Below are 144179 nucleotides of genomic sequence, written 5' to 3'. Positions count from 1 at the left end.
CACTATAAAACTCTTAGAAGGGGAAAAGCTTCATGACATTGGATCTGGCCATGATTTCTTGGGACATGACACCAAAACACAGGCAACAAAAGAAAAAACAAATAAATTGAACTTCATCAAAATCAAACACTTCTGTGCCATCAAAAGATACAAGCAACAAAAGAAAAAGGCAACCCATGGAATGGGAGAAAGTATTTTTAAGTCATATATCTGAAAGGGGTTAATGTCCGTAATATAAAGAACCCCTGCAACTCAACAGCAAAATAAACAACCTGATTTTAAAATGTGCAAAGGACTTCAACAGACATTTCTTCCAAGATCTGCAATTGGCCAATAAGCACATGAAAGGATGTTCAACAACACCAATCATTAAGGAAATGCAAATCAAAACCACAATGAGATACCACTTTACACCCATCAGGATGCCTACTATTAGAAACAAAACAAAAACAAAAACAAAAACAAAACAAAACAAAAACCCAGAAACTAACAAGTTTTAGAAAAGATGTGGAGAAATTAGAACACTTGTGTACTATTGGTGGGAATTTAAAATGGTGCAGCCGCTATGGAAAACAATATGGCAGTTCCTCAAAAATTTAAAAGTAGAATTAGCATGTGATCCAACAATCCTATTTCTGGGCATACACTCAAAAGAACTGAAAGCAGGGACTCAAACATATATTTGTACACCCATGTTCATAGCAGCATTATTCACAATAACAAAAGTGGAAACAACGCAAGCGTCCATCGACAGATGAATGGATAAACAAAACATGGTATACACATACGATGGACTACTCTTCTGTCTTAAAGGGGAAAGAAAATTCGACACATGGGACAACGTGGTTGAACATTATGCTAAGTGAAATAATCCAATCACAAGAGGACAAATATTGTATAATTCCACTTTCATGAGATACAAAGGAGAGTCAAATTTGTAGAGGTGGAAAATAGACTGGTGGTTGCCAGGGCCTGGGAGGAAGAGGAAATGGGGAAGTTATTTAATGGATATAGAATTTCAGTTTTGCAAGATGAGAGGAGAATTGTGCATGGATGGGGGTGATGGTTGCACAGCCATGTGAATGTACTTAATGCCACTGAACTGTATACTTAAAATGGTTAAGATGGCAAATTTAATGTTATGTGTATTTTGCCACACTTAAAAAAAAAATTAGTTCCTTTTCCCACTATTCATATCAAGTGTGAGTCCCTCAGTCCCTAGAATGGCCCCTTGCATCTAGAATGCCTCCATAGATGTGTGAGTGAGTGACCAGAACCCCAGAGTTGGAAGGTACCTGGAAGCCATGTGTGGAACCCTCTGCTCGGGGGAGGCATGGGTTCTATAATTCCCACCTGTGCTGAGACACCTCCAGGTTGTGAGACACTCACTACCTCTCAACACACCTCACTCCATGGTTGCGTGCTTCTTTTTCATTAGAAAAGTCTTCCTTATGCTAAAAGGAAGGAAATATGGCTTTTTGGTAATACCTCCCCATCCCCAGTGGTCCTAGCTCTGCTTTCTGGGCCCAGAGCGAATAGGTCAAATTTCTAGTCCACCTGACTGCCCTTATAAAATAAAAGGCAGAGCTCTATGCACTAGGGAACTTAATGCCTCACCCTAAATTCAACTATTCTAGCAACAAGACACTCCTTTTGTATTTTAGACACACACTAAAAAGTCTCAAAAGGAATATCTAGCCCTAATTCCTTCCAGAGACTCACCAAATGGCAAGAATATGGAGGTGACAAATGTGTCCGATGGAGTCTACTGGTGGGGAAGAGACTCTGGTAATTGAAGAATGGGGAGTATTTAGCCTAGAGAAGAGATGTCTCAGAAGGAGATATTACCAGTCTTAAGGGCTATTCCACGGAAGAGGAAGCTTTGGGGTGTAAATCCGTGGAGCATTAAATAAAGGAAGCGGATTCAGCTCAGTGATAAGAAAAGACTCTAGAACTGTCCAAGCATAGAACATAGAACAGTAAGTGACATATAGTAGGTGCTCAATAAACTATAGCCATCATCATCATTATTATTATTATCAGTCATCAGCTTGAACTTCATCACCCTTTTGAAATCAGAAAACAGACACACACACATCATATACCACACTGGGCTTCCTGACACCATTCATGCCTGACACAGAACATTCTCGAAGTATTTCTGTGTTCAATACAGATGCACATAGCACTGCTAGTTAAAAATTAAACAACCACCACAACTATCACTATTGAGGAGAGACTACTCAAGGACTTTTGGTCTCAAACCCAGCTCACCCAAGACATTTCTTCCTGCTGAGCTGCAGCCCCCGGGTCTAACCTGGTTCCTCCCATGGCCAGGATCCTCTGACCTTTTATGTCCTGGCAATGACTTCTCCGCATGTTGGCAGTGACCGCCTGAATTTCCGACTCAACCCCGATCTCAGCCTCTCCGGCGTTCTCTCTCCTTTAATTCCATGGCCAAGGCTTCTGCTGCCCCTTCCTATCCCCGAGGAGCAACCCATGCTTTTGAAAAATGACCATGCCGAAGGGGGACTAACACTTGCTGCCCCCCAGCAGGTCCTGTCAATCTGATTTTGAAACGACAGGAGGTTGGAGGACTTGGCTCACGGTGGTATTTGCCACTCTCCGGGAGGATGCAAAGATCAAGGGAGGAGGAGGAAAGGATCTTCTGACTGTGAGCGCATTCACAGACCCAGAGGACAGAGACGTATTAAAGTAAACTGGAACAAACCCGCAACATCAGGTGCGTTCTGCCTTCAAAAATAGCTGGCAGTTAGAAAGGGTTATTTACATATTGATTTCATGCTAACTTTGTAATGGAATGTGCTGCCTGCCTCCCTGAGACCTAACAACTGTCATCATAATTTTTTCTAAAAATACAGTCAGAGAAAAACACTCAGTGAACCCTCCACTGGAAAGTGGCTGCAAAAGGCCCCAGATCCCAGACCTACTTGATAGACCACGGCCAAGAGGAGGCTTACTCAACATCCATGGTTGAGAACATTTCACAGCCACGGCTGGCCCTTCCCGCTTCCCACCAGCTGCACTATCTTTCTTTGTTAATGTCATTCCAGAAAACCCGTCTTGTTCTAGGGTGAGGGAGATGCCTTCCCCTGCAGAGCAGCCTTGATGGAAACTCCAGCTGGCCCGATTGGAAATAATGGATGACACAGGGCCCGAGTCAGCCCACCAGCTCCAACGCCCCATCTTGGCTGCATTCCTGCAGCGGTTTCTGACCCCCCTCCCCCACTGGCTCTCCACCGAGGGTCCCCCACCTCTCCAGCCTCCTAACAGCAGCTTCCAGCGTTCCTCCCTCGGGCTCCCCGCCCCACCCTGAGCCCCCCAAGTCTGTGTCTATGGAGGCTACGGGGCTGTTGCCTGGCAGGACCGTCATTGCTCTCCAGCACAATATTAGCAATTTAAATGCCAGGCCTGGTGGAGCCGATTCGGTGGTGATCCCTGGCATATGGATGGCATATCTGCTGCGAGCTAGGTGAGACCAGTCCCAGAAGGCCCGCCACCGGCCCCCGCAGCCCCCGCCCGTCCCCAGCTGCTCCGCTCCCTGGGCAGGCGTGTGAGCAGTTACATTGGTCAGAGCCAGCCGTCCCTGCTGCCCACTTCGTCTCCAGCCGGGCCCCCACGGCTGGGGACAAATCTTTCATTCATGAAGAGTAGCTTGTTAGGCCAACTCTGGGGACTCTAAAGCCACTTAATTAAATTGTGGAAAGTCGCTTGGCCCTGGTGGGAAATTTGCACACAAAGGCAGGGTGTCTGGCACTCCCTTTGCCAACAGGCTCCACAACAAAACCATGACCTTACCCGCTCCCGGGCCCCCCGGCTCTTCCCCCTCTGCTCTCAGCACCCCCTCATTAGAGGGCGTTTGTTAGGGGATGTTTTCCCAGCGATTCCCTGACAGGCCTTTCATTCCTCCCTCGGCAATCAAGGGCGGCGAGTACAGGCTGAGAGCCCTCCAAGGCCTGATTGCTGAAAGAATTTCCAAAAGTAAAGAGTGTAAACAGGTACATTGAAAAAGCCTCTTTTGAACAATTATGTAAACATTCCAAACACTATTTGAAAACTTTCACAGTGGAATTGTCAGCTCGGAGCATTCTTGTTTAATTGCAAGGGCACAATGGCTGCTCTTGCGGGGGGCGGGGCGCATCCCAGCTCCCTGCAGACCTCCCCCTCCCGCTCAGAGAGATGGTTCAGGGGCCACGCGGGGGCTGCGGATAAAGAAGTCATGAGTTTCACTGTCGGGCCAACAGCATCTTTCTGTGTGTGTTCTCCCTCCTTCCGCTCCCAGAAGAATCTCCTGGGAATGGGGTGGGTGCATTCTTTCTTCTGATTAGATTTCTCCAGGACCTGGTCCAGTGCTCTGCACTCAGGGTAGGTTAATAATCTTGCATGCAAGATTATATTCCTAGATTCACTTCTGTCTCATTTAAGGTTTTCTTCAAATCACAAAATGATCATTCGTAATACCAACCAGAGTTGGTGGCCAAGTTCCCTTCACCATAGGAATGGTTCCTCACTTGCCTTTCTCCCCTGCCTAGGCTAGCGTGCTGTCCTTCTCTTTTCCATGCAGCCCAGATTCTCACGATTCGTGAACAGCCGCACCAATGACCCTGATTGCATTAGGAGGAGTTGGAGGGGTTTAGGCCACGCGAGAGAACCGCCTGATCTCCTATTTCATGGGAACACTGAGGTTTCAGATGACTGTTCGTACACATCCTTCCTGGAATCAGCAGAGCCGGTCTCCAATCGCTTGGTCCATCCAGCCTGAGACCACCAAGCCTTGCAGGGTTTACCTAAATTAAGAGCTGTGGTCCTGGAGACTGGGGCATGGCTTGTTTTTATTTTTGTATTTTAAAATCTGTTTCTTAATAGCCTAACTGTTCAATAAAGAGGATTGACATCTCAGCACAATGAAATCTTACACATGTGTCATATGAAGGCCAGGTGAAGTCACAGGAAATATTATGAAAATAAAGTGAAAAATTGTATTTGTACTATATTGGAAAAAAAAAGAAAAAACTACGTCTGCATGCAGCAAAGGACTGGAAAGGGCCACGGCGGACTGAAAACACTTGTTCTGGGGAGTGAGAGTACCAGCATGTTTTACTTTGCAAGCCTATCTTTAATGTCATCACATTGTGTTGTCAAGGCAGGGTCTGGGAATGCTGGAAAGCACCCGTGTACATACAAGGTTGAACATAAAAGGCCACCCCAGTAACCCACAGAGAGATGTATACACCAGCCTGCAGCACTGTGCATCCTTACCCAGGATGTGGATCAGAGCTTCGGAGTAAATTCCTCAGGTCTAAAGAAGGAGCTAAGCCTTGCCTGCTTGCTGAGTCCCCAGGAGGCAGAAGCAGAATCACAACTACAAGATAAATCGGAAATGTAGTTGGTAGAATTGGTGATGCTCTACAGGGTCAGTTGCAGAACAGGAACCAGAGAAAAAAAATCACCTTTCTCCATTTTATGGAGCTCCCTGGATACAGAAGGGCTCAAAGAATGTCTGAATATGCCTATCTCCAGGCTTATTCAATTTGACTAAAGTCAACATTTATTATGCACCTACTCTGTGCCAGGGCCAGTGTTATGTGCTGGGCATACAAAGTCGTAGGATAATTTTGATCCCCAGAAGTTAATTCACAAATTAGGTGAGGAACCAACATCTTTAAACACGTGCACGAGTCAATGGGATTTGGACAAGGGTGCCAAGACTATTCAATGGACAAAAAAATAGTCTTTTTAACAAATGATGCTGGGAACCTGGATATCCACAAGCAAAAGAATGAATCTGGACCCCTACCTCACATCATATACAAAAATTACCTTGAAATAAATCAGACATAAACGTAAGAGTTAACACTATAAAACTCGTAGAAGAAACCTAGATGTAAATCTTTGTGACCTTGGATTAGGCAACGGTTTCTCAGATATGACACTAAATATCACAAACAACAAAAGAAAAACTAGATAAATTGGACTTGATCAAAATTGGAAACTTTTGTGCTGCAAAGGACACTATCAACAAAGTAAAAAAACAACCCACAGAATGGATGAAAATATTTGTAAATCTTATATCTGATAAGGGTCTAGTATTTAAAATATATAAAGAACTCTTAAAACTCAACAATAAGAAGACAAATAACCCAATTTTAAAATGCACAGTGGACTTCAATAGAGATTTCTCCAGGGACGCCTGGGTGGCTCAGTCGGTTAAGCGTCTGCCTTCGGCTCAGATCATGATCCCAGGGTCCTGGGATCTAGTCCCGCATCGGGCTCCCTGCTCAACGATAGGGGGGTGGCAGGGTCTGCTTCTCCCTCTGCCTCCCCCCCCCCACCCTCTGGCTTGTGCGAGTTCTCTCTCTCACTCTCTCTCGAATAAATAAATAAAATCTTTAAAAAAAAGACCTTTCTCCAAAGAAGATTACAAATGACCAGTAAGCAAATGAAAAGATACTCAACATCATTAGTCATTAAGGAAATGCAAATCAAAACCACAGTGAGATAGCACTTCACACATGCCAGGATGGCTATCATCAAAAAGTCAGACAGTGAAAGTGTTTAGAGAAATTGGAACTCTCATCCATTGCTGGTAGAAAGGTAAAATGGTGCAGCCATTACGGAAAACAGTTTGGTGGCTCCTCAAAAAGTTAAGAGTTTACCATATGATCTAGTAATTGCACCCAGGAGAATTGAAAACATGTGTCCACCCGAAAACTTGTACATGAATGTCTGCAGCAGCGTTAATGATAATAGCCATAAAGTGTAAAACAACCCAAATAACCATCAACTAATGAATGGATAAACTAAATGTGGTCTAGCCATACAATGGAACATTATTCAACCATAAAGAGGAATGAAATATTGATGTGGGCTACAAGCCAGACACAAAAGGCCACATATTGTATGCTTCTAGTTCTATGAAATGCTCAGGATGGGCAAATCCATAGAAACATAAAGTAGATTAGCCGTTGCCATGGGCTGGTGCGGGGGAGGGGGTGACTGCTGAAGGGTACAGGGCTTCTCTTTGGTGTGAGGGTAAGTGCTCTGTCCTTAGATAGTAGTGCCAGTTACACAACTCTGTGATCATACTAAACACCACTGAATTTTATACTTTAAAAGATTGAGTTTTATGATATGTGAATTATACCTCCAGGTTTTTTAAAAAGTGCGTATGAAAGGTTCTGTAAACTATAAAACACCACACACAATAAAATTTCTGTAGCAGAAGCAAGAGGTCCTAGGTATTTCATGGAACTCTGGAACATTCATCGGCCTAACTACTGAGGCCCCTCTCAGCATTCCTGCCGGCGGCTCACCAGGATGGGCTGGCTGCAGGTGCGGGCCCTAGCGCTCAGGAGCCTAACCAGGGCGTCCCTGTGTCCCTGGTTTTCCAGTATTTGCTGGGACACGTGAGTTCTAGATCTGCTGAGCCCCCTCAGGATGGGAGGATGGGGAAATTACAAATAAGCCTGCCTGGAAAGCCAGCACAGACGAGGAGGCCAAACGCACTGAGTCAGAAGCATAGGGCTCAGTCCAGAATTCCAGGCACTGGGTAATGAACAGGGACCACCCCTTCCTCCCCTCCCCTCCTCCCCTCCCTTCCTGCTACCCCTGCGCACGCGCATGCGCATGCGCACATACACCATTCAGTTCTTTCATCAGATTTGGCCAGATTGTACCTTGAGATCTAAGGAAAGTTTCTCCCCCTCCTTCTGTTGTCCCGCAATAGCAACCAGAGTGGGCAAGAGCCCTCCACCCCAAGCACAGTCCCGCTAGAGAAGGCCTCTTTGTTCCCCGGGACAGACCAGCTGCCTGACTGTGTTGGGGCCACAGGAGCTGCATCTGGTGTCAGATTGCTTCCAGGCCATGGGGCCACCTACGCCCCACTGGATTCCTGAGCCATATCCCTGAATCCTACTTGGAAGTGGACCCTGGTTCTCTGTACGAACTATTGCTGTGGCTATATCCAGGAGCCAGTCTATGTTTCAAATCAGCCCAAGGGTCCCAGCTATCTTTAGACATAATTTTCTGAATTCTAGCCTGGGCTGGCCAGAGTGGCCAAGACCCAGTGTTCAAGGAGTGGCCTGGGCTTCAGACCATCCCTACATTCAGATAATCTCCTGAGCTTTACAAGTCTATATGATCAGGCCTCAGGCTACCTCTCTGACATCATCCCCTACCTCTCCCACCTTCCTTCATTCCACGTGGGCCACACTGACCTCTTGGGGGTCCTTGAGCAGATCAAGCATACTCCTCTTTTGGGACCTTTGCACCTGCTCTTCTCTGGCGGGAACAGTTTTCTCCCAGGTCACCTGGCTGGCTGCCTCACTTCATTTAGCTCTTTGCTCAAATGTGACCTCCTTACAGAAGTCTTCTCTGACCATCTTTTATAAAGTCGCAGCCCTGTCACACTATATCCCCATATCCTGCTTTATTTTTCCTTCTTTCTGTGCTTTGTGTCTGTAGCCCCCTCCAGAGTAGAAGCACCATGAAGACTGGATTTTGTTTTGTTCACTGATGTATCTTCACACCTAAGAGTGCCTGGCACCTCGCTGACACTGTACATATCTGTTGAATGAATGAATAAATGAATAAATGAGCAAATGAATGAACAAATGAATATATTATCCCCTTTGAACCCCCTGGCAGCTTTGTGAGAAAGGCAAATTATGGGCTTTGTTTTAGCCCTGAGAAATTTAAAGCACAAAGGCCATAAATGAACTGTCTATGTTCACAGAGAGTTGGGGGTAAGAGAGGGCTTCAGGCATCTCAAGACCCTCTTCCTGACTCCACCCATCCCTCCTGCTCCGGGTGGAATCCTCTATGTGGAGACCTTCTGTAGGGTTTATGAAAGAGCAGCAGAGCTCATGAGGCCAACCTGGGGCAACAGAGCGTGAGGGTGGGGGCAGGGGGAGCAGGTCTAAAGGGCTGGGATGATAGGCAGTCATGGGAGGAGCTCAGAAATCTCTCTACACCCTATTCTGCTCAGGAGGCCCTGGGTGTGCCTTCCACCATGGCAAAGCCCTTACTAGAGACTTTTCTGGATGCTCCTGGGAGCGTGCTCTGCCTTGCAGGTTCTCAAGTAGGTCAGTCTTCAGAAATTCCTGGGCTGGAAGCTGGAAGAAAGCCTGTGTTCTAGACCTAGCCTCAGCACCGCCTTACACTTAGGGCAACAGGGCGAGGGTGTCTGTCCTACTGCCTTAGAAAGGGGAGGAAATGCAGGTGCCAAGCATGCTGTAAATGATCATGTCACGTGATGCCACCCCGCTTTCATTCGGAGGGGGGGGTGACAGAGAGCCAAGAGCACTGGGTTGGGAGTTTTGAATTCTTGCTGGAGTTCCAGTCCTCAGAAGCTCCATGATGGACAGTCCTCATTGCTCTGAGCCTTGATTTTCTCATCCATTCAATGGAACTAATAAACCCCACCTTACAGGGATGCCATGAGGATTTGGGGACCTGCGCATTGTCTGCTGAAGGTCAATGTGGTCTGTGAGAGCAGGATACATTTTGTGCACTTGGCAAGCCTAGGAAATCACATGAATGAGGAGAGAAGAAAACTATCCAGTCAAGCTTGAGAACATTCCCTCTGTGTGCCTCCATTTTCTCATCTGCAAAGTGGGGGTAATAATAGGACTTATCGTCTAGGATTGCCGAAAAATAAACTCTACAGAAAGTGCTCAGAACCCTGCCTGGCCTCGGGAGAGCTCTTAGTGGAGGTTAGTTAGTATCGTTGTTGCTGTTATTATGAATGTCACGTATCAGTATTATATCCTACAAATAATGAAGTATCAACTAGGAGGTGGCGATACACCCGCCTCTACTTGGGCAATGTCGATTTTCCATTCCACATCTACTCTCCAGCCCAGGGTCCCTGTCGAGGGGGAATGACTCACTTGTCATTTCAGCTTCTTCCCTGAACATGCATCTCAGATCCCCCCCCCAAAAAAAGGTTTCAGTTCTTATACACAAAAAGCATTTAAGAGGTAAAATATTATATTGCCTTTCCATGACAAGGGAAGTTTGCTAATTTACAGCTCTGTGTGAATTAGTAAGGAAGTAGGAAGTTGTGAAATAATTGGTTTAATAAAAATCAACTACCCATGAGGGGCCCAACCTAGAAATTCCAGTGGTCTTTGCAGGAAGAGACCAATGTCTGCACCCACAGTTTGCTTTTAACTATAGAAGAGGGACAGATATATTCTTCGTGCATCAGTAGGTAGAGCGGGGGCCAGGGATGCAGATATAAGGAGGCAGATTGCAGTTCAATATTAAAAAAACACTTTCCACCAAAAGAGCTGCCTGGAAATGAAATAGCCTGACTCAGGAGGAAGGGTGTTTCCTGTCCCTGGATGTGATCACATGGAGGCCCCATCTGTAGAGGAGATTAATTCGTGGGGAAAAGTCCGGGTTACATTACTTTTAAGTCCCCTTCTGATTCTAAGAATCCGTGACTCTCCAAGCATATGAATTGCTGAGGCAGGAGACAGGAAGCCATGCTGGCCTGAATCTCAGATCATGATTCTCTGCACAGAAAACCCAAAGGGTTCAGCAGTTGCCCTTGGCCACCTCCACTGCACCAGCCAAGGGACTACAAAGACCTCTTTCCTTCCCCTCCACTCCTGGGATAACAGCCTCGTCTGTCTCCCATAGCAGCCACTGTAACCAGCACATTCCACCAGTGAACTGGCCACAGGTGAGGACTATGAAGAGGGCCACGGTCTTGCTGCTCAGCTCCGCCTCTCACAGCTTCATTCATTCAGCAAATGCTTACTGAGCACCTGTTTTCTGCAGACACTGTGCTGGGTGCTGGGGATAGTGAGGCAAGGAAGTTAAGTATGGTCCCTGTCCTTAGGAAACTTATAGGACAGTGAAGCATTCATAGAAATCAATGCATATTATAATACCGTGTAAGAAGCAGTGAAAGGTGCGCTGAGGGGTGTCCCTGATCTAAGCTGGAGAAGCTCCCTGGAGGAGATGACACGGGCTGAATTTCAGAGGTCACAGAAGAGTAGCTAGACCAGTGTTGTCCAGTAGAATTTTCTCCAATGACGGCGATGTTCTATAGCCTACCAATATGGTAGTCACCAGCTACATGTGTCTGTGGAGCCCTTGAAATGCACCTGGTGTGACTGAGGAACTGAATTTTTAATCTTATTAATATTAAAATGTGGGAAGATTGGCCAGGACAGATAGGCAAAGAGTGCGAGAAAGTTATAGATGCCGTGATAATGGAATTTCAAGGGAGTGGGGTTAGGGACAAGGCCACGGAGAGCAGGTGTATAGGGCCAACGGGAGAGAAGAGAAAGGAGCCCTAGAGAAGGCTGACATTTAAAGGGTGAACCAAGAAAATCAGAGAAGCAAAAAGAAATCTAGATTAGTGTCACCAAAACAGGGAAGGGAGAGTTTCTAAGGAGGAGTAGTCAAGAATGTCAAATGCCATAAGCACTAAAAAGATGACAGTGAATCTGGCAATTAGGAGACTGGGGGTAGGGAGAGGGGGAGATTTAATGAGGTGTTGGGGGCTTCACACCCATCTGGATTTGGCAATTCAGGCCTGTTCCTCCCAGAGATAACCTGCTCCCTAGAGACCTGGGGCCCTGTGGTTTTTAAACAGATTGGCGTTTTTCAGCCTTTTGGAGTCACAAATGCCTTTGACAATCTAATGAAAACTAGGCCTCCCTCTCCGGAAAAATTCACCTGCACATAAAATGTTGCATCTCATTTCAGGGACCTCCTAAAGCTCAGCCGTGGACCCCCTGGTTTGAAAAAGTCTAAATTAGTTCTTATTTGCCGAGTTCTGGCTGCAGATATCTGAGTTATGACCAAATCATCTGCTTCGGGGGAATGTAAACTTAGCAACCTAGTTCTGCCATCCCTGGGGCCCCCGAGCCTCCACTCAAGCCGGGTTCATTCACATTTCCGGGTTTATTGTCCTGCTGCCTGTCAATCAACTCCAAACCCTCAAGCAAATTAGCATGTCTAAAGCCCTCCTCGGCAGCCTCTGCCTCGAGTGAGTAGCTAGTGTTTCCCAGGGTCCTCAGCCTTGGATACAAAGGGGTCACAAAAGCAGTTATAAAACCGCCTGCCACTCCCCCACAATGTCGGTGGGGCTGAGCGGGCTCTGCTCCTGCCTCTGAATCTTGCAGCCCCAGTGTTGGCGCCTTCTCTTCCCATTGCAAGTCTTGGCTCACGGACCCTTTGTGGCCCACTCTTCTAGTTCTTGAACATACCTAGGAATAGCTGAAATAGCTGAAGTTCCAAGCCTTGTCCCAGTTTAAAACCCCAGATACGGTTTGGGCCATTCCTAAAGAAGGAACATGACATCAGTGTGTTTTTTCAGGAGAAAAGAGAGAGAACAGGTGGACACAGAGAAGGGAAAGAAGGAAGAAAGGAAGACTCACCTTGTCGCTGTATCTCAGATTCTTAAATCAATCTTCGTTGTTAAACCTTGACCAGAATAAGATACAACAGTTGCTAACATTCACTTCCGCTGGGACTGCTACAGCTAACAGTGACAATAATAGTAGTAATAGTAATAAAACAAGAGCCTCTCATGTCGCTGTCGATTTCCCCAAAGTGTCTCCTGGCTAGAGGATTGTCCCCTGGGAGAGCTCAAGTGAATGGCGATCCCAGCAAGCTTCTGCTTGGCTACTGTTCCCGAAAGCTGGGGAAAGTCAGCAAACTTCCCCACGAACCCACCCCAAACACGTTCACATGTTAATTCCAGAATGCTGTCTGTTACAACTTACAGTACATCAATACAGGATGGAGCTCCCCAGACGGCGCTGGCGGTTCTAAGCTGCAATGAGTACGATATGGCCCTTTAGATTTCACAGACACCCTGTCCAAGTACAAACACACACTCACACACGCACAGGCACACACGCACGCCCATCAGCAGGCTGCATGGTGCGTGCAGTCAGAAGCCGTGTGGGAAATGTGCAATCACACCTCGCTTTCAGAGGCAGTGAAATCTCTCTTGGTTTGGGAACTGCAACAGTTTGCATGTTGAGAGGGTACATGAGGTTTCCAAGCATCCTGCGTGGAGTTTGGTGCACTGGCCCAGTTTACCTAATTCCCACTTTGCCAGATCCTTTCTGAAGGCCCCCCCCACACAGCCTGGGGAAGACTCTCAGTAGAGCATCACGTAAACGTGGTTCTCGTCAGTTTTCTCGAAGATAATGCATTGGTTCGCTCGATATTTGACAGTTTACACAGATTATTTCTATTTCTCATCTCATTTGCTTCTCGCAGAGGCACGGGAAGAGTTCCCAAACAGGAATTATTGCCCCTATTTTACGGGGGAGGAACGTGAAGTGCAAAGAGGTCAAATGACTTGCTCAAGGTCAATGTGACAGTAAGTGTTAAGAGGAAAAATTATGCTGTTACCTGTTGAAAACAAACAATAAAGAGGCCTTTATTCAATACTATTGCAATAGGTAGGACTTAACTCCAAATGCAGCAAAGGCAGCTGGGGATTTATAGCCAAGGAGCAGATCGAGGGCCTCGGTGTGTGGGAAATCACTAAGAGGAGATGAGGGTAGGGAATCCTTGGGAAAGGCAGGCCAAGGGCTTAGCCGGCAGCAGTGGGGGATAGAGAACTTGATCAGCTATCAAGGGTGGAGAATTCTGAGTTGACTTAGCAGGATTCTTGCAAAACTTCAGCTATTCAGGGACAGCCATGGAAAGCCAAGGTCAAGACCTAGTTGAAAAGAAGACTCAGAGGAGCCTGAAGAAAGTTTGTTCAAGGAGAGTCTTTATCATAAGTGGCAGGCTGAGGCCAAAACCCTGGCTCCGAGGTCGAGGCCTTTCCCCTGAGCTGCCCTTGTAAAAATCATCATCTCCACTTATCCCTGCATTTATTAGTAACTTTATAGCCCATCAAGTCACATACAGAATCCCACATAACGTTTCATTCCGCTCCTTGAATTAATACGAAGAGTAGGTAATGTTTTCAATTTATTGATTAAAATCTTTCTTGTCCTTCCCACCCTAAGAATTAAGAAACTATTAGTTAGAAATAAATGTTTATCTTAAAGCAATACTGATTGATAAAATACCTTTTGGGGAGCAAATGATGTTGTGCCCCAGATTATGGTCCTCGAAAATCCTGCTATCTTGAGGGCTCTCTTCCTGGAAATGAGAGAGACGGCCAGCCTTGTGGGCTCTAGAGTCCCGGTGCTTAGGCTAGAATCCCAGTTCCACCACTGCCTTGCTGTGTGACCGGGGACAAGATCCCTGACGGTGACTAGTCAGTTTCCTCATCTGTCAAATGGGAAGAATAGTAGGACTCCGTCATGGGGGTCGTGAGGATCGAAGTGTTCTATTTAAGGCACACAGCACAGTGCCCTTCAAATAGTTAGTGCTCCAAAGCCATGAGCTGTTAGGACCTCGGGGTCCTTATCTGTAAGTTGGAGAGAACAGCACCTCTGTCACAGGATTGTTACGACAATCGACGCTTTTTAGCCTGTGGACAGGTCACATGTGATGGGTTACTACTGAGTGCTGAGGGAGTGGATCTGGGAATAGTAAGATATTCCAGGGGCCTCGAGGGGATCCATGACTACTGTTCATTGAGCTCTAAGTGGGGAGAGTACTGGGCAAGGTTGCGGGGCCTCTTTTGGTTCTAGGTGAAGCAGCAGCAGGGTGGCGGGTGACAGTCCCGTTCTAGATGGTAGGAAATACAACCCCGTGCCCCAGGTGGAGATCTAGAGCTCCCGGCGGGGTCCTGCACCCCCCAGTCAGCCAGCAGCTGGAAGTGGGTTATTCTAGGATGAGCCCACTGGGAGCTCAGAAAGGATCTCCACTGCCCTCCTGGGACTGGAGGATGATTAGGTTAAACCATATGAAATTGCCAATATTCAACTGTTTGCAACCTGCAAGAACAGCAACCTCATATGATTCCACATCCTATTAACCTCTTGTGAATTCATTTGTCTGTATCACTTTATTCGAGGACTGGTGCCCGTAATCCAATGATTCGCTGGCTCACTCATTCCACACACATTTACTATCGTCTAACGTGTAGGCTGGTGTGTGTGGAGTTAAGGGACAGCCAGTGTCCCTCTCTCCTGGCCACCTGAGTTCTGGACCGGTGGAAAGAGATGCAGTCAGGCAGGGGGGCACTGAAATGTTGGCTTTCCTCCTGATAAGATTGGTTCTGGAGGATGGGACTCGTCTCCAGGTGATAATGGGCTTTCTGATATTGAACCCCCGGATGGGGCAGATGACCCCAGTCAGTCACAAGGATGGCTGAGAAACTGTCACCCTGGCCTTTATGCTAGGGCTGCCCATGAGCAGATTCTCCGCTGAGACAGCTCCCAAAATGGGTGTCGGGGGGGAGGCTGAGCGGTAAGCCAGCTTCTTCCTCCAAACTTACCAATCGGTTCATCACCCTCCAGCCCACGGACAACGTGAGAAACGTCAATTCAAGGCAAGGGTATGACTTGCCATCCTTCCCCAGGGAAACTGTGCCAACAAATAGTAACAGCAGGAAAAAAAAAAAGACACACACACACACAAACAAAATTCCACTTACTAAAGACCTGCATGCATGCAGGAGACTTTATTAAAGGTTTTGCCATCATAGAAATGGGCTTATATCCCAATTATTTGTTATAATTATAACAAATTATAATTTGTTGTTAAAAATCTTTTTCTTAATAGACTGCCACTTAGTTCCACTGTCTTGTTTCCCCTCCCCCACCCTACCCCTGCCTTCTGGCCCCTCCCTCTCTTCTCTGTTTTTTACCTCCTGGGAGCACGCCCCCATCCCTTTCTCCCATTTTATTATGTAGAAAATTAGAGGTTCTTATCAACCTCTACCCCACAGTTTCAGTTGAGATATTTCTTTGCATATTTTTTCTGTCTCCAGAAGATGTACCTCTCTTTCTGCAATACGGAAGAAGCTAACTTAAGAGAACATAACTAATTCTTCCTGAAAATTCTAGATTGCCTTATTACCCCCAGCCTTCCTGCCACAGAATAAAGACCTAAAAAAATAATTCTCAATTATGCCTACATTTGATAGGTGTGGAATTTCCCCCAAAATGTCTTTTCCTAACATAATTATTCTAAACATTAACCCCAGTGAAGTTTAACGTTGAAAGATGCAACACTACAACCTCTCCTCTCCAAAGTTAATGCTCACACCTTAAGCTTTGCAATACAGGCATAAGTTAGTCTCAGTCCGAATTATTGATTGCCATTCTCCCTCCTCTTCTTAAATTAAGAGAAAATGAGGACAAGCGAAGAAATTAAGAGAACTCACCAATGACTCTTTCTCCTTAAATAAAGGGATCCTTTCTAGTAATCAACTTTCAGGAATTATGGCTTCTTTTCCAATGATTAATCATAATATGACAGATGTGGGAAGAAATGTAAATTTAAGGAAAAGTACATTTTGATAGGATTCTAAAAATCTATTTCGAGCATGCAATCAATAGTACAATTCTCCTAGATGGTCATCTGTAATCCTAAGTATCAGGATAATAAGATGTGGAATTCAGGAAATGCTTTAGAAATCATCCTGGTGCTCCCTCCTTGTTAAGACCTAGTTCAAATGGCTCACCCAAGGCCACCCAGGGAGTGAGAGGCAGAGCAGGGAGAGTCTCCTGGTCTCCTCCACTCCCCACCCTCTGCCTTCCCTTCTCCATCCCTGTTGTCAGGTTCTACTTTGAAAACCACCAGAATATCCAAGCAGAGATTGGGGTTTTCCTCTTCCTTCATGGTCTATGATAATGAAATTCTAATCAGTATAATAAAAAGACACCTAGGAATAAAACCCTACAAAGTATTTGGAGCAGATGAACTTGGAAACTTGACTACATTCCTCCCAACTATCCAAGAAGCTTGGCCCCGTCTCTGGAGATAGCCATCCCTACCCTGCTAATGCGAGAAGCAGCTCTGTGCTAAGACTTCCTGCCTCCTCCCAGCAGGACCACCAGCCCACCCCTCTCAAAGCGTCACCCTCTTCACACCTGCTCTAGGCAGGCACGATTTACACTTCTTTAGTGAAGGGTGCACACCAGCCTTAGAGCGGCGCCGGGGTGGGACCCTTGTGCTGGAGATAATGTGCTTACTTCTTTCCTCATTGGATCATGAAGAATAAAAGCATGACACAAGCTCCCTTTGTTGTTTTAATCAATGTCCAATTTTAGTGCCCTTAAAAGAAATTAACTTTAAATTTTATTTGAGAGAGAGTTGGGGGAGAGGCAGAAGGAGAAGGACAAGCAGACTCTGTGCTGAGTGTGGAGCCTGACGTGGGGCTCGATCCCACGACCCCAAGATCATGACCTGAACTGAAATCAAGAATGGCAGTCTCAACCAACTGAGCCAACCAGGCGCCCCAGATTTTGACTTACTCTATGAGCTCATTGGTGTATTTGCTCTCAGAGATACAACATGTAGGGAGCAGAAGTGAGACCCAATGACTACATTCCGTGTATATACCGTCAATAGTCTACGTTACCCAAATGCCATCAGACGCATCCCATTCAACTTTGGAATCAGGGTCAAGAGTTCTTCTTTTCATATGAGAAGAAGGGAAATAAAGGCAGAGTGAGGCAAAACAGAGTGGGAGCTTGAAAGCCTGTGTTGGAAGCCCGGAGTTCTGTTCCCAATCCAGTCCCCTTGAATGAAGAGACTTCTCATCCCCACCTGGTGTCCCCAGACATTGGCTCTGCTGTTACCATGACTTGGGGAGGAGGGGGAAGGGGATGAAGGAGATGTCACAGACAGTTGTCAGAGGGATAAAGAGTTATACTTTGGGAACAAACACCTTGACTTTGCTGAGGCATAAACTTCACAGCGGGAAACCATTATTTCAGTGACAAAGCTTTGTTCAGTTGACATTATCTCTTAATTATCTGCATAAGAATGCATTTGTCGAGTTTCATGAGATGGGATTGATAACAATAAACTTGCATTTCTGCACAATATTTTAATTCCACAGGCAGAAGCAGCACAACACACAAGGAAAGAACTGGAGGCGGCTGTCTGGGCCGCTGCTGGCTCTGCGAACATTGCAACCCCATCACCACAAAGCCTTGTGACCCGCCCTGCCAAACCAGACTGCCAGGCTCTGTTGGACTTCTGGGGCCACAAGGCTAAGGCAAGCTTCCTGAAACGTCTTGGCCCAAATGGTCCACATCTTGGGAAGACACCATTCATGACCGTATCCACAGAACCAATCTGGCTCCTAGGGGTACCAGTGGCACCACGTGATTCCTGGCGGTAATCTTGGAGTATTTCACTCTTCACCCCCTCCTGATGTAGTTAGCCGGGCAGGAAAATCCCAGCTCCTTCCACCCCAGCCTCCCCCGCCCCCAAGATGGCTCCTCCCTAAATAGCCACAGGGATTTTTCTCTCCGTGTCACTGAGGTGCCTTCCCTGAGGTATATTTGGCAGGGCAAGATCTAGCTGTGGTCAGAAACAGGGAAGAGCTTCTGGTCGGATGACCTGAACTGACAGTATTTTAATTCTTTAAGTCACTGACAATAATTTGTCAGGTAAATATAGCTCCTTTTATAACTCCCTAAGATATATTTGATTCTTTCGCTGTCAGGGAGTTTAGAAGACACTCCCTCAAGGGAGGGGCTGGACCCACATCATGTTGCAGGATCTCCACCCAAAGGACTGTGAGACTCGGCATGCACACTGTACTCCAGTAATCTGCTCGGATATTCCAGAGTTTCCAGGTTGGGTGTGCGGGTCAGTGTCCCAACATGATCCTCATTACAGGGAGCCAAGGACAGAACCTTCGAGCATGCTAGCATTGAAAGGAGGTGGCAGGTAGGAATCTACAAAAGACACTGGGAAAGAAAATCAGGCAGCATGGGCACGTCTGCCCATCTGCCCCTCCGTGCCGGGGTCAGAGAGAACATCTGGGGGACCTGGAGGCTGACTGTGACACACTGTGGCAGCGTGGCCTCCAACTTGTTGCCACCTCCCTGCATCCACACCCTTGAGGGGTTTCCTACCACACTGACTCAAGGCTTACCCATGGGACTGGCATTGGCCAAAGGGACAATAACTAACGTGAGGCCAGCTAAGACTTGAAACGTGCTTGCACTTGGAGCCCTGTGACTGCCACCGGGAAAGACGCCCCGGCTCGCCTGCTGGCTGATGAGAGGTACACGGCCCCTTCCTGCAGCTGACAGCCTGCTGACCCCCAGACACGTCAATGAGCCCATCCTCGATCCTTCAACCATAGCCAACCTACATGCACTGATGGTACCTGCTTGAGTGAGCTCAGCGGGGATTGGCCTAACAGCCCCGACCAGAAGAACCACATGGAGTGGTTTGTTTTGCATCCACAGATAATCACTAATACACTGACAAGACAAATTTGGATTAGAGATCCCAAGTGTGATCCCTGGTGAATGTTATGTATCAGCTTGACTGGGCCACGGGGCGTCCAGATATTTGGTCAGACATTGTTCCGGGTGGGTCTGGATGAGATTAATATTCAGATCGGTAGACGGAATAAAGCAGATTGCCCTCCCCCATGTGGGTGGGCCTCATCCAATCAATTGAAGACCTGAATAGAACAAAAAGGCTGAGTAAGAGGGGACTCTTCTTGCCCGACTGCTGAGCTGGGACACTGGCCTTTTCCTGCCCCTCAGACTCAAGGTTTCCTGGGTTTCAGTCCCCCAGGCTTGGACTGGAATTTATACCACCGGCTCTTCTGGGTCTCCAGTTTGCTGACTGCAGATGTCAGGACTTCTCAGCTTCCATAATCATGTGATCCAATACCTCATAATCAATCTCTCAATAGATAGATGGATAGACAGAAGAGAAATATAAATAAATATTATATTTATTATTATGTTACAATATTTATTTGTGTGTGTGTATAGACATATACATATCTTATTATCTTACTGGTTCTGTTTCTCTAGAGAACCCTGACGAATGCCCCCTGTTTCCTGATAACTGGTGCTCTCTGCTCGGGGCCGCTCCTGCGGCTCTCCCTGGTGCACACACACGTCTTCCTGTTCCCCAGAGATGGCTGAAGACAGTCTGCAGGTGGGACTCGAGCCTTCCAGACTCCTTTGTTCTAATTGCAATCAGCAGTGACTTCCCACTCGCCGGTGCCCCCCATTAGCTCTGCTCCTTGTCCTCCGCGGTAGGAGTGCAGCCGTCACCCTGGAAAGGCAGTCCCTCAGCTGTGGAGGGAGGAAGGACACAGGAAGGAAGGTTAGGGCTGATTTATGTGGCACAGGGGCCATTCTTTTTCCTCTTGTTCTTCCCCCACAGAACTGAATCCAAAATAAATGAACAGACTTACCCATTCCTGAGTTTTAATGGAACTAATTATCTGATTGCAGAGTCCCAACTTCTGTGACTGCTTCCATTCTGGCTAGCGTTAGATTGCATTACTATTTTCATTTGTTTTCATTATTATTAGCTTTTAGCAATGAAATGGAGTTAAAATTATTACAGTTTGTAACATGCTTTTTGTACTAATAATTCAAGTACTTTTGAGTAGGAGCTGAGAGCATTAATTTGTCAATCACTCCTGCTTTGTATCTAGTCCTACTTTAAATAGACTAAACAAAAGAAATGAACACTATATATTTCCCCAAGGGATAGAACTTGTAAACATTCAGATATGTTAGGCTTTCATGAAATTATAAACTGTAATTCCAAGGTATATTGCGCAAATAATAGGGTATTTCAAAATCAGTGCAGCTGACACACAAAAGCTTCAACTCTGGTTCACATAATAACACAGGGCAGCCGTCTGTGCTGAGTCTACTAACCTAGTCAGGAACCAAGGTGAAGGTGAATAAATGCAAACATTTTTGGAGGTTGAGCAGAAGGTCCTCAAGAAGCTCTGAGTCAGGGACCTACGCCTTATGGAAAACGAGGGCCTTTTCCAGCTTCTACGCCCACTCAGTCGGAAGCAGCATTTCAACAACAACAACAAAATGGGGATAGCCTGCACTACCACTAAGAAATGCCACATTAATTCTTCCAGGAGTGTTCACAACAAAGAGAAAAGGAAGGAAGATGCAGAGCTAGAAACAAATGTGGTATTGTAACTGCGTGTAAATGAGAAACAACCTCTATTAAACGTGATGAAAAAGATCAGCTTGTGTCCATGGCATGTCTAGATAACAGGATGGTTTTTAAATAAAGAAATGACTGTCTTATTACCTTAAAATACAGGTAGCACTCAATTGGATCAGGGCAATATGAGTTCTCTGGACCTAATTTAAGGAATGAATAGGAACGATTTGTAATTATCAAATCAATTGTCTCCTGTAACTATGTCCTTAGGTAGTCTTGAAAACAGTTTAGTCTCTTAACTAGGTTGAGTACTAGATGAAAGCCTTGAGGGGCGCCTGGGTGGCTCAGTCGTTAAGCGTCTGCCTTCGGCTCAGGTCATGATCCCAGAGTCCTGGGATCGAGCCCCACATCGGGCTCCCTGCTCAGCGGGAAGCCTGCTTCTCCCTCTCCCACTCCCCCTGCTTGTGTTCCCTCTCTCGCTGTGCCTCTCTCTGTCAAATAAATAAAATCTTAAAAAAAAGAAAACCTTGTGTATGTTTCTTGCCTAAAACTTACCCCCCCCAAAGCAAAGCAAATCTATAACTCGGCTCCATTGTCCATGGTCACAGGTTCTGGATTGGAAGGATCCCCACAGATCAGGGGGCATTGAGTGGGCTTGTTCTGGTCCCAGGACTGTCTGGGAAGAGAGGCGACACAAGCAGGACGGTGGAAAGGCCCATTTCTGCAGGTTTGACTCCTAATTGTTTTTTGTTTTTTTTTAAAGTAATCTCTGTGCCCAACATGGGGCTCGAACTCAGGACCCCAAGATCAAGAGTCGCACACTCCACTCACTGAGCCAGCCAGGTGCCCCACTTCTAGTTGTTTTTACCTGAATTTTTTATTCCGCCTGAGAAGAGCCAGAATGTCAAGCTTGGCCCCTAAAATTAAACACTTCCAAGAAAACACAGGAGTTGGTATGTTACTGGGTTTCACTCCCACTGCTTAAGACCGTGATTTGGATAATTTCATAGTTCTGACGAGAATATATTTCGTCATTAGTAAGAGGCTGCTATAGCACCTGTTCACTAAACCAGGGCGGTTTTTCAAGTCTGGATTTTCTTTGGCAGAAGAGTCCTTGGAAATTGACCAATTGGTTAATCCTGTTGACTCTCCAAGCCCCCCCAATCCACGTGCCCTCCCCCCAACCCCACGTGCCCTCCCCCAACCCCCACCTCACAGGCTGCTCAAAAAATAGCTTTTGACTGTGGCCTTTAACAATATGATAATTTATTTAAAACAGATACAGTCCTGAAAGTGACCCACTTAAAATTATTAAAGAGATACTGTGTTTATTTTTGCTGTCCATAAAACAGAAAATGGTTTATGAATATGCAAACCGATCTGATGTAATTAGCATGATTGGCTCCTACTGCACTCCGTTTTATGTGGTTAGAAGAGTAGATGCAGAAACTAATGAGGTCATGTTAATGTGCCTGTGAAGAGCGCTTCAGCTGTCAGAACAACGAAGGCTAATGTCTGGTAGAATCTTTTCTTTTCCACAAAAAAAAAAAAAAAAAACCCCACTGAAAGTGGGCACGCGTGGGGTGCGCTTCTGCCCGTGGGCTGGGGCACCACCAGGCCCCGGGAGCCACTTTGCCTCATGCATACGAGGAGTCAGGATGAGAAATAAAATTCCATGTCCATTCAGAGCAATGATTAATGTGGTATTTAATTATCTAGAAAGTCTTCAACAAGTGCTAATAACTGAAACTCCTCCGGCAGGTGACACAGGCCACACGGTCCCATTAGACATGCTAACACCCTATCCCCTGGCCCTTCTTAATTAAAATAAGAGGCAAAAAATGTTAATTGTGCACCGACTACCTCTTGGGATTAATCTGGCCTGATCATGGGGCCCTGCTAACCCAGGAAAGCAGGTTTCTCATTCAGGCATGAGGCTTGAACAAAAGGCTCCCCCTGGAACATTGCCGCCCACCTGGTAAATTCAGGGTCCCCGCTGGGGGAGGGGAAGGGCAAGGGAGGCAGGCACCCAATGGGCAGGGAGGTTTTTTTTAATCAGAATGCTGCAAGGCATGTCTCAGGACGCTTCTTAGATATCCAACAGGACTCACAGACTGCCACTGAGCTTTTCCTTCTACATTCTTCTAAAGCATAAACATAGGAACTTGAAAACCTTATTTTCAATTTCTGCCAGCTTCTCTCTACCTCTGAAAATACACCTCGCCTCTTTGTACCCCCTGCCTCCCCACCCCACCCCCCACACACACACTTGCAACAGAAACAGAGAACATCTTGAAAGCTCCATTGTTAAGGGGGTGGGGCTGGGGAGGACCAGTGGAAAGTGAAAAATGAGGTTCTGGTGTTAATCAAAGACTCAGCCAAGTTCCCTGAAAAGGGATCTCCCTGGAAAGGTATTGCATTGGTTCATACTAAAGACATTTAAACTAAAAGAAAAGGAAATCAGAGTTCTTTGGTGGCAACCATGACTTCTGCCTTTGGAGAAGCAGCTGGTCCATTTCTGATGTTCTCTCCAGGACGGGGTCTCAAAGCATGCCTACTGTGTGCTGGGCACATGTCTGTCTTCTTTGTGAGACTGTGTGCTCTTTGAGAGAAAGGAAAAGCATGTATGTCTCTAGCACTTAGCTAGTGCTAGGTACATATAATATACTCCGTAAATGTTTGTTGCATGTATAAGTGGATGGTTAAAGGAATAAGTAAGTTTTTAAGAAATGTGTGGGTCCTTTCCTTTGGGATTTTCACAACTTTGGGGAGTATACCCCTGAGATCATTTCTTTCACTACGCATAGACAGGCTGAAGAGCCCATCCGGGAGAGCAGAGGTGTGACTGCTGAAGAGGCAGAAGGTCCATCCAAACCGAAATCTCTCACCCACAGAACTGCCCAATGTCTCAGTTTTCATCCTGATTTCACGGCACCATGTACCTCTCTCTCTCATAAATCTGGATCATAGTTGTAATTTTGCATCTAGTGAGGTGATTCTTGGATTAACAGCGAGGGGTCACCTCCCCACCAGACTGGAAGATTCAGGAGGGCAGGTTTTGTTTGTCTTTTGTTCCTGAATCACCCGGGCACATCCACACCCAGCCCGGTGCCTGCCACAGACGTGCTTCAGAAATAGCTGGACCTCAGTCTTTCCATCTGTACCGCGGGGGCCCTTCTACCCCCGCCCTTCTGTGATGCTGCGATAGGCCCACACTTAGAGTAACTCCTGGGAGTGTACGCTGTTACGTCTCCAGAAGGCCCAGGTTAGAATTCAAATCTCTTACCCAAGTGAGAGGACGCCAACACAAGGACAAATGATGGCGCGTCAGATTGGCCAACGACGATGAAGTGGGGCCTTGACAAAAGGCAAAGAGATGGGTGTGGTGGTGGAGGTGGCAAATACGCGGGTGAGTCAGGGAGGAACTCAGCTGGAGGGACCAGGCCAAGGTGTGCAAGTCAGGGCCCAGAAAGCCAGAGAACAATACCGTGGCCCAACAAGGAGAGGAGAGCAGCACAGGAAGAAGGGCATTGCCTGAGTTTGCTAGAGCTGCCATCATGGTGTACCACAAACTTGGGGCATAACACAACGGAAATATGTTGTCTTTCAGTTCTGGAAGCCAGGAGTCTGAAACCAAGGTGTTGATGGGACTGTGCGTGAGAGGACGAGCCTTCCTTGCCTCCACCAGCTTCTGGAGGCCCAGTGGTTCTTGGGTTATGGCAGCGTCGTTCCGACCTCTGCCTCCGTCCTCACACGGCCGGCCGGTTTTCCTCTGTGGCTTCACACCATCTTCCCTCTGTTATCTCTGTTCCTTGTCCTCTTCTTATAAGGACACCAGTCCTATTGGAGTAGGGCCCACCCCACTCCACTATGACCTCAACTTAACTCGATTAACTCTGCAAAGACCTTTTTTCCAAATAAGGTCCCATCACAAGTAGCAGTAGCAGGGCTTAGTATGTGAACATATCTTTTCAGGGCAGGGGGGCGGGGGATAGGCACCATTCCACCTTTACCGGGCATCAAACGCACAGTCTTAGTGCAGCAAACCTTTGACCACCTCTCCGTGCCGAGCTCTGTGCATCTCTATGGAGGACAAAAGTGCATTGGACTTCAATGCCAAGTACAGGAAGGAGATGTCCTTGGGGGCACGCGATGCTGTGAGGGTTCAAAGAAGGCAAGACTATGGTCAGTTGGAGGAACCTGCAAAAACTTTACAGAGGTAGTTGGGTTGAAGTTAATTGTTGAAAGATGGGTCAGCACTCTACAGGTGGATATGGGGGAGGCAGACATGGTGGAGAAAATGGAAGAGCATAGGCAAACCACAGAGTACAGAATGTGGGCTCTGCCCTGTGACAATTTAAGGTGTCTAAGCAGGAAGTAAAGTGATTTGATTTTGGTTTTGGCAAAAATTCTGGCCAACTCAATAGTACATCCACGGCCCTGACTGATGCTCTGATCGCTGCCTAGCCACTAGTCCGGCATGAACTGCCCCAGCCACTATCCTGGAGGCACCAACCACGCCAGGTCAGTGCTCTGGGATACTCTCTGCCTAGAATCCCCTTCCTACCTTACTGTCAGGCAAACGCCTACTTGCCTTCTACAACTCAGCTCCAATGTCACCAGTTTGGTTTGTTGTGACTTGCTTTACGCTTCCAAAGCAGCGTGAGCTCACCGCTGTTACAACACTAAAGACAGCTTGTTGTCACTATCTGTCACCATCTCTCTTCCTTACCAGACCACGGGCTTCTGGGGCTCAGGGTCTGGGTCTCACGCATTTCTGTATCACCAGTAACCAACTCAGTGCCTGGCACGCAGTTGGTGTTTAATAAATGTCACTGACCACAGAGCTGAGGAAGGACAGGAGAAGAAACCAGAGCCAGGAAGACCCATTAGGGGGCTGTTGCAATAATGTTGGCAAGAAATGGTAGGTCTCGAAGGACGGCTAAGGTAGTGTCGGGAAAGAAAGTGGAAAGACAGACTCCCCCAAGCCAGAAAGGCAGACTGGCCTCCTATACTTTGCATATCTCTTTCTAAAGCCCCAAGGACCTGGCATGACCTGAGCTCGTCTGCCCTGATTCTGGGCAGGAAGCACAAAAGCTGCAGTCCTTAGCCTGGGGCTCAGTTGGGGAAAAGTTGGGGTCTGGCATAGCCTTGACCAAGGCCCCAGGGTAGCTCTCTGTGGCTAGCCAAAGTCATCCCCTTAAAGTCTCCTCTAGAGCCCAAGAAGGGCTTCAAGTCTCCCCTAGAGCCCTTAAAGTCTCCCTTAAAGTCTCCTCTAGAGCCCAAGAAGGGCCCTGCTATGGCCTTTTAGTGGGCCAAGAGTGACCCCCAGTGCCCAGGAACTAGCCCAGTCAGCACCCCACCCCCTGGACCCTCCACGCCCACAGGTTCGATGTAAAGGGAAAGTCAGAACTGTGCTCAAGCCTCTGGATGTGGCCCTGTGAAGACCCGGAGAGCAAGCCTTCCACAGTCAGTGACCCCAGCTAGACCGGTACCTCCTGCCACCTCCCTCCCTCGGCATCTCTGACACCTTGTAGGCTGACCCAGCCTCTGCCATCACGTGGTGAATTAGAGCCTCCCACGGAGGTAAAACCACCGTTTTACCTTCCAAAAACCAAGCCAGCTCTGCCACAAGCCAGACATGGTGGACGCAGGTGTGGAAGGCAGGCTTCACAGAGGCCGCCGTAGGAGCTGTTCTGGCACGGCAGCCACAGAGCTCCAGGGAGTGGTCCACGGCAAGCTTACCGGCCAGGAGTGGGGGACCCTGGGTGCACACCAGCACCACAGACAGGGCCACTGCAACAACCCCAGGGAAACCAGGAGGGAGGGAGGTTATTGAGGACCCCAGCATCTCAATCTGAATTCACCATATGAACACAGAACTCCTCCCACTGGGAAAACCCAGCTGGGGAAGGGAGTCATGGAATGGGGTCGAATGATTAGCCCTGCAACTCCACTGTATTCCCTCTCTCCCTCTCTCTCATCCCTACCCTCCCTCCCTCTGACTCAACTGACATCCTCAGATCCCATGGCCATTAGCTTCAACTGGACTCCTGATTTTCTCTGTTTGCAAGAGTATTTTGAGTATTGATTGAAGGCAAGACTTCAGATAAGAAGCCAGGAAATTGGAATGGGCCTTTCCATTCCGACAACGCCGCTGAGTTTGCCCTTTGTTCTCACCATTTTAAGATGGGAGGGGAAAGACAACTTGAAAAAAAGTCAAGGGATGGAGAGGTCTCCAAAAGGCAAGGGGTACAAAACTACCCACCGACACAGGACATATTTCAGACGTTCAGCAGACATTAACTAAGAGAGGCCACAAGGAAGAGCCAGGTGAGAATCCCGGTTCTCTGAGCCCTAATCCAGGGCTCTTTCTCCGGCACTGGCCACAGAGCATTGGTCTTTAAGTCACCAAGTACGACAGCTTTCCAAGCCCAGCACATCCAACCAGGCTCTGCAATCCCCAACGAAGTCAGTGCCCTTCAAGAAGGCCAGAAAGAATCTAATGGATGGTTGGCCAATGCCTTCATGTTGAGCAAAGGAAGAGCAGGGGACAGATTAAAATGACCCCTACTCAGCATGGTCAGAAGGTTCAGAAGGGGCAGGCACTAAATCCATAGTCACCAGGAGGATGTAAATGAGAGACATTGTTTTCTTCCTTCTGGGCAGGGAAAGACCCAGTTCTTTCCTACTGTGTGTCTGTCCTGAGGCCCTTCCTTCACTCCACCCACAGCATTCCTGACACTTCTGGTCACTGGATATGTGGGGCTTTTCCCCCCAACAACAAGCAAGTCTCTGGCACTGGCCAGGTGTCCTACAGTTCAACTCAATTCTGACGCTGTCTACCTGGACATAGGGTTAGACCCCACAGGGTAAGGGCTCAGCTCCTCCACCCTGTCCCCCCGCCCTCCCACATACATACTCCAGACACGAGCCTGGGTTACCACATGTGCTCCTGACTAAGCAGCTCTAGAGCAAAGGTTCCAATGACCCCCTCCTTGGGTTGAATCAATTTGCTAGAGCAACTCGTAGAACGCAGGGAAGCACTTACTTACATATACCAGTTTATTAAAGGGTATTATGGGGCGCCTGGGTGGTTCAGTTGGTTAAGCATCTGACTCTTGATTTTGGCTCAGGTCATGATCTCAGGGTCGTGAGATCCAGCCCCATATCAGGCTCCGTGCTCAGTGCAGTGTTTGCTTCAGATTCTCTCTCTCCCTTGCCCTCTGCCCCTCTCCCGCTGCTCAAGCACACTTTCTATATAAATAAATAAATAAAATCTTTTTTTAAAAAAAGGGTATGATAAAGGACACAGATGAACAGCCAGATGAAGAGATACATGGGGTGAGGTCTGGGAGGGTCCTGAGTGCAGGTGCTTCTGTCCCTGTTGAGCTGTGGTGTGTACCTCCTAGTATTGGTGTGCTTGCCAGCCTGGAAGCTCTCTGAACCCCATACTTTTAGGATTTTATGGCATGATCAATTATTAACTCCATTTCCAGCCCCTCTTTCCTCTCTGGAGGGTGGGGAGCTGAAAATTCCAAGCTTCAAATCGAGGCTCAGTCTTTCTGGTGACCAACCCCACCCAGGAGCCATTCAGGAGCCCCCAGAGCCACCTCGGTAGAACAAAAGACTCTCCTAGTGCTCTTATCACTTAGGAAACTACAAGGATTTGGGGAGCTCTGTGCCAGGAACCAGGGGCAGAGACCAATATATATATTTTTCTATTATCTCACAGGGGCCTTAGTAAAAGGTGACACTCAGCCCTCTTGGGTACTTGAATTAGGGGTTCCCTTTGACACTTGGAGGAATTAATTTAGAAACAACATAGAGACTGTTAGCAGGGTACCTGGGTGGCTCAGTCAGTTAAGCCACTGACTCTTGATTTCAGCTTAGGTCAGGATCTCAGGGTCATGGGATCAAGCCCTGAGTTGAGCTCCATGCTGAGAGTGGAGCCTGTTTAAGATTCTCTCCCTCTCCCTCTACCCCCCCAACTTCCTCCCCTCATGTGTGCACTCTATCTCTCTCTCTTTATAAAACAAACAAACAAATAAATAAATAATAAATTGTTACCTTATGCACTGGGTGGTCAACAATTTGCAATTTATTACTCTAAGTGGCCATACTAAAAATATAGTTGTCAAGAAGAAACAAATTGAAGACATCAAATAAGGGCCAGCTCCTTCAATGCTAAAATTTGTCCAAATGATTTAGATGAAGTTGTGGGTAGGAACTTGCGAAACGATCTAGAATATTCTGAGAACATCCTTAACCTTTGAGGTTGACAACTGGTCAGATAGCTATGCCCTTTGATATAACATTCTTTAATGTCCTAATCAATGACATAACTTGGAGCCTAATGATCCAGGAAGTCATCTCTGGCATTCTAAACTCCATTCGCTTCACAAATACTTATTGAATACCTATTCTGTGCCAGGCACTGGGCTGGGTGCCAGGGATACAATGGTGACTCAAGCAGATCCATTTCCTGCCCTCAACCTGCAGCAAGGTGAAGGATACAAATAACAAAATTATCATACAACGTGATAGGTGGGGAGATCAAGGACGCTTTGAGAGTCCCAACAGAGGACTCAAGCTTAGGGGAACCTGGAAATCTTCTTGGAATGGCTGACTTCTAATCTGGGACCTAGACGATGAATAGAGCTAACCAAGTAAAATCGTCAAAGGATAGAGATGGGGTGACCGGTGGAGGGGGCAGTAGGGAGATTGAATTCCAAGCAGAAGAAACAGCATGTGCAAAGGACAGGAGTCCATTGAGAGAATGAGACCCACAAAAAACAAAAGTAGCTTGGAACAGCTGTGAGGTCAACAGCAAAATGTAGAGAGGCGGGGCTTAAGAGAGATGAGGCTGGAGAGGCAGGTAGGGGTCAGACAGTGAAAATTCTTACAGTGTTCTGGTATGTGAAATTTAGCGTGAAGGCAGAACCCTAACCAAATCACAAAGCACCTTTTGGAGGGTAGAGTTCAGGTTGGAATCTGTCCCCAAATGCCCTCTGAAGGCCTACAGAAGGAAAATATGCAATGTACACGAACTATCCAAGCCAAATGGACTCAAAGGCAAAAACGTTCATATTCTTTTGAGGGCCAGTGCCCAGAACAGGCACAGATGTATGTCCCTGCACCTGGCTGTGTTTCTAAGAACAAAGTAGTCAAGTGCTTGAGGGTATGAGCTGTGGGGTCAAAGACACCCCAGGTTTCAAAGGCTGGCTCTGCAAATTATCAGCTTCCTGACTTCGGGAGTATTACCTCGTGTCCTTGGGCCTCAGTTTCCTCATCTGCAAAATCAGGATAACCACCCCCACACACCTCCAGGACTGCTGGAAGGATAAATGAAATAACAAATGTAAAACCTTTAACACAGTGCCTGGCACATATGTGCTAAATATAGGGTCTTATTATTTTTAAAATGTATGTTGTCCTGGACTGTGGGTGCTAAATCTGGTCATGAGCCCATGAGATTCGGTAAACAGGCAGAGAGTCCAAAATGGTAGCTATAGAGTCCTGTCCAATTCCACCTCATACGCAGGCCCTTATTTCCAGTCCTAAACTGTAGGTCGGAGTGACCCGACGTTGAAATTCTCTGTGCTCAATGCCCGGTACCTGACTTCCCCGGAAGGAGAGCCTTCCTGGGAGACGTCACCCGGGACCCGGATGTAGCGCAGTACAGCAGTCCAACAAGCTTGGATGGGCTCTAGGGGACCTCCAGCTGGAGCTCCAGAGAATGTCACTGCAACCTCAACATGCGAGCCAATGAATCTTCTTGAGAGGTGGTGGGAAGGGGGAGGGCATGGTGTGTGTGTCAGTTCCTAGAGCTGTTGTAACAAATTACTACAGACTCGGTGGCTTAACACAACAGAAATTCCTTCTCTCCTAGTTCTGGAGTCCGGAAGTCTGAAATCAAGGTTAGGCAGGGCCACGCCCTCTCGGAAGGCTGGAGGGGAGAACCCTTCCTTGCCTGTTTGAGCTTCTGTGGCTCCAGGCATCCCTCGGCTTGTGGCAGCCTTGTCTGTCTCTATCTTCCCAGGGCCTACTCTTCCCCTCTTCCGGTGTCTCTCTTCCCTCTGTCTTGTATGAGGACGCTTATGCTTGAATTTAGGGCCCGCCTGGATAATATCCGATGATCTATTCTCAAGATCTTTGACTTCATGACAGCTGGAAAGACCCTTTGTCGAAATAAAGTCATGTTCACGGGTTCCAGAGATTAGTACGTGGACATATCTTGCGAAGAGCTGCCATTCAACCCACTACAGTGGGCCTGAAGGGTCGGTCCCAACTCCCATAGGCTTCTGTTCACTGGTGGCTGTTTACCCCCAGATGGATACAAGGGTGTCCCGGGAGAGACACAGGTAGAGCCTTGTTGCTTCATTGCTCTGCTTCCCAGAGCCTCCCCTTGTCCAGCCCCATGGTGCTCATCCTCCTGTCCCTCCTCTTTGCAAGAAGTGCCTTGCCGTGGGGTGTGGAGATGTCCATTTCCCCAGGGTCCCTGGGTGTTCCTCCCGAAATCGCATAAGCTACCTGGCTCTGGACAAACATGCATCATTTCAAGAAGCCATCCGAAGATAGATACCTTTCTTTCCCCAAAGCCATTCTCTCCTAGAAGGGCAGACAAGGGTCTCCTTATTTGTGGGGATGAGAAAGATACAAACGAGGAAATATTAATTCAAGCAAAAGGTTCATTCTTTCTTTTTTATGTACAAATTATGCAACATAATTGTTTTACAGTGATTAATATTATTTCAGGGGCCTACCAAACAGCATTTACAATGCAAATCTCCAGGCTGCAGAAAGGTAATCAGGAGGAGAGTGGAGGCTGCTCAGCCGCTGTGAGGCTGGGATGGAACGAGTGGGAAAGGGTCACATGGCTTGCCTTCGAACACAGTGTCCAAACTCAGACATGCGCACGGTGGCTTCTCTCTCTCCCCTCCCAGCAAGGGCTTCAGAAAGACTTTCCAGATCTGCTGAGCGTGCCTTCTGAGCAATATGGCAATGTCTCTACTTCTACTCTCCCTTCCTGAGGTTTCCCTTTAAAAAGTCACATGCTTTCCCTCCTAACCAAGAGAAAGGCACATGACTAGGTGGTGGGAAGATGGGATATTGGAAAATAACAACATGGGGAAATGTGTCAAAAATACCCATCTGTTCTAATCCATCCCATCATTAATAACCTCGCCTCCCCCCATCCAGGCAGAAAAAGCAGGAGGCCTCCCACTGTGCTGTACCCTCCCCCCCATCAGCCAATGCCATCGCAGTCGCCCGCTTGCTCGTGTGATCTCATGCTTTGATGTCCTTTGATTCCTTAAACGTGTGATTAGCACACACTTTGCACCACACGGCCAGTTTTAGTCGCCGTTCACCAGTGAGAGCCCCCCAAGCCTGGACACCCAAGTGCCCTTCTGAGCTGGTTGCTCCGTCTCACTCCACTTCCCTGCACAGAGGAGCTCCTGGTGCAGGGTGAAAAGCCACCTACCACAGCCTCTGCTCAAACCGCACAAAACACATCCCAGGGAAACCTCCGCTGTCACTCTGGGATACGATTTCTCCCGATAGCGTTGCTTCCAACGTCCAACGTTAGAAATGGATAAATTCAATAAGTGTGAAATTTTCTAGAGAGAAAAAAAAAACATTATAGTATGGCATATACACTGCTGAATCGTTAATTTGTTAGAGCAACAATATCACGGCAATGTTACAGCTGGTTTCCTTAGTAACGTGTTCAAGTATATGGGAAAACATTTTGGGGTAATAAAATGTTCCCATTTGAATTTGGAATAAACTTTCACATGAGGTAAGGCAGCAATATTCTAAAAATAACAGCTTAAGCAATCAATTAACTTATTCAGTTATTCCATGCAACTTTAAAGTATGCAAATATCGTGCTTACTGGAAATATGACAGGTTACCAGAATTATGTCTGACTGTGCTGGTCAGTTAAATTTTGAAGAATTATTTGGACGTTTTTTCCTGTTTAACACTCAGCAATGTATAGAAACAGCTCACCTGGGTATTCTGAAATGAAGAGAGCTTATTCTTAAGGGTCCAATAATAAAAAATAGATTACCTCCCTGGTGCTGGAATTCAGCAGCCCGGATTTCCAAATCATATTTTCTAGGGCAATGGTTTTCCAAATTTACCATGCATTAGAATCCCCTGGAGGGCTTGTTAAAACAGATTGCTGGGCCCTGCCAGAGTCTCTGATTGAGTAGCATTGAGATGGGACCTGAGAATCTGCATTTCTCACAAGTTCCCAAGTAGTGCTGATGCCTCATGGTTCATTGAGAACCATGTTCTAGGGGAAACCTAAAACTGATCCCCTCTGGTCCTGAACAACGAAATATATACCCAAATGACGGAAAGGTGATTTTCATATCACTCTGAGACCATCTGAATCCTAAAAGCAACGTTACGGCCAGAGCCTCTCTTTTCTTATACATCACTTATAAAAAATCTTAAGGAGAAAGGTCCATTCTCCTGAAGATAGAGAAATGTAGATGGAGCCAGAGGCTTCATATTTTGAAGAGGATAGTCAGGAGCTGGGCCCCTCCTGGGAGTGGCCAACATCACACGGTGCAGAGCAGGGACCCTGTTTGTAATCACCTCCATTCCCGGGGCTTAGCAGACAGCCAGACATGGAGCAGAAGCTCCGTAATGGTGGGCCAGATGTGCTTCCATTCCTGAGTTAGGGCTGCAGTCAGCAAGTACCTTGGTTTTGTTACGGATTTTACTAAATGTATTCACAAAGTCATTGGTGACGGGAAAATGCTTAAATCACAGTCCTCGCCCTTTTGCTCCTGATATGATAATCCAGGTCTCCAGGTAGACAGTCAGCTTATAAAATGGAAAGTGCCCTGGGCTGGAGTCAGGACATCTAGCTTCTGGTCCTGAATTTGTCCCGACTTGCCACTGACCTTGGGCTTTCCTCCACCTCCAAGAGGGTCAGATCAGTATTCTCTGAAAATGCCTTCCAGCTCTGGTAATGCGGGAGTCAACCTTGATCCTACACTTGTTCTTTGTTTTGGTTTGGGTTTTCTTCTCTGTCTGTACCACATCAATTTCAGTGTGAGGTAAAGGAGATTCCCAAATACTATTTTGTATCTTGTGGAGGATCGCTTCCCACAGCTAATTTCTCAATTTCAGTTTCCTTCCTCCAGAAGCTTGCTGTGTCCACATTTCAATTAATTGCCTATTGGCACACACCGGACTCCAAATATTTGTGCAGTTCCCGAGAAAGCCTCATTCAGCTAAGTACCTGATCGCATCAACCTGCTCTCTGGTTCCAACATCTCAGAATATCCAAGCGAGGAAATATGCAAATGCCAAAGTCACCCAGAGAGAATTTATCAGGGGAGGCAGTCATTGGAGGCAGGGAGAGAAGCTCAAATGAAAGATATTATCGCTTGCTGGAGATGAAGGAAATTGGGGTGGGGGAAGGGAGGAAGTGGAGAATCTGAAGACTGGAAATGCTCACACCTCACGGCACAGGATGTGGTTTCTCCAGAGAAGGGCTGAGCAGATCAGCTGAGTTACAAATATGCCATGGAGGCACTTGCTGGGAGGCAGGCTTGTCCTCGAAGCCACAGAAACGGGAGTATTATTAGAGAGACTACCCCAAGTCTCTGTGCCAAATAAATTCAGCCCTCCTACTTGCTGACAAACTCCTACCATTAGAATCACTCTTCAGTGTGTTTTATAACCCTGCAAAATGGCTGGGATATAGCGCTCACTAACAAAAGTGGTATGCAAAATTATATCAACACAGGATCTCCAGTGCACAAAAAAAAAAGACAGGACAATAGGCCAATGCTGGCTTGCTGAGGTGCTGAGATAATCAACAAGTTGTTCCCCTACTTATATAGGCTTTCACTTTCCAAGTTTTTCTACCATTGAAAAGTACTGCTCTCCTGCTTTTACGGTTAAGAAAAAAAGAAAACATTTTAAAAGTTGTTTTTAACAAAAAGGAGGCTTTGAAGGTAAGTCACTGACTTCAAAAAGCTCCTGGTAGCATGCAAATTTATTGCCTAAAAAAGACTGTCCTTTATTAGTTCTGCATAGTTTGGTTTGACATCTTGGTGACTCTCATCCTCGAAAGCTGATCAGGGGCCAAGAATCGCGTTTCATTCATCTTGCACCCGGTGAGCTTAGTACTGATCTAGGCACTGGATGGGCATCAAGTGTGGACTGAATTGTACCAAAAACAGAGGAGCCTGCAGATCTCAGAAGAAATAGAACCCAGGATGAGCTTTGAAAGAACAAGGGTGATTTGGAAAGGCTGGAGCAGACTAAGCCCCAGGGGATGAGGTACTAGGGGAGTCCCAGTGGAGAAGAAAAGAGCAGGAGGGTTTTAAGCACAGGCCTGTGGAGGGGAGCAGAGTCAAAACAGGGTGGGGGGGACCACCAGGGCCTTAGCCCCCTCCCTGCACAATTTCACCACCAGCCAACCCCGTCTTACGGCATAGTAGCTCAATGGCTTTCGCCCTTCTTCTGTTGAGATCTGGTTTTGAAGTCACTCCATTCGTAGAGACACCAAAAGCCAACTGGAAGTTAAGTGTAGGAAAACATGCAAAGCTTCTTCAAAGTGAGCTGTGTCTGCCCCACCTGGACCTATGACATGGTGCTGAGGGCTTAAAGAAATCTCCAAGGAAATGCCAGGATCCCATAGCAAGACTCGGGAGTGTGAGGAAGAAATAGGAGGCACGGCCAGGAAATCGAAGGAACAGAATGGCAGGAGGACTTTGACAAAACATAGTGACATCATGTAGTCAGGTTAATTGTCACCACACACATACCCCAGGGAAATGACTTATGTCAAGTAAATGGAAAAAAATATTTCCTTGATTTTTTCATTTGGACAAGCTGCTTACGCATAAAATTATACCTGCTCATTTAATAAATATTTACTGAGTGCCTACCATGTGTTAGGAGCTGGAAATTGGTCATGAATAAAGCAGGACTCCCTGCCCTTGCGGAATACATGAGCTAGAAGGAGCATTTACTCTCCAGCTCAGCAGCTGTGGTTTACCGATGAAGAGATCACAGCCCTCTACAGGGAGGCGATATCCCCAAGAGCTAGTGCACCTTCCATTTCTTTTACCAGGAGATTTTACACCTCGTGACTTCTCGGGATTTTCTCTCCCTACCTGCAAAGCTCTTTTTTTTTTTTAAAGATTATTTATTTATTTATTTATTTATTTGACAGAGAGAGACACAGCGAGAGAGGGAACACAAGCAGGGGGAGTGGGAGAGGGAGAAGCGGGCTTCCTGCTGAGCAGGGAGCCAGATGTGGGGCTCAATCCCAGGACCCTGGGATCACGACCTGAGCTGAAGGCAGATGCTTAACGACTGCCTACCTGCAAAGCTCTTGCCCTTCTCCACTGACGAAAATTCTCCTTTCCCTCTAGGGCTTGTTAAAATGTCATCTAGGCTCTACGACGCTCTCTCTGTGCCTTCCTTTGGGTTCCTGTCGCCCTGTCCACCTCTACTACAATAGTTGTTGCAGCCTGCCTTGAACTTTAGTGAGTACACATCTGTCCCCTCCACTCAGTTGCGAGCCCCCCGAAAGCAGAGGTGACCTCCCATTCATCACCGTACTCTCAGCACCAGCACTGCCGGAGGCAGTAATATTTATGGAGGAGTCACCCAGACCTGGAAACTGTGGCAAATACTTTATATACACTGTCACATGTAATCCGCACCAATCTCTCTAAGGAGAATATTACTTTGATTTAAAGATGAGGAAACAGAGGCTCAGAGAGGTCAAATAACTTGCTCAAAGTCACACAGCTAAGGGAAGAAGCCGAAATTCAGCCAGTTCTATCTAGCTCTGAAGTCCATGCTCTCTTCATTATAGACTGCCAGCTCTGTAAGCTCGGTGAGGTCAAAGACTATGCCTGTCCTATCCGTAGCACCCGGCACAGGGTTTAACACTGTGGTGTCCTGCTGGTCACACAGAACAACCCTGAGTCAGTGTGGGAGAGGACTACACAAAAGCATGAATACTAGGAGGCGGCGGGGGGTTGGGTGGCAACTGGGGTCATCAGGGAGGCTGCCTACCAACAGAAGGCATCATGTGGAGATACTCTCGGGTACCGCTTAAACAGTTCGGCCATTATAACAATCTTATCATGTTCAAAGGCAGACATCAGAGTGAACTCACAGTACCCTTAAAACAAAAAACAAAACAAACATAAAGTGAGCCCTAATACGACAACGATATAATTTCCTGGAGATGCAGTATAAAGCAGAACCATAGAGGGCAAGCAATAAAGCCAGGTAGGAGCTGGGGAAATGACAATGTGCCCAAGATCCAGGGAAGAGCAAGGATGGGGATGCTGGGACTATTGCAGTAGCAGAGTGTGCAGAGGCACCCTTAGGGGAAGCCTGGCACACAGCACAGGGCTGTGTGCGGCTGCTAAGAGGAGTCTCACTGGTTTGAACAACCATTTCACTTCCTAATTCCTGAGCCAAATCTCCTAGGGGACTGCTTTTCACCTCCAGCTCCCATTCCCCACTTCTTCCCAGCCCCCGCCCCCTGGCTTTGCTCTGTTGCAAACACTGGATCAAGGTTTTTCCAAAGCTCCAGAGTAAACCAGAGAAGGCTCAGTGGGTCCACATTTTCATGTCCTTCATCTAAGGCCAGCCAAGAAGTGACCACATGGAGAACATTTCTGGGAAATCGGTAAAAACACTGAGATTCTTCCCCCTGGGCCCCTTCAGTATTTTTTTGGAAATCTACCTCCCTGGGTACCTGCTTTCTTTCATTGTGAGCTGAGAGCTACACGACACATGGGATTCCTCCGTGCACTGCCTTCAGAGACTCTCAGACCTCAATCCGATGCTTGTGTCACACCCAAGGTTGGAAGTTCCTTACAGGGCACAGGAGGGCATCCTTCTCCTCCAGTGCCTGCAGGGCCCAGCCTGGTGCTTAGAAAGGGACCCACGAAGATTTGTGGAAGCTCAACGTTCAAGCACAGTGCCCCCACCTCCACCCCTAAGATTTCCAACTTTCCTTTTAATTTTTTTTAATACGTTTCAGAATTCTTTTTTTTTTTCAAGATTTTATTTATTTGAGAGAGAGAGGGAGAGAGCACAAGCAGGGGGAGAAGCAGAGGCAGAGGGAGAAGCAGACTCCCCACTGAGCAGGGAGCCCAATGCTGGACTCGATCCCAGGACCCGGGATCATGACCTGAGCGGAAGGCAAACGCTTAACCGACTGAGCCACCTAGGCGCCCCTCCTTCTAATTTTTTAAAAAAACTGTTTTATGAGATCTGTGTTTTTAGTGTGACCTACCTCAAATCCTTTTTGTAGGCAGGCAGGGAATAAATGAATAAATAAACAAATGAAAAACGGACTCCCTCCTGCCTGGGGGTACTTGTGTAGGGCTTTGTCAGCTCCGCTTCCAGAAAATCCATCCTAACAGAGACTGAGCTAAGGAACAACAGTTTGGGAGCTCAGCAGGTTCCTGTTGTTTTTTTTTTTTTTAAACCTAGATAAGCCTGGGTGCCTCCAGTAAATTCCCCTTTGATTGGTATGTTTCATCAGTTGAACTCTAATTGGTGCAAACAGGTAATTTGGAGATTACAAGATTTATTCTTCTATAACAGTGATTACTGATTGCTAATGATAGTGCTGATTTTTAGGTGTTTAAAACCTTGACAGTTACAATACTCGTGTGATTTACTGCAGTGTCTTAGAGACAGCCTCCTCTGGATCCCTGAGGACAGAGGCTGTGTCCCCTATGAGCTCTGCCCAGGGCCCCATGGGCGTGTGTGTGTGTGTGTGTGTGTGTGTGTGTGAATAAAGGCTTATTAATATTAATAATAATGATGATGACCGCAGACTATAAGGCATTCATCCAGAACACTGAATCACTCAATCCACTTGTAATTTCATGGATTTTAAAGTGTATGCCTTCTCTTCCCAATGCCTAATTCAATGAGGTATTAGGATTATTAGCTCTAGAAATAATTGGCCTTAAAGGCACATCATAAAAGGACGAAGTCATAAACTCTCCTCCCTGACATTTGGAGAGATGCTGGTTTGGAAGCACTCAGAGGAGCCAAACTACCAAGTAGCTGCCTCCCTTGCCACCCCAGGGAAAGGAGCTCAACGAGGCTGCCCTGGCCTGGAGCCAGCTCCGGAGCCTGGCACCGCCTTTGGGCGCACTCCCTTGTTATCCTATGTTAACAGGCCAGGCGCTAACATGTCAAAACACCAGTGTGGGAAGTGAATGGAAAGTGGCAGTGCCCAGACAGGAAAGCGGCCTCCACCCAGGGGGCCCCCGCGCACGCAGGGTGTGGGCGCCCAGTCCTACCAGGACTCGGCTTGGCGCTCAACCACACCTGCCAATACATAGGAGGGCCGAAGTGAGAAACTGGGGCCAACTAATTCAGAAACGTGTCCCAATTACCACCGGCCCGGGCTCTGTACCCAGAACATAAGAGCAACTCCTCAACCTCAGGGTCTATGTGTTTTTCTTTTTGTTAGGACTGTAAGCGAGTAACAGAATCTGCCATCCCCTTTCCGGGACCATCCCCTTTCCGGCCTCTAAGCCTCGACACGAGCTATTAACCCCGTGTGTGGCTCTGCACCTGCCAGCCCTTCTCACAGTTCAGGGTCACAACCCCCACTACTCCCTCCTTCCCCCCTCCAGGCCAGGGATTGCCGCCCTTCTCTCAGTTCCCTTACCTTCTGCCAGCACTCTGAAATGCTGGGTGCGCTCGCCCTGAGCACCTCGCCCTGAGCCGGTTACCTGGGCATGGGTGTCCTCGAGCTTGTGAGAGAACCAGAGACGTTGGGGTCCTCCTTCCACTGCTCAGCGTGATTCCTGACATGTAACTTGTGTTTCAGAAAGCTGTTTTGACACAACCGAAACCTTTCCCCTGGGTGTGTGGAGCCATACACCTTTCGAGTGGAGATGGACCACTGGGGAAATCCATCCTCCCCTTTCCCTTCAGGGATGAAGAATCAAAGGCTCAAGAGGGTGGGCAGAGTGGCCCAAAGACTTTTGCTCAATGGCAGTGTAAGACAGAAGATTTTTTTTAGCTAGAAGGTTCTAAGAAAGAGTATCCCAGTCACCTAGAAGTAAAAAAAAAAAAAAAAAAAAAATTCTTCCAGACCTTTTGCTCTCAGAAAAGAGCAGGTCGTATGATTAAACCCAATGTTTGTGGCCACCCAGGCGTCTTGGCTGTTCGTGACGTGACCACAGGCACTGCCCTTTTGCGTCTCAGATTCACCCCAGCAAGAATCACCACACCAATCCTTGCCTAGCATTTTACAATACTCAAATATGCCGTATGGTCCATCTAACAATTTTTAATGGAGTTATTCCTTCCATTTCACCTAAGAGGAAACTTTGGTGAAAGGATTTGCCCAAGGTCACACAGTGCGTAGGAGAGCTGGGCCTTGAGCCCAGAATTTTGGTTTCAAGCCCAATATCTGTGCCCTGTGTCCCAAAGCTGCCCCTCTCAGCTCTGCTCCATGGAAGCAAAGACCTAGTACCTCTCTTTGGCCAGGAGCTTCTGGAAACGGGTGCTTTTAAGCAGGCTGTATCTTTCACCTTCTTCATGGAGCCCTAAAACATGCCCATCAGATCCTTCCTATCCTGCTTTAAGAGTCTCGAAGAGGCGGCATCTCTGAGGCTTTCTGGGGTGTCAGCTGGAAAGCGGGGGCTGTGCTTTGGCCTGGATGACATCAAATACCCTGCCCCTTCGACCGACTTCTAGTCTGCCACAGTATGTTTTTTTCCAGAAAAACTGGGAAAAGTTTGATGCAAACTGTTTGACTCTAGCTTTCGTTACAAGGGGCGTGATGATTTTGAAGCAGAAAGAAGTAAATCCAGCCAACGGCTGGAAAAGCTGTCAGGGCAAAATTGCATGGGTGATATCCTGAAGACTCTTGTAACGAACCCGCCACACGGTCACCCTCTGGGGGTTTTCCGACCAGGATAGAGCAGGCATTTGACAATGTGCTAATAACCCCCCCTCCCCAAAGCAGGGGAAGCGGGGACCAGGCCACATCGTTGGCCCTTGCTTCTCTCTGGAGAGCGCCCCTGGCCCTCACTGCTCCGTGTTGACTTCGGGAACTTCATTTGATCATTGCTTAAGTCTCTCTTACTTTCTGTCCCTGAAGAACTTTGAAATCAGCCGAGTTTTTCCCAGAGGATTTGAAAACAAAAGCAGACATGACCACAGATCATCCTTCTTCCTAAAGTTTCTTAGGTGCTTGCTCCCTTTTCCTATCAAAATCCACAGCTACCTTTTCTCTCTCCCGCCCTCCCCCTCGCAGAGGCTTTGATGCAATCAGCAGCTCCTCAACATGGTTTTGAGCAATCCCCACTCACACGCACACCCGGAGTCTTGCTTAAACATGACATGAGTCATCATTTCACATTCGTTATCGGCAGTCTTCAAGGATCCCAAGAGAAGCTTGGTCTGATAGTCCCTAAGGTGAGGAGTCTTGTTTGCTGATTACGAGTGAGAACCCTGTGGAACTTTCCAGATGAGCAGCGGGGCATTGGCCCAGGGAGCTCATTCCCCGACTTTGCTGCTGTGTGGCCTTGGGTATTCAAGAGCTCGGCTGCCAGAAGCATGTGCCAACCTCTGCCATCCTGGTGGCATGGAAGATCGAAGAGGGCTTTGGGCCAGATGACCTCATGAATCTGCCCCCCCACCTCCTGCCGCTTCATCTTTCTGTGACATCATAATGATAGCAGTGGGTGGGCCCCTGGAGCTCATTCCAATTTGAGGGAGACTCTTAGCTGCGTGCCCTCCCCATCCTCCTCCTTCTCCTCTTCCCCTCCTCTTCTCTAGCACTCACAAGCCAGGGCTAAGTCAGTGACAGTCAGATGCAGTATTCCCAGAGAAGACAGGCCAGGGGCCCGGGGGCCTACAAGGGCACCTTAAGATGTGCAGCGTGTCTTTCCTGCATCAGGAGGAACAGCCTTAGTAAGGACGTGCCTTGGCAGGGAACAGGAGGGACTCACACTGCAGATGCATTATCTCCCTCAGCATCAAACGGCACCGGCAGGCACAGGCCCCAAACTCCAGACTCTATATAGTGAGCCAACCCCTTGAGGCCATGACAAATCCTCCCAAAGCTCGGTGAGCTCACAAGCTAAGCTGCCAACAGCACTATCCAGGGAACCCATCCTGAGGATGTCGGGGCCTAAGGTGGAAAGCTCAGGCTCTGTACATCCTCACCGCAGAGACGATGGAAGAAAGATGGGGCACACTCCTGGGGCCGACCAGAACCTGTTCGCTCTGCGAGCAGACCACGAACCATCCCGCAGGACCACAGCCTGCACGGGGGTGTAGAGAGGCACAGGAGGGCACCGAACGCCCTCAGCAACCTAGTTCCTCTTGTCCAGTGATTCAACTCCAGCATGAAGGTTCTACGCACATAAGCGTCACGGAGGTGGCAAGGGGACAATCACGGCATGCGTTTCCTAGGGCTGCCGTCACAGCTGGGCAGCTTAAAACAACAAATTTATTCCCTCACATTTCTGGACACTAGAAATCCAAACTCAAGGGAACAGGATCATGCTCCCTCTGAGGGTTCTATGGAAGAATCCTTCCTTGCCTGTTCCCAGCTTCCATAGTTGCTGGCAATCCTTGGCGTTCCTTGGCTTACAAATGCATCACTCTGATCTCTGCCTGCATTGTCACGTGGCCTTCATTCCTGTGTGTGTTCACACGGCTTTCTTATAAGGACAGCAGTTGATAGATTAGGGCCTACCCTGATCTAGTATGACCTCATCTTAACTTAAAACTCAATCTCTGAACAATAAAAAAAAAAAAAAAAAAAAAATCACATTAAAAAAAAAAAAAAAAACTCAATCTCTGAAGACCCGATTTCCAAATAAGGTCACATTCTGAGGTTCCAGATGGACATGAATTTTGGAGTGACACTATTCAACCCACTATAGTTACCCCAGCTTGAGGAGCCTGTGCCGACTGCTAGGCTGTGTTTCATGCACCAAACCCAGCAAATTGGAATAAGCTCCAGGGCCCTATCTGTTCTGTCCTTACTACTCAATAAGAAAGGAAGAAGAGGTTGACAGAGCACACAGGTGGCAGTTACTGGGAGAAATAAAACTATTTCATCCGAAAAAAACCAAACAAACAAACTTGGAGTTGAACATGCAGACTGAAGGGGAGGAGAAGGGGGGAGCCGTGGTGGGCAAGAAGAGCATCCGAGCCCGGAAGCCTGGCCAGCCTGGAAGCATGCTGGGCGGGCCTGGCCAGCGTATGGGGCATTGAAGCAAGGGCTGAACTCGAAAGGTTAGCAAGGGCTGGATCACAGCAGAACTTGCCAGCCACACTAAAAAGCTACAGACCTATTTGAGAACCAACTGGGAGTCACTAAAGGGTGTTAAGCAGAAAAGGGAGTGAGATTTCCCACGTGTGGAGGTAACAGCTGTGGAGGAGCAGGTTTGGGAGAAAGATGAAGGCTTCCATATGCTGAACTGCAAGCGCATGTGGGACACATACCCAGGAGGCCGGGGGTATATGGCAGAGGGAGCTCAAGAGAGCAGTCCCACCTGGAGAAATAGAGGGGGAGCTCATCAGTATTTGGTGGTAACTAGAGTCCAGGGAAACAAAAAAGCCATCCAGAAAAACAAAAAACAAGAAACAGAACATGGTATGATAAGAAAAGAGAAGGGGAGAGAACCTAGGATAGGATCTTGATGAAGAGCAACATGTAATCGGTGCTCAGGCGGGAGATTAGCAGGGTCATGATGTTTTAGGAGCAAGGAAGGAAGAGAGAAAAGGGAAAATCCCCACACATTCTCTCTGCTCCCAAGACACTGAGCTTATACTCACAGTGTCAGATCATCACAAAGAATTATTGTAAAGAGAGCGGGAAACCTATTTCTTCATTTCAACTGAATTCGGGGATAGGGATTTTCTCCACAAATACATCTCGTGCTTAACAGAGGCCCTGGAATGTAAGTGCTTTATAAATATTTGTTGAATGACTGAGTTAATTAATGAATGTTTAAGAACTATTTGGGGAAAGCATTACAAAAGCTTTAAGAGCTGCGCAGAAGTATTGAGAGGATCAGGGTAAACTTGAGGACCATCTGGAATGTCCCCCAGGAGAAGAAACACACCAAACTGTGTGTTGGCTCCCAGAAGATCCACACAGGGCAAGATTAAGGGAAGAACAATAGAAGCAAAGGGAAGCTAGCCCAACTGGCCTCCGTGGCCTGGGTGCACAGGCAGACAACACTATGTGGAATGGAGCCAAACAGCCAAGGGAAAATGGAAATTATGGGATGTGCTTAAGGAAACCTAAAGTAATAAAAATAGAAATCTGGATTTAAGTTCTCACTGTATTATTGAAACTATACTTGAGAAGTGGGGCAGACAGCCCTGGGGGGAATAATGCCAAATCAGCAGCATAGCTGCCTTGCCCTTAGAAACCAGGCTCCCTTTTACTCCTTTTCTCGAAGTAAAATCTAAGCTCCAGCAATGTTTCTGTCTTCTGAACAACCAAATGAAGTGGCAGATCTAGGACCATGGAAGGCAAAGCTCCCTGAAGGGAGCCTTGTCCAGAGTCTACCTACTTTGGCAGACCCTGGGATGCTCAACAGGAAGGGTACCCCCCACTGAGCAGAAGCTTATTTGCTCCTTGAAAAGGAAGTTATCCATTTACCTTTTATATTATGGTAAATAGAGAATAACAGAAATTCCCACTCTGCAATTAGCTGGATAGCACCCTATGCATAACTCAAAAGGTAAGGGTAGCTTTAAGGCATGCTCCTGCTTGGGAAAACAAGGAATCTCAATTTCTGCAAATAACATGTTGACCAAGAACACAGCTAGGTTGTAGGTTGCCCCTACAACCCAATAAAAAGGCTAGAATGCAGGACAGGTATATATATATATATATATATATATATTTTTTTTTTTTTTTTTTTTATTCTGTGATGTGGACTATAGTGAATGTTGCAGATCATGCCTTTGGTCACACATCTTCAGAGACTTCCGGGCATCGTGTGCTGAAAGTTGTCCTTTCCAGCACAACTTCCAAATGGTCTCAGCATGAATTGGAGTGTTCTGATCACATATTTCTTGGCTTCTTTTCAGTGTTTTATTACTCTGCTTGGTTTTAGAAAATGTTTTTCCACCCACTGGAGGGATACAACCAAACTCTGATACAGATGAGAACTCAGAAAGGAGAGTGAGCTCAAAGCCCCTGAAGAATGAAAGGGCACAGAAGTGCATCATGAGGGAAACAGAAGGAAAATGGGATGGGGGAGAGAGACAGTCTGGAAGGATACTAAGGTTTTAAATGTGGCTACCTCTAGGATAAGCAATGTCTTAATTTTCCCCTTTTGGTTTAAGTTTATCAGCCTTTTCCACTTTTTCTTCAAGGAACTGTTACACTTTTAAATAGTAAAAAATAAAAGGTATTTTATGACAAAAAAAATCAAATTAACAAGATCTATATATCTTAAGGTAAGATTTCTAAACATGTTTTTTTTAAAAAACAAGGTTTTTTAAAAGATTTTTTATTTATGTATTTGAGAGAGAGCGCACGACCTAGGGGGAGGAGCAGAGGAAGGGGGAGAATCAGACTCCCTGCTGAGCAGGGAGCCCGATGTGGGGCTCAATCCCAAGACCCTAAGATCGTGACTTGAGCCGAAGGCAGACGCTTAACCGACTAAGCCACTCAAGTGCCCCTAGAGAAAAAGTTTTTAATGTGGTAAAATATACAGTTGTTTTACCAGTTTAACCATTGTTAAGGGTACAATTCAGTGGCATTAAGTACATTCACAATGTTGTACAGGGATCACCACGATCCATTTCCAGAAATTTTTCATCATCCCCAACAGAAACTCTGTACCCATTAGATATAAATTCCCATTTCTCCCTCCTGCCATCTCCTGGAAACCTCTATTCTACCGTCTCTATGAATTTGCCTATTCTAAGTACCTCATATAAGGGGGATCATATAATACTTATCAATTTGTATCCGACTTATTTCACTTGGCATAATGTTTTCAAGGTTCATTCATGTTGTAGCATGTGTCAGAATACCATTCCTTTTGAAAGCTGATTAGTGTTCTATTACATGTCTATACCACATGTACCCTCTATTGATGGTTATCTTCAGACGTCATTTGGTCTGTCTTCACCTTTTGACTATTGTAAATAGTGTCGCTATGAACATCGGTGTGCAAGTAACTGTTCAAGTCCTTGCTTTCAATTATTTTGGGTATATACCTAAAAATGGAATCACTAGGTCACATGGTAATTCTCTATTTAACTTTTTGAGGAAGCCCCATACTGTTTTCCACAACAGCTGCACTATTTTATATTTCCACTGGTTTCCATCTTCTCGACATCCTCATCAACATTGGTTATTTCTCCTTTTTTGTATTATAGCCATCCTAATTTGTGTGAAGTGGAATCTCATTATGGTTTTGATTTGCATTTCCCTGATTAAGATGTTGAGCATCTTTTCTTGTGCTTGTTGGCCATTTGTATGTCTTGTTTGAAGAAATGTCTATTCAAGTCCTTTGCCCATGTTCAAATTGGATTTTTTATTGTTGTTGAGTTGTAGGAGTTCTTTATATATTCTGCATATTAATCACATCTATGATTTGCAAATGCTTTCTCCCCTTCTCATAGGTTGTTTTTTCGTTCTCTTAAAAGCATTCTTCAACAGACAAAAACTTTTCAATTTTGATGAAGTCCAGTTTGTCTGGTTTTTGCCTTGTTGCTGTGCTTTTAATCCTGTATCCAAGAAATCATCGTCAAATCTAATGTTATGAAAGTTTTCCTCTGTGGTTTCTTCAAAAAGTTCTATAGTTTTAGGTCTTATACTTAGGTTCTCTAGCCCATTTTGATTTAATGTTGTATATGGCATAAGGTAAGGATATAATTTCATTCTTTTGCATGTGGATATCCAGTTTTCCCTGTACCATTTGTTGAACAGACTGTCCTTTCCCCACTGGATGGTCTTGGAACCCTTGTCAAAAGTCTTACATGCTTTTTGAACTATGAAAAACAATAGATTTTAATGTACTCTCTGGATAAATGTGAAAATAAAGTAGCAATACCTGATACTGGTATAAATGGGGGTGATACTATAATCCTATATTCATACAGTGCTTTATGAATGAGGCATCATTAACATCACTATGGTGTTATACCACCACAAACATCATATCATAGAGTGGTTTCTATCCACTGTTTCTTGTGATTCCCACCTTACCCCTGTGAGGTAAGCAGGACAGTAATAAATAGTCTCATTACAGAGATAAGCAAAGTCAGGTTCAGAATGTATCAAGGAAGTGGCAGAACAATGTGTTTTTTCCACCATCCCATAAAAGGGACAATATCGGAAACAATGCAACTTTTACACTGAGATCTGGTCCCAGTGTTCCTTTTACTGAGAAACTTGTCTGTCTTCACTCATCCTAAAATAGAGATGGCTTATTGCTCTCTACCTTGAATGCAGAGGGAAACACAGGTAACAAGAGGGAAAGAGGCCCACATAGAGCAAACCCAGAAATCAGGGCAAGGACCAAGAGCAGATTCAGAACAACCACAGCCTCATCAGGACATTTCTTCAATAATTTTAAAGCCTGAAACATGAAATAGCACATTGATGCACGGCACCTCCTGGCCAGATAGACCGACAAAAGCACAATGGATGTGGACAGCTGCAGGAACAGAGAGCTGGCTCTATCACTCCAGGCTTCAGGGGAGAGAAACAGCTGAGCTGGGACCAATGGAAAGATGGCTGTTTAAGTTCATTTAGGAGACAGTTACATGTTCCCTGGAATGAAAGTTACTAGGTACCTACCATGGACAAGATATATCAGGAGATGTGCAGATAGAAAGGCAGTAATCTTTGGGAAGTTTCAAACGGAGCAAAATAGGAAGTAAGAAAGAACTAAATTAAAGCAGCCATATGAAGTGCCTTAAGAATTTCACATGAACCTTCTGTAAGGCTGCCCCTATCCACAAAGGCAAGATCCTGAAGTTGGTCCATAACAATGTCCCCTTGGTTACTCTCCATCAAAAGCCTGCCTGGTAGGTTTTGTCTATCTGTACTGAGCCCTCAATATGCAAAACCTCTTCTATATCTTCAAGCACTAAAGGGAAACACAGCCTTCCTGATATAATAATGGGATGGATGGTGAGGCTATAAATTTATTTGGATTTATGATCTGGCTCTCTCCCTTCCCTCCATCTGTGCCAAACCATCCGGGGACGCTCCTGATTAATCATCTGTGGAAAAAGTACATTACTGCAAGGTGCATGTTCTCACTCAAGTGCTTTCAACAAGACCCTGGGCAGTTAGTGCAGAGGCTTTCAGGAAAGGAGCTGCTCAAAGGCATTGAATATTTGGCCTTTCCTGTACCTCACTGCTGTCTAAAACCGGAATGGAAAGAAATACCTTCAGGGTCAGGGAGAATTGGAAAACCATGCAGGCTTGGCCGTCTAAGCCCCTGCATGAGGCTGGGCAGCTGTCAATAAAGCCACCCGAACAGGTGATGCTGGGGTCAGGATGTCACCTAGTCTGTCCCAAGAGACATTAGCCAGCCACAGGAGGCTGCAAGATGTCGCGGAAGAGGCAGGCTTTGGAGAAAGACTGGTTCAGATTCTAGTTCTGCCACTGAGTGTATGAGCCTGAGCACGGCCTCAGAGTTTCAGATTCCTTTACTGAAAAAAGAGAGAGCCCCTGCCATGGAGACCGGTTGTGGTAGTGAGCTTCTAAAATGGCTCCCAACGAGCACACCTCTAGGCACTCACGCCCTCGGGTAACTTCCTTCTCTTGAGCATAAGCTGTACCAAGTGACTTGCCTCTAATGAAGAGAATATGGCAGAAGTGATGGGATGCTGCTTTTGAGATTAGGTCACAAGACACTGTGACTTCCATCTTGCTTGCCTTCCCTCTTTGCCTCTTCCCCCCTTGCTGTGACCTGCCCTGTGGAGCCGTCCACGTGACAAGGAACAGAGGGCAGCAGCCCACAGCCCGCCAAGAATCCTGCCAACAACCCTATAAATGCACTCAGAAACAGTCCCCTCTCCAAGTCAAGCCTTAATAGGACTGCAGTCTGGCCAACCCCTTACTGTGGCTCAGGAGAGACCTGAGCTGGAGGGCCCAGTGAAGCCACCTGCAGATTCCCGACTCCCAGAAACTAGGAGATAATAAGTTATTATTTCAGACCACTAAATTTGGGGCTAATTTGTTATGTGGCAATAGATAACTAATGCCACGGAACGGAGGATTTAATAAGGGACCACGTACAACAGCCAGTCCATAAGTGGTAGCTATTATCCTTAGCGTGAGATGGACTAATTGCCTTCCAATCCGTTTGTAGAAAAGATGGTGGTATGAAGATTGGAGGATGGAGGGAGGGAAGGGGGTGGCATTTTCCAGGAAATCATGAACTAAGCAGAAACTAAAAAGAGAAATATAGCCAAATGCCAACTATCTTGTGACATGTGATCATCTCCCTTCTCCATGGTCCCAAAATATTTCATTTGTGCCATGATTATAGCACCAGCACGGCTGGCCGTATGTCGAGCCGTCGCCCCTTCTCCCTTACCCCGTCCTCAAAGATAGGGGCCAAGCCTCCCGCTGTTGAATCCGTCACCACGTCAAACACTGTACTTTCCAAATAATGATGAGAAGAGCCCATAATTGTTCTTCCTCCTGTTTTTAAAAATTATTCTGGTAAGGTTTTCTTCCCATTCTTTTCTTATTGAAATTCTCCTTGTCTTTCAAAGTGTAGTCTTTCTCTGCACAGTCTCCCTGACTTCTAGCTCTTTCTTCAGCAATAGTCCCTCTCTCCATGATTCTCCTAATAAACAATGTGTTCCTCCAGTTAGTAGTTGTCTATCCTGGCTCTTTGCTAGAATCTGGGTGCTGTCACCATCTCTCCCTCTAGATGGCAGCCTCCAGACCCACAGGGGCAGTCTGTCCTATTCGCCCTCTCAAGCTGAGTGCCCATTCCAGGCTTGCAGTGGGTTCTCAGAACCAGTGACTGAAAGAATAAATTATTCCAACCAGTCCTCTCAGATATGAATAACCAAATCTCTGAGAACAAGACGAGGGGGGAAAAGTCGGAAGGGAGGTCACAAATTGTAATAGACTTTTTCAAAGCCACAGGGCACCACACGTGCCCTCCAACCCAGCCAAGTTTACAGGGCTCGTGGGATCCCACAGGTTTCTTTTCTAAGCTGTGGACCCCTGCTGGCGTCATCCCCAGGACAAAGAAAATGGAGCTGTGAACACCACCTACCATGAAAGGAAGAGCAGGTAAGAGGATACAGACCAGACATTGTTAGAAACATAACTCAAGAGGGTATAATAAACAAGCACTCCTGGAGTTCATTGTCCATGGTGAAGGCCAATCCGTGCTCCTCTGCCCCTTCCCTGCTCCAGCACACCATTGATCAGGACCCAGGTCTGACAGAAATTCACCTCCACACAACTCAGTTCTGGGCTAAACAGGACCAAAGCCTCTGGTGATTTCTAGCTCCCTTCTTGGGCAGGGGAAGCCCAAGATGCCATAAACAGGAAGGAAATGGGGGTGCCAGCGATACTGTGACAACACTAGGCCACTAATGAAGATGAAGCAATTCCCACAACTCACGCTGGATGAGAGAATGCCTGTCGCCTTGGCAACCCCTCCTCCCTGAAGGCAACCTCAACTCAAGGATGGCCAAGGCCCAGGCTGAGGGGGTCCAGGTCTCTCCACCCCTGGGGTCCTGGTTTCTGAGCACAGGGCCTGGGCCTCCCTGGAGGCACCAAGTGAGCCATAGGCAGGTCTGAGTCTGGGCCTCACTGCTTCTGGGACCCTCATCCCAAGTGGCCCTGGTCATATCCATTGTGCTGGTAACTCGTCAGAATAACCCACCCAGGCTAGGGATTGGTCAGCTCCTGCCTGCCTCGTGGTGCTTAGTCAGCACCCACCTGTTGGGCAATAGTTGGTTAGCACCTGCACGCCTGGTGGTCATTGGTCAGTGTCTGCCTGCTTCGCCTGACTGTCCAGTGCTGTCCATGAGCAGCCCTGTGAATTAAGGAATCACAACTGTCAAGGAGGCCTGGGCCTGGAAGAATGGAAGAAAAATGGAATAAGAGAGGAAAGGAACATCCTTCCCATGCTTTACCGTTTACAGGGCATTTTAGTATGGTTTCCTCCTTTTGATCTTCCCCATAAACACTGGGGGCTAGGTACAGTCGGCCCCCTTTTATAGAGATATTCATTCATTTATTTCACAGACCTTTTGGGAGCACCCATTCTGGGCACAACTCTTGGGAAGCTCTGTGGGTACAAAAAGGAATAAAATGAAGCTCTTGCTCTCAGAGAGCACAACTCCAAGAGAGGAGCAAGGACATCATCATGCTCATCCTAATAACAGCTAACATTACTGAGCTCTTCCGCATGCCAGGGACCATCCAAGTACCTCATTAGTAATGACTCATTTAATCCTCACATCAGTTTTGTGAGGTAGGCGCAGCGATTATCCTTATTTTACAGCTAAGAAAACTGAGGTCCAGAAAGGTTAACCACATTCCCCATCCTCTTAGCTAGTAAATGGCAGAGGCAGGGTTTGAACCCAAGAAGTCTGGTTGTCAAGTACCCACCCTTGGACGCTCTAGATGATCAAGCCCAATATGACATTTAAGTAGCAACTGAGAAATGTCCACCTTGCTACTGTAGTGAAGAGGAATGAGTTAGGCAGAAGATGGGAGAATCTAGGGCAGGAGGTCATTTAAATAGGGCTCTTCCAGAGCCCCAAAGGCCCACATCACTTCTATTTTTAAGGCTATGGTATATTAAAATAAATATATAAAGTCAAAATTACAGAATTTTGGTATATTTGAAGTGTTTATACTTAACATCTGATTGTAATGCATATGTGATATGATGCAATGTAATTGTGCTTATCATTAGATAATTCCAAGATTATGAAAACATATTGACTCATTGTGCATTTCAGGCTAGCTGGTCCAAATTGACAAGGCTGCATGACAAGCATGATCCTCTTTTGGTTCTGTCAAGTATCTCTGCGATTGGATGGAAGTTTTCACTTGGAGCTAAGGTCAAAAATTGACCTTTGTTGCCCCCTTGTGATTGAGGGTCTGGGAGCCAAATGGGGGTCTCCTGTGACTGGCCTTGACTTTCAACAATGTCTTAAAGCCAGACAGGCAATGCAGTCAGTGGCTAAAGAGGACATTCTACAGGAATATTGTATGGGTTTGAGTCTCAGTTCTGTCACCTACTAATTGTGTGAACTTGGGCAAATTACTTAAATGATCTTTGCCTCAGTTTTCCCACCTATTAAATAAGGGTAACAATAATGCCTCGCTCCTAGGTTTGCTGTGAGTATTAAATACGTTAACATATGCAAACTGCTTAAAAATGCACCTGGCATCTAGCAAGTCCTCAATAAGTGTTAAACATCATTATCTCGAAGAAAGAGCAGGTACTTTCAGTGTACAAAGAGTAAAAATAAATTCTAGTCGAAAGAATCGGTGTGTACAAAGGCATAGTGGTGTGAAATTCAAGCAACGTTATGGGAACGAAAAATGACTCCATGTGAGGTAGGGAAAGCCCAGGCTCAGATGGGGAAAAGCCTTGTACACCACGGTAAGGAATTAGAGTGAATGTTCTAGAAGATGGGGCCATTGGTGAGCCTGACCAGAAGGTACCAAGGTCCAAAATTCTAAGTGATTCACTCAGGCAACACATGGAAAAGTTGGCACTCAAAGTTTGATCTTTTGCTGCTTTGAAATTCCATGTTCTCTTCTATCTACAATAATGAACTTGTGTATCCCTGGCCCCCAGAACCCCAGCCCACCCACAACCATTTCATCCATCTTCAGGTGTGGCCATGCTGGTTTTCCCCAGGAAGCCACTCCTCTTCAATTCTCAGTCCATATGGCTCAGGTATCATCACCACCTCCACCGCAGGGGGATACATCTGACTCAGGCTCCACCAATCACAGCATCAAACCCCCAGAAATCATCTGGATCTCATCATCATCATCCACATTTTCTGAGCACTTAGCATGTGCCAGACATGACTCTCAAAGATTCACATGCTTTATCTCATTTAATTAAGGGTTAACTTCTAACTAACCCTTGGTAGTAAGCACTACTAGTTTTTCCATTAAGAAACCAAAGGCATTCTAAATCTAAAGTCCATTTGCTGAATTACCCCATTATGCTGCCTCCTGCCCATTGGTCTGGAGGGAGACTGGCACCTCCCAAAAAGGCAGCTCAAGAGAACCACTGGAACAAGCTACTCTCTTATTTCCAGAGTTACTCATTCCATTCCTTAAAATAAATACAGAAACCAAACCCACATCATCTTTCTAAATTGAGCTGAGCCTCAAATATGTGCCCACTGTAGAAGTTGATGAACTCACACATTCGTTCCTCAACCATCTATTGCCCCTCCTGGGCCAGGTCCCAGGCATGGCCTTAAGAAGTACAAAGGTGATCAGGACACGAGGTCAGCCTCAGGGCAAGGGCACCTTGTGGTGGGAAGTCAGACTCTGCAGTGGCTTGCTCTGGAGCACCTGGTCCTCACCCTAGCCATGGGGCCATCAGATGCAGAATCTAAGCTCTGGCCTGGCTGCTCCCCACATCAGAGTGGGGCAGCCGGAAGAGTGTAGGTGGCAGCCACGTGGGCAGTGTCGCCATGTCACATGCCATGCCATGTGACTCAGACCCTACTGGGGAGCTGCTCTGATACTTCGTAATTTGTACCAAAAGCGTGATACATTGGGCTTATAAACTGCACTCATTTCTTAAAATAACATACAACCCTATAGCCTCTCTTGGAAATTAAGTTTTAATTTGGTGAATTTTTAAAGCCATGCTCTTTAGCAATTGCAAGAAATGTGAAGGGGAGAGAAAAGCGAAAGTAGCAAATCAAGATCACCCATCACCCCACCACTCAGAGGCAACCACTGTTCACCTCCTTCCAATCCTTTCTATATACATTTTTAACACAGTTGAGATCATACTGTATAATCAATTTTGTATCTCGCTTTTCAGAAATGTGAATTTAAAAGTCAAGCACCCAAGAACCCGGGCTATCTCATCAACACTTCAGATGCCTCAGAAATGCATTGGAATTTTTAAAAATTGATTCTACAAATCTCCCCCTCCACTTCTCTTCTGACCGCGTGGGATTTGCTGCAGAATACACACGATATAGACACATCCCCTGAAGTGTAATAGATTTGAATTGCACACAAGTTGGTGAATGAATATCTAAATAATTAGGAGGTTAATTAATCTAAAATGTAGGAGGATGAGAGAAATTTGAAGCTACAGATTCAACTGAGAGATCTGCAAGCCTGTTCTGCTAATGAAAACAGAGAGAGGTGGGAAACGGAGACCATGGAACATGGTAACACAGCCAACTGCTCCAATGGGCATCAGACGCCCCAGGACCGGTCACTTTGACCGTGTAGTGCTGCAGCTCAAGGGGCCTCCAGGCATGTGAAAGCCAGACAATCCAGGTCCAAATTCAGGCTTTGCTGCTTATTGACTTTGTGACCTTGGGCAGACTATTTAATCTCTCTGAACCTCGGTCTTCTCATCCGTAAACAGTAAAGGATATAATAGAGCCGGCCTTATAGTATTGCTATAATGATTAATTAAGCCCACATATGTAAAACATTCCAAACACATCGCAAAATTGTAGGAAATGTTAGCTCTTACCACCTGGAAGGCAGTATGTCCTAGAGCAGTGGCTTTCTCAAATTTTTTGACTGTGGCCCACAATAGCAAATATATTTGGGATCAACATCCAGAACGTACAAACATATATGTTATAGTTAAGTATAGGCGTGTGTGTATATACACACATACATCTGTGTGTATGTATTTCACTAAACACTAATTATCTTTTTTTTTTCAGTAGGCTCCACACCCAGCATGGAGCCCAATATGGGGCTCAAACTCACAACCGTGAGATCAAGACCTGAGTCGAGATCAAGAGCCAGACACCTAACCGACTGAGTCACCCAGGTGCCCCTAAATGCTAACTACCTTTATCCGTGCGGTGCAGTCATATTTTCCATTCTACTCTATTTCATTTTTGAAAACTCTTGGTGCAACCCACTGAAGTGATTTCATGACTCTCTACTGGGTCTCAGTTGGCAATCTGAAAAACTCTAGCCTAATGGAAAGCACATAGATTTTGGTGTAAAAAAGAAAAAAAAAATTCCCTGGGATCAGATCTCACCTCTGCCACTTACTACCCATGTAAGTTCAGGAAAGTTTTTGTTTGCTTTTAAAACAACCTGATCTTCAGTTTCCTCATCTATAAAATGACGGTGGCCATCTTACCGATGGGTAGGATATGGCACAGGACTCGGCACTTGCTGGGTACTCCAAAAGCTGTAGCTTTTGTAACTGATCTGCTTTGCTAGGCAGACAGGACTCCAGGAGAAGCTGGCCCCCATTACCAATGCCTTTGGGACCTCCGAATGCAATTACCGCAGGGCTTTGTCTCAGGGCTTGGTGTGGAAGCAGCTTCTGAGGTCTGTGATACCCTTGCTTAACAGCATGCTTCCAAGTCCTGCTATTTGGATTTGATTTTTTAAAGTACTTCCTTTATTTTAATTCGGACCCCAGGGACCTGGAAAGTACACCACTGCTTTTTCCCAATAAAAATCAGACCGGCAATAAGCATATTGCATTTGAAATGGTGAAGCTGGGCTCGCCTTCAAAGGACACCGCATTAGGACTTGGCTCACCCCCAGCCTGTGTTCCACAGTCGATTTCCCTGGAGGAAACTTGGCCACAGCCTTGCGGGCTGGTGGGCTGCAAGAAACCTTGGCTTCAACTAACTCTTTTACAACTGAGCTGATGAGACACGAAGAGGAGAGAGAAACTATCCGAGCAACACTGATGGCAAATCGGAACTCACACGTGACAGCTCATACCCCGTCCTGGAAACCTGGTTAAGTGGGGAGCATCCAGCCCTCTGGGTCCCCTGAGCCTGACCTAATGAGGGCTCTCCTTCACTCAATAGGCCCCAGTTATCAAAGGCATTTTTATCCCCGGGGAGAACACTTTCGAGGTTGCTATACTTACAAAAACAATTCCAATAGTAAAAAATTGTGTTAAATATATAGCGTTTACTAAATGCACCCTTTGAATTGCTTTAGATATCTTCGCTCATTTAATTTTCATAGCCCTGTGAGTAGAGCCTATTCTCATTATCCCCATTTTAAGGATTATAAAACGGAGGCACACAGGGATTAATTAGTTTGCCCAAATTCTTGTGGCTAGAAAGTGGTAGATCTGCGATTTGAACCCAGGCTGACTGGCTCAAGTCTGTGTCCTTAATGACCATTGCCCCTTAGTGATGACATGAATGGCTAGCCCTTCCTCCGGGCTCACCACCACGAGCCAGGCACTGTTGTAAGCCCTTAAGCGTATTAGCTCATTGACTCTTCACAATAACCTTGTGAGGTAGATGTTATCACACCCATTCCCCGTATAGTACTCTACCTGTGCCCAGAGCTGTTTTATCTGGAAACTTTGAGGATGTAGAACCTTGAAGCACCCTCCACCCTGAAACAGCATGGGGGTCAAAACACCTGAGAGAGAAGGGTTTTGTCAGTGGTGGCCTCCTGAGTAAGAGAGGTTGCAGCTGTTGACCCATTAATCAAACACACATTTTTCTAAAGACCCACTCCATGCCAGTCACCTGACTGAATTCTGAGGCCTCAAAGATGCACTCATTCTCTGCCCTTAAGTTGGTTTCAACATACGAACAAAAGGTTGATAGCTGCCGTTTTATTTTTATTATTTTTTTATTTTTAAATTTTATTTAATTTAAATTCAATTAATTAACATAGTGTATTATTAGTTTCAGAGGTAGAGTTCAGCGATTCATCAGTTGCATATAACACCCCGTGCTCATTACATCACGTGCTCTCCTTAATGCCCATCACCCAGTTACCCCATCCCCCCACCCACCTCCCCTCCAGCAACCCTCAGTTTGTTTCCTATAGTTAAGAGTCTCTTATGGTTTGTCTCCCTCTCTGATTTTGTCTTATTTTATTTTTCCCTCCCTTCCTCTATGATCCTCTGTTTTGTTTCTTAAATTCCACATATCAGTGAGATGATATGATAATTGTCTTTCTCTGATTGACTTATTTTGCTAGCATAATACCCTTTAGTTCCATCCATGTCATTGCAAATGGTAAGATTTCATTTTTGATGGCTGAGTAATACTCCATTGTATATATATACCACATCTTCTTTATCCATGCATCTGTCGATGGACATCCGGGCTCTTTCCATAGTTTGGCTATTGTAGACATTGCTGATAGCTGCCATTTTAAAGCTCTTGCCGTGGGTCAGGCACACGGCCCAGGGCTTCCATACGTAAGATCTTTGTCTCCTCCTAATAACACTTACTGGGGTTAGTATTATCACCCCTGAAGTCAAAGTTGGATAAAGCCAGGATTCAAACTTAAGTTTGCCTGATTCTGAAGCCTATGTCCTCAATGACTAAATCATACCCAATCTCCACAGGGGGTAGAATCAAGCTAAGTAGACATCACAATCATCACTCCCAACATCCAGCCCCACCCTCCACTGTGAAATAGCCTGGGATTTGACTCCTCCCTTGTCTCCAAGGTGACTGGTCTAAACCAGTCTGGATTGCCTTATCCCCTTCCATGGTGATTGGTTCACATACCAGACTTAAGCCAATCAGCACGTGGCATTCACAGGTATGCACTAATTGGTTCAGGTGATCTAATCAGAGAGAAGCTCTGGACTCTCCTCTGGTCATTGCAGGCAAGGTCGTTCTTTCTTCCTCTGGAAATATAAGCAAGGAAGTGTGAGACACCTCTTCCCTTCGCATCCATCTTGCAATGGGGAGGAAAGTCAGCCTGAGAATGGAGCCAACACATGGAAGAGAACAGAGGTGAGGGAATAGCTGAGAAACAGAAGTGGAGCTCTGGAGCCTACACAAACTACTGTCAGTTTCTCATTTATGTGAGTCAAGGGATCCTCTTTGATGTGCAAATCAGTTTACTTGCTTGCAAATGAGAACATCCTAATATACAAAGTGTTTGGGAGAGACCGAGATTTATGAAGCTCATAATTATCATCTAAACTTTGTATGTATTTGCCAAGGAAATATGACAAAACTGCCCCAAAATTTATAAATGAAAAAAATACTTGTTTTAGCTAATAAAATTCTTTAAAAGAATTTAAATTCTCAAAAACATAACATAAATACAACTAAAGAATATACAACAAACCAGAAAACATATTTGAAACCCATTTGACAATTAAGCATATATCCATGCATTTGTATAAATTAATAAAAATAAGTAGCACCTCTATTGAAAAGAAATGAGCTAAAGACATGAACAGGCATTTCTTAAACTAGAAGAAAGAGATATGGTAATAAACACAAATTTACACCAACAGTTTGATACCTTGATGTTTGTCTATCAGCAGGGCAAGGAGTAGAAGGAATGGTAGTACTCAGGATTGGAGAAGGTGGATAGAAACTCACACTCAAACAATCAAGAAAACTAAGACAACCTATGGAATAGGAAAAGATATTTGCAAATGACATATCTGATAAAGGGTTAGTATCCGAAATATATAAAGGACTTATAAAACTCAACACCCAAAAAACAAATAATCCAATTTAAAAAAGTGCAGAAGACATGAACAGACATTTCTCCAAAGAAGACATACAGATGGCTACCAGACACATGAAAAGATGCTCATCATCACCGATCATCAGGGAAATGCAAATCAAAACTACAGTGAGACATCACTTCATACCTGTCAGAATGGCTAAAACTCAAAAACACAAGAAACAACAGGTGTTGTAGAGGATGTGGAGAAAGGGGAACCCTCTCGCACTGTTGGTGGGAATGCAAACTGGTACAGCCACTCTGGAAAACAGTATGGAGGGTCCTCAAAAAGGTAAAAATAGAACTACCCTTTGATCCAGCAATCACACTACTGGATATTTACCCAAATAATACAAAAACACTATTCCAAAGGGATACATGCACCCCTATGTTTATAGCAGCATTATTTACAATAGCCAAACTATGGAAGCAGCCTAAGTGTCCATTAATAGATAATGGATAAAGAAGATGTTTTTATATTTATATATGTATATATATCAGACTATTATTCAGTCATAAAAATGAATGAAATCTTGCCATTCGCAATGACATGGCTGGAGCTAGAGAGTACAATGCTAAACGAAGTAAATCAGTCAGAGAAAGACAAATACCATGTGATTGCACTCATATGTGGAATTTAAGAAACAAAACAAAAGAGCTAAAGGGGAAAAAACAGAGAGAGACAAACCAAGAAACAGACTCTTAACTATAGAGAATAAAATGATGGCTACCAGAGGGGAGTTGGGTGGGGGATGGGTAAAATAGATGATGGGGGTTAAGGAGTGCACTTGTGACGAGCACCCGGTGATTAAAATAAAAACTTTAAAAAAATAATAAATAAAAGTAAAATTGTGCCTAAAAAGAAAAGAAAGAAAGACTCTCATGCCCTGCTGGATTAAGTGTAAGTTGGTATCACCTCTCTGAGGGACAATCTAGCAATAAGTACCACAATTTTTAAAATATACATACCATTTGGTTCATCCATTTCTCTTCTTAAAATTTTATCTAAGCAAATAACCCAAAAAGCATGCAAAGTTATGTGTTCAGGGATATTCATTGTAATTTGGGTGGGGGGGAGGTTAATGAAAACTGGAAACAATATGCAACAGTAGGTGATTGGTTAAATAAACTGTGGTGGTTTCATATAAATGGAGTCCCATGCAACTAGTTAGAAAGACAATATTGCTATAAAAAAAAAAAAAAAAGGATTATATACCCTTTAGTTATAAAAGCAGTTTACAAAAGAAAAAAATATGTGTATTCTATGTGATACACATATATTAGAGATGGGAAACCATGTTTTCTGAGTCTAAAGCTGGAAGCATCTCAACACTGGAAGCTCTATAATCTTTAGAATAGAAAGTTTTATTCTAAAAAGGTTGTTTACAATTACCTTTTAAAATCCTCCTGCTGTAGTAATGAATGAGCAGGGTGCTGCGGTACCCGGATGTGACAGGCTGGTTTGGACAGGGTGGAGCAGGTCATCTCAGCCTTTTAGTGTAGTGAGGATCCTGTCTCGTGGGAGGAGGGTCCCTTAGCCATCCACGGAAAAGGGAAATTAAAGGGATCCTAGTAAAAGGAAATTTGAAAGTGTAACAAGAGCGAGGGGCTACCCGCTCAAGTGTAACAAGAGCGAGGGGGTTTTCAAAAGAACTACAGTTTTCTCAAAAAAGTTGTTACAGCAAATCCTGAAGACAGATTTTTGCCGCAACTCCACCCAGAAATCAGGAAGGATTTCCCAGTAAATAAAAATTTAATGTGCATTTTTTAAAAGATTTTATTTATCTGAGAGAGAGACAGCGAGAAGAGCATGAGCAGGGGGAGGGGCAGAGGGAGAGGGAGAAGCAGGCTCCCCACTGAGCAGGGAGCCCAATCTGGGGCTCAATCCCAGGACCCCAGGATCACCACCTGAGCCGAAGGCAGATGCTTAACCGACTGAGTCACCCAGGTGCCCCTGTAATGTGAATTTTTATCATTATACAAAGTTCTTAAAAATATTTTACTAATTATGATTTTTAGTGTGAAAATTCATAAAGAAAATGCAGTGTTGCATTTACATCACTAAGTATATGGGTTTTATGTAATTTTTTCCCCGTTTTCAGGTAAAAAGAAACATTTACGGCAGATACAACATGATGACATTTGTAATCAATACTTCAATACAGTCACAGGACATAATTATATTAAATTCAAAGTTCTTTACATTTAGTTATTTCTTACCACATACTACATACTGTATCTTCCATCCTAATATATTTTTCCATTACCATATTCCTTTGATGCTAAAAATCTAAATCCTAGAAATATTGTGAACGTAAAATAAGTCAGATTCTGGACCTTCTAGGTATCTGATCAGTGAGTGTGTGTGTGTGTGTGTGTGTGTGTGAATATTAGCAGTGTTTGTCTGTGAGTGATTTAAATTATTTTCGATTATGGGTGGTTTAAATTATTTTTTTCTCTTTTGATTTGCCAGCATTTTCTAATATTATTTTTTATGCTGAGCATTCTAGTAGTATACATTTCATTTAACAAACTCAGGTATTTAAGAAATGCTATTTTCTTAATTTTCCTATAAGTGAGTTTAATTCCTAGTCCCAGCCCTATTCCTCTTGGCAGAAATACAATCTTGTTCAAATCAGGTGCTGGCTTACAAATCAGGCTTACAAAGTGTCAAGCCATCAGTAGGCAGGAGGCCTATGGCTGGTCATTGTCACATTCTGTTCGCACTGGTCACTTTTCTTTTTTTTAAGATTTTATTTATTCATTTGAGACACAGAGATACAGAGAGAGAGAGAGCATGAGCAGGGAGAGAGGCAGAGGGTGGAGAAGCAGGCTCCCCACTGAGCCAGGAGCCCGATGTGGGGCTCGATCCCAGGACCCTGGGATCATGACCTGAACTGAAGGCAGATGCTTAACCATCTGAGCCACCCAGGTGCCCCTGCACTGGTCACTTGTACACACTCCTTGCCTGAACCACAAGCCCCCCAGGGCTGGCTGTCCCAGTGTCTTCCAGATGCCCTGCTGGACCAGGGCAAACTCTGGGAGGCCCCCTCAGGTCTCCCCTCTCCTGTCTCTCTGCGCCAACACCTTGTCAGCTGCTCCCCATCATGCAGGAAAATTGCACAAGACTTGCCTTCCCCAAGCTCTGCACAGGCAAGGCAAGAGCTCTCTATTCTTGAATCCCCCAAGGTCAAGCCCCAAGCCTTAAATCCCTTGCCCTCTGCCCCTTCCTCACTGCTTTAGTACCAGCAGATCTTATCTAGTGAGGGAGGGGTGTGAGCCGCGGGAAAAACCCAAACAAACAAAACTGATTCTGATCAATCACATATGCTCCTAAATAGCTTTTTGGGTTTTTTTTTTAAGTATAACTCCAAGAATTTGACTCATGTTCTCTGGCTATACGTAATGTCACACATCCTATTACACATATATTGCGTCACTTAATTCAAATATATAAACAAGTAAATCAACACAGAAAACAAGAGTTCATTCTCACTGAGCTTTTATCTTGCACAATTATTGTATCATTATTATTGTAAAATAATAAATGTAAGTGGTGATTTAATACTGCTTCTCCTACATACAAGTCATGATCTTTGTGCTTTACATCTGTTAACTCCGCTGATCCCCAAAACAACTCTTAAGTAGGTGCCAATAGTATTCCCACTTTGACTAGGGGAAAACTGAGTCAAAGAAGATTATGTAACCTGCCTGAGCCAGGATTCAATCCCAGGAGTCAGGGGCAGGGTCTGTGCATCTCCAGCCCCTGCCACATTTAACCTGTTAATGATGTCACCTGCCAGTGAGAGGTGAAGCATCTTGCCAAATGTCACTAGTTTAACTGGCTCGAACCAGGGACCAGAACCCAGGTCTTCTGACTCCAAATCTAATCTTTTTCCTCTGCATCTCTTTGCTTTTTGAGATTGACAAAGCTGATGATTTTGCCAACCACGGCCAGTGCAAACCTACCATTCACTCCCAGACAGGATGGCTGGGAAAGCTTTGCTGTGATTTGTGAGTCTAATCCCTAGTGGGACTGTCATTGTTGAAGATTCTTAATAGGCCCCATTGTCAGGCCTGGCTCTCAGGTTCAAAAAGACCACTGCTCAAGTCCAAGACAGGGGAGGAGAGTCTCAGCAGCCAGAGCCAATGAGACCCTTCCCAGCGGGGATTTTCATGGACATCAGCTAAGAGTGAGTCAGCATCTTAGATGTGGGTTCCCCGATGCTCCTAGGCTGTAGTGAAGCAAGTTTCCCAGTGTCCCCACAGAAGGGGTGTCAGAGTCCTGTTCCTATCTGTCACCTGAGCCTCTGCTCACTTTTGGACTCTACACTTGAGAGGGGCACAAGCAGCTAGAGCCCTGGAGGAGGACGGCAAGTTTGATGGGAAGTGGTAGAAGTCATGTCCTCGGAAGAATAGGGAAGGTTCTGGGCTGGGGCTCTTAACGGAAAAGTGATTGATCTGGGGACATGATTGCCGTTTGCAAAATTCTGAAGGGCGTCATGGGAAAGAATGAGAAGATTAGCCTGTGGGATTTAAAGAGCAAACCTAGAGCCCAGAGGTGGAAGGGTGGGGGGTGGGGGGGTGGGATGGGAGGGGGACTCAAATAAGGCATTTAAATGCTCAGGCCTTGGAGCCAGACCACCTCAACTTGAATCACCACTTAGCTGTTACTTAACCCCTCTGTGCGTCAGCTTCCTTATCTATAAAAGAGGAATAATAAAAGCTAATAATAAAAGAACTCTATTTCAGAGTTCTTGAGAGGATTAAATGAGATAACCCATGTCAAGTGCTTAGCACTTGGCATATAGAAGTGCTCTATAAATGTTATCAATAATAATGATTATTACCATAATGGTACTGTTACTATTATTGCCAGGGCTAGTTAGCAAGGAGACACGCTACCTTAGGCAGTAACAAGCGCCCCTACCCTGGACACATGTAAACAGAGGTTCAAAGATTTACCATGTGGTGAAGATGTCGTAAAGTAAACTCAAGACTTGAGGCACAGGGAGAGCTAAAGAATGTCTAGGGGCCCTAGATTCTGCCGCATTCTGCCAAGAGCCGGAGCGTCGTCCTTCAGAGGAATACCTTGTCTTGAGTGGGGCTGCAGAACAAAATACCACAGAGTGAGTGGCGTAAAAACAACAGAAATTTATTTCTCATGGTTCTGGAGGCTGGGAAGTCCGAGATCAAGGCACCAGCGGATTTGGAGTCTGGTGAGAGCCCGCCTCCTCGTTCACAGACAGACGGCCTTCTCGCTGTGTCCTCACGTGGTGGATGGGGCGAGAGGGCTCTATGGGGTCTCTTTTAGAGGGGCACTAATCCTATTCATGAGGGCTCCACCTCAGGACCTAATCACCTGCCAAGGCCCACCTCCAAACACCACCACATTGGGGGTTAGGTTTCAACATACGAATTTGGGGGGCTCACAAGCATCCGACCTATAGCACCCCACTCCATTTCTGGAGACTGGGGAACAGCCTAACATGCCTGATGATGCGGTTTCCAATGAGAGTCACTGAGCCAGCCAGCCAGAAACAGCCTGGCCTCTCGGTCCAGTGGAGACAAGCAAAGACCATTCATTCACTGGCAGTGACCTCCAGAGGTGATGAGAACAAAGTGCTCAGTAAAGGCCATTGCTCCACCCGCACAAGGGGGGACGATGAGCGCATAAATACCTCGGGAGTGCATTGAAGCAAATGCGGACACGAGTATCAGGCAAAATGATCCTGCTGCTGAAGGCCTCTCTGGTGTTGGATCCTATGTCCACATGTATCTAAGGAAAGCTTGAGGGTTGGCACAAGTTTCATGTGGAGGGTGCTCATTACAGAATCCTGCAGGGGGTGGATTAGCAAGGAGGGGTAGGGTGGATGGAGGGAATGTGCACTCTGAGTGGGAGGGGATTCGGGAGGACAGTTTCTCCGGACCAGGTGTGTAGATGTGGGCCCAGCCAGGCCTCGTCCCTGAAGGTCTCGGTCCCAGAGAGACGGGCATCAAAAAAACGCTAGCATGGTCTGTGGAGAGGGTCTCAGTGAGACGGTGGGAGCCCAGGGCAGCCCTCTTAGGGCTCGGCACAAACAATGCTGCTGGCCTACACGCACTGATAAGGGAGGGGCAGGGAGAGAATATCCCCCTCGCTTTATCAGCTTCTGGGCGGTGAGGCTGGCCCAGGACAATTTTAGGGCCATCAACAGGAGTCGGCACCTGTGGTGATAAGCAACCTTGGAGCAGTAATATTTTCACTCCTTAATATATTAACTAGTTCATTAATTGAATGAGTTACTGACTACCGATTGTGACTGATAATTTTATATGTCAAATTGACTGGGGCCACCGGGTGCCCAGACACTTGGTCAGTTATTATTCCAGGTATATCTATGAGGGTGTTTTTGGATGAGATTAATATTTGACTTTGTGGAATGAGCAAAGCAAATTGCCCTTCCTAACATGGGAGGGCCTCATCCATTTACCTGAGTAGAACAAAGAGGCTGAGGGAGAGGGTATTTCACCGGCCTGCCTGCTTGAGCTGGACCTTGGTCTTCTGCCCTCAGACTGTAACTTACACCGATGGGTGTAAGCTGGAGACTCTCCCAGACCTCCAGCTTGCCCGTCCGCAGGTCTCGGGACTTTTCAGCTTCCTTAGTAACGTGGGCAATTCCTTATAATAAATCATTCTCGAAATATATTTGTATATCCAACTGTGGGCTCTGTTTCTCGGGAGAACCCTAATATGCCTATTATGTGTCGGGCACATTGCCCTGTGGTCAAAAAGCTTCAATCAGCAACCCCTTTAGCAGTGGACAGCAGAGAGGAAAGAGACAGGTGGACACCATATTCAAGTGACAAAAATTGTTCTTGGGCACGTGTAAGGCGTATAGAACTAATGTGAGGGATTGGGCATAATCAAGAGGCAAGGGATCCTAAAATAAGAGGCCAAGGCCATAGCCAGTGAAGGACAAGATAATTATTCCTGATGGGATTGCATCTAAAACCCCAGAGTGCTATAGGCTGCAGATGCATGCACACATGTGGGGGGGGGGGGTTGGGGGGGTGGGAACCGAATCCAATCAAATGCCAGATCCTATGCACAAACCCAACCCTGAATACCACCTTTAAGAAAAGTGAAGGCTACAGGCTTAGATTGTCAGGGAAGGATGAAAAAAAACATGCTGACATATAGTTTGTACATGCATGGCTTATGTGTGCACGGAATGTGCATAGAAGCATTCAAACAAATATGGACGCAGAGTTTTTAGGTTTCTTTAGGAATTGGGTCTTTGACCAGAGTTTTGGGCTTCAGGCCTGGTAGAGCCCTGGGATTCACGTGACCCATCAGACAGAGCCCATGGGAGGAGAATGCTGCTCCCGGGCCCCAGACGCACCTCTACAGACAAGACTAGAACAGGGCCCCCCGACCAAAATTTCTTTCTGTTTGATAAGGAGTCCCCCACCCCTAACCAGAATAGGCCTGAACTTGAGCCAAACCTGCATGGGTAGGGAGATCAGTCATCAAGTCCTGTTGGTGAGTTGGGTCTTTGTGGCCCCTTGCACACAGAGCCAGTGTGAGAGCTGCTGTCCTAGTCTCTTGCCAAGTCTCCAAGGCCCAGGTGTCAGGATTTCTCAAGCCAGCTCTGTTCTCTGTCCATTGCCCTCACCTAGCTTCCTGAGCCAACAGTGGACTTTATTTATGCTACAAACACTTATTATGGGGCTATTATAGACCAGAAACTGTATTAAGCATGAGGAATTCAGACATAAACAAAACACAGGCCTTTTCACAGAGCCCTGGAAATCAGCCAGCATTTTCCAATCTTAAGAAAGCAAGAAAACAGAAGGACTGGGGAATCCAATACTAACCTTCATCCACTCATATGTGACTGATCATTTTCTTAAGTCAGATTTTTGAAATGATTATTAATCCAACCCTTTTCTACCTTTCCATAATGAAGTTTGGAACCAACCAAGACATAAGACATAGGACACAGATGGAAATCAAGATATCATCTTTGAAGATGATTTAAAGAACATGGCTTTAAACCTATGGCCACAGTGGCCTTCCCAGCCCTTCACTTCAGGTATCAATTTACCCATCAGTAAACGGGCTGACCACAATGTTCCTGCCACACAGGGCAGAGCCTACACTGGGAGACTACCCCATGATACTAGGTCCTGAATGTGTCCTCCCTGAACGTGGATCCAAGAAAATACAGAGAAGGCTGACCTGAGCATGCGCAGTTTTTTTCTCTGAAACTTGCCCATCAGATAAATCACTCTTCCTCTGGGGACTAGTCAGCAAAGTACATAAAGACCAGAGTGTTACTTCTGCTGACATCTCAGCATGTAAGAACATGGGACAAGGGGGTTGGAGATTCTCTCAAAACCTGGTACATGCATCCAAGATTTAGCTTGTTAGTAAGTCTAATGACTTAGTGAATGTCTTAAAATGGCTTAAATAGCAGACATTTATTTCTTGCTGTTCTGGAGGCTAGGAAGTCCAAGGTCAAGGTCCTAGCAGGTTCAGTTCCTAGTGAGAGCTCTTTTCCTGGCTTACAGACAGCTGCTTTCTCATTGTGTGCTTACATGATAGAGAGAGAGAGAGAGAAGGGCTCTGATTTCTCTTCCTCCTCTTATAAGGGTACCAACCCACCATGAGGGCTCTAGCGTCATGAATTTATCTAAATCTGATTATCTTCCAAAGGCCCCACCTCCTAATACCATCATATTAGGGGTTAGATAGGGCTTCAACATATGAATTTTGCCCATAACAGTGAACTTGGGATAGATAGGCTCCTAGTTCCCATGGAGACCACAAGGGAAAGACACTAGCTCTGATGTCTACATACCTAAGTTTAAATCCTGCCCCTGCCCCTTACTAATCAGGCAACCTTGAGCAAATGATCTTAGTCCTCCAGGCCTCAGGTCTGTCCTCTGAAGGATGAGGATAATGATGCTCAATCTATTGTAGAGATTTATTGGACGGACCCAATTTGAGCTTGAGTATGGACAGATGGAAGGGGTTGTGTTTTTGTTGTCATTATTTCTAACATCACCTGGCCTCAGAGCTCTTCTTCCTAAGAAGAGGGAGTGCAGTTCATGAGCCTGCCTGCCTTGAAGTCTAACCTGGAAAGCATCTTGAAATCCAGCACCACCAAAATTCTTGAAGAAAGAAAGCAACTTCCAACCAGAAGGTCTGTTGAATCCTCTCTGTTTTAGAAGATCTATGATGAGTCTGTTCAAGACCAAACCAGAGAACTAAACGTTGCAGATTCTCCATCTTCCCAACAACTTCTAAGCCCTTGGGTGGCTCAGGGAAGGTTTTGCAACAGAATAGAATAAAGCACTTTTCTGTCTTCTGGTCTACCATCTACACTGTAGTATATCACACACCACATACACACACACACACACACACACACTTAAACACACACACCAGAGAATCCATCTCATTTCTAATGGCTTAGTTGTTTATCAAGTACAGAGAGAATTTATAAACAATTCCTCAGAAGTTAAAGGACAGAGAGAGAAAAAAAATCTTGTATCCTGCTCAGAATCGATTTTTAAAAAACCTAACAGTCAAGCTTTTTCTTCCCCTGAGATATGATTACGATTTCTCTCATCTCTTTTCTCAGTGGTTTCATGTGCACTAATACCCAACGTGGAACTCGTGGGTGCTGCTCGCTGACATCTGCTTCTCCTTCCAGGAGAGGATAATCTTGCCATTTCTTGGCTTCTTGGAACTGGATACAGCCAAGTGGCCAGTCCTGGTCAATTAATGGACAGCAGAGCTGACACGTGTTGCTTCTGGGCCAGAGCATTTAACTGTTTGGCAGCCACTGTGAGTCATCCAGAACTCTGCCCTGTGGTGATGACTGGCAATGTTCAAGATGGCGGCTGCTCCATCAAGGTGACGAGGTCTCTTATGAGCAAACATGAAGCAGAGCCTCTCACTGACCCATAAGCAACGTGTAGTTGAGCAAGAAAGTAACCTTTACTGCCGTAAGACATTAGAATCTGGGAGTTGTTTGTTACTGCAGCTTATCCTAATCTATTTTCTGTTACACCCCTACCAAATGAAAAAATTCAAGCCAGTTGTCCTGATGTTGTTTTTGCCCTAAAGAACCCAAGTTGGTTATAGATGGCATCAGTTCATGGGAGACTGAAAATATCCTAGCTCTGCAGTGTCCACTTTTATGGCCTAGCCCAAAGAGAAGACTGTGCTTCCCAGAGAACTGATTTAGCCTTTGCATTAAACATCAGGCTGCTTCCTCTACCGCATGGCAGGTTTTCATCTCCTCTGAATAATTTTTTAGCAACTTGAGAAACTGCAATCCAAACATATAGTATTTTTGGCTGGAAATTAAAACACGTCACTTTTAAAACATAAGCAGCATGCCCTGAATGTTTATGGTAAAAAGCTCACTCCTGGCCAGACTGCAAAGCTCACATTACCGAGAGGCAAACCCTGGAGCATGCTAGCAGTTTGCCTCCTAGTTCGTCCTTCCTACACAGTGCAATGACTGTGAATCATTTCTCCTCTGGCACATGGACTCCCAGGCTTTATGACTGCTTTCATATCAGAGAGCGGCTGGCTAGAATTTCCCCTTGCTGTAAGGGGACAGCTGTGGCAAAGGAGAGACAGGTTGCTGTCCACAGCGCTGCCCCTGTGATGAGCCAAAGCTGCCAGTTCAAACGAAGTTTCCAATGACACTGCACTGAAGGCTCAACCGTGGAGCCTCCTGTTGGGGGAGCCACCTTATTCCTTTATTTACATGTTCATTTATTTCATTTATTTACACATTTATTTGTTAATGCCTGCAATGAGCCAGTTTCTGTGGGGGATGTGGTGAGGGACCCAAAGACAAAGATGACAGAACCCCTGCCTTGTAGGAGGTTGTAACCCAACAGTGGATGCACTTGGTAACACAGGTCATAAGAGAAACCAACATATTATGGGAATTTAGAAGAAGGTGATGCAGCAGGGATCCATGAGAGAAAAGGAGAAAAAAATGAACATCTCTGACTATTAGCTTCCTTACGTCACTCCATTCCTACCACCCCCTAATGAGGTGGTAATCCATATATTAGGTGTGCACACTGAACTTTAGAGAAATAAAGGGATTTTTCCAAGAAATGGTTAGTTGAAAGAGTTATGTTTCACAGGCAGTTTCATCTGATTCCAAAATCAGTGTCTGTTGAGTAACTTAATCTCTCTAAGCCACAATCTATCCATCTATACAATGGAGATAAAATGAAAGTAGCAATCTCATGGAGTTGTTTTGAGGATCACATGAGATCATCTATGAAGATAAAGTTCTTAGTCTGGCATTAAGTCTCAGGTCTTAGTTATTAGGTATGGTAAGTGCCCAATAACTATTCAAATATTATTATTGAGCACCTCCTGTATGGCAGGCACTTGCTCAGTACTTCACAAATATTTATTCTTACTTCCTTTTAAGGATAAGGAGAGTGAAGCTCAGATAAATGAAACAACTTGCCCAAGGACATTTTTTTTTATTTTTTTATTGTTATGTTAATCCCCATACATTACATCATTAATTTTAGATGTAGTGTTCCATGATTCATTGTTTGTGCATAACACCCAGTGCTCCATGCAGAACGTGCCCTCCTCAATACCCATCACCAGGCTAACCCATCCTCCCACACCCCTCCCCTCTAGAACCCTCAGTTTGTTTTTCAGAGTCCATCGTCTCTCATGGTTCGTCTACCCCTCCGATTTCCCCCCCTTCATTCTTCCCCTCCTGCTACATTCTTCTTTTTTTTTTTCTTAACATATATTGCATTATTTGTTTCAGAGGTACAGATCTGAGATTCAACAGTCTTGCACAATTCACAGCGCTTACCAGAGCACATACCCTCCCCAGTGTCCATCACCCAGTCACCCCATCCCTCCCACCCCACTCCAGCAACCCTCAGCTTGTTTCCTGAGATTAAGAATTCCTCATATCAGTGAGGTCATATGATACATGTCTTTCTCTGTTTGACTTATTTCGCTCAGCGTAATACCCTCCAGTTCCATCCACGTCGTTGCAAATTTGCCCAAGGACATTTAACTGATAAGTAATAATGCTTTGGGGCTCGGACCAAGATCTGCTTGACTTGGACATGGATACTCTTTCCATCATGCTAAGATGTCTTCCAAAGCTAAATCAGAAGATCAGAAGCCCCCAGGGAATGGGTGGTGTTAATCACTGTATTATGTATTGGGCAGTGCTCAAGAGTGTAGGCTTTGCATTGCCCAGGCAGCTCCATGTTTTGCTAGCCTTGGGCAAGCTGTTTAACCTCTCTGAGCTCCATTTCCCATTTGTAAAATGGAGATGATAAAAACAGGATGCACCCCCCAAAGCTCTTTTGTGAGGATTAAATAAGAAAATGCATATGGAGTGCTTAGCAAGATGTCTGGCACATAGAAAGAGCTCAATGATTGTGAATATTGATGATGATGATGGTGCTGATGGTGTTGCTGCTGCTGATGGTGATGATGGTGATGGTGATGATGGTGGTGATGGTGGTGATGGTGATGATGGTGCTGATGGTGATGATGGTGATGATGGTGATGGTGCTGATGGTGCTGATGGTGGTGATGGTGGTGATGGTGATGATGGTGGTGATGGTGATGATGGTGCTGATGGTGATGATGGTGATGGTGGTGATGGTGGTGATGGTGATGATGGTGCTGATGGTGATGATGGTGCTGATGCTGATGATGGTGGTAGTGGTGATGATGGTGCTGATGGTGATGATGGTGATGGTGATGATGGTGATGGTGGTGATGGTGATGGTGATGATGGTGATGGTGGTGGTGGTGCTGATGGTGCTGATGGTGATGATGATGGTGATGGTGCTGATGGTGATGATGATGGTGATGGTGATGGTGATGATGGTGATGGTGGTGATGGTGATGATGGTGCTGATGGTGATGATGATGGTGATGGTGGTGATGGTGATGATGGTGATGGTGATGGTGATGATCCGACATCACTGACAGCCTGTGTGGCACACCCACAGAAGGTACCACGAAAGAGGGGAAATGGTATTTATGCCAAGACCATTGCCTTTTCCAGCACACGCTTCTGGTGAAACAACATTTCAGATGCAACAAGTTAAATAACCATGGAGAATGGTGATACCTACCAGAATTAGCGTGCTAAGAAAATGCATTCTCAAGGCATTGCTTCTTTATGTGACTTCTTAAAATGTTGGTTGGCAACAAAGCCAGAATTCTCTTATCAAAATGAAATCTGTAGAATACAATTTTCAGCTCAAACAATGTGGTTTATACAAAGCGCCACCCTTTCAAGTCAGATGAGGAAATATAAAACTGTTCTATAATGGATATATTGTTTGCACACAAAAAAACATATGAATCCATGTTTCATGCCAGGCCTCATTTGGCATCTTCAGTAAAAGGGGAAAACTCTCTTTTCTCCAGAGGAAAACCCCAAAGGAGACTTCAGTACCATATTAGCTGTCCCCTTTGTTCCTTCCAAGATGTCAGAAGACCATGCCTACCTTACTCACTGGGATGCCAGGTTCCTGAGAGCCAGGGACCTGGCATTGATCACCATGAGTCCTTTTCATTAAACTGAGATGACTGTGGATAATCCCATCAGTAGTGAATTCAGTTCTACAGAAATGTGCTGAGAGCTCATTAAATGCTCAGTGCTGTTCCAAGCACCGTGAGGAAGCCCAGAAAGGTAGGTAAGACCCTGTCTTGACCTCAGTGCACTCAATGTCTAGTAGCCTACGGAAAAAACAAGTCCATAAAGGCAAGACAAATCCTTACTGTCACAGGACAATCGTGCATGCAACCAGCAGTCCTTCACCGCTCATTTACGGAGTGCCTGCCATGTGCCAAGCCCTGGGCAAAGCATGGAGGAGAGAAAAGTAAGGAGGCACACATCCTGTCCTCAGGAAGATCAGAACCCATGTGCTTTAGGAACTCCATGGCAGGAGACTGTCTGATTGGGAACCAGAGAAGAGTTTTTGGGAAGTTCTTAAAGGAATGGTAAAAATCAACACAAGGCAATGCGTTCTGTCTAGGGACCAGGACCCAGAATCACAGGGCAAAGTCTGCTCAGTGGGTTGTAATCACAGACTGCTCGGTGACTCGTTACCCACCACTGAGCTTATAGCCATGCAGGCCGCTCTTGGCCTTCAAAGCAGTGGGCATCCCGCCCTCCCTTCCTCTCAGCTCCCGGGCCTCCTGTGAGAATTCCTTCTTGTGTGATATCTGTTTGGAGAGAGGACACAACTCTCTTCAAGGAAGGAGAAGGGGTTCCATCACCTCTCTCCTTGTCTAGGCTCAGCCGCTGTGGAGAAGCCTTGCTGAAGAGGTAACGTGTGAAGGATTCCAGCCAGGTTAGGAACAGGAGGGGGAGTCTTAGAGGGTGAAGAAACTGCGGGGCAAAATGCCTGAGGCAGGAATAATTTTGGTGAGCTCAAGAAACCCAGAGAATAGGACGAACAGCAGAAATTAGGGCAGAAAGGTAGGTTGGGCCAGAACCCATGAGGCCCTGAGGCCACTGCAAGGGGTTTGGAGTTTATCACTAAGCCACTAGAGGGTTGTAAACATGAGAGGGGGGTGCAACTGTTTATTTTTTAAAGGATCCCTCTGACTGCTAGGTAGATGATGGACCACGGAGAGGCAAGACAGGGAGCAGGGGAACCAGGGTGAGCCCAGGGAGGAGATGAGGACAGCTAGGACCACAGGAATATCAGTGACGTTGGAGAGAAGGAGCTAGAAAGGGGATATAGTTTACAGGTGATGTCTGTTGGACTTGCTCATTGCTATGAGAATTGAGAGAAAGAAGAATCCAGAATGACTCTTGGATTTGCAGGTGGAGCAAGCGTATGGATAGTGCTATTTAATGAGGAACAGTGGAGCGTGCTATTACTGGGGCATCTCTGGAGAAGGCCATGTTTTGGTAGAGAGAGGAAAAAAAAAACAGAGTTTTATTTTGAGCATGTAAGTTTTGAGATGTCTATAAGACACCCAAGTAGAGATATGGAGCCGAGTACTGTTGCAGGATCCTGGAGCTGGGTGAGCAGGAAAGGACCACAGATCTACATTCTGAGGTCCCTAGCATAGAGACGATATTTAAAGCCAAGGGTTGGATTGTCTCCTAAGGAAACAAACAGACAGAAGAAAAGAGGTCTAAGGGCTGAAGCTTAGGGTTTGACATTTAGAAGTCAAGCCCTCTGAAACAAGAAAAAAAAAACCCCAATGTTCCTCTCCCTTCACACTTGCGTGCCCCACCGCCCTGCAGGATCAACCACAGAGGGAAAACCAAACCTGTAAAGACCATTTTCAACTGAATTTGAATACTGTATGTACATAATTAAAACCATTTGGCCCCAAAGATTAATAACTCCTTTTACATCTTCCTTTGACAGTCGCTCTGATTTGCCGGGCGGGACGAGTGGGGCGGGTGCTCTCTGAGTTGATTAACACCTCCACGTTGCTTTGAGCAAAGTGTGTGGCTGTGACAGAAAATGCCACATTGCAGATGCCTGGCTTGGGGACGGGACTCTGACTTCACGCCTCCCGATGGAGGCAGAGACTCACTTCTGACGGAGGGAAAGTATTACAAAAATATATATGTAACACATATTCTATTCCTGATTTAGGTCTATAATCTTATGAGCCAGACTGTAATGAATAAAGTTATAATTAGCTGGAGATGAAGAACACGCAGCCGTGTTTTCTAGGGTGCACTTGGAGGCCCCGATCCAATCTGCACATTTACAAGCTGTGCTATTTGCATCGACTTCTACGGCCTCCACTCAGAGACAGAAGAGGCTGCATTATTGATGACAGTGTGCGCATCTTGCTTATCTCTCTACTACACCCTGTGGGGTGTGGAAGTACAGGAGGAGGGAACAGCCAGGAAATCCGGAAAACACTACCCCATCCTCACAGAATGGTGCCCAAAATAGCAGCATCCATGTCTAGTCTGGGCCAGAAAACCTCTGGCATTTTCCCCAACTAGATCTACAGGCTTGGACGAAATAAATGGAGGTAAATTCATGCGAACTGCTGTGACCTGTGCTGTGTGACCATAGGCAAGTCACTTTCCCTCTCTGGGCCCTGAGTTTCCATTGGTGAGATGAGAAGTTAGGCTTGAACATCTCTAAGGATCTGCTTCAACATCCCAAGGAGCTCTGATTCTATCAGGAGAAAACCAAATAGGAGAGAGCCACCAAGCAAGTTCCTGCAGGACCAGGCCTCACCCCATGCTGCCAAGAAACTTAGCCCCCATACGCCTTCTCTGTGTTTTGATGTGCTGTGAAGTAGTGTACTGGTAAATGTTTAACAACGGGCTCTCCAGTGAAAAAGCTCTGATTTGTAGTGTTTGCCAATTTCTGTGGTGCGAATACTCCCACCATGGAGGATTTCAACCTACCAACATGATGGCACTGAATACAGAGTTGAGAAAAGATGCACATAATCAACTTTCATAAGCTGGCACTCCTACCGACGATAACACACCACTCATGGTATATGTGTTGGGAATAACTGGCAAGTCACCCCCTCACTCTTCTCCTCCACTTCCCCTGGTCAAAAAATTTTTTAAGTAGGGGCCAACACCATGGTAGCCGGCAGCAAAGAAAGTGACTTTGAACTTCTGGATCGTGCCCCTGCCATACAGCTCTTGAAGTGGTTGTAGCCTCGAGGTTAAAGGGCACGGCTCTTGAGCCAGACCTCCAGGGTTCCAAATTCTGGCCCTGCCACTTATGAGCTGTGTGGCCTTGGTCAAGTGACTTGACATCTCTGTAAGAGACGCAAACAGGGGGTAGTGAACATACCATCTTCATAATTGTGTTAGTTCGGGGCACTGCAAAATACCCTAGACTGGGTGGCTTAAATAATAGAAATTTATTTTTTCAGTTCTGGAGGCTGGAATTCCAAGGTCAGGATGCCGGCATGGCTGGGTGCAGGTGAGGGCTCTTTCCTTGGCTTAGCAGACGGCCACCTTCTCACTGCATCTTCACATGGTAGAGAGGTAGCTGCGGTGTCTCTTCTTCTTACGAGGGCGCCATTTCTACAAGATCAGGGCTCCACCCTTATGACCTCACCCTTATGACCTTCATCACCTTCTTAAAGCCCTTCTCCCCAAAATAGTCAGGTTAGGACTTCAATTTATAAATTTTGGGGAATGCCATTGGGTTGTTACAAGGATTGGGTGCGCACAGTGTGCCTGGTACCCAGTAAGTGCTCAGTAGAAGCCAGCTGTCATTACATATATACAATATGTATTATATATTTAAGATGATCACTGATTTGTTTGAACCACACAATCAAAGGTAAGACCAAAAGAAGGAAGAGAAAAGTAGTTTTGGCACCAGTTTTGCAAGCCTAGAACTTGATTTTCTCGTGAGAGCCTGGGACCCAGTCTGGACCAACAAATGTCCAATCTGATGGTTAGTTAAATCCGGCTATTGATCTAGAAGCTCTGCACTTGGATTTCGTGCTGTGCTCTGGGCAAATCAGAGTTAAAATCTGAAGGCTAACATTCAGCGCACCAATGGTTTCATCCCCTTTTGTGAACCCATGGCTGGTAACTGGACCAGCAGAAAGGCCTGGAGTACTTCCTGCTTCTCCTACCTGCAAACCCAGGATGTCCCATTCCCCACACTGCGAGCCAGACTCTGGGTACCAATCCTTCCAGTTTCCAGATGAGCCCTACCCAGATAGCAGCTGAGTCTCCTGCAACTTGATGTGGCTGCCTCCCCATACAGCCCCACTGACCTCGGTTCATTCATATGAACTTTAGGAAGGAATGAGGTGAGGAAAAGAGAAGGTTGGATGAGAGAAAAAGTAAGAAAGGAGGGAGGGGAACACCCATTTCTTGAGCATCTCCTTGAGTGTTTCCAGGCATGGAGCCACACGCCCAGATTGTCCATCCACACTCTGACTGAGTCTCCCAACAACCCTGAAAGACATTCTAGAGAATTCCTATAAAGCCCAGCAATTCCACTCCTAGGTATGTAGCCAAAGGGATTGACAATTGGCACTCAAATACTTGTGCACAGATGTTTATAGCAGCATTATTCACAAAAGCAAAAGATGGAAACAAGCTAAATGTCCATCGAGATATGAATGGACAAACAAAATGTGACATACACATACAGTGGAATATTACTCAGGCATAAAGAGGGAACGAAGTGTTGATTCATTCTCTCAGGTGGAAGAACCTTGAAAACATCATGCTAGGAGAATGAAGCCAGACACTCACGTACTGCCTGCTTCCATTTATTTGGAATATCCAGAATAGTTAAATCCACAGAGACAAAAAGCAGTCGGTGCTTGCCAGAATCTTGAGGGGAAGGGAGGAATAGGAGTGATTGCTTGACAGATATGGAGTTTCTTTTGGGGTGATGAAAATGTTTGGGGGGACGCCTGGGTGGCTCAGTCGGTTATGCGTCTGCCTTCGGCTCGGGTCACGATCCCGGGCTCCTGGGATCGAGTCTTGCATGAGGCTCCTTGCTCAGCGGGGAGCCTGCTTCTCCCTCTGCCTGCTGCTCCCCATGCCTGTGCTCTCTCTCTGACAAATAAATAAATAAAATCTTTTAAAAAAATGTTTGGGAACTTAATGTGGATGGTGGCTGCCCAACACTGTGAATGCACGAAATGCCACTTACCCACTTTAGAATGGGTACTTTTACGCCATATGAATTTCACCTCAATTTTTGAAAAACCCATTCCACATTCTGGGTATTTTTGAGTTGTATTAATTTGTTTTAGCAAAATGACTTGAGCTAGCAACAAGAAACTCAGATCTCCACTCAAAAGTGAAGGTAGGAGGTGACCCCCCAGTTTCTTATCCTAATCACCAAGGTCGGAGGCCCAGCGCTGGGAAAGGAGAGGAACAAGGAACTTCTAATTATTAACTCTGCAGACGTGCCAGGACCCGTGGTAAGCCTTTTACTTACTGCCTTCCATTTTCATACTTTGCCAGACCTGGGACGCCTTGCTTTGTGTCAATGACAACTCTGGTTTGTTCTCCCAGTGACCTTGAAAAATTTATGGGAAGGCTATTGTTCCCATTTTAGAGATGAGGAAACTGAGAGTCTTCAGCATCAGGACCTGGTTTGGAACTCAAGCGTGCCTGGCTCCAGAGCCTCGGACTCTCGTATCCGGTGTCCCTGAAAGTGTTGGAAGTCACGGCCAATGCTCACAGCCACCACCGCCACAGCATGGGCCGTGGGGCAGAGGAGAGAGGAGAGGGGGGCCCCTTGAGGCTCAGCCATGTTTACCGCCCTCAGGTTCCCCTTTCCTGTCCTCTATTCAACAGGGTAGAAATATGACCCCTTTAGGTAGACATGTCATCCTCCACTGCACTTGGCATAGCAGCTTATTCATCTGAAGAGAGAGTCTTGCCTTGGCAGCCCAAGGCCTGGGAGCTGTCAGAACTCAGAATGGCTGCTGGTGCCTTCACCCCCTGAGGTCCAGGTTCTGTGTCCATTCGAGGAATCCTTTTCATTGCACTCCCTGGGGTGCATGGTCTTCTAAGGGATCCCCTGATTTCTCAGAGTGGGACCGAGGGTGCACTGCAGTGAGGATCCTAAGGGGGCGTTCCGGTCTCTGGTCTCCACTCTTCTGCTGGGGATCCACGTCATCCTCGACAAGCCTTCTCTCCTCTCCAGGCCTCGTTTTGTGGGTGTGAAAAGAAGACGGTGCACTCCCAACTTTGAAATGTCAATGATTCTCCCTCAACACCTTAACATTTGCTGAGGAACTTGGCAGTGTTACACAGATAGAGGTGTCCTCAAAAGTTGTGCGTGAATCAGATCCTGGTTATGAAACCACACGTGTGTAAAGCAGAGAGCAATGGTAGAATGTGAATAACCAGCCTCTAGTTCACCGTGAACTCGTAGATGTTTATAGAAGCCAGGAAGGGAGAGAGAGGGAAAGAAGGAGGGACAGAAGAAAGGAAGTGAGACAGAGGAGAAAAGAATGGGAGTGGTTAATACTTTGGCACTTCAGAGTCGGAAATCGTAAGCTTGAGTCCGCTCTTGCATTCTCTGGCAGCCAGACCTTGGACAAGTCACTTCACCTCTCTCAGCTCAGTGTTCTCATCTATAAAATGGAGAGAAGAGCACTATCCATAGATGAATGTGATGACTAAATGGAATTCCATATTTGAAGGGCATAGCATAGTGCTGGGTACTTAATAAGCACCCAATAAAACATAAAGTATTCGGCAAAGAGGGAGAGAGAAAAGAGAGAGGGAGATGACAGAAGGTTGTGGGAAGGTGGGGAGGGACACCCGGACCAAACCCCCACTCAGCATGGGCTGGACATTGTCAACAACATAACCACATAGAACATACACAGAATCACAGAGAAGTTTGTCACGGAAATCCAGAGATGGGGCCACTTCCTCTTTCTTTCTCAAATTTGGAGACGTGAAGAGGCAGAGATGGGGATCGTCTTTAGGCTCCCCTGATTCCTATTGCTGATGCTCACGCTGCTTTGAAGTACACCCCAAAACGATCAGTACTCACCCCCTGGAAGAGTGCATCCCCCACCGCACCTGAGACCCACACAGACGCACGCACAAGCACGTGGGCATGAAGGAGCGCAAGGCATTTTCAAACGCTCACTTGCACACCCTCCCGCATTCACATGCATACCCAACGAGGTCTGAGCAGCTAAGGTCAATGCTTCTCCTTGTGGGAATCAAAAGCAGTTACCCTTTTATCACTTTGAATTGATTATGTTAGTATTATCCCCACCCCCCGACTGCCCCCACACCCCAGATGAGTCCAGTTCCCCGGTTACCTGCTGTCGAAGCCCCCTGCTTCCTTGCGTGGCATTGGCACAGCTCATCACCACACATGGACGTGCACGGTTATTGGATTACTGTCTGCTTCCCCTCTTAGACCAGCTGCTTCAGAGCTTGGGGACCCACGGCTATGGGGACTCAGCCTGAACCTAGCACCACGCATATAGTAAAAGTTTCATAAATGCATGCCCAATGTCGAAATGAATGAATGAGCATGACAATGAGCCTTTTCAAATGCAAGGTCGAGACACCTCAGACCCCTTCGTTGACCCTGTAGGCTACCCCAGTCCCAGCCCCGCTCTGCCTCCAGGGCCTCAGCCCTCTGGCTCTCTCTGGAGTCCAGAATAGCTAGCAGCCTCCTTCCTCAGCGGTGACACGCAGGTCCTCTCTCCTGAAGGGTGGGCAGGCCTCCCAGCTCCACATTGGGGCCTTCATGTCTATTACAATTAAGATCCAGCTACTCCAAAGGGGTCTTCGGGCCAGCGACCCCTTTTTCTTTTTTTTACCTGCCCCCTCAGCACCATCTGTCTATTCCTTTACACCCTTGACTCAGGCCTCAGATCCCTTTGAAAAAATATTTACATTTCTGCCCTTCTGTAGGGGACTTTGCCTGTCTCTCTAATAAATAGAACATGAGCCTCGACTGGTGCCCCGCCCTAGGGCAGCACTTGTTGGGGGGAGATCTCGGGGAGCCCTGCGGCTCGCTCCTCTCCTGGCAGGCTCCTGGGTCAGAACGCCCCTCCCATGCAGCCCTGACCCCCACTCCTCTGTGCCTTCCCCTCAGCCACCACCTCCTGGAGACAGGCTGCCTAGCTTCCAGACCAGAGCGGCCCCAAGGGGTTGATTAGCATATTATTGTAGGGAAGGAAGTCTGGAGTAATCATTTTTCCTATTGACACTAAATAACATTACCTGAAGGCTTCCCCACCCCTCCAGAGGCCAAAAGCGGCCAGAGAAATGAGAACCACGGGTGTCTCTCTTCTCTGCCTCCTTCCCCAACTCCGGTTACCCCTCCTCTTCTTTCCTGTTCTTTCCAATCTGTTTTCCTAGTCTCATAGGTACCCTGCTTACCTCCCCTCTCCTCAGAAGCCCCTCTCCTATTCTCTCCTTCACCCCCAACTCCCCCCTCACTCCTTCTCTCCCTCCCTCTCTCTGCCTGCCCCCCTTCCCCAGGTCTCCCTCTCTCTCTTTCTTTCTCTCCATCCCCTGCTCTCTCCACCTTACCTCCACCCTTTTTAAGCAAAATGCAAACCTAGAAGTCCTCAAGGAAAATCTTCACCTCTCCTAAAACCGCCCCGCGCCTCCCTGACAGCTGGGGGCGCCTTAGCCAGACCAGCGCTTTGGTCTGCCTGGAAAGCCATTGGAATGACAAATCTTTGGACAAATTACTGATTTCTCATCTAATTTACATCCAATTAGTGTGAGTGAAATGAATCATGTGGTCAGCCCCTCAGGGGAAACATCCAGATAACAAATGCCCAGGGCTTCTTTCTGAGGGAACTGCTGGGCCCTTGGGGAAGCCTATGATTTACCCCTCGGGTCAGAGGCCCCTTCCCTTCCCCCAGGCAGGTTACCAGGCCCATAGATCAACCCCACCCCCTCCCTGCCGCCAGGACCGACCAAGGGAGCTCAGGCTGGTTAAAAAAAAAAAAAAAATGGGTGGGTGAGAACCAGACCTTCTACGGATCCCCCCCACCCACACCAGGTTAGAATGCAGCACTGAGTTTTTGAAGCAATGCCAAGTCTCAGGCTTGAGACCCTCATGCAAGGAGTCACCACAACCCCTCACAAGGCAGGTGGCCCCAGGCTCTGGTGATCCTAACTGGCATTTGCTGCCACTCACCACGTGCCAGGCCCTGCATTCAGTGCTTTGTGGCATCGTGGCTCTGAACCCTCACAACAAAGTACCGCGGAGGCAGGCACCAGCTACAGGGATGTCTACTCGACAGGGAGGAAAACTGAGGCTCAAGGAGGCCGTGTTCAAGGTGATCAGTCAGGGAAGATACAGGGCTGAGGTTTCTGAACACCGGCAGTATGATGCCAGAGTCCGGGCTCCTAACCGTCGTGCTCTGTCGGCTGTGCCCATTTGGCAGAGGAGAAAACTGAGGCTCAGAGGGGTGACGTTTTGGCAGAGTGGGAATGCCAAGTGCAGGGGAACCCTCTCTGTGCAGCTCCGTCCTGCTGCTCAGGGCAGGGATGGAGCGCCTCAGAGTCCGGGCAGGTGGAAACCACTTCCGGGAGTGAGTGTGGGTAGATCACCCCGAGGTTACCCGGGTTCTCCCGCCCCACCCCCGGAGAAGAATCCAGACCAAAGCACACCTTGCCGTGCCTGGGTCACCACTTGCTTCTTCACGCATGAAGCGCAGCAGACGGAATTCAGAAATGTTTTTCTAAAACAAGAAGGATGACTCTCCGAATCGTCTGAAGTGGGAAGACAGGGGCGCGCAGGCAGGCCGGGTGGGGGGCACGGGCTTCTTGTCGGAACAGTGCAGTAGCGGCATGTTTGGGATGAGTTTGGTCTTCCTGTGTAAACTTGTTTCCAGTCTGCTATTTAAAACCTGGCATATGGATGGGATCTCAGCTTCCAGTACTGGCAGTTCTTACCATTCACAGCGACTAAATAAAAAGGGAATTTTAAAAACCAAATGCAGTTTTACCCCATAACGAGGCAAAGAGAGAACTACTAAGAAGTTAACAACTCCCGAACTTGGGCCCAGCCAACCCTCTAAATGTGGAGGCTTCTCCGAAGCAGGGTGGGGTGAGGAGGGAAGGGCCCAGCTTCTTCGGAGTCCGCAAGGTAGGGCTGGCTTTCTGGGCTGGGGTCTTCACCGGAGGCTCAGGGTGAGGGTCAGGGCGTGAGCTTCGCAGTTGCCGGCCAGGCACCGAAGCCCAGCTCCGCCACTCACCACTGGGTCACCTTGGGTAGGTTATTCACCCTCTCTGAGCTGCAGTTTGCTCAGCGGTAAAACAGGCCCCAAACAGGACCTACCTCGCAGGATCTTGTAAGGATAATGTGAGCTAATGCTTGTAAAGCGTGTAGCCTGATGCCCGTCACATGCTACGTGTGCAAAAAAACAAACAAACCCTGCACTTATTATCTACGCATCTACTGGGACAATGAGGATGATTTTCCTCACTTTTCAGCTTCTGAGATCGGGGGTGTCCAACCCATCTCTTTCAAAGCAGGGGTCCCAGCACTGTGGTGAGCAGAGTAGGAGCAAGGGAGGCCTGGAGGTGGGGGGTGGGGGCGGAGGAGGAGAGAACAGCCTGGAGAGGAGGACAGGGACTCCAGGAGGCATAGGACTTCGGTCAGTACGGGCAGGAGCAGAGTAACAAGGATCCTGGGGGAGCAACCATGTTGATCCCTCTCTGGATCCCCAGTAACGGTAACAATTGCTGAGTGCTTGCTAGGTGCCTGGCCTTGATCTCAACGCTTTACAGGTGTGGGGCTTCCTTCCCACAGAAGCCGCATGCAAGTGGTATTATTATTTTTGAATAGGAACCAGGCTCAGAGAAGTGAAGGCCCAAGGTCACACGGTTGGACAGTGAGTGATGGGGCTGGGACACCAACCCAGGCGGCGGGGGTGGGGGGACAGATTCCAGAGCCCTGCTCCATTTCCCGCCTCCATTAGTACAGGCCTTGGCACCAGGAGGTATCCTGGCGCAGAGAAGAAAGACCTGTCCCCAGGGAGAGAGCAGAAATGGCCCCCTTAGCCCGAATAGACAGGTCAGCTGCGAGCCTCCTGCCAGCTCACAGGGGGCAGAGCCACCCCCCCCCCCGCCCGCCCCAGACCCATTCAGGACCCCTGCCCAGCCCCTGACAATCAGGGTAAGCCACGTGAGCCGCCACTGAGACCCGGTTTCCCGCCCACCCCAGGGAGCAGGCCACCAGTCCCTCAGAGTGTGGCCGGCCGCGGAAGAGTGACGAAGAGTGCCTCAGCAGCTTCCTGCGCCCTCAGCGTCCTGGTCTAGGAAACGGGAAGGTCGCAGCACCTACAGCACGCGACTGTTAATGAGGATTAAGTAAAGCGGTTAGAGCCGCACCTGACTCAGCTCGGTGGTCCTTACCGGGAAGGAAACAGGCTCGGAGCAGCGGCGCCCCTTGTCCGATGAGCAGAGCCTGTGAGGCTCACCCCAAACACGTGGAATTGGAGCCCCGCGAGGTCAGCAGGGCTGTGACGAGGGCCGTGGGTGTGCGGGACAGGGCGGGGGGAGTTTTGGGCGGGGGGAGTCTGGTTGTCTGAGAACCGTGATCCCAGTGACGTCACGGGGCGTCTCTGACTCAGTTGTCCGAAAACACAGAGAACCACCCCCACCTCCAGTTCTGGAAGGCTGCTCCCAGACACATGTCATCCCATCTCCCCCTCTCCCCAGAGCATCCCTTGGGAGGAAGAACTTTGTCCTGACTCAGAGATTTGCCCCAGGCGCCGAGGACGTGCCTGCTCCGGGCTCCGGCTTCCGAGCCTGCCACTGTCAAGACTTATGGCCGCCTCGTCTCTCCCCCTCTCTGGGTCTGGCTACATCACTTATCTCCCCGACGCTGACCTGCCAGCAGCCGCAGGAGGCTCTCTCCGGTAGGATTTGATTAATGAGGTTCAGCAGCAACAAATCAGTCTTATGGAGCAGCCCTCCCCTCTCCGGGACACACTCTCCCAACAGCCTCTGCATACAAACCACCCGCCCTCCTGCCCGCCGTCCCCGGCTCTGCACCCCGGCCCCCGCGGGCCAGACCCGGCTGGACTCCCGGCTCACCCCCCCCGGTAGGCACTGCGCCCAAGTGCCGGCAAGAGGTGCTTGCTGTTTCCCCTTATCTTCAAGATAATAATATAATTATTAGAGTGATGTAAATCATTATAGCAACTGTCTCTAGACTTGCTGTGCGCGTGACACTTTGCTCAACACTTGATGTGATTTTATTTAATTAATCCTCTCAACACCCCTATGGGGTGGGGATTTTACTACGGCCATTTTATGGATGAGGGAAGGGAGGTGAGATGGGCTGGTACCATGCCCACCAGTTAGCGGCAGAGCTGGGATTTGAACCTCGGCATTCTGGCCTTTAATTCTACTTTTTCACATGGTTGAAGTCCCAAAACCCTTTGGAAATATGATGAAAGCTTTGGTCTTTCTTGAAAAAGTGCACAGCTCTATCCACACATTGCCACAAAATTTCAGCGTGTGCAGATGCACCCACCTTGGACCTCATCTGTCCTGAGGACCCCGCCAGCCCAGCTCACTCACTGTGAAACTCGGGCACAGTCCTCTCCCTCCGGGCCTCAGTCTGTCCTGGGAGGACGGGAAACTGAAGGGTCCTGGCTCCGAGGGCCCACCTCTCCTACTCTCTGCTTCAAATGCAGACACCCGACACCCAATCTCATCTGCTCACTCCCGTTTAGAAAGTTCAAGGCACTGGAAGGCAGAACTGTTTTTCTCTGGGGGTTTCCAACCACTATCTGTGCATCACCCCACCGTGGCCCTTCTCCTTACCCCGACTGTTTTATTGGAACTGTTTGCTTTTCAAGTAGTTCCAGGAAGTCCATGGCCCAAAGCATCCCAACCACTCCTCTGCAGCATAATCTATGCATCATTCAAGTGCATGTCCCTCTGGCCATCGGTGACCTCAGGTCACCTTCCTGGGAACCTTTCTGTAGTGAGCATCCTGCTCAGCTGCTCCTCCGGCCCCCCGCAACTCCCCTTGCCCCCGGACCACCAGGCCTTGATCCCCACCCTTTCCTGCACACTGAAGATGCTCTGGTGCTCCCACTCGTGTTCCCCCTCTTTACCTTCCCCAAAGCCCTCACATCCCAGAAACATTTGTCAGGGATTTGCCAATAGCCACTTTCTCATCCGCTGGGGCAAGAGTCATCTCTGCATATAGATGTTTTGTAATAGATGCTGCATTGATTATGTAAAGTTCTTTTGGGAATTGCCTGGCCATTTCTGGGTCCTCACTGACCAGTTGCACCTCCAACACACATCTCGGATCTCCTGGGTCAGGATGCCGAACCACCTGAGCCAGAGGCTCAGGGAGGGAGCACAGTCCCGGGTGGCCGCTCATGTGGCGAGGGCAGATGGCTCTTGCCGTCGAGATAGACTTGCACGGCTCACCCTACTTCGGACAGGCTGGCTGAGGAAGGGCCATTTCATCTGAATGTGGCTTGTTCCTCGTTTGGAAGTAATACCAATGATTCTGGTGATGAACATTTTTTTGTACTCTGCAGGGTACAAAGCAAAGCGCGTTCTTCCATTAATCCAGACTAGGGCTTATTACCGTGCCCACTTTACAGATACAGAAACTAAGGCACTGAGAAGTGACTTGCCCAAGGCGGCATGGTTCACATGCGGCAATTCCAGCCCTTGAGTCCGATTCATCAGACTGCGAGACTATCCTTTTTCTCCTACATCATTTTGCTTATAAGCTTATGTGGGGAGAGGGGCATTTATAAGATGCTCTCAGATGGTTCCGTTGGTCCCGGTGTCTTGAAGTGTGCACATGGTTATGTGTATTACAGAGAAGCCTGAATAGCTATGTGTGGGATATTTGGGAGTGGGTGGGTCTGTGCCCCTCTGCAGGTGGAGCACATGTGTGAGGAAGTGGGCTGGAGTGCAGAGTGTAAGGGGAGCACCCTTGGGGGTGCGCTGTGTGTGGGAGTGTGCGTACATGCGGTATTAGCCTCTGGTCTGTTTCCTCCTCTGGAGGGTCACTCTGCACTTCATCTTCAGATCCTGGAGCCTAGGGGTTCAGCCTCGTAGGACAGAAACCCAGATGAATCACCATTTGCAGACTGTTTGGGGATGACTGTGTAATGAACACTTCAATGGACATGCCCCGTCCCCTCAAAAAAAATACTCCCCCTGCAAGCCCAGGACGTGCCCCAAGTTTTTGGAGTTGGTCCTTCGATGGTGCCTTTGGAGTCAGTGATCGAGTCACCCAGAAAAGAAGGTCCATCATCTTGCAGGGGTGGGATGTAGGCATAGAAGGGTCACCATGGAATTAAGCCAGTAAATAGCCCCAGATGGCAAAGGTGGAGGGAGGGAGGAGCAGGTGTGCCAAAACCCTGTTGGACCCAGTGTCTCCTGTCACTGCCCGGGGCCATGGAAAATTTGCAGGGACACTGAGGCAGATCATCGGGGCCACTGAGGATCCTTTGTCCCAGGCAGCCGAGCCCTGGGTGGCATTTGGCAATTGGCCTACCATTTGAATGTAGTACCTCAAGTCTTCCTCCGGCCAACCTCCGGCTACCAGGCTGATGGCGTCCAGAGAGGCCTCCTCATAGGGTGATCCCTGAGGTCTTGCAGTGCTAGAGTCAGCTCAGAGAGCCCTGGACATTCCCCGGGGGCTCACCCCCATCATGGCTTCTTAGACAGAGTAGACTCTGCCTTCACAGTATACTTGCTGGTTTCCACTGGGCCCAGACACCCTGAAAACGGCCCTAATCCACTCATAACATTGAGTCTATAACCGAGCTGTGGGAGGAAGACCAAGTCCAGTCGCGTTGGTAGGCTACCAACCAAGCAAGCCAAGGCTGACAGAATTCCCTTTCTGCCTGCCCCCAGGCCGGCATTCCCTGCAGCAACTCCAGAACTTTCCCTGGAGCTTCCTGCTCTGGCTTCTACCTGAACTTGGCATCCCCATGTGCCAATTAGAGTCACACCTCCCATTTAACCAGAAGCACATTTTCCAGCTTGTTCTTCCACCAGGCTGAGCTCCAAATGCCTCTTGTGGTTGTTTCCCGAAATCAAATCCAACCTCAAAGCATGAAGATTTGCCATTATTAAAGACGAGCAAAAGCATATGCCCCAGGCTCTGGAGAGAATTTCTAATGAGGATTCCAAAGATCACAGCCGACTCCCGAGCTCTTGGAATCTGAGGGGCCCTTCGCAGTCATGGAGCCTTCTAATTATGCTCCTTGCACATCTTGCCATCCCCACCTCCACACCTTGGCCACATGGCTTCCACAACAGTAGTCTGGGTGATGTAGAGATGGAGTTTGAAGTCGGCATATAAAGGGAAAAACCATGCATGGTCAAAATTACCCTTACAAATCCCTTAGGAGAGAGACCAGTATGTCATATCTCATCAAGCCCAGCACAGCCCAGCTTCCTTCAGCATTGGAACAAATCACTTTTCTTTGGGTTAAGCAGCAGATGAGGTTATTGGCTTGATTTGAGGGATCACATTACGTGAAAGATGCACGTCTTTAAACACAAAAATCACCCTCAGGGTGATACTCACAGGAAGAGAGGTGCAGAGAACCTGAAAGCCACTGGGGAAACAGCAGGATCCATCTCCCATCTTGTGTTAGCTCTGGGGCGTAGCTCCTTGAGTGAAACGGGGGTCAGAACCCCTACTTTATTCTCCATACACACTTTGTTGTTGTTGTTGTTGTTGTTGTTATGCTGTGTGCATATACATGGCTGAATTCAAATACATGAAGTGCAATCTCCCGGGAAGACTCATCCCCTGAGTTACAACATTTACATCCTTCAAAGCTACTTCTGCATCCTCAATGTCACTTCTTCCAGGAGGCACTCCCTGATTGCCTCAACAGGAAGTGGTGTCCCAACTAGGCACTCCCACAGGAGCTTATTTGTACTCTTCTGATGGCTGATGCTACCCTGTGCCTCATATCATACTAATTACGCCTATGTCTTATCCCCACAAATATGCCATAAAGTCCTGGAGGCATATTTGGGTCCTTGCCCGTTTCACCTCTGAGGGTCCAATGTCTCCCATACATCCCTTATCTATAAACGTTGATTTAAAGAATAGATACATGAATGAATGAACTACAAAAATGGCTCATCTTGGGAAATGAAAATATGTCAACTGATACAGAAGTGCTAGACTCACGGACTCAGGGCAGACTGGAGTGAGGATTTCCATTTTGACCTGACTCCATAAACTAGATGCCTTTGGGGCAAGTCTCTCCATGCCTTCGCTACTCCCTAGCTCCTCCGACCTTCCCTCCCAGACCCTCCCCTTCTGATGCTCTGTGTAGCACAGGAACCCTGGCAACAAGAACAGAAGCATCACCCCACCCGGCAGGAAGGGCAAACATTAATATCCCCACTTTAGGCATAAGGAAACTGAGGCTCAGAAAGAATGTGTCTGGCCCACAGTCACATGGCTGATGAACATCGGGGCCTGGATCGGTGCCAGCCAAAACCTGTTTTGTATTCTTTTTCTATTTAATCACATGTTACCTCTGAATAAAGAAGCCATTCTGTTCGTGATGAATATGCAGTCATTGTGGGGAGCCGCACCCTCCCAGACCAAGGAGAGGCCAGTGGACAGTGTCCTGGTAACTCTCATGCCATGGGAATACGCGGTTGGAAAATAATTTGGGGGGGCTCTCTGCTGCAGGGCTGGAACCCAAAACAAACCTGTGACGTGAATGGACCTTACGGATGCCGGGTCCCTACCTACCCCCTCTGCCCCGGTCTCTTGGGGTGCTGGGATGTCTATGTTTTCTTCCAGGACCCTGGTACCCAGCTCTGGAGCACACACCACTGGCTGGGTCTCTTTCTTACTCCTTTTTCCCACCCATTTCCCTATGACCAAGGACTGTCTCAGTCCCCCAGAGGGAGGGCACAGCACAAGGAATGAGGGTTTGGAGCTAGATCTGCGCTCAGATCCTAGCCTGCCTCTTTAATACTTGGCTGACTGGTGCTTAACTGCTCTGAGCTTAGTTTCTTCATCTGTAAAATCAGGACCATGATACTGACATCAAAGATTTGCTGACATGAAGTTACCAATATGTGCAGCCGAGGTCTCAGACCACACTTAGCTGAAAATCAGCCCGATCCGAAGGGCATGCTGCATACACTTAAAAGCAAGGTTCACAGTCAGACCTCTTGGATTTCCCTCCCAGCTCCTGCACTTATTCACCAACTATGTGTCTCTGGAGAAGTTACTCACCATCTCTGAGCCCTAGAATCCTCACCAGTAAAATAGGCATAAAGATAGTACCTAACTCATGGGCCTGCTTCGCAATAAAAGAAGATAATTCACATTAACAGCTTAGCACCGTGTCTGGTATTTAACAAGTACTCAATAAATGTGACCCATTAGTTATTAGCCATTATTAATTAGGCCAGTGGTTTGGTGGCCAAGTCGGGAAGGAGCTGATATTCATGAGGTTTTGACTAAAGGAATGAGAAGGGAAACAGGGTCCTTGGGCCCTTGGCACGCCTGGTGTCTAAGACCCGCTGAGGAGTGGGCGGGCAGCAGAGGGAATGAAGGGAAAGGAGCCGTTTTCAGGTACCCAGGTTACCAGGGTGACACAGGCTAGTGCAGTGGCATTTCCTGTGAATCTAAGATATCTCTTTACTGAGCAGCTCCTACATCCCCAGGCCTGCGCTTGGAGCTGAGGATTAAGTGGTGAACAGGAGACACAGTCCTGCCCTCCTGGAGTGCATGGTCCAGTGAGATTTTGCACCTGCTCACTCGGAGCCCCTTCCCTGGGAGTGAACCTTGGAGGCCTTGGGGTGGCCTGGCAGCATAGGCAGGGTGACACATCCCCTAGACGAGCTGCAGACATTCATGGAGGAGTTTGGGGGGGGTGCAGAACATCAGAGAAGAGTCACTGAGCTCACACAAGACACCCCAGGAAGCTTCCAGAAATCACGGGGTGAGGCTGTGAATGGGCAGATGTTCTGCAGGAGGGAGCACGGGTGAATTCAGGGCTGTGATGGTTGAGGGGCCACATTATCACCTAATGGCCCCTGGAACTTGGGGAAATGGAGGGGTGGAATGGGCCTACACCCTCAGTAAGGGATGGTGTGTGCCCCCGGCATGGCCTTCACACAGACGTGGACTCACTCGAATACAACCCCCCCCTCCCCACCATTCCTGCCGCACACCTGTTGAAAACACAGACGCTGAGCTCCCCACAGGGTACACAGCTCGGGGTACTCAGCAGGCCTGCCCCCTACACGGCCCTCCCACGCCGAGAATCCTCTCCCACCCACATCCCACCCCTGCTGCGCCCTCTTCTCTCTCCAGCACCCTGTAGGCTTTGGGGCTTGAGCCACAGGCCCAGGCCCCGGGCCCAGCTCTGCACTTAACTAACCATGTGACCTGAGAAGGTTACCGAAGCTCTTTCAGCCTCAGTTTCCCCTAGAAGGGGGAAAAATGAGAATTGAGAGAGTCCCTACCTCACGAGGTTGCCGTGAGGACGAAATGAGCTCACCCATGTCAAGTCCTTAAAACTGTCCCTGGCACCTATCCAATGTGAGCCTCCGGCTTCCACCCCACCCCCCAGACACGTGCGCACCTACACCCCACAAGCAGTGCCACTCTCTGCAGAACCCGTACCTGCTCCGGGCACACACAGCCCTGGGCGCCACAGCAGCTAGCCCGGAAGGCCATCCCACCAGGCGGGGACACGGCCACACGCACAACCACCCCGAAGACCCCGAGCCCGCCTCTCCTTCTCCCGGGGGCCCAGAGGAAGGGCCCTGCAGAGGCAGTTGTGCCAGAAGCGAGCACGAGGGGCAGGTCTGCAGACCGGGCTGGGCCGGGGAGGCCTCCCACCCAGAGGTGCTCCCTCCCCACCGCCTGCCCATCTCAACACGGCCCACTCAGGACTCCAGCCCCGCAGCAGCCTCCGCACCTTCCCCCGCCCTCCGCAGACTTTGTTATCTCAACTACTTTAAGAGAGTTCTCTCTTCTCCCCCTCGACTCCTCTGATGCTAATCTCTCTCCATAAATCATACCCTCTAATCTTTTCATCACCTTTCTCTGATTAAAGCAGCCTGGGGGCTGAGAGCCGCAATCCTCGGGGACTGAAACGCTTTGATGTCCGAACTCAGGCCAGGGGAGGCAGCGAGGGCTGGGGTGAGGCCTCACCCACCCCACCTGGCCTGGTGCAGGCACCGTCTACACGGACGCGCTCCTGAGCTGTCCTGGGCTGCCAGCCCGGCCCGGCACCTCGAGGATTTCACAGAGCTCTATCATGAATATTTCTCACTACATACTGGATGTCATTATTCTATTGAGAATCAATTAGCCCAAATGTTGTTATGACAGCTACAGAAAAATGATATTTTTAGCTTTGCTTTATGCTGCTCTGTCTCTTCACAGAATTATTGAAAACCTTAAAACTGATCTAGTGGCGACACGGGCCTCCGTGGCAAGCCGGGGAGCGATTGATCTGGGAACGTGGAATCGCGGGGAGCGCAAGGCTTTTCTCAATGAAGTAGGGGCTCGTCAGAACTAACTCCCAGGATGGAAGGCAGAGCGTGACTGTGGGCAAGGTACGTACCCTGCCCGGACCTCGATTTCTGCATCTGTAAAATGGCAATACCAGTCATCCTTACCTGTGGCACGGGGATGGGGACGCAGTGTGGCTGTGCATTAGAAGCACTCAGCCAGTGAGGCAGGTGCTCAACACGGGACTGCTTCATGACTGAGCAGGAGGGCCCTGGAGAGACGCTGCCTACCTGGGTTCAAGTCCCAGCTCTGACACTTAGATAGATCACTTAATACTCTCTGTGTCTCGGTTTTATTATCCATAGAATGGGATTCATCATGTTGTTGTGAGGAGCAAATGAACACACACAAGTAGAGCACTAAAACTCCTGCCTGGCTCAAAAAAGCGTCAATTCTTTGTAATGTATGAGGCTGTCATTGTCGTCTGCTCCCCACCTTCACTCACTTGACCCCTTAGCCTCACATCGTCCCCCTCCCATCCTTGCATGTTCACATCCTCTCAATGTTGAAAACTAGTTCAGCTGTCCCCTCGGTCGCAATGCCTGACAGACGGAGACTAGGTTGCTGGTTCCAATAATCGTTGGGTGACCATGGACGAGGCCGTATACTTCTTTGCCTTAGTTTCCCTGTTGGTAGGAAGGGGGTAATGGTTTTCTTATCCCTCGGATGAGGGGCTGGCCCTGTCTGTTTCTGAAGTGGGGTGGGCAAGTCTGCCTTCAAATACCAGTCCTCCTTGGATAGGTTCTAATGGTCACCCTGCACCCTTCTTCCCCCACCAGGAGCAGGTTTTCAGATTTACAGTATAGAAGGAGCTGTTTTATGGTAAAAAGAAAAAAAAAAAATTCATCTCTGGTCCAGAGGCCCCGGAATCGAGTGGAAAGAAGAAGCAGTTCCAGGATCCTCCCCTGCAGCTGCGTGCTCTGCCAAGATAGGAGCCAGTGTCAGAGAGAAGGTTGAACCCATCCGAACACCTTTGCTTCCGGCCAAGTCCCACCCCGCTCTCCCGTCCAGTGGGTTTTGTCCAGCTGGAATTTAACAGCACCTGATGGCTGACATCTTTTGGCAAGGCAAGGGCCAGAGGAGCAGGCTGGCAGAACCCCCCAGGGATCCCCAGCGTGCTCTATATCCTGTGCTTGCCACCCCTGGCTCTCAGCCTGAATAAATCCTTGCTGCGTGGCAAGGCTCAATGAGAATCAACCTTTATTTTCTGCAGCTTCCAAGTCCCTTCATTTGGGATTACCTTCTTCCTCTTCCCCATGTCCCTCCATTGCACTCTCTCTGGCCACAGCTATAGCCCTTGTCATAGGGCCACCTCTGACCCCTGTTCTTTGTGTATAGGGCTGCCTCCCCTGCTGGACTGTGAGCAAAGAACCAAGACTGAGTTCTAATTCACTGAACTATGCTCAGCTCTGTCTTCCTTGTCTCGTCACCACATTGCTTCCGGGGCACAACTGTCCTCCCTGGGAACCGTCCCACCCACCCACTGCCACCGCCTCTCTGGACTCTGGAAGAGCACCCTGCCCAATCCTATGACCAGGTCACCTCATAGAGTTGTGTAGGTTGTGCACTGCACAAGTCCCTGGTGCCATGCTCGTAAACCACGGTGTGAACGATGCCCCTGTGTGCCACAGCAGCCCTGCTTGGGCACGGGGCCTTTTAAAGACTTTCATCGATTCTGGATCCTCTGATTTTTGAAGGTCCCACCCCACATAAAAATACTCATATTAAAACACACCCGTATACTTCAGTTAGTATAATTTCTTGCTGTAAAAATATTTTGAAAAAATGTTTATCATCTGACTTTTGCAATTATTTGGCTATGAGCAGCTGATTTATGTTTGGCTATGGTTTCTCAGCAGTCATTCTTGAGGATTCTTGAGAAAAGGAAGAATTAAATCTGCAAGCTGCTTTCAAATGTAAAGCAGCTCTTATGAATTTAGGAATGAACAAAGTTGACCTGATATTTTATAGGCATTACACACCTATTCTTTTTTATCTTGAGAAGGGTTTTGTTGGGTTTGTTTTGGTTTTGGTTTGGGGTGGGTTTTTTTCTGCATTTTGGAGGCAATAATAATTTCTTTCAGAATTCAGATATTTTCATGGGCCTCAAGCATGAGCACAGGCCCTTCTCGATCTCCCCAGATGGCAGAGACCAGTCTATAACTTTTAAAGACACGTTACCGAAGGACTAATGATAAGTGGTTACGTGGTCACGTGGCTATATGCTGCCATCAGTTCCTGTACAGCATAATTATTCATGGCTCCCCTTTTCCTCTCTAGGGTGTGTGGTTTGGACTATCAGTTGTCACCTTGTCACAAGGGAAGAGAGTACCTTACAGAGAAGAACGGCATAGGCCCAGATGGGCCCGCGTCCCCTTCCGGTCTTCCTCTTGGTCCGCTCCCATGTGGCCCAGGGAAGTTCACCTTTTGCCCTCTCCCCCACCCCACTAGCTCTAGGGATGTTCTGGGGATTGCCGCACCTCAGAATCCAGAACAAACTGCCCTTCGTACTGCAGACAGAAAGTCTTTCCTCACCCCCACCCAATGTCCGCTTGCCAAAGTCCTCATTTCCTGTTGTACGAATGACATCTTTCTTAGAAGACTGACAATGGACATTTTCATTTCCTTTTGTGGAAACCCCACTCCCATCCATAAGGATATGCTCTGGCCCTACGACCCCAACAATACAATCGCAAGATAGTTCCACATTGATACACGTCCCAGAGTCTTCATCTACATATCTGTAAATCTTAAATCTTTCATGGAACAAGGCAGAATATCAATTAATCAGTCAATCAGTTTCTCTTTAGCACCTATCAGATTGTATTATGATTGCATCCATGGGTCCCCCTCCCCGGACTGTGAGTCCTTGTGGAGAGAGATGTGGGTGCCTCATTCGTCTCTGCATCGCCAATGCCAGTCCCAACCTGGCACACAGAAATGCTTCCTGAAGGATGAGGGAATTAATAAACATGGCAGTAATGTTCTATTAGACTGTGACTGTGCTTGTTCATTTCTGTTTCCATCATAGTATGCGACAGACTGCAGGAGAGGCTCACTGGAGGGCAAAAGCTATGCAACATTTGATTGGATGGATACATGGATGCATGGATGGATGGATGGATGGATCTTGTGATAGACAGTTGGATAGATGGATGGTTGGATGGATGCTTAGGTGGGAGAATCCCTAGCCTGAGAGATTGGTGTCCAGGGAGAAGATGGAGCTGCTTTGACTATAATAGTTTTCTGGTCCCAGCTCCAATCCCCATGAGGCCTGACTGCCTTAGGGTTCCCGTCCTTGGATTCCCAAGAGAATTTTCTGTATCCTTGTAATAAACTCCCTTCTATTTGAGGTAGTTTGGTGGATCTCTGTTTCTTCTAACTGAAAGAGCCTGACTCAGATAGGAGCCCTCCTCCCAGGTGGGTGGGGGGATGTAGGGAATGAGCAAGAATTAATATTTACCTCTTGATTGTACCACCAAGTACAGCTGTTGGCATGTTGCACCTTCTTGTGGTCTTCCCCAGGACAGTGCTAGAAGGCAATACTAGCTCAGCTCGGTTTAATGAACCTGTCCTGGGAGTTTCCTGTTCAGGTCTGTGCCAAGTGCTACGTGGACTTCTATGAACTACTTGGTCCTTGCCCTTGAAGTGGCCCACCGACTCCTAGCATCACCCCCAACAGTTGCTGTGTCACCTGTCACCCCCGATTCTGGGCCTCAAGTCTCTATAAAATGTGAAGTAGGGGGGCGCCTGGGTGGCTCAGTCAGTTAAGCGTCCAACTCTTGATTTTGGCTCAGGTCATGATCTCAGGGTTGTGATATCAAGCCCCTAGTCAGGCTCCACACTCAGTGGGGAGTCTGCTTGAAATTCTCTCTCCCTCCGCCCCTTGTTCATGTATGCAAGCTCTCTTCCTCTCTCTCTCTCTCAAATCAATAAATCTTTTTAAAAAATGTGAAGTTGGAAGATCATCAAGCCTTTCCTGCTTTAACATTTTGAGGTTATGTGACTTGCTCAAAGTCATAGATATAATCCCACTGTAAATGCTCCCCATCCTTTGGGTGGGATAACAGGTTTTAGCTCACCAGTCATGATACCAAACCCCACCCCCTTGACCAGCTTCTACAAAAGCACAAAGAGCATGCCATGATTTTGCTAATTTTCTGAAGATGTGTGGGTTCACACACTTCCTTAATTCACATTTTTCCTGCCATCCAGAATTCCTTCTCCATTTTCACATTTAAATTGAGCCCACTTTTCTATGCCAGACTTCTCCTCCAGGATACCTTCCCTGCTCCCTCTTTTGGAAATGTCCCCTCCCTCTGGCACCCCTCCCTCAAGGGCTCAAAACTTCCTGTCTTGTGTTTCAAGTCCGATTGCTCTGAGGCAATCTGATTTCCTCTGCAGGATGGTGAGTTCCCAGAGGGCAGACAGGGACAGCTTCACTCATCTCCTTCTTCCAGCAAGGGGCTTGCTCACAGCTCTGCGCACAGTAGGCACCACTGAATGTTTCATGGTATGGACAGATAGGCAGGGATTTTTATGATGTGGTAGAATAGTTTATGACAAGCCAAAGTTCACAAATTATTGTTAGAATTTTTAAAAAGAAGGTCACAAAACAGGAAGTATTACACAACATTTTTCTAACATGCATTTGAAGGAGTGTGGGGAGATGTGAATGCGCCCAAGCCATTCATTCATGGAGGCAGGATTTGGGATGACTTTTAGTTTCCTCTTTTACCATATCTGTATTTCTAAATGTTCTAGAATAAGCATGTATTACTTTCAGAATGGGAAAATGGAGAAAAGCTATTTAAAAATAAATAAGTAAATGTTTGTTTAGTGAATGAAAGAACCGGGCTCTAGTGCATTACCAGACTAATTTGAGCTGGATCTGGAAGCTTAAGTCAGCCTCTGCCAGCCAAGTGCCCCTCATCACCCAGCCATTGCCACTGGAACGCCAGGGGAGCTTCTAACTGTAGGATTGCCCCTAAGGAGTCTGAAGTGACCATTTGTGGTTCAGGAGGAATCATATAAGGATATGCTCTGGCCCTACGACCCCAACAATACAATCGCAAGATAGTATTCTATTAGACTGTGACTGTGCTCTCTCAGGCAGGGATCGCTCGTGGGGGACGTTCCTTGGAGCACTCCGGAGCACTGCAGATTCCAAACAGGAAACGCCTGTCCCCTCCCTCTGGCAGATTCCAAACAGGAATCTGCTTTTGCTGACAGCAATCATCACACCCCCTGCATGTATATACAGCACTTTACAGTTTACAAGGCATTCCCTTATTTTCTCCTTACAATCCTGCAAGGCAAGTATGAACGCCTCCTGCTAACAGATGAGCAAAGTGGGGCCTGGAGAGAAAAACTGGGGTGATCAAGGTCAAGGTCACAGAGCTAGCAAGGGTTAGAACCTTTCTACTCAAGCCAGAGGCTCCTCCCCCAATGCACCAATCTCCGGAGCACGGATCAGACAGGGCATCTGGGTTAACCAGAACCGTGGGTGGGTCCATCCCCAGAAAGGCAGGTTCTGGGGACAGGCGTTTCCTGTTTGGAATCTGCAGTGCTCCGGAGTGCTCCAAGGAACGCCCCCCACGAGCGATCCCTGCCTGAGAGAGCGTGTCTGCCACCGAGGCTGGAACAAACCACCGCGGGGCGGGCAGCAGCCGGGGAGGGCGCAGCGGCGCGGGCGGGAGACAGGGCTCAGCTCCGCCGAGGCGCCGGCAGTTACCTGGACCCAGCCATCCAGCCTCTGGGAGTGGAATCAGGGAGTCTATCCTCCCGCGCTGTACTCCGGGAGGGGAGGCGTGCAGCAGGGGACCCCCAAATCCGGGCTGCTCCTGACCAGGAACAATTTCCCATTCCCAGAAAAAAAAAAAAAAAAAAACAACCCTCTGACCTGATGCGGAAAGATCCTCAGTTAGAAATTCCCCATTTGCTGCCACCACCTCACCAAAGGCCAATTCTTCCACTCTTCCACAGACCTCATGTAGATCCACTGGGAGGCATCAAAAATTAATTACATATTCTTTATAAAATATAATTATGATAAAAAACAAAATACTAGGGAAGATATTAAATACTGAGTTTGTATGTAAGTTCCAAATTAAATCCTTTCAACTGTTTTAATGAGAAACTTGAGTTTGCTTCTGGAAACATATTTCTTTTAATATCAGGTTTTACACTGGAAATGAGTACACACAATTTATCAAATGACTCCACACAAATAATCAAAATTTTTAATGAGGATCTTTTCAAATTCTTGACAAGTACCATCAATAAGAAAGTTTGTTCTCATTTGTTAGTGATAAAATATTTAAAAATCATTTTTTAAACAAGTGTTCATTCAACACAACAATTGCAATTATATTTACAGACTCGAATAGGTCTTTATTGACAAAAGTAATGTTGGAATTTCTTGTGCTAAAGCAAATGGGTGTAGGATCTAATCAAATTTTTTCACACTAAGTATTGCAAAATGATGCAGCTCTAATCTGCAGACCAGGCATGCCCGTTAGAGCAGTCAGGCTGTGAGAGCCTGGATGCCTCTAAAAGGGCAAAGCAGGTGAGGTAGGACAGAAATATCCAAACACATGAGAAATGGAGATCCAGGGTCACTGCTGGAGCGTCACCACCCCCTGCCTCCCAGCCTCCTTGACCTCGCCCTGGGACATCTCCAGCACCTGCAACACAAATCCCAGACACCCCTGGGGCCCCTGTTCACCATGGACAGTGGCATACTCTGGAATTGATGGAGGCAGCAGATGTCCAGGTCGAGGAAATTCCTTGACCACACCCAGCCCATTTCCACAGAGCAGGGGGTGCCAGATGCCACTGACCTTGCCCGGCCACTTGCGGGAACCTCAGGGTGCCCCCCCCCACCAAACCCCTCCAAGGAACCCTCAGCCAAGGCTGCCCCCTGCCAGAGACAACCAGCTCATGCGTTTCAGATGGCCCAGGACTGTGCGACTACTGGGGGGCGGGGGCGGGGTGGAGAATGGTATTTCCTGCCAGACCAGGTGAGTGGCTCTGGCTTAGAAGTCCCAACTGCAAAGAAAGGCTGGAAAGGTCTGGAATTTCCCAGGAGGAATTTTCAGCCAGCTTTTGGAACAGTAGTGGAGAGGTGAGGCTGGGAGAAAGAAGCCCAGGGGAACAGAGAGAACAGAAAGGCAAACTGGACTAGTGCCCTGAGTTAACGCCCTAGGAAGGTTGAGCCTACACTGGTGGTTCGCCAAGCCAGTGCAGAATTCGGGCTTGGCCCAGGTGGGATCCGACAGTCCTTCCCCTCTACCTTCCTGGGTCTCCAGGGACCCTCTGAAAGGACCCGGTAAGTACAGTGGGGCCAAGGATCAGGCCCACACCACCTTGGGGGCATCCCTGGTGGGAATGTGAGCCAAGACCTGTATCCTTATTGTTGAAAGAAGAGGGAGGGAGAGACAAGGGCGGAATATGGAGAATGGGGGGCTAAGAGAGGTCCAAGTGGAGGGGAGAGAGTGAGATGGAGGGAAAGAAACAGGTGGAGTCAGCGATGGGGAGAGAGAGACAAGACTGGGCGCTGGACTCGGGAGAGGTGGACGGAGCACAGCAGAAATGGAAAGAGATGGAGGCACGGAAGAGATGGCGGGGATTGGAGGGAAGACAGATGCAGAGAACTGAGAGGGAGCCAGAGGATGGGATGGAGAGAGCCAGAGAGGAGGAGGGAGGCCGCCCGGAGCACGGAGAAAACGGAAGCGGTTGAGACAAAGAGAGTTGGGGTCAGCCTGGGTTCCTCAAACACGGGATGCGAGGGCCCGATGGCAAAATCGCGCTCGGCAGAAACGCTAACTCCCCGGGCAAGTGCAAATGTAAAGAGGCCCTGAGAGCACTTTGTGCAAATATCAGGCCGGGAAGTGCTGCGCCCGCGGAGCTGCCGGGCACCTGGGCGCCCCCCCGCGCCCCGGCCCGCGCGCTAATTCACTTTGCCCTCACCTCCCCGGCGGGCGGGTCGGGCAGGCTCGGGCAGGGAGCGCGCACCGGGCACAGGAGGCCACGGGGCCTGGAGGTCGCGGCCCTGCCTAATGGAGCAAAAGACAGATCAGCAGAAGCGAGGCAGGTGGGGCTGGAGGGGGAGCGCGGGCACCGGGGATGAAGTCAGAGGAGGAGGGGTGGACACGGAGGAAAGTGCTGGGCCAGGCCTGGGCCTTCCCCCAGCCGCTGGGAGACTTTGAGCGAGACCTCCTGAGCCTCAGTTTCCTCCACTATAAAAATAGGAAAATAAAGCCTTCCCTGTTTACCTCAAAGGGTCTTCTGTGAGCCTGGAATGTGAAGGGGTTTGGAAAGCCATAAAGTTCATATATGCTAATTAAAAATGATGAGGATGATGATGATGTTGATGAGACAGTTAACCCTTCTGCAACTATGTGTCTAGCCCTGTTCTGAAGGCTTCACACACATTTGCTCATATAATCCTCTCACCAACTTCACTTATGCCCATTTTAGAGATTACAAAATTGAGACACAGAGATTAAGTCCCTCATCCAAGGTCACACAGATTGTAGCTGGCTGGTAAACCCTGACGATATGGCTCCAGAGTCCATGCTACATTATAGTATAAGGGCATGTTTTATTATTGCCCACATTTTACAGATGAGAGAAAGAAGGTTCAAAGAGTTGGGGCTTTGTCCTATGTCCCACAGGCAGTAGCAAAACCAATACTTGGGCTTTCAGGCCCAGAGGAGACAGTGGAAAGAACGTGGACTCTGGAGCAGGTAGATTCAGATTCACTGGCTTGTTCTGCCGCTGTGTGATGTGGTGAGAGTGACTTAGTTCTCTGCGATAGGGCGCACTGACCAACTCCACGAGGGTAGTGTAGAGATTAAATGAGAAAAAGTATATGAGGAATCAGACACATAGTTGGTGCTCGATAAATTCATTTGGTCAATATTTATTGAGCCCTGTGCTGGGTCCTGAGGACACAGTGATGACCAAGAGAAGACGCCTGCCCTGGGGGGGCTCACAGATCACAAGTACACAACTCATTACAGATTATGACCAGAAAGGCTAGGAAGAAAATGAAGAGAGTTATACAAGGAAACTGGCTCAGAGAAGAGGTCTGGGAAGACCTCTCTGAGGAAGTGATATTGAAAATGACAGGTGAGATGGAGCTAACCAGGGGAGGAGCTGGAAATCATGTCCCAAGAGGGAGGAGAGCCAGTGCAAAGGCACCGAGGCAGAAAAGAGTTTGGCTCCTTCCAGGATTCGGTAGAAGAAGCACAGTGCATGGGGAGGACAAGGGCAAAAGAGGGGTTCAGACAGGCAGGCAGGGGCCTGGCCCCACAGGGCCATCTAAGCCATGGATTTTATCTTAAGCTCAATGGGACATCATGGAAAGCTCTTAAGTAGGAGTGACATGCTCTAATTTACACTCTCAAAAATCACCGTGGCTGCCAGGTAGAGGCGGGAGAGAAGAGCGAGTGACAGCAGGAAGTTGTCAGGAGGTGAGTGTCTTCCCAGGCTTGAACCAAGAGGTGTCAGAGGAGGTGGAAAGACAGGAATGGATGCCAAACTATTTTATTATAACATAAATACTAACTGCAGCTCACCTTGCCATCGCTCATCAGTGCTATCTGGTCTTGGACTCAGTTTCCAGGTCTAGTAGAATGGGCTTTACCAGTTCTCTTAGGAACATGGGGCAGTGGTCCCCTGCGGATCTTTAGCTCACCTCCCTGCCCAGTTGCTTCCTAAGCTGAGTTGGGGGTCAGGCTGGCCCACTGCCCTGTCAAAGGCCATAGATCAACGGTCAGATCTTGGGACTGTGGGCACTGACCCCAGGACTGAAGACCAGTTAGCTCTCATTCCTCCTCCTCCTCCTGTCTGCTGTGTTGGGTCAATGAGGGTAGAAGAAATGATCGGTGAGGTCCCTGCTTTCAGGGTGGAGTTTTCCGGGAAGCAGGTCACTCTGGACGAGATCTCAAGAGAACAAACTGGGGATTATCTTGTTGTGTTTCTTTAAGCATTTGTTGTTGAAATGGAAGTTACAATCTAAGCTAATTTGAATAACAGAATCATAGGAAAAACACCCTCTAACCACAAAAATGAATATTCAACATTCCCACCTTATCTTCTTTGCTTTGTAGGGCTGTTTCTCAGCTGCATATTAAGCGGCCCCTTCATGTGAAGCTGGCAGAATGGTGGTTTTGCAAGACAGAACGCTGCTGGGCTAAGGTGCTACATTCAGAACAGAAGTCATTCTTAACCCCCAGAATTTCAAAGATTTTACAGGGACAGGCCTGGGGGGAATGGGGAGGACTGGGGAAAGTTTGGATCAAGACCACGGAAGGTGTGGAGTGGGAACTGAGTGCTCCTGCCCAGCTCCATATATTTCAAACCGGTAGCCTCAGAACAGGAATGGGGGAGAGGAGACGGAGGGAGACAGTCGCTCCTTCCATAAAGGAAAAGCCTGGTGTGAAGGGCACTGACAGGCATGACAGGCTGCCATAAAAGCTAAAATCATCATAGGCAGAATTAATAGAGGTATTGTGCCTAGAACAAGAGGGGAAATATCCTGATGAATTCCATAGAGACTCCAACTGATATCTGAGGAGGAACATCTCAAGGGAGTAAGATTAAGACCTGAAGAGGAACTGGCTTCAGATCTCCAAGGGGTTGGCCAAGAGAGGCAAGGGCACATGGGTTCTGTGGGGTTTCAAGAGCCAAAATGGGGCCGATGGTTAGAAATTCATAGTAAGGAAGAAATACTGAAAGTCAAGCGTGTCTTAATATGGGCAATATCACCTCAGGTGGAAGTAAGCTCCCCACCCTTGGAGGCATGCAAGCAAGCAGAGGCAGGACTGACCATTGGGCAGGGATGCTGTAGAGCCTTGCTACCTCTCCAGCCGCCTTTCCTATCATTTTCCTCCCTATTCATGGTGCTCCAGCCACACTGGCCTCCTTGCTGTTTCCCAGCCACACCAAGCACATCCCAACCTCAGGGCCTTTGCACTTGCTTCCCCTCCCTTCCCCAGATACTGGCATCTCTCTCTCCCTCACTTTATTTTTTTTTAAGATTTTATTTATTTATCTGAGAGAGAGAGAAAGCACAAGCATGAGCAGGGGGAGGGACAGAGGGAAAGGGAGAAGCAGGTTCCTCAATGAGCAGGAAACCTGATGTGGTGCTTGATCCCAAGACCCTGGGATCTTGACTTGAGCAGAAAGCAGATGCTTAACCCACTGAGCCACCCAGGCACCCCTCTCTCTCCCTCACTTTTTTCTTAAAGATTTTATTTATTTGTTTGACAGAGAGAGAGAGAGCACAAGTAGGCAGAGAGGCAGGCAGAGGGAGAAGGAGAAGCAGGCTCCCTGCTGAGCAGGGAGCCCAATGCGGGGCTCGATCCCAAGACCCTGGGATAATGACCTGAGCCAAAGGCAACCACTTAACTGACTGAGGCACCCAGGTGCCCCTCTCCCTCACTTTAATCAGACGTCTTTCTGTCATCTCCAGAGAGGCACATTCCCTGACCACCCCCATTTAAAGTTATATCTATTTATTGTCTGTATCTCCCACATAATGTAAACTCCTTGTGAGCAGGATCTTGGTCTTATTCACTGCTGCATCTCTAATGCCTAGAAGGGCCTGGCACATAGTAGGTGTTCATTAAATATTTTCCAAATAAAGAAATGAATTATCTCATTTTTTCTCCACAATCACCCTTGCTCAATTTAATTCCTACAAAAGCTTCTCATGGAAGGATATAGAGGAGAAATTTCCATCACCAAAGGCATGTTCAATGGACAAGACATGGCATAGACATGGGAGGGGAAGGACCTCCCCCTTGAGTGGGTACCTGCCCTGCTGGGCACTGAGCCCGGGGCTTCAGATACATTGTTTCATTTAACAATGCTGTGAGGTGGGATTATTTCCCCCAAACTTCAAAGCTCAAAGGACCATGTAACACAAGTATTCATTGATTGCAAGCAACAGAAACATTCTTGCTAATGGAGGCAACAAGGGAATTCCATGGAAGGAAAGAATAGCGTGAGGGATTGAGGGAAACTATGAAGAACCAAGCTTCAGAGAAGGGGGCAGCAGACGTGACTCCCCTCGGTCAGGGGAGGTGAGGAGGACTTGGCTGACAAGCTCACAAACAGCGCCTATGACGGGAGATGGGGCTGCCCGAGGGAAGTGGCCACGCTGTTACCCGACGAGAATGGGTGCTGGCCAGGCGAAAACAAGATCAGACCCTCACAGATCATGGGTCCAATCCCCTGGTTTTGCAGAAGCTCGGAAGGGCAGGTGTATTCACCTAGGAACAGACACAGGCCACCCGGCTCCAGATGTGGTGTGAACGTCAAGTCTCATCAGAGTTTGGTATCCAGATCCTTCTTCAAACAAACCCTCCAGGTCCAACTCTTGTTCTCATCATGCTTGGAGGTCTTAGCATCACGGTGGGCTTTCTGAACAGTCTAGGATTCCAGGCCCTAAAAAAACCCCACATAAAGGCTTTCCTAAACTTCTTTCACTGCAACTCTGATGACCACTGGACCTCAAGTGAGCGCTAGCGTCGCCAACTCCAGGAAATGACTGTCATAACTAATTTATTTTCACGTCTATTAGGAAGCCCTCCCGGGGTGGCATAATCCACAGATACAAGCCCGCTTCACCTCTACTAGAAGGGTTTAAAAAATGAAATTAGACATGTTTTTGAGGCAAAATCTCTCACAGTTAACTCCCTGGTTCGGCACAAATTCTCTTAGCATTCGTGACCAAAGGAGACTCCTCCAAACCATTTCCTGTCATCCCCTCTGAGCTGTCAACTTTGATTACTCCTTGCCTGGTACTGGGCCTTGTCTTATACTAAAGGAATAATAAGTACCTCCTTCCCCCTTTCTGAATCTAGGACTCCAGCACTTTTTATTTCCTGCTTTATGGAAAACTTTTCAGAAAAAGCACAAAGGCTGTAACAGCAACTTCAAAAAATCACCTGGGAAGGAGATGGAGACTATTTCTAGGCAGTGACCCAGAAACGGGCTTGTTTGTCCAACATTTGGTGAGGCCTACTATGTGCCAGGCCTCCCCCGTGCCTGCCCCGGGCCCTGCACTGGGCCGTTTGCACTCAGGTCTGGTACCCAAGGGTCCTCAGAACTGGGTGGGATTTCATTCTCTCCCCCTCCCTTTCGCCCCTCATTAAATGTTTGCATTCCTTGGGGGTTCTGTCCTTCTTCCTCTGCTCTTCCCACTCTGCAGAGAAAATGCTCTGTGAGTGATCTCATCCACTCCCACACTTAAAACTTCCATCCATCCCCACACTGATGCATGAAGCCGAAAGTGAAAAAAAAGGGGTGGGGGGAAAGTAAAATTGTCGAGCTGGAAGTCCTTAGACACCTCAAAGCTTGGCAGGTTGAAGGTGTGGCAGAATAATGGATTTAAAATTTAATTTACATTTTGTTTTCTCCGATGTAGGAGAATCAGAGAACGATGTGTATTTTTGTCTCTGTAATTTTTTCCTCACCAATTTGAAGAAAATACCCAGGACTTCTTGCCTCAGGGACGTTGGCGGAGGCTAGGCTGAAAGCGAAAGTAGCCTGAAGCTTGGCACTTGCCTTTGAAAACAGAAACTCAGGGAGATTAGTCTGGATCAGGGTTTTCACTCTCAGCCCCGTGGACACTTTGGGATGGAATTCTTTGCTGTCAGGCTCTCCTGTGCATTGTAGGATCTTTAGCAACATCCCTGCCCGTAGACACCAGGTAGGAGCACTACCCACCCCTCACCCCCGCAACTGGCGACAACCAAATGTTCTAGACATCGTCCCTGGGGGGCAAAATCACCCCTGGTTGAGGATCACTGTTCTAGATTACCCACTCCCCCCCCCCCAAAAAAAAGATAGAGGAGGGGGCCTATGGAAATTGCCGAACTTGGGGACTGGACAGCTTTTCCTAGACCGGGAAGGGGGACGTTTCAAGGTTCCAGGAGCCACAGGGACCCCTTGTGTCCTTCCTGTTGCAGGACAGGTCACAACCAGTAAAAACCACAGGTCTCTTTTCCCAGCATCCCATAGGGAGCATGGCCCCCAGGCCTTCCAAGGTGGCATCAGGTGTAGAAGGAAGGGAGTCTTGTTGTCCCCAAAGACACTGGGTGTGTGGCCTCCTCAGTCCCACCCCACTCTGCCCAGAATGACTGTTTCCCCGCTTCCCCACGGTTCCCTGCCTGGGTTCACGGGCCAGTGACCTCGTCCTCCTTCCGTGCCCCCGAGCTGCTCTTGGCTGCCCCCTGTTGTCAGGAGGCCCCACTGCAGCCAGACACCCTCAGATCTTGTCTGTGGGAAGTTTGGTAATTCGCATTTGGGCAGTTTTTGACGAACTGTCTAAAGCATCCCCCGAATCCTCTAAATGTCGTTAGTCCTTCAAGACTGAATCTTCTGGAAAAGATGGACATCTTTGCTGGATCTCTGCTCCCTCCTCGTCAGAAAGTAGTCCTCTACTGAGTATAAGAGAATGATCGCTATTCAGTGAGTGATATTTCAACCCCACCTACTTGAGATGATCCAGCCCTTTTTGAAATCTCCTGCTCCACTGAGGTCCTTGTAAGTGAGTGACATTATTCAAGTACATCAGCACTTTCTGACAGCCACGAACAGGTGGCTATGCCCCAGAGATTCCAGAGGCATCCTTTACCTGGTAAATCTTACTGGACTTTATCCTTTTCTACCAGGAGTGTCTAGTAATTCCAGTCCTTAAAAACAAAAAACAAACAAACAAAAAAACCCTGAACACCCCTGGATTCCTGCCAGTCTACCTAAGGCATTCCAAACTCAGGGCATGCTGTCTCCATCACTCTTGGTTTGTTCAGTGTCCTGTAATGCACACCCATACTTCTCTCTCCCCACATTTCTATGTACCTGGAAATAATGCTCTGAACTAACAGTTTCCTTAATCTGCTCCCTTAAACCACTTTCTGTTTGTGGGGGGATCCTTCTAGAATGCTTTCTCAGAGGCTCCTGTAACTCTCTTCCAAGGGTTCCTTCTTTTATAGCCTACAGCCCACTCAGGAAGAAGAAATGCCTTCCTCCTGGTTTGAGGTGTCCCCATCAGCTTCTCTGATCATTCCTCAAGTACTGAGATCACCAAAGTCAGAATGGGTTCAACCCCTAGGACACTGTTGGCTAAAGCATGTCCCAGCCTCTCCCTAATGGTAAATATCAGCAAAAAGGTCACATTTTCCACTGAGTGGTGACCTACCCCTCATCTGCCCATTGTTAAATATGGTGCACAGGGGATGTGTGGGGAGGCTGTGTTACCAGCGAAGGCAGGCTAACACCAGAACAAGGGGAGACCTGGTCCCACTGGGGTGGTCCACTCTGTCCAGAGGTGCTGGGACATGCTTCCTCACAGCTGTCACAGCATCTCAACACCTCCCACCTCCATGGGAAATCCCAGCCTCCCACAGACACCCTCTGCGCATGGGCCTCCGAGATCACATCCCAACCAAATGTATTAAAGAATATGGCCAAGTAATGGCCACAGAATGACTGAAGATAACAGTGATCTCTATGTTTGACATACCTCTTTCTCCATTTGCCTGGACACCTTGGCCTGAGGTCCCACTGGCCTGGATGGAAAGGTCTGGAATTGCAGAATGGTAGCTTCCATGAGAAAGCCTGGGTCATAGGCAGGTTCGAACCTATGATTTCTTGGGCCTGAAGTGCTCTGGCTTCCATCACACAATTTGCCCTGATCCTGCCCATTGGTAGGCCCTGGGGAGCTGCCTGGCTAGGGACCAGGGGTTCCACCCACCCCTCCTGCCAGTGAACAGAAGATGCAAGTAGTTGTGCCACTCTGAGTGTGGCAGATACCAGGTGCCCAGGGGTCCACTGAGCTGCACTGTCCACCCAGGTCACTGGGAGTGGGGGCCCCATCTTGAGTCTCTGCCTGGTAGACAGGTTCACCTCCACGGGTTCTTCTTTACTTACATAGATTCCCCCTGAACCTGGTTCTGTAAAATCTGTTACAATAGGAGGGACCCTGGCCCGGGGACCTTGCTGGCCAGGGGCCACACCTCAAATCAGAGCCCTTAGAAGTCTCTGGTGGGCACATCCAACCTGTTTTTCCTCTGGCTTGTGGGTTATGACTCGTGCAGGGTAAACCCACAGGGGACTTAATTTCCTTAGCCTCGAAGGAGGCTTTTCTCCCCTGTTCCTACACCCTCCAACCTCCCCAGCCCCCCACACAGAAGTTCTGGATGCCCAGGGCAGACACAATTCAAATGAGCTGGTTGATCATATAGTCCTGTGGGTTTGGAAACAGTCGACTATCTATACTGATTAATTGGTGTCAACCTGGAGAACAGTTTAAAGGCTCCTCTTAATGTCTGTTTTTTTTTTTTTTAAGATTTTATTTATTTATTTGAGAGAGAGAGTGAGAGAGAGAAAGAGCACAAGAGGGGGGAGTGGGAGAGGGAGAAGCAGACTCCCTGCTGAGCAGGTAGCCCGATGTGGGACTCGATCCTGGGACTCCAGGATCATGACCTGAGCCGAAGACAGTCGCTTAACCAACTGAGCCACCCAGGCACCCTTAATGTCTGTTTTTAATGTCCTAAATCAGGACACACTTTTGTGGAGGCAGTCTTAGTGCTGGTTGCTGCGCACAGCACTTTCACCCAGACTCCATCCCTTGATGACCCAGATAAAGGCATCCGGGGCTGACAGAGTAGGAGGCCAGGTAGCCAGAGTCGCAACAAGAACAGAACTCACTGGCTGGACAGACCAGACAGGATGGAATGTACTGGGCACCCATTGTGGGCCCCGGACTTCCAGCAATGCAGTGAACAGAGCTGACACTAAAGGGCTTCCCACCGCCCATCATAGCTATGTGGAAATGCTAAGTAACATACAACATAGAGATGACAAGGGCATAGTCAAGCTCAAAAGAGAGAACTGAAAGTCCCAGGAGTCAGATAAAAGGGACCTCAAAGCCAAAGCAGTAAGCAGAAATAGATACTATGGTGGCCTACCAGGGGGCCTGGACCCAGTGACCCGGGGGCTGGGATTTTAATACTCGCAGGGCAGCACTGTGGCCTCCAGCCTGTGCAGGGTGAAAGCACAAAGCTCTCATAAAGAGTCAAGAGGACCCTTTTCCATCAACCCCAGGAAGCATCAAGCAAATTGCTAGGGCCATGGATAGAAAAAATTTTAAGTCGTCTGCGAGAATTCAAAACTCCAAGTGGCCGTCGTGTGTAGGTCTGAATTTATATTCCCTAGATGGTGCAGGATCCCCAAGCTACCTGCCTCTCTCTCTCTCTCTCTTTCTCTGTCTCTCTGTCTTTCTCTCTCTCTCTCTCTCACACACACACACACACACACTGATCTAAAGGAGATTCCTCAACCACGACCCAGGAAACATCTGAATATCCATCAACAGGCAAACTTATATATTGGAGTGTCTTCCCACAATGGGGAAGTATTATGCAGCATGTAGAACAATGTATAACTATATCATCAGGGATACTTTTTTAAACATAATTTGAGCAAAAAGGAACAAATTGCAGGATTATGCTTGTTTATTTTTCCACATGAATTTTATAATCACCTTGTCTAGTTCCCCATTCCTCCTGTCTCCCCCAAAAACAGCTATTGGAACTCTCATTAGGATCGTGTGAAGCTTAAATATTGGCTTAGAAAAAAATGAACTTAGGAGAAATGAAACAGTTATGAGATCAATTTTTCCCATCCAAGCATGTATATACAGACTTCAAATTTGTCCAAGATTCTTTCTGTAACCTTCAGAGGTGGATTTTTCCAGGGTTTTTGTTTGTTTTTTCATATATGCCTTGGACATTTTTTAAATGTATTGCTAGGTATTTTATCTTTTTGTTGATATTGTAAATAAGCTCATTTCTTCTGTTATGTCCTCTAACTGGTTATTTATATATATATATATATGTTAATGATTTATATATAGTTATGTTATACACCACTACTTTATTAAATTTTCTTATTGTTGACAGTAGTTCCAAAATATGTATTTCTAGGTTTTCCAGATATACAATAATATCATCTGAGAATTGTAATTTTATTTCCCCTTTTACAGTTTTCATACTTCTAATTTCTTCCTCTTACCTAATTTCATTGACTGCTGCCTCCAGTATAATATTAAATAAGAGTGCTGAACCTAGAAGTTCTTCTCTTGTTCCTGACTTTAATTTTAAAAAATTTTATATTGAAAAAAAATTTTTATTGAAGTGTAATTAACATACAATGTTATACTAGTTTCAGGAATACAACATAGTGATTCTATACATTCCTCAACAATTCTAGACATTACCCAATGCTCACCGTAAGTGCAGTCACCGTCTGTCACCATACACTGTCATTACAATAGTTTTGACTATATTCCTTATGCTGTGCTTTTCATCTCTGTGACTTATTATTTTATAACTGAAACTTTGGACCTCTTAATCCCCTTCATCTATTTTCGCCCATCCCCTCACTCTTGCTCCTGACTTTAGTATGAAATCTTCCAACATTTTCCCATTACGAATGATGCTGGGTTTTGAGCTGATATATATATTTTTCCATCTTAAGGAAATATCCATCTATTCTTAGTTTATTGAGTACTTTTTTAAAAATCAAGAACTGATCATTCCTTTTCGTCAGTTCGATATGATGAAGCATTTTGATTGGTTTCTTTTTTTTTTAAGATTTTATTTATTTATTTGACAGAGAGAAACATAGCGAGAGAGGACACACAAGCCGGGGGAGTGGGAGAGGGAGAAGCAGGCTTCCTGCGGAGCAGAGAGCCCCATGCAGGGCTTGATCTCAGGACCCTGGGATCATAACCTGAGCCAGAGACAGATGCTTAACGACTGAGCCACCCAGGCGCCCCTTTGATTGGTTTCTTAATGTTAAACCATCCTTGCATTCCTAGAGTCAATGCCACTTGGATATAACACTTTTAAGTGCTAATTCTGCTTGCTAACATTTTATTTAGGATTTGAAAATTGTCATAAGTGAAATTAGCCTGGCATTTCCTTTGTGTTCAGTCTTCACTGGGATTTGGTACCATTGTGTTGCTTAATTAATTTAAACAATTTGGCTTTTTCCTTTCTTTTAAATTTCTAGAACAGAATAGTTAATATTGGAATATTGGGATTATTTGTTTTTAAAGCAGATAAAATTCTTCTGTGAAACCATTTGACCCAATGCCTTTGGGGATATAGCTCTCTGACAACTTTCACCATATTTCCATGGATATTAATACATTTAGAATGTTTTATGTCTCTGGAATCACTTTGATAAATTATATTTTCTTAGAAAATTCCATAGCCCTTCTGGTCTTCAAATTTGTTTTCATAGAGCTGAGCAAAATGGTCTTTATGATTAATTCTGTCTCTGTGTTAATTCCTCCTTATTGTTTCCTATTTTGTGTATATTTGCCTTCTAAATTTTTTTCTTTATTAGAGCTATATATTCATCTATCTTTCTGTTGGCTTTTAAACCTTTTTTTGGATTTTACTTATTCTACTGTTATTCTAACTAATTAAATTATTCTTTAAAGTTACTGTATTAACTATTCTCTCAGCTTTCCTTAGGTCTATTATTCTTTTTCTAACTTCCTGGTTTGGATGCTTTGTTCTCATTCTTGTTTATGGAATTTAAAGGTGGCGCATTTAAGGTATGCATTCTCCCTCTGGCACTGCTATCCTGTTCCCACTGCTCCCCCACCCCTATAAAACAGGGGCTTTTTGTTTTCTGATTTTGTTATTTTCCACCTTATTGAATTATGATCTGGAAGTGATGTCTGTACTACTTTTATTTGAGGAAGAGATCTATTGAGGTTTAATGTGTAGCTTTATATATGGTCAATTTTTGCAAAGATCCCATGGGCACTTAAAGGAAAACTATAGCAGAGGAACTCTCTCTGTCTCTTGCTGTTGTGTACATGTCATACTTTGTTAAGTATATTATTTAGGTCTTATTTATTTATATATTTTTGCCCACTTAATCTGTCAAACAAAAAAGTACTCTTCTATTAGTGGGCTTCTCCTTGTGTTTCTCATAAGTTTTGTGGCTTTCCATGGCTGCGACTTTATGTGGCCCATAGAGAGTTCATAACCATCACTTTTTCACTGCAATTAAGTATATAATATTGTATTATTAGTATATGTAGAAACAGGATTATATTATTAGAACTGGAAAATTCTCTTCTTTGTCTCACTTAGTGACTTCATCCTGAATTCCACTTTATCTGATTTTAAGATGGCAATCCCATCACCTGCACCTTCCCACCTGTGTTAGTTTTCTAGGGCTGCAATAACAAAGTACCCTACACTGGGGGGCTTACAACAACAGAGATGTATAGTCTCGCCGTTCTGGGGGACAGACATCTGAAGTGAAGATGTGGGCAGGGCCACACTCCCTCTGATGGCTCCAAGAGGGGAATTCTTCCTTGCTTCTTCTAGCTTCTGCTGTTTCTTTCCATTCTTGGTGTTCCTTGGCTTATAGATCTAGGCACCGTTCCAATCACATGGCCACCCTCTCCCGCGTGTCTTCACACCACCTCCCTGTGTATGTGTCTGTCTATGTATCCAAATTTCCCCTTTTTAGAAGGACACCAGACATACTGGGTTGCACCCACTTGAATAACCTTGTTTCAGAAGACGTTTTGAGATCTCCAAGCGATGAGCTCTCTCATTGCTAAGATTTCTCTGTTCAGTTTTTGTGTCCTTTTCCTTCATTGATATCCTGCTTGGTCTCAGCTGGCTTTGGCAGCCCTAATTTCACATAAATTAGAGTCTGGAGATTAGGCCTGCCTTCTAGTTTCACTAAAAATGAAGTTTACAGACTTTTTTCGTCTTGTTGCTTTGCAATGCTTTCCAGGAGGAGAGGAGGAAAGTGCTGTTTTATACAGACACATTTCAGAAGTCTTTACCAATTTCTAAATAATAATAATCAATTCAAATTCCTCTTAAAAGATTCTTAGATCAGGGGTGGCTGGGTGGCTCAGTGGGTTAAGAGTCTCTTGATTTCGACTCAGGTCATGATCTCAGGGTCGTGAGATTGAGCCCCGCATTGGGCTCTGCACTCAGTGTGGAGTCTGCTTGAGATTCTCTCTCTCCCCCTGCTGCTCCCCCGCTCATGTGTACAATAAATAAATAAATAAATGTAAAAATCTTTTAAAAAAAGATTCTTAGATCAAATCAATCTGTGGGGTCACATTTAGCTCATGGTATGGGCTTTCTTCATTAGGGTTTCTTCACTAGGGTGTAGTAGTCAAGCACAAAGCTTTGGAAAGAGCCCAGTTCAATGCCATGGGTTGAATGATGCCCCCTATCAAAAAAATAAAAATAAATAAATAAAAAAGATATGTCTACCAGGAACCTGTGAATGTGATGTAAGTTGGATAAAGGGTCACTACCGACGTAACTAAGTTAAGGATCTAGAAATTAGATCATCCTGGATTATACGGATGGGCCTAAACCCCATGACAGGTATCCTTAAAGGTTCTCTTCCTTTAGACACACAGAAGAGAAGAGCCATGTGAAGGCAGAGGCGGAGTTTAGAGTGACGTGTCTATAAGCCAAGGAACATCGTTAGTCACCAGAAGCTGGAAGAGGCAAGGAACAGTCTCTCCTAGAAGGAACCAAAACCTTGCCAATGCCCTAACCTCAGAGTTCTAGTTTCCAGAACCATGAGAGAATATATTTCTGTGGTTTTAAGCCACCCAATTTATGGTCATTTGTTACACCAGCCACAGGAGACTAATATATACAGTTTGAATCCTGCCTCCACCAGTTCCAAGGTGTGTGACCTTGAGCAAGTCTCTGGGAGACAATGGAAGGAAATGAGCTGGAAGAAAAGTGTAGCAGAATTCAAGTCTTTGCAGAGTTGTTGAAGGGCATTGGTAGGACCTACACGCTGTATACAGAAGACAGGGCTAAGGTCAGGAAGTAAGTTGGGGCCTCAGGGAAGAGAAAGACTTTCTAAGAGTGGAAATCCAGACATGGAAAGCACCCAGCTTGAGTGATCGCAAGGGTACTGTCACTGCAGGTGTGCAAGGAGAAAACAGGACCCCCCACGACATGAATATTAGGAGCACAAGGCCAGAGTCAAAAAGACTTTATTCCTGCTGCTTGCTGCTGGTGACATTTGGCAAATTACTTCGTTTCTGAGCCTCAGGAATCTCATCTATAATACAGGGATAACAACAGCAACAAGGGCTGTTTGTGAGGAGAGCGTGAGAATTGCAATTGTGAGAGCACCTACTGTGGGCCAGGCACCATGCTGAGCACCTCTACTTGTGTTCACGCCTTTACAAGATGCTTAGTGTACTGACTGGCACCTACGTGCTCAATAAATGGTCATGATTTTGTTGTGGCGTTTTTAATGTCACGATAGAATGTTCTTTACCCCGGATTAAGTTTGGGGAATCCACAACTCCCCCCTCAAGGTGAGCGCACAAGTTGGTGTGTGTGTGTGCTTTTCTGGAGCGTGGATCCACAGCTGTCTTCTGAGTCTCAAAGGAAGAATGACCCAGAAAAGCACAGATATCTGCTCGGAGGGAATTGGCATCTGTGGCATCCTTCCCATCCTGGAACGGAATGAGATAGAGTAAAGGCTAGCTGCTTGCAAATGTGTGTCCAGGACAAACAGCCTGGGTGTTCTATCTGACGCAGGGACCCTGCTGCCTCCTGCCAGATTGTCCCCTCCGCTTGCTCCTGCCTGTCAGCTTCTGGCAAATTTGGGTGCGGGGAGCAGCAAGAGAAGAAAAAGGAAATTTACAATTTTGACGCACGCGGGGCAATTTCTACAGACAATTCCCAGTGTCCGGAAACGCCCACCACCTCCGGCGCATCCACCTGAAGCCTGAGGAGCATCATTTTCCATTCTCGTCTCTGAGATAATAAGTTGGAGAGAAGCTTCATATTTCAAATCAAAACTATTTTCCAACTAGAGGAAAGTGGAAACTTTTCAGGCAAATTTCATATGCAGTAACACAATTTCCTCCTGTTCCACTTCTTTTTTCACCTAATACATGATAAATATTCAAGATCTCCTTGAGGAAACATGAGCGGAGCTGGGGCGGAGATCGTCACGGCTCCTGGGTGGAGGCAGCCAGCAGGGCGGACACAGGTCCTTCTCCTTCAAGGCCCCTCTGGATCCAAGCCTCTGCCGGCTACCCCACCTGTCCTTGGGAGAGCCCTCACTCCTATGAGAACTAGCAGAATTAGATGACTGAAAAATATTTATTATCTTAATAGCGGTTCCCAAATTCTTCTCAGGCAAAAACCACATTCATTGGAAAAATGCCCTGAAGAGGTACTTGGTAGAGAAGGTGAGCCCCCCACAGACATTATCAGGATATTTAGTGACTTGGAGGCTTCCTTTTTCAGGGTTTAGAGGTCAGGGGACAGGGATGGGGGACACAAGAGCGAGAACTCTCACCAAGGGGGGGATCAATAGGCTCCAAGAACATGGTAGAAGGTTCATGACAAATGAGAGGTGGCTGTGTTTGGGGGCATGGAATGACATAACTAGCTCTTCTCTACTGAGCATTGGCCACGTGCCCAGTACTGAGCTATTACTCCATCTCCACCATGACACTGAATCCTCACAGCATCACTGTGAGGGAGGAATAATTATTATTCCCATTTTACAGACAAGAAACCAAAGGGAACTTAAGCTGCCTGAGGTTATGCTACTAGCAAAGTAAAACATGAGATACCCCTACACACCCACTGAATGGCACAATTAAAGACTCACCACACCAGTGTTGTCGAGGACGTGGGGCAATGGCGCTCTCATACACTGCTGGGGAAAGTGTAAAATGGTACAACCACTTGGGAACACTGGCCGTTTCTAATAAATTTGAGCATATACTTACCCCATGACCCACAATTCCACTCCGAGGTTTACCCAAGAGAAATGGGTGTAGTATGTCCACCAGTGAACAACAGTGTTCAAAGCAGCTTTATTCATTAGAGCCCCAAACTAGAAAACTCCAGAAGTCATCAACAGGTGACTGGACAAATACCCTGCGTACAGACGACAAAGGAAAACTGCTCAGCAATAAAAAGGAGCAAAATAACTAACACACACAATATGGATGAATCTCAAAATGGATATGCTGAGGAAACAAAGCCAGCCAAGAGTGCATACTGCATAATGACAGTGACAGAAAAGCAGAGCTGTGGTTGCCCAGGGCTGGGGTGGGCAGGTGTTGACGGCAAAGGGGGACAAGGGTGATGGAAATGTTCTGTATCGTGACCTCAATGGTAGTTACATGGGCGCAGACATTTGTCAAAACCCATCGAATGAAATCTTAAAATGGGTGAATTTTATTGCATATAAATTACATCTCAGTAAAGTTGCCTAAAACACAATTCAAAGTTCTTGTTGTGTCTTTATGATCCAACCCCTTGCCCTTCCCCACCTTTCCCCCTCCCCTTCCCCTTCATTCTGGCCACACCAGCCTCCCTGCTATCCTTCCCATCATCCAAACACAGTCCCATCTCTAGGGCTGAGCCCTTGCTGTCCCCACCACCCGCAAAAAGCTCCCAACGTATGCCCACATCACTCACTCCCTCACCTCCTCCAGATCTCTGTTCAAAAGTTACCTACCCATGTGAACTTCTCTGGCCCCACCCCACATAAAATAACACCCACCCTATGATTCTCTAGTCCTTTACCCTCTTTCTTTTCTGTAACATTTACCAATCCTGATATGTTATCATACTGGTTTACTGTCTGTCTCCCCTGCTAGAGAGAGCCCCATGAGAACGGGGACTCAATCCTCACTGATCATGCTCTGAGGTCTACAACAGTGCCTGGCATGGAGCAGAAAATCACTCCTTATTGAATGAATGAATTAGAACCTTCCTACCAAGGTTTCCCCACTGTTCTTCCCCTAAGAAAGGAGAAGTCCTTTAATATCAAAAAGATCTCTCTCAGAGATGTACCCACCCGACCACAAAACAGTCTTTTTTTCTGAAAAATAAAAATAATTATAATAGAATATTTTACTTCTCAGTTTCATCATCCACTCCCCATGCCCAGTATTACCCACAAGAACATTCAATGGATATTTATCCTACATTTATGTAACTAAAGAGCCTCCAAAACAAAGAACCATTTTTCCAAGGTGACTTCTGTCTTTAACATCAGAGACTGGTAGGAACTTAAATCTGCTAGCAACTTTTAAAAACTGCAGAATCTCCCTACAATATTTTTGTTCTGCCTCACTGATCACCCTTCTACATGTATATTTATTTATTTTCATAATCAGGATTACAAAGCATGATGACATATAGAGTTCAGTATCCTGCTTTTCTCATTTAACATTACAGAGTAAGTATTTTTCCATGTCATTAATAATTCTTGGTGAATATAATTATTAATGGGTATGGAATGTAATATCATATGGATGTACCATAGTTTATTTAGCCAGACTCTTACTATGGAATATTTAGGTTGTTTCTTCTTTTTTTAATTTCAATTATAAATAATGAATGTCGGGGCGCCTGGGTGGCTCAGTCATTAAGCGTCTGCCTTCGGCTCAGGTCATGATCCCAGGGTCCTGGGATCGAGCCCCACATCGGGCTCCCTGCTCTGCGGGAGGCCTGCTTCTCCCTCTCCCACTCCCCCTGCTTGTGTTCCCTCTCTCGCTGTGTCTCTCTCTGTCAAATAAATAAAAAAATAAAATAAAAAAATAATAATGAATGTCATTGTGTATGAATGCCTGAATTTCTGAATATTTCCTAGAGGCAGAGTCCTAGCCCCAAAGGATTTCCGGGGGGGGAGGGGGTTGTTTAAGGTTTTTATACCTAGTCCCTACTTGTTTTCCAGAAAAGAGATACCAATTTAATTTACCAACAATAGAATATGAGAGTCCTGTGTCACTTCATCCTTGCTGCCACTGGGCTTTACCATTTCTTAACTCTTTGCTCATTTGGTAGATAAAAATGCTCTTTCATCTTAATTTATATTTCTTTAATTACTGGTAAGCTGAGGCACCTGGTTGGCTCAGATGGTTAAGCGTCTGCCTTCGGCTCAGGTCATGATCCCAGGGTCCTGGGATCGAGCACCACATTGGGCTCCTGGCTCCACGGGGAGCCTGCTTCTCCCTCCCACTCTGCTTCTCCCCCTCACTCTGCTTCTCCCCCTGCTCATGCGCGCTCTCTCTCTCTATCTCTGTGTCGCAAATGAATAAATAAAATCTTTAAAAAAAATAATTACTGGTAAAGTGGGACATCTTTTCACACGTTCATTGACCAATTGTGTTTCATCTTCTGTAAATTGTTTATATATTTTCCCATTTCATAATTGAAGTGTTAGAGTTATCGTGAGAAATTGTCAGAGCTCTCAGTATATAATAAGGATATTAACTCTTTTAATAACTTTTTATACTTGTGGAAAATCTTTGTTTCTCAGTTTGCCTGCCTTTTATCGTGTTTCTGTTGCCTCTTGAAATATATAGATCTTTAACTCTCTTACTGCGGTTGGTGTTGTTGCTTTGTTTGGGAAGTCCTTCCCCATCCAGGGTGGGGTTAGAGTCCTGCTGAGTCCGAGGCACATTGTGTTAAATTACCTCCTGCCATCCCCACTTTGTTATTTTTTATTATGTAAAATTTCAAACATATACAGGAGAAGAGAAAAATAAATATATTGATTCTGGGATTTGTTTCAAGATAATGGGGGGTGAGGGAGGGGAGGTCATAGATCCAATAAGAGTGGCCATAAGTTGATGATCATTGTAGTTGGAGGTTCTCTTTACTTTTGTAGAGACGATGTGACCTGGTTGACACCTTAGGGGGCCAAAGGGCAGTCATTTCTGGACCCATTTCCTGTGACATGCACTGCCCTAGAAGACTTGTGTCATCCCACTGAGCCCTACAAGCACCCTTGGAAGAAGGAAATATTAGTCCCATATTACAGAAGAGGACACTGAGATTCAAATGGATGGATTATCTGAGGTCGCATAACTGGGAAGTACCCAACAGAATCTGACCCAGGTCATCCTGACCCAAGTGCCATGTTCCCTCCACTGGGCCATTGATGCCCTTGGAGGCAAGGAATTAAATGGAAGAGAAGATGGGCTTCTCTCGTAGAGCTTGACTAACCCCCAGGCTCCTCCCAGTCACAGTCCCAGGGAAAGGGCTCAGATTAGAAATTAATCTGATTGGGGGCACCTGGGTGGCTCAGTTGGTTAGGCATCCAACTCTTGATATTGGCTCAGGTCATGATCTCAGGGTCCTGAGATCGAGCCCTGCGTCTGGCTCTGTGCTCAGCAGGGAGTCTGCTTGTCCCTCTCCCTCCCCCACTCTCTCTCTCTCTCTCTCTCTCAAAAATAAATAAATAAAATCTTTTTAAAAAATTAATCTGATTGTTTAAAATAAGAAATGTGTACAGCATGGTAACTATAATTAATCATACCGTACTGCATATTTGAACATTGCTAAGAGAGTAGATCTTAAAAGTTCTCAACACTAGAAAAAAGATTGTAACCATACGTGGTGATGGAAGTTAACTAGACTTACTGTGATGATCATTTTGCAGTATATACCAATGCCGATCATTATGTTACACACCTGAAACTAATATAATGTTATATGTCAATTATACTCCAATAAAAAAACGAAAGAATGGAATACTTCTTGTACAGCTGACTTTATGGACCAAGATTCAGGCCTGCTACTCATTCATTTCCTCTGTCATTATTTCAGCAATCAGTTTTAAGCGCCAATCAGGCCTTGGACTAGGACTGGAACTTACTGAAAAATAAAAGGGTGGACAAATAAAGAGTCCAACACCACCAATACCATCAGGGTCACCCCACCCAGCATGGTGCCCTGGAGCTCAGATCACAGACATTTAGCCAAGAGCTTTCTTATTAACACAGCACTTTGATTCATGTGCCCAGTATATTAGTCAGCTATTGCTAGGATAATGTCGCATAACAAAGAGCCCGCACATTTTAGTGGCTTACAACAACAACCATTCCTTTCTCCCCCATGTCTGCAGATTGGTTTCTCCAGATATTACCCCATCTCCTACACCAGAGGGTCTCATCTTTTCATCTTCTCAAATATATTTAAAAATGCACCTGTAAACCAACATCTCATAGGTACACCCAGATTTTGATGAGACCAAAAGTATTTTCAAGACATGAAGCATTATGTGAGTTTAACCTTAGCAGTACTTCAGTGGGTGTTATTTCTGAAAAGCTAAAGTAGAGATGGGACTGGGGACACAATTCCCATTTCCTTTGTTGCTGCTCCTCCGTCTCTTTCACTCAGAAACCATGTTGAAATTTGATAACATAAGAGAACTAGCATGATGGTGAGGACCTTGAATCTCCTCTGATTTATCTTTTTTTTTTTTAAATAAATCACTCACAGCCATGGTACTTTATTATTCACCACAAATCACTAGTGGTACATTCTACCACCGAGAACTGCTGAATTACACAGCAGTGGGTAAGAACGGTCAGTCATTTAGCTATCTGGACAGCATATATTAGTTGAGCATCTACTATGCATTGCCAGACACTGGGAGGATCCTGCTCTCATAGAGCTACATTCCAGTCGGGGAGTGGCGGTGGAGACAGGCAATAAATAAATATATTCTTTAAAGATAATTTCAATAGGTAATAAATGCAATACACTTAAGGGAAATAAAGCATGACAGTGGGATGGAGTGGGAAGAGGAACAGCAGGAAAGACCTCTTGGAGGAGGTTGATTGGAGTTGAGCCTTGAATGGTGAGGAGTCAGCTATGCTGTCTGGAAGAAGAACATTCCAGGCAGAGGGACCTGCCAGGACAAAACCCAAAGCAGGAGCAGTCTTGGAACTGAAAGAATTCTGCCTGGCTAGAACAGAATGAATGTGGGGAGGTGGTCAATGAGGAGGACAGGTGGAAAGGGACAGCCCACAGAAGGCCTTGAAGGCCCGGAGAAGATGTTGGGAGTTTCCTCTAAGGACACTGGAAGGCCCTGGAGTGCTCCTCGGGGGAGATGGCCCCAGGGACCACCTGATAGAGCTGGCTCATCTGGCTGACCGGATGTGGGCCTCTCCTTCCCATTTTCCATGGCCCCTCTCCCAAATCACACCTTTGGAGAAAAAGAAGAGGACCCTCCAAAGAAGAGGAGGAGAGCCTCCAGGAGAACCAGCAGCCATGCCTCCCTGCCTGAATTTCTGGGCTTCCATGTACGATGAGAGCCACCATACTTTTCCTTCCAAGCAGCACTGGCCTTCAGCCCATACAACGAGCTAAATCCGCATGGGTGACTCAAATAGTGAGAGCACCAGATATTGGGGCACTAGTCTGCAGGTGTGGGCTGCCTCTAGGCCATCACCAGGCCCAGCGGAGTGTCTTGGACACTGTCGTTCTCCAGCAGATGAATTTGCCTGGTGCATCACCACCACTTTCTAGCTCCCAAAGAGCTGCATCCCACCTGAGATCCAGGAGGCAGTCAGGGCAAGGCTGCCAATCTCATTCACCGGGAGGAAACCGAGGCACAGAGAAATGAAGTTTGAGGCCAGAGTCACAGAGGCCTAAATGACGATGCCAGGAATCAAACCAGACACTTATCGCCACAAGCCCTGTGCTCTCTGACCTCTTCCTCAGCTCCTGGAGCAGTCAGAGGCAACCCCAGAAAGCTTACCACATGCCAGGCACTGTTCTGAGGCTTTCCACATATTAACTTAAAGACCCATAAGGTAGGGACTATTATTATCTCCATTTTCTAGGTGAAGAACTGGACACATATGGACATTAATTTGTTCAAGGTCTCACAGAGCTAGAAAGTAGCAGGCCCAAGATTCAAACCAGGCAGTCTTCACCACTATGCCATGCTGCATCTGGCACTTCTTTGTGGAAGGAAGGGAGGGAGAGGTGCAGGAACACAGCGCACTATGTGAATATCTGTGTAGACGGCTCTGTGTAGATGTGTACATGTGGTACACCAGTGTGCGGGTACACACTCGGGGGGGTGTGCAGACCTGCTTCTGCGTGTGGTTTTTGCTGAGTGCCTCTGCACCTGCTTTGTGTGCACAGACATTCACATTCATGAGCGTCCAGCTGACGTCGTCGGCGTGCGTCTCCTGCCTACAGGCACTCCTGCCTACATGCACTCACATGTACCCATGCCTACGGATGGGTTTGTTGGTGTAGCCGTGTGTGTGACCATGCAGGGTGTGTGATCTTGAGCATTTGCCCTTGCAGATGGAGGTGGTCTTGAAAGCCAGGACACCAGCTTATTTATACACTGGTGTCTGCAGCTGTGATGTGCGCCCGGAAGTGCACACACCCCTTGGGGTCTGTCCTGTGCCACCCAACACCACTCAGGGTCCCACATCAGAAACACAGGAAGCCCTAGAGTTAGCCCAGCTTCTTCACAGAGTCAAAATTCAGCACCAGCATCACCAGAAACTCAGGAGAAAAGCAGTTTTGAAAGTGGAAAAACTGGTCTGTGTTTGTTCCCTAAACCCTGACTTACTTCCCCCTTTGCTTTTGCGCTTTGGGAAGTTGCCTGCAGCAGCTTGGAGGATGTTGTGCACAGCCCGGTGTAGCCTGCGTGTGATCCAGTGCTGAAGGACAGGTGAAGGTCACTTCCCCGGGGAGCTCTGCAGAGCGTGCCACCACCAGTAGGCTCAAGAAGTATTGGCTGCCTGCATGCCTGCCTCGACCCTGCCCCTGCCCAGCCTGTACCCACCTCGGCCAGCAGTTTCCAGGGGCGGGGGGTGGGGGCGCTGGGGGCGCTACTGCAGAGTGGGAGCCTAGGAAGAGGCAAGAGAGGCCTTGGCCAGTACTGCAAGTTCAGGGCTGGGGTGAGGGCACCGAACCCTCCCTCTCTGCTTCAGTAAGACTCTGGTTTATCATTTTACCCTCAAATTGAGTGTCTCCAAACATGAAACCCAGGATTGTACTGTCCTCTGAACAGGCAGCTGGTTAAACCCTGTCCCAGTGGTTGTTCTGCCTCAGCTTGCATAAACCCAGGGATGGGCAACTCACTGCCTCCTGAAACCACCGGTTCCCACTGAAGAGCTGTTAGGAAGTGAGGGTATTCAGCATTTCCTGACCTACTGTGCACCCAGCACACCCCAGGTCCTGGGGTACAGAGGAGAGTCAGGTAAGACCTTCACCCTCCAGGAGCTCACAGCACAGCAGGGAAGAGGTACAGCAACATCCTCTTCCTGTCTCAGCAGCTGCTCAGGCTAGTGGCTCCCTCTACCCCCAGACTGTCCTGCAAAAGTGGGCACACCTCTCTTCCTCTAACCAAACAACCCCTCCCTTTCACAGCCATAGAGCCAGAAGTTGGGCCATAGAGCTCTGTCTCCACTTCCCTCATCACATCCCAGGCCTGCCCCGATCTGCCACCGCCTCTCCATCCCTTGCTTCCCAAGAGAGAGCCCTAAGGGCGAGGACTTCGCTCCCTGGCTTGGCAAGGCTATGGGGTCAAGATGGTTCTCAAGCTCCAGAGGCCAGGTGCTGACCCGAGAGGAAGAAGAGGAATCTCTAGATGCCTTCTCTGCATTAGGCAATACTCCGTGGGCAGGCTGGGCCTCTCCTACTCAGGAAATCCCTGATTACCGGCCACAGATCAGACGTGAGGTTCTCTGACACCACCAGCAAGTAGGCCACATTTTATAACAATCACAGCACTAAGTCTCTGGCTAAAATGGTGATGGCAGGGATCAGGAGAAAAGGCAGGAGATTCATAGGGAGAGAGAGGGACCAACAGATGTAAAACCAAAGAAAAATATACCCAGAACAGAGAGAGATGGAGAGAGAGAGACAGAAGCAAAGAGATAGAAACAGAGCCTCACAGAGACAAAGAAGAGAGGTGCAGAGATAGGAACATAAGAAGACACACCTAGAGACAGAGATCCAGTGGCCAGCCACAGAAGCAAGAAGACAGGCAGACAGGCGTGACCATGGAATAGCCATGCTTCCTTATTGCTCTCCTGCTTAATTGAAAGAAAGAAAAGAAAAGAAAAGAAAAGAAAAGAAAAGAAAAGAAAAGAAAAGAAAAGAAAAGAAAAGAAAAGAAAGAAAGAAAGAAAGAAAGAAAGAAAAGATTTGATTTGAGGTCACTTGCAATAAAGATCCACGTGTAATAAGGGGTAAGCATAGAAGTAAAAATTCAAAGCCAAACTATTATGGAAGAAGGAACAAGTAGTGTTGCGAAAGCCCTGGGTGTGGGAGACTGTGACTTGCATGATCTGCAATGAACCACTTGGTTTTCATGCTCTTGGGTACCCACCTCCTCCTGATTCTGGGCTGGCCCTGGGACATGTTTCAACCAGTAGAATGTTGCGGAAGCAATACTGTGCCAATCCCAAGCCCAGGCGCAAAGAAGTCATGGCGGATGGTGGCTTCCATTCTTTTGTGCTCTGGGGGGAAAGCCAGCCACCATGTAGCCAGCCTGACTATCCTGAGGCCATCTTGCTGCTGTGAGGATGCCTGAGTTAAGCACCTGGAGAGACCACTTGGAGAACAGAGGAACTCAGACAACAATGAGAACCAAGACCCCAGACCTTAGGACCCAAATTGAGCTGTGCCAGCCAGCCCTCTGCTGAAGCCACATGGAACAAAGATGAGCCCTCCCCACCAAGCCCTGCCCAAACTACAACATCACAAGCACATAATAAAATGGTTGTATTGTAAGTCATCAAGTTTTGGGGCAGTGTGCTACGTAGCAACAGTTAACTGAAATACTAGGTTAACACAGTAAATAAATCCAATGGATTCCATCATTTCTTTTGGCTGATGGATAATGTGGGAGACAGAGCATCTCCTTCCTCTGAAGAATCACAAATGATACTCAGCTCCTTCATGGGAAAATTAGCCAAGGTCCACCAACAGCACCCTTGGAAGAATATGGTCACGCGCACACTTGCCCTCAAGGATGGTGACTGCTGAGCACTGACTGAGTGATGGTGGTAAAGATGGTCAGAGGGGGTTGTTGTAGCGCTTAACACGGGCCAGTTCATCCCCTTCGACAGAGGATGGGAGGCTGCTCAGGGAGGGGAGCGACTGCTGAGCTCTCACAGCAGAACGTGTCAGAGCCAGGATTGGAGCCCAGACCCCGCGCACGTTAGGCTGTTAGTGTGCAGCTAAAACAAGCAGCATAAACAGACGCCTGTCCAGGAACCCTGGATCCAGAGCCACCTCTGTGTCTCAGAGACAGGAGCCTACATGCTCCCCAGGCCTTCTTGTCCAGGGGAAGGGGGAAGGACAGGTGGTGCTCTCACCCTCTCGGGGTAGCTGACTCCCCTTTATCCAGACCAGACCCCCCCCAGGGGATGAACATTCTGGCGAGGCTCCCCATCAGGGTCTGCCCAGCCCCAGCCCCAGCCCCAAACATTTGTCAGGCGGCCAGGGCCCCACACCTGCCGACTTCATTGCCAGGCCTGCAGGAATCGCCTGACTCTGAAATTGGTTCCAGGAACACTTTTGCTCCCATTATTATACTGCCTTCCCTGACACCCCCTCCCCCAGCACTTTTTTTTTTTTTTTACACTAAACTTTCTCTGAATTCACCTGATTTTTCCCCATCTCCTTTACATTCTTTATGGCAATGGAGAAATAATCACCGCTTCTCCGGCAGGGTGATGGGAGTGTGCAATATTAACTGTAAATCAGGCAGAAATTGGTGGAAGGGGAAGGGTTTGATGAGGTGCAGAGACATTATATCATTTTAAAGCACTTTTCTGGTCTCCAGTAATCCCCATGTAAATGAAAAGGAGTTGACGACGTGCCTCTCTCTCTGAGGCTGCCTTTAGGAATGCAGAGAAAATGCTCCTGGAAGGAGGACGCAGGGCAGAGGAAGGTTGCCTCGGGCCTGACAGGGGAGGCAGAAATGTCCAGGGCTGGGGCCCCAACCCCTCCAGACCAGGGCTGGGCACACACCCCAGACTGGAATAATCCTGCCTGAGCTGTGGCTTCTTGGAAGATGAGGATCCACCTCCAGCAGGGAGGGGGTTGGGGGGGTAGGGGGAAGGGGGAGGGGTGGGGGGTAGGAGGTAGGGCTGTGTATCAACAGGCAGCGGGGGCCCCATCAAACCACCCATATCCTGTAGCCCAGCGGACGCATCAGGAGTGGTGCTGCTCCCAAGGGGGCGTCTGAAACATACGGGGACTCTGGGGATTTTGTCTGTGGTTATAATGACTGGGACGCAGAACAGAACATGGTAGTAGGCAAGGATGCTAAACGTCTTGCAATGCTCGGAACACTCCCACATAACGGCCCCTCCTAAAATGTCACTGGCTCCCCCTACAAAGAAGGGATTATCCTGAAACATGACCATCGATCAAGACCTGTCACCAGCAGGAGCCATCTCGCCACGGAAAGGTTCATGACCTCCTGGGTGCCTTGAAATTTAAGTTCATTAGTCTAGGCTAACAGACCACTAGTTTAACTGAATTCAGCTACCTGTGTTTCCCCCAATCTGGGATGCCACAGATCATAAAGGGAATCATTGTTTTATTTACTACTAAGAAAGAAAATGATTCTGTGACCCAGTGCTTACTCATCACTTAGATTTTTACTTTATAATTACTGGAAATGTTCTTTAGTACTTATTTCATCATGGTTATATATCATGGGATATTATAAGTGCAAAGAATATTTTATTTTTTTGAAGATTGTATTTGTTCATTAGAGAGGGAGAGAGAGCATGAAAGAGAGCACATGAGTGGGAGGGTGTAGAGGGAGAGAGAGAGAGAGAATCTCAAGCAGACTCCTTGCTGAGCGTGGAGCCCCACAATGTGGGGGTCCATCTCGCCACCCTAAGGTCATGACCTGAGCTGAAACCAAGAGTCTGAAGCTTAACCAACTGAGCCACCCAGGTGCCCCACAAGGAATATTTTAAATGCAACGAATTGCTGACGGTATTCCTAACCTAGTCAGGGTCCACACCTGCAGGTTTCTTCTGGATCATGTTTCAACTCAGAGCCTTCAATGTCCATGTTTCCCACACAGTGTCATCCTCTGAGACACCAAGTATAGAGGACACTGCCTTTCCTCAAAGAGCACGCCCCCAGCATCTCTGAGATTTTCTTCTGAGCTACTGATACTCGCTTTAGACTTGTGATGCTGGCTCTTCCTTGATCTTTCCAGAGGTGTCAAAAGAAGGTTTTCAGATAATAAACAAGACTTATTCCCTTCCTCAAATGGCCATGAGCATTTTGTTGTCGGACCCATCGGGGCACTGGCTGTTGGTGCCTGGTCAGGCCTCCCAGCACCCCCACAAAGATCACGTGTGTTCAGTGGTGTATACCACCGTCCCTGCCAGAAGAACAACGATTTTAAGGTCACAAGATGGGTCCTGAGCATATAGACGCTAAAATAGGAAGTAGTGGATCTCACAGAACCTATGAAATATAATATTAGAAAACTAGTTGGTCCATGTGGATACACGCCCAGAGCTAGTGTGTATAGACGCAGCCCGGGACGCTGTCTCAGAGACCCTGTCTGCTGACACGCCCAGGACCCCTGTCTCAGGAGGGTGCGCATAGTTGTCCCTAGGCTGTAGAGTTGGCAGATTTAGCAAATAAAAATACAGGACACCTAGTTAAATCTGAATTTCAGATTAAAAAATTAACAAATAATTTTTAGTTTAAGTCCCAAACATTTCATGAAACATTCTCATACTAAAAAAAAAAAAAGAAGGTTTATCTGAGATCTGAATTTCCCTGGGCCAGCCTGGATCATATTTGACAATCTCACTGTGGTGCTTCATGTACAGCTAATATGTGCAGACATGGCCAGGATCCCAGGCCCAGACTTGGGTTCCTGTAGGACTCGGGCTGCCCTGCCTTCTCTCTTCTCACGAGTATGAGCTCAGGGTATGGCAGATGCAGGGATGAGGCGGCCTGGTCGAAGCCTCCTGATGCATTTATAACCAGCCTAGGATCAGCCTCTGTTTGGCTCATTTCCCACTCGTCCTGCACTAGTCACTGATAAGGTTGGAATAATGGGGAGGAGGCTAGGCCTGGGGCCCCGGGGAGGGGGTCACAGCTCAAGGCAAGCCGGGGTCAGGCTCCAACAGGGAGACACCCAACAGTGAAGCTGGGACTGCCTGAGGAGCTCAGGAAGCTTTTCCAAGACCAGGAGGATTTTTGGGCAAGCAGAGAAGTGGAAAAAGGTTGCCAGGGAGGGGGAATGATTTGCGCAGTGCAACATGAATATAAAGGTGCCAAAGTAGTCCTAAGAAGACGTGCCGGAAGTCCCACGTGCCTGGACAAGGAGTGTACTGGGAACTGGGTTGGACTTCCTGCTGTGTAACTTCATATCTGGGTGATCTTGGACTGCTAACTCAGTTCCTGAACATCAAACAGACAAGTACCCAGCCTGGGAACTCCCGGGGCAGCAAGCAATGCAGTTTGAAAACGACTTCCGAGGGCTTGAGGATGAGCGAAGGATTTCAGACACGAGATGTACATGATCGGATGTTTTAACAATCATCACGACAACCACAGCAGTCTACCACTGATGGAGGACTCGCTATATGCTAAGCACTTTGCTCTTATTAACAATAGTGATAATAGAAGCTACCGGGTTGGTCCCACATACCACAGCCATGGCATCAGGTGCCAGACAGGGTGATAAGCATTTACTTGCATTATCTCATTTGGTCTTCACAACACCCATCTAAGGCTGGTTTTTATTCTCCCCACGTCGTGAAGAATGAAACTGACACTCAACAGGATGACCAGACTTGCCCAAAGTTGCATGGAGGTGGTAGCAGAGCCCCGACAAGAGCCCAGACTGCTGACATCGAGGCCAGGAGGCCATCTCTCCCTGCGTCACTGAAACTCCTGCAAAGCCACAGAAGTGCCCTCACGTGGCACATTCTACAGCCTTCCCTGGGCAAAGGCAGAAGCCCGGTCTCTCCAAGCACAAAGAAAGGCTAGAATCAGAATTCCATGGGCATCCTAATTTCTGTGCATATTTTAAAGGACAAATCAGGCTGCAGTTAGAAAGCCCCTAACCAAAATTCCAGCCACATGCTAACAGGCTGTGGTCAACATCCCCAGAGGGGTCGGGAACCGAGTCTCAGCGGGAGGGTCTTTGAACCAGGGGTCCCCAAGGGTATGCCGCCTCAGGGACTAGAGGCAGGCACCTGATTTCTCTGCCAAGTGCCTGCAATTATAGCAATTCTCTCAGTGCCGCAGACTCCCGGGAAAGAGTCATCTGGCGTTCGGTTAAACTGATTAGGAATCACTTTCTGTTTCAGCGTCATCCCCGAATCTCAGCAGTGAGTAGGGCTGCTGCCCAGGCTTTCCAATTGGCGGGGATCCTAACAGCTCCAGAATCGTCCCAGACGCCCTTGGCGGTCCTGGGGATTTTGTTTCTGCCCCTTCCCCTTGCCAGGCTTGTTCGCGGCATCTTATTTGGATAACAGTAGCCCCCACTCCTTTCCGTCCTCACCTTGGGGCGATTCCAAAAATACAATTCAGGAGCTTTTGCCCAATCCCATTCAGAGTGTAGGGTCCCTCTGGAGCTCAGGTTAGCCTGGGCAGTGCTAGAAGGCAGCCTATGGGTGCCCATGCTTGGCCTGTGGGAACGTGGGCATCCTGCTCCCCGGCCTTAATGGTGTGACAGCCCCATTCTCTATGGCACCCAGCTCCCAGACACCTGCTGGGTGCTCTTCCCCAGTCCCTTCCTGGCAGTTTCTCACCTCTGTTGCTATATTAGCCAGTTACTTGTCACACAACAACCTCAAAACCCCACTGGTTCACCACCACACACATTTATTTTCAAATTCCTGGGTCTCCAGGTCTGACCTAAGTTTGGCTGCTCTAGACCGAGTTCACGTGGCCCAGGCTGGACCCAGGCTTTGGGGTGGGGTCAGGTCTCCTGGGTATGTCACATTCCGCGGCCCAGGCTGCAGGGGCAGCGGCAGCCTGGAGCATGCTCTTCCCACAGCAGGTCACAAGGGTACAAGGGTCCGAGGAGAAACGGGGATGGATCTTAGGGTCTCGGCTCCAAAAGAGCACACGGTCACTACCATTCACATCCCAGTGGCCAAAGCAAGTCATCTGACCCAGTTCATCACCATCATACACACCACCCACTGGGGTGGCAAAAACCGCCAAGTCCCATGATAGAGTGTGGACGTGTAATTCTAACCCATGGATGGAGTACGAAACCAGAGCAGTGGAGACACTATCACTGGGGTTCTCCTTGGGGCCCTCCGTCGCGAATGTCTGCCAGAGGATCACCTGACACACCCTGGATGAACACTGAGGCCAGACTCCGAGGCTGTGCACATGCACACACATCTGGAGCGGCCACGGGAATGGGTGTGGGCCCGTGGCTCCTTCCAAGGAGCACATGTGACCCCGTTGTGACCCCATGGTGACCCTGCGACCTCCCCGGAATCACTGAAACAATAGAACAACTTGAGCATCTGGATTCCCAGGACCAGTATCTGTTCCCCAAGTACCTCGACTTGTCCTAGAGAACCCAGGCTTCTGAGAGGCAGGCTCGGGCCCTCATCATCCAGAGCCAGAGCGTCATTTGGCTCAAAAAGGCCTCGTACGGCTCAGGGTCCCACGATGCTCACGGCCCCCCTCACCCCAGGGACCTGTCAGACACCCCAGAGTCCTGGTACAGAGACTCCCTACACCAGGACAGGAAGGGGACATGCAGGGCATCTCACTGGACCCCCTTGTATACAGATGGGAAGACTGAGGCCCAAGAACAGAAAGGTACGACAGACAATGGCAAGGCTCCCCATCTCCCACCTCGGTGCTTTTCTAACACCCCCGAGAACCCGAGGACAGCAAGGCCTCCTGGCCCACAGGCCCTCACGTTATCCCACACTGACCTTGCGTCTGTCCTGTCTTGGGCTCTTCAAGAATCCTGGCAGAAGCTGCAGGCCAGCTCATCTGTTTCTACTTGAAAGGAATGGCATTTTCCCAGGGAGGATGAGCTGGTGATAGAATCAGGGACAGGAGCTCGTTCCGGAAAGCCAGGGCCTGGACAAGGCCGGGCTGGGCGGATGGAGAGGCGTCGGGGCTTGAGCATCCAATTAGCACCCTCTGCTCTTGCAGCTGTGGCCGGTCAGCTGGTGAGTGAGCACTAATTGGGTGTCAAGCACGCCAGGGCCCACCGGCTCCCCTCACCTCCCCACTAAACTCTCAGAGACCACCGCAGAGAGCCGAGGGGCGGAAGGCAGCTAATTGGTCCGGCCTGCCCGGCAATCCCTCTCTCCACATTCTGATGCCCTGTCACTCAGCTTCCTTTGTCTTCCATTCCAAGGGCTTGGGGAAAATTGCCCACATCTGCTGCAAAGTTTCCTGTAAACCTCGGGGTGGGAGGGGAGCTTATTTTAAAAGAGGCTCTAAGCAGGGACATTTTGGCACATTTCCCACAAGTGGCCCCAGTTGTCCTAACTGTGGAGAACTGTGGGGACAGCCCTCCTACACACTCCTTCACACTCCTGCTTATCCATATTTTTAGACAAGAGTTTCCAAGTCACCCGAAAGCTAATGAAATGCTTTTTGTTGCCTTTTGCCTGACAGCATCACTGCTCATTTGGGGGTGGGGGTGGGGACTATTAATACTACTTCATAGTTTCCCACACTTGAACTAGAAGAAACCCTACTCACCTTAGAGGATGCAGGTGTGGATGGGAACAAGCGTGTGGGCACAAACACACAGGAGTCTGGTGACCCTTGTTTTAAGTACACCGAACACGCAAAGCACTGAACTTCCGGGAGTAGGGAAGTAAGGCTGGGATTTCTTCCACAGGTGTGGCTGAGATGGTATTTTGAGATACGAATCTCTCCAATCTGTGCTTTTGCTCCCCTGTGTTTTCCCCACTCACTCCCACCCCCAAGCCAGTCGTCAGCACTGTGTTCACTGCCTTGGGAGAGAGGCAGCAGGGCAAAAACCAGAAATAGCCTGCAAATCTCTCTGCTTTTGTGTTTCACGGGGGGAGGGGATTTCTCAGGCCTGGAGAAGTGTCCAGAAGCTGGGGAGAGCTGGGGTTCACTTTCCACCCATCCCCAGCCCACCCCCCCCCCCGGGGCAGGGAGGAGAGAAACATAAGGGAGAATGGGAGAGAACCCATTCTCATGCCCTCTGGGAGGGTCGCTCAGGCAGACAGAACTGTGAAGAGCCCTTAAATCATTCTCCCACTTCAAGCAGGACGCAGAAGTAACGGAAGGCCACTAGACCCTATAGGAAGTCATAGGGTGCTGTGGGGACAAATGACTCGGCGCAAGAGGCTGATTCCCTTACTCTCCCTCCCAATGCTTTGGCTCTGCCTAAGAGCCCAGTATTGAAACTCTTCCCTTTGAGTGGGGATCCCTAAGGAAGATTGAGAGTGATCTCCACCCCCAAGCTCTCTGAAATGAGGATTCAGAGACCAGACGTCAATTTAGTAATAGAAAAACAAAAAACAAAAAACACCATTTAAGGTAAAATGCCTTAAACACATGAATGGGTAGACACACAGTCTGTGGCCTGAGGATATTTTTGTATCACCTTCCTTCACTTTATCTGAAATAGCCCTCACTCTCCATGCAGCCCCCACCCTTAACCTGCCAGTTCTCCATAGCATTCATCATTACCTGACATTACATTCGGTATTAAGTGTTTATTTAGCTATTGTCCTTACTCCTGAAGGCAGGGATGTCGTTTGGATGGCTAGATGAGGGCCTAGCTCAAAGGAGCCTCAACAAACAGGTGTAGAAAGAATGAGCCGTGTGTGTGCTCAGTGGTGACACCTACTGGCAAAGGGGATATTGCAGCCCAACTCTACTAAACATGATCACTGCTCAGCCAAAAGGAGGAGGGAGCACCTTTCCGGGTACTGTAAGTGATAGGACTGGGAAACTCCAGGCCAAGGAGAAATTTGTCTGGACCTAAGATACAGATTTAAGAGGGAGCCCGGGGATGGGGGCAGAAGGGGTGGGAGTGAAGCATGAGTCTTACGAAGAAAAGGGAAGATAAGGTTAAGACCTCTGACTCACACAGTGTAGCCACTGAGCCTCACATTCTGCAGAGCTGTCACCTTCCTTCAATTTAGTTCTCCTAGTCTCCCTCTTTTATCTCAGTTCACTTCTCTCAAATTTTTATTGAATTTAAGCACCAGGTGAGGAGAGGAGACAGTTGCAAGGGAAGTATAAGGCCCACCCCAGATAAGCTTAAAACCAAGCTAAAGAGATAGCACAAAATGAGTTTGTCTTGACCTCTAGCATTTACAGAGTACTTTGAGGTTTGCAAAGTGCTTTCCCATGTATTTCTTTATTGGATCTTCCTCTGACCTATCTTGGTGGGCAGGACAGTAATAGAAAAAAATCGATGCGATGAACTCGATGAAGAAAGTGATTTGTCCAAAGTCCCCCACAAAGAATCTTGGCAGGGCCGGGTCCTCTCTGATTTTATACTTTCTGATGTTTTAGTTTTGGGGTCTCAGTCATTAGGGAGAAAAAGCTCCCCCTAGGGAGATGAGGCACGCAGCTAGGACACAAACCGTAGACCACAGCAGAGCACTGGAATTCGCAGGTCTCGGGGGGCCCAGGCGTGGAAGAGCTAACCCCACCCTCCGTACAAGTCTGTACCACAGTTACCTTCCCATGAATGATCTCATGTCAGGCCTGGATAAAGTGGGAACCTTGAGGTTCTCCCCATCAGGGCATCCACATTCTGGTCTTTGTAAGAGGAAACCACTGACTGCACCCCTGGGAATATGTGCCCTAATTCATTATCAAACTGCTTGCAATTATCAAACTGTGCTCCCTCGAGTTGACCTTTAGCTGGGGAACAGCTATATTTAGAGAAAACCAGCCCTTTGTAATTACCCCCACTCAGATTACTTAAAGGTCGGCTGCAGATGTGACAGTTTGATCCGTGGGAAGGGCTGTTTCCAGGATCCCTCGATAATTATTCAAACCAGACAATAATTAGCAAATGTTTTCTACAAATGAGTCCATCCCTGTTGTTCAGCCTCAGAAGGGAGCCCAGAAGGCTTACCAGGCCAAAGTTGCCCCCTGCAGATAGAGTAACAACAATCCTCTCACGCACAGCGTACATCTGTCCCTTTACAGTTTACGAAGAGCTTCCTGTCTCCCCTGGCTCACTCCTTACACCGGCCTTCCAGGAGACACACTTTCGTACTTTGCAGGTGAGAATACTGAGGCTCGGAGAGGGTAAGTGGACTTGCCCGGTCACATGGTTGAACCAAGACTTAACTCCAGTCTTCTGACTCCAAATTTCTTGCTCTTTCCTAAGGAAGTGTCTTCTTCAGCAAATACTTATTGAGTGCCGACTTTGAGCCAACTTTCAGCGGGCTGCAGGAAAGATAAGAAGACCCCAACACTGACCCCTGGGTTCGAAAACTCAGGGTAGAGTGGGGAGACGTGAAACATTAAAACACCAGGGGTAGCAGCATCTCTAGGGAGTGTCCATAAATTCCCTACAAGAAGAGCTTTGGATATCAGAAATGAAGAGTCTATCTATCTAAGGAGATTAAGGAAGGGTTTGGGTGCAAGTCAACCAAAGACAATGGGTGAAGGTTCCAGATTGGGAGGAAGGAAAACATTAAAATGGAGTCAACTGATATCCTCACTTCACATACTTACAGTAACTAACGAAATAGCACATGTCTCCTGACCCCAATGTGAAGAGGATTGAGGATGTAGATGACTTTACCTCGAGCACCATTATCTTGGTTATAAGAATAATCCTGGAGTCCATGGCTTCCAAGAAACCCATGGAAGGACAGCTTGGTCAGGGAGGGTCTTTAAGCCCACTTTCCCTTCACCTAGAGAAGCTCCATTTATATGTGTTTTACCTTTTGAGCTTCCATTAAATAAGGAGTCCATGATTTTTAGAAATATAGAAACTATTGGTTTATAGAATTAATTATAGGTATGGTGGTTAAAGATATTTATAAAGTGCCATGAGTATTGACTTCACAATTTCTTATTTAAGGTAAAAAAAAAAAATAGTCATCAATAGTCTCTGTAAATAAACAATCTCCACTGACTGGGCAATCATCCAATTCTGACAAGATGAAATAATGATTAAAAATAATAATGCTGAAATTGATAATTATCATCTATTTAGAGCTTACTCCATGTTAGGGACTCTTCTAAGTACTTTATGCACATTAGTTCATTTGTGTGTCCTGACAACCCCGTGATGTGGGTACCATGGGTCCTAACATCACTGCCATTTTGTAGGTGAAGTAACTGAGGCACAAAGGGTTCGTGGGAGGTGACACGCATGGGATCGTGCGCTTACATTGAGCAACACCAGCTGCACGATGGCAGAAAAACAGCAGCCAATGGGAAAGAGGTGGAGGACTTCTGGAAGACTTCATGTTCCTTCTCAGTGGGCAGAGGGACAAGGCTGCCAAATCAGCAGGAACTTGCACACTTCCTCCATCCGACCGTGAGCTACTGGTGAGATGAGCTTCGAATGGTGGGCTTCTAGGAATAGATGGAGTAGCTGCCGAGTGCCCTTCTAATGCAGAGCTTCTGTAGTTTCCCTGATGTGCACTTGGAGATGGAGGGTCTTTTGAACAACCGAGGCTTTGAGACAGCAAGCTCACACGGGCACACGAAGGTGGGGCAGAGGTGACAGTGGCTTCATTATATCACCAACCGAGCCCCCACTGGGGAGAAATTCATACCTCGTGCAAATGTGAGTCCGAGGTTGGCTCACGCTAGGCTGAGGGAGAGAGAGAGAAAGAAAAAAAAAAGGCCAAGTCTTAATAAACCCTTAGGATAAACTCCACCGTAAAGATAGCGTGTACCTCGGGCGCCTGGGTGGCTCAGTTGGTTAAGCGACTGCCTTCGGCTCAGGTCATGATCCTGGAGTCCCTGGATCGAGTCCCGCATCGGGCTCCCTGCTCGGCGGGGAGTCTGCTTCTCCCTCTGACCCTCCCCCCTCTCATGTGCTCTCTCTTTCATTCTCTCTCTCTCAAATAAATAAATAAAATCTTTAAAAAAAAAAAAAAAAAGATAGTGTGTACCTCTTTAGGGAAGATATTTATCCAACACTTCAGAAGCACTCATTTATTTTTCCATGTATTATATCAAATTTCCATTATTTTCGTCATTCATGCAAATCCCCAAAGGCCTGCCCTGACTGCCTGGGCACCCTCCCCGTGTCAGGCCGAGGCTACGCTCTGGGGACACAGTGCAGAGAGAAAAGCCTGCAACACAGGGCCCGGATCTGCGCTGTCCCATCCTGCAGCCACTAGCCACATGTGGCGATTTAAATTTAAATTTAAATTAATTAAAAGTACTGAAAATTACAAATTCAGTTGCTCAAACCCAGGGGCCACATGTCAAGTGTTTAACACGTGGCCAGCATTGTGACCGGCCAAACACAATGCAGACATGGAACATTTTCATCATCACAAAATATTCTACTGGAAGCACTGGTAGATGAAACAATGCTCGTACTGGGTGGGAGGTAAGCCCGCTTTAATTACTAGCTACCCTGTGCAGTAATGGTTGCCTATCTTCCTGAGTATTTGATCATTCTGGTTTTTAACCAATTCACATGGCTCAGCTCAGCTCAGGCCGAAGGAGTGAGGTAGACTAGTTCTCAGCTACATTTGGACACCATGAGCTCGGTAACAAGAGATTTTTCAGGGGGACATAATGTATGGACACAACCAGACGGCAATTTGCAGTGCACCTGCTCATCCGAGCCTGTCTTGCTGTGCGCGTACACGTGGACTCACATATCCTCACAGACACACATGCTCCCGCATCTATCTGCTCACTTAGATGCACACAACCACACAAATACAGGCTCACACAGTCAGTAACACACACACTCAGATATGCACACTCTTACACACATGTGATTTTATATGCAGTCACATCCAGCTCTTGCAGATACACTCACACGCGCGCACACACACACACACAGTGTTTTACACAAAGGCATCCTGCGTTACTGCCAGGTTGTCACACATGATTGAGTTGGCTACAGTTAAGTTCTGTGGCTTTTTGCTATCCTGATATAATACAGAAACAGATGGCCCAATTTTTCTTGCATTTTCCAGATTCAAGATAAATGCTTGGGAGCTCCACGGTAACCCTGTCCTTGGGATCCATCCATTCATTCACCGTTCAGCAAACATTGATTGAGGGCCTAGAAATCGACAGAATCACAGAGAAGGTTGGTAACTAAACCACAAAAATTCCACTGTGAGTATCAGGCTCAGGGGAGGGAGAAGGTATCATCCTATAGCACACAGGGCATCCAGGCCCTCCCCTGGGACCAAAACTTCAGGTGTGACCCTACTACCACCCCCCACCCCTGTGTCCCTGCCAAGGATACCAGGCTGTAATTGAATGGGGGCAAGGAGAGGGGGCATTAAATCTCTAGGTAAGAGCAGATGGTGTGGATTAGAGGGGTCCAAAGGTAGAAACACCTGCCAGCCTCAGCCAAATGTCCTCCTTTCTCTTGCCTGCACCTTCAAGCTCTCCCTCGCACCCAGACCTTGCTGTCAGCATGCACACGTGCTTAAGTTTTCCCAATTAAAAAAAGCCTCGCTTTATCCCACAGCCCCCTTTTTAACCTCTGGCTGTTGTCTACATTCTCTCAGTCACAGCAAACATCCCCCAAAGTATTGTCTTAACCCTCATCCCAGTTCTTGAGCCCACCACAGCACAACATGTGACTAGCCCCTCCACGCCATGAAGCCGCCCTCCCTGAATCACCAGGGGCCACCACTCTGCCAGGTCTGATGGTCACCGCTCACTCCCCGTCCTGCCAGACCACTGTGCTGCACTTTACGTGGCAGGTTAGTTCCTCCAGACTCCCTTCCCATTCTCAAACTCTGCCGTGTACCAAGCACCGTGGGGGACAGTAGTAAGTGTGAGTCCAGGTGGCCTCTGTGGGGAGACCCTGTTATGATGCTTTATAATGCCATAAACACCTTTGATTTGGGGAGAAATTATGTCCTCCAGCAAAGAGGGGTTCAGGATGCCACCTTCCCTGCAGCTGAACCCCAAAGCTTAGCTTTCTTTTCCTGGCACATGGACCCCAGGGCAGTGGAAGAATTCAGTGGTGGGCTCAGGGAGGGTAGATAGGATGTAGGGTCTTATAAGTCTGTTCTGGCTTAAATTGTATCCCTGAAAAGATATGTTAAAGTCCTAGAATACCAATACCTCAGAAGGTAACCTTATTTGCCAAAAAGGTGGTTGCAGATGTAGTTAGTTAAGATGAGGTCATCCTGGAGTAGGGCAGGTCCTTAATCTAATATGACTGGTGTCCCTATAGGAAGGTGGTCATCCGACAACAGAGGATTGAAGTGATGCATCTATCAGCCAAGGAGCATCTGGAGCTCCCTGAAGCCAGAAGCATTTTGGGCTTGCGTGGTAGTTGAGCTTCTTCATCCACCCAATTCTGCATAGGCTCCCTCTCCTCCGTGGGTGTGATCCCCAAAACATCTTGCTATCAGCATCTGCCCCTGGAGAACACAACCTACAACAAGAAGCCTCACCCTTGCCCCATCCATCATACGGTGGTCATCAACAGCTGGCTGTGGCCAAAGCCACCAACCATTGGGGTCCAGGCAGAACTGGGGTGAGGGTTGCCCTCCAAAGCAGCTTCGCTTGGCCTAAAGCCTCACAAAGTCTGCCTGGACTTTTGTCCCTTTCTGTCCAGGATTTCTTGTCCAGAATCTTAACAGGTGCCTCATGAAAGAAAAAAAAAAAGCATTCTGTCCATTCCTGGCTTTCTGCTGACCAAACTGCTCCAACCCAGACCACATGAGAGGCCAGATGGGAGACACTGCATCTCATCCACTCCAACCTCGTCCTCAGAACACCCTCTCCCCTCCCTGCTCAAAAATAAAAGCTGCCATGCAAATCAACGGTTATGAACCAGACCCAAGATGGGGGCGGGGGGGTGGAGAGAATTGGGGGAGAAACAGGAGTAGGCTCTGTTCCGCATGTAAAACACCTAGCCCCGAGCCAGGTCCACAGCAAGTGTCCAATAAATGATAGCTATTATCATCATTATTATTATTATGAACCACGAAGCTATCACCAGTAGTCGGTCTGTTGGCAGCAGGAAGCAATGCGGCTGGGCTGCTCCCTGCTCCAGATCACTAACCCAGGCTAAGTGGTGGTAATTACGACTTTGAGGAATACTAGTAACCGTGCCAAGTTCCAGAACAGCTACAGCAATGAGTCAAGAGGCCTCTGGCTCAGCTCCGGGCTGCAAGGCTGAGCAGAGATTTGCACAGTTGGTCATGTGGGTACAGTCCAAGGACATTGTGGGGAGACCGGCCCTTGTGGCACTGGGGGAGAGGAGAGCCCCTCCTGGATGCACCATGGGGAAGGGGCCCGGCACCGGCGTGCGGGAAGACTGCGGGGTTCCAAGCCTGTCGTAGTGACCCTGTCCCAGCGGCCTGGGCCACGTCGAAGCCCTTCTGTGGCTCACTAAGGACCTCTGCCTGGGTCCTGCTTCACAGGGAGCCACAGACCTCAATGCAGCCTGGCTGGGCCCCAGCCTGGGCTGCAATAAGCTGCCAGTTATTTCACCATGAAAGCACCGGGGAAGGGCAAGGCCTCACGGGAACCACTCAGGGTTGCCAGAAGCCGGTTGCGCATGAAGCTTGACACACAAGGAGTTAACATCTTCCTTTTTAGAAAATGATTTCTTCCCCCACCCCCTTGAAAATCTGCCCCGGCCTTACCCTGAATGACCAATGGGCCAGCTGACAGGCCCAGTGAAGTCTCAGCAGCTAAGAGATAGCTGAAACTATTTCTTCCCCTCAACTCCCTCTGCCTCCCTTCCTCCCCACAGTCAACAGCCCCAAGGACAGCAGGACAGGACAAGATGAGCAGGGCTCAACAGTGAGCTCCAGGTGGCCCACTATCTGGCCCCTATTTCCTGTCTGTTCACAGCGCATCAGCTCCCTCCAACTGGGAAGTGAAGGTGGGGGGGCTCTCCCCCAAATTCCTCCTGGCCAGGAAACTGAACTTCTAGGGAATGCTTTTGCTCAGAGTATGGAACAAGCTTCCATGATCAGTGACTTCCCACCAAGTCCACATCCCTGAGATCCAGGTACATGGACCCACCATGGTCTCCCTGCCTCCAAGCTTCAGGCACATGCTGTTCCTTTTCCCTGGAAGGCGCCCATCCAACCGTGAACTCCGCATCATTGGTCAGTGCCCATCTCAAGCCTCTGTTCCTCTTTGTAACTCTCCCTATCCCCTTCCCAGTACCCACTGATTTAATAACCTCTCCCTCCTCAGTGCTCCCACTGCACTTTGAGCTTCCTTCTAACTTTGCAGAGCATTTGTCTGTCTCCCCTGCAAGTGGCTCCACATTTGGGGGACCCTGACTTTTTCATCTCTGTATCTCTGGCATCTGGAAATTGGGAGGCATTGCTTCGTATTCATGGCAATGATGGAAAATGAACACAGGTGAAAGGAAAGGACAGATCAATGGGGAAAGAAAAAGAGGGACTCAGAAGACCCTGGAAAAAAAGAGAGAGAAGGGAGAAGAGAAGGAGGGAAGAGAGAAGGGAGAGGGAATGAGATAGAGGGAGAGTGAGCTAGAGAGTTGGGGAAATGGGGATAGGAATGATCACATTGACCGGGCCATGGTATACCTTCCATGGGAAGCTCCTTGTGCTCCGTGCTACTCCTGAAGGCTGGGAATGCCAGCCTTGGGAGACACCCAGATGGCAGTAAGGGGCACAGTCAGGAGCTCCATATAAAGGATGTGCCTGAAGAAGATGTGTTGGTGCCAAGTGACCCCTACGCCAAACCCAAGGTCAACCACACCCCAGTTTCTAGCAAAATCCCTGGGTGGAACTCCACTTACTCCTCCCGCTTTATTGTCCATCTTCCAGTCTGCCCCCCTTTGGCCCTGACCCCGACCCTTGACCAAGCACTCACCTGGCCTACAAGAGGTGTCCTGCCTTTCTTCCATCCTCGTACCTATGTTAAAACCGTGCTGATCATTCTCTTTAGTTCTGGTCTCTCCCTTCCTCCCCACTCATGTCTGGTTGAAGATATTAGCATTGTGAATTTGGTTGGAGTATAAATGATTTCAAATCGATTCCTAAATAATTGTCCCCTATACTGCCGACCTGCGCTAAAGTGAGACGCATACCTTGCTTTCAGACATCGGCATAGGAAAATGTGACCTGAGCCCGGATCTTCATTTATAAAACGAGAGCTAAGTGGAAAACTCAAGTGCTTTTTCATTTACTCATAAGTCATTAGGGCCACATTCCTCCCGTGAATCGCCTACGTGTGCCAGGCAGCACACACACCTGCCCCTCGGTGCACCACTCCGGTCCTCTAGTTGGATACTAGGAGCAGTCCCCACTCTCACAGACCCCACACACTTTGGAAATCTGCAGGCTTTTTCATTTAGTAACTTGAGTCTTAGTGTATACATGGCAGAACCTCCTGGAAATGGATCCCGTTCCCCCGTCCTGCACATAGACCAGAAGGGGCCTAGCAAATGCCTACTGAATCGATGAATGAATGAAAAAAAATAAATGGAGGAGTGAATGAATGGATGTGTGTACAAAAAATCCACGAATGATAGTATGAAGGAGTAAATACGTGAATGAGGGAATCAGGAGACCCACTGAGCACTAGAAGCTATTCCAGACATCTGGACATCCATTGCAAGATCAGCCCCTGGGAAGCTGCATTACGGCCTTTATGAACACTTCCTTTTTCCATTATAAGCCTGACTGCCCTTTGGAAAGACATTTAAAGCACATTGTCCCACTCTCTTTATTGTTAACCAGCCAAGACTTTGAAATCATTTTCTATCTCCGACCCTCAAGAACAACCTCAGATCTGAAGTGTGGGACCATTTGGGGCCCAGGTGTTCATTGAAGACACAGGTCCTGCAAGAGATAGCGAGCTCCCCGTTGATGGGGTTTATAAGCAGACACTGGACATGGTGAAGATGATCCTCTCTGATAGACATGATTCCTCCCAAGTCTGAGTTTCTCTGTATTCTATGTAAGCAGAAAATCATCACCCAGATCCTTCCCCTAGTTTTTCCCTTTGGATGACACTCAGTAAGTACCAGGTAGAAAGAAAGCATTCAATAAGCAGTAACTATATGCCATTCATCTGTGAAATGTCAGGCTGGATTCCCAAGCATAAAAATTCTATAGCACCCCCTACTGGCACTTATCATAGTTGCAGCTTAACATGTATTGATTGAAGTCTGGTTCTCCTACTAGGAGATTAATATTTCTCAAGTTATTTTAGGAAACAGTGTAGTGTGGTGATTAAGAGCATGAGCTGAGTTCATACTGTGTCTCTTCTGCCTTTACGGTGTGACCTTGGGCAAGTTACTAACCTCTCTGTGCCTCAATTTCCTCGTCTATAGGGGCGCCTGGGTGGCTCAGTAGGTTAAGCATCTGCCTTTGGTTCAGGTCATGATCCCAGGGTCCTGGGATCGAGTCCCGCATCGGGCTCCCTGCTCAGTGGGGAGTCTGCTTCTCCCTCTGCCCCTACTCCTGCTTGTACTCTCTCCCTCTCAAAAACAAATAAACTCTTTAAAAAAATTTCCTCATCTGTAAAAAGGATGATAGTGGCCACTTTATGGGGTTGCCGTGAGTGTTAAATGAAATAATTCAACCAACATGCTTTGAACAGTGCCTGTCACATAGTAAGTAACCACGGCTGCTATTATTTGAATAGTTTATTTTATAGGAGAAACTATAGAGTCACAATTATTTAGCCTCCGAATTTTATAAATATTTTCCATCATATTTGAGCATAAGTTGAAGACAAATCCGTCAACAATCTGATCCTTTTGTTGGTTTTTCTGGCTGGTACTAGTGATATCTGTCCGATAATCTCTAGTTTTGAACTTCCTTCAGTGCTCCTTCCCAACCCTTGGTGGATATTGCTATTTGAAGATGTATTTATTTTTTTCAACTCAAGGACACTCTCTTCTTCAATTATAGCTTCACTTCTAGAAAGCTCTCTGCTTCTGGGACTTCCATTAAATGGACGGTGAATTTCCTGGATCTGGCCCTCCATGCCTGTTTTTAGTTAAATTCTCCATTCATTCTGAAGTTCTTTTCCTTTTGTTTAACACTTCTGTTCTACCTCTTCAAAAATCTTCATCTGAGTTTTGGGAGAGTTTCTCAAGCTAGTTTTCTAATTCATCAGGCTGTTCTTTGACGTGTCCTTTCGGCTAGGCTCAGCCTGGATGGGGTAGAAACCAATGGAAACCATACCTCTCCCTTCTAAGAACTCTTTATTGCTTTCAGATTGATCTTTTAAAATCAACATAACAGCATCTCACACAATTAAGAGGGCTTTTTGAAATATTGTTTCCGCCGGGTGCACTGTTTGTGCTGAATGTTCAGACTGGTCTTCCAGTCCCTCTCTTTGAATCGCTGTCTTTTCACAAAACCAGCATCTTTTCATCATTTCCTTATACTTGCTGATGACATTTATAGTTGGTTCACTTTGGATAATCTGCTGGTAATTATAAGTCACTATACCTTTCCTGAAAGTGACCAAGGGCAATGAGCAATCAGGGTTCATAAATTAAATTTAGCTTCAGCTGCAAGTGACAAAATTAAAAAAAAAAAAAAACAAAAACAAATAGTGGCTTAAGCAAGATGGAAGTTTATTTCTCTCTCAAGAAACGGAAATCCAGAAGCTGTCAGTCTAGCTTTGATTCCGTGTTCCACAGTGTCAGGGGTTTGGGCTCATTCAGTCTTGTTGCTCCACCTCCCTCAGGGTAGGGTCTTATTTCATAGTCCAAAGTGGATGCATCAACTCCAGTCCTCAAGTCCAGAATCCAGCCAGCAGTAGGAAGGTGGGGAAAACACATACACCCTCCCTTTAAGAACACTTCCTGGAAGGTCACCTGGGTGGCTCAGTGGGTGAAGCATCTGACTCTTGATTTCAGCTCAGGTCATGATTTCTGGGTCATGGGATCAAGCTCTGTGATGAGCCCTGTGTCTGGCTCCATACTGGGCGTGCAGCCTGATTGGGATTCTCTCTCTCCCTCCATCCTTCCCCCACCCCCCAACCACCCCCCAACATAGACTCTCTCTCTCTCTAAAAAAAAAAAAAAAATACTTCCTGGAGATGATCATTACCATCATTACCATTTCTACTTACATTTCAGGGGCTAAACCTCAATCATATAAGGGAGACTAGGAAATGTAATTTTTATTCTGAGTGGCCACTTGACCAACTAAAAATTCTACTGCTATGAAAGAAGGGGAGAATAGATATTAGGGTACAACCAGGTTTTTTGTTTGTTTGGTTGGTTTTTTGTTTGTTTATTTTGCCATCTTGGGGATGGCTGTAAGAGGACTGAGCCCTACCCTTCCTCTATCAACAGAAGTTTCTAACATAGAATGTTTCCCTTATTTCCATCTGTACCACTCTGATCCAAGAAGAACTAAGGAGTGGGGCAGAGTAAAACTGTTTCATTCTTTCCACCAACCAATGGA

The 144179-nt window shown here is 47.3% G+C and overlaps 1 long non-coding RNA gene across 1 annotated transcript; it reads right to left on the bottom strand.

Annotated features, from left to right (window-relative positions):
* Positions 1 to 57050: 57050 nt before the first annotated feature.
* On the bottom strand, positions 57051 to 130960 carry LOC118552535 (uncharacterized). The gene is made up of 4 exons (XR_004925576.2): positions 130557 to 130960; positions 60111 to 60286; positions 58508 to 58616; positions 57051 to 57952 (listed from the first exon to the last, which is right to left on the bottom strand). It is a non-coding gene; the product is annotated as an uncharacterized LOC118552535 (long non-coding RNA).
* Positions 130961 to 144179: the final 13219 nt, after the last annotated feature.

This window comes from Halichoerus grypus, chromosome 5 (genome assembly GCF_964656455.1).
Source record: "Halichoerus grypus chromosome 5, mHalGry1.hap1.1, whole genome shotgun sequence".
Lineage (NCBI taxonomy): Eukaryota > Metazoa > Chordata > Mammalia > Carnivora > Phocidae > Halichoerus > Halichoerus grypus.
This window is presented reverse-complemented; position numbering and strand designations above follow the sequence as displayed.